This window comes from Glycine max, chromosome 6 (genome assembly GCF_000004515.6).
Source record: "Glycine max cultivar Williams 82 chromosome 6, Glycine_max_v4.0, whole genome shotgun sequence".
In the NCBI taxonomy this organism is placed as follows: domain Eukaryota; kingdom Viridiplantae; phylum Streptophyta; class Magnoliopsida; order Fabales; family Fabaceae; genus Glycine; species Glycine max.
Window position 1 is genome coordinate 16,699,249 of NC_038242.2, and position 144,179 is coordinate 16,843,427.

At 31.2% G+C, this 144,179-nt stretch overlaps 9 protein-coding genes and 1 non-coding gene across 23 annotated transcripts; 7 read left to right on the plus strand and 3 right to left on the minus strand.

Annotated features, from left to right (window-relative positions):
* The first annotated feature begins 13,632 nt into the window (after positions 1–13,632).
* On the plus strand, positions 13,633–18,805 carry LOC100804403 (WRKY transcription factor 72A). Its single transcript, XM_003528135.5, has 5 exons — positions 13,633–13,809; positions 15,206–15,283; positions 15,972–16,532; positions 16,635–16,748; positions 17,490–18,805. Exons 1-5 carry the CDS (start codon positions 13,702–13,704, stop codon positions 18,474–18,476), a joined length of 1,848 nt encoding a protein of 615 aa, XP_003528183.1. The 5' UTR covers positions 13,633–13,701; the 3' UTR covers positions 18,477–18,805.
* A 1,037-nt stretch (positions 18,806–19,842) lies between these two features.
* TRNAA-UGC (transfer RNA alanine (anticodon UGC)) lies at positions 19,843–19,915 on the plus strand. Its single transcript has one exon. It is a non-coding gene; the product is annotated as a tRNA-Ala (tRNA).
* A 2,410-nt stretch (positions 19,916–22,325) lies between these two features.
* On the plus strand, positions 22,326–26,455 carry LOC100784962 (ubiquitin-conjugating enzyme E2 2). Its single transcript, XM_014776561.2, has 6 exons — positions 22,326–22,585; positions 23,203–23,336; positions 23,462–23,487; positions 23,621–23,710; positions 23,804–23,892; positions 26,065–26,455. Exons 2-6 carry the CDS (start codon positions 23,212–23,214, stop codon positions 26,191–26,193), a joined length of 459 nt encoding a protein of 152 aa, XP_014632047.2. The 5' UTR covers positions 22,326–22,585; positions 23,203–23,211; the 3' UTR covers positions 26,194–26,455.
* A 2,022-nt stretch (positions 26,456–28,477) lies between these two features.
* LOC100785494 (uncharacterized) lies at positions 28,478–31,523 on the minus strand. Its single transcript, NM_001255295.2, is given in 6 exon segments — positions 28,478–28,744; positions 28,873–28,910; positions 29,013–29,487; positions 30,046–30,415; positions 31,071–31,182; positions 31,417–31,523. Coding segments are annotated over 6 exon segments (1,089 nt in total). The 5' UTR covers positions 31,466–31,523; the 3' UTR covers positions 28,478–28,699.
* Positions 31,524–50,718: 19,195 nt separating this feature from the next.
* Positions 50,719–57,451, plus strand: IQD20 (protein IQ-DOMAIN 20). 3 transcript variants are annotated; one of them, NM_001357558.1, is made up of 8 exons: positions 50,719–50,877; positions 51,033–51,073; positions 52,668–52,765; positions 53,350–53,604; positions 54,241–54,444; positions 55,190–55,264; positions 55,623–56,727; positions 56,941–57,342. In NM_001357558.1, the coding sequence occupies exons 3-8, from the start codon at positions 52,682–52,684 to the stop codon at positions 56,970–56,972; spliced, it is 1,755 nt and encodes a 584-aa protein (NP_001344487.1). In that variant the 5' UTR covers positions 50,719–50,877; positions 51,033–51,073; positions 52,668–52,681; the 3' UTR covers positions 56,973–57,342. The 3 variants fall into 3 exon arrangements, with proteins under 3 accessions (NP_001344487.1, NP_001344488.1, XP_006581957.1); NM_001357559.1 differs by lacking the exon at positions 51,033–51,073 and having other exon boundaries at positions 50,730–50,877; XM_006581894.4 differs by lacking the exons at positions 50,719–50,877; positions 51,033–51,073 and adding an exon at positions 51,782–51,926 and having other exon boundaries at positions 56,941–57,451.
* Positions 57,452–58,998: 1,547 nt separating this feature from the next.
* Positions 58,999–65,629, minus strand: LOC100786538 (ABC transporter A family member 2). The gene is made up of 16 exons (XM_003527016.5): positions 65,127–65,629; positions 64,735–64,966; positions 64,454–64,623; positions 63,851–64,036; positions 63,653–63,748; positions 63,356–63,556; positions 63,013–63,172; positions 62,685–62,914; positions 62,118–62,235; positions 61,934–62,010; positions 61,681–61,770; positions 61,391–61,534; positions 61,004–61,309; positions 60,835–60,915; positions 59,918–60,094; positions 58,999–59,727 (listed from the first exon to the last, which is right to left on the minus strand). Exons 1-16 carry the CDS (start codon positions 65,496–65,498, stop codon positions 59,464–59,466), a joined length of 2,904 nt encoding a protein of 967 aa, XP_003527064.1. The 5' UTR covers positions 65,499–65,629; the 3' UTR covers positions 58,999–59,463.
* Positions 65,630–74,954: 9,325 nt separating this feature from the next.
* On the plus strand, positions 74,955–84,739 carry LOC100805474 (ABC transporter A family member 7-like). The gene is given in 19 exon segments (XM_014776562.2): positions 74,955–75,179; positions 75,514–75,721; positions 75,724–75,894; positions 76,051–76,133; positions 76,448–76,592; positions 77,319–77,438; positions 77,512–77,636; positions 78,056–78,214; positions 78,542–78,704; positions 78,789–78,914; positions 79,013–79,096; positions 80,092–80,453; positions 80,860–81,060; positions 81,620–81,729; positions 81,835–81,919; positions 82,354–82,482; positions 82,599–82,704; positions 82,894–82,982; positions 84,181–84,739. Coding segments are annotated over 19 exon segments (2,850 nt in total). The 5' UTR covers positions 74,955–75,095; the 3' UTR covers positions 84,481–84,739.
* Positions 84,740–98,681: 13,942 nt separating this feature from the next.
* Positions 98,682–100,604, plus strand: LOC100807070 (galactose mutarotase). The gene is made up of 5 exons (XM_003528137.5): positions 98,682–98,850; positions 98,947–98,996; positions 99,410–99,533; positions 99,651–99,749; positions 99,862–100,604. Exons 1-5 carry the CDS (start codon positions 98,682–98,684, stop codon positions 100,479–100,481), a joined length of 1,062 nt encoding a protein of 353 aa, XP_003528185.2. The 3' UTR covers positions 100,482–100,604.
* A 4,938-nt stretch (positions 100,605–105,542) lies between these two features.
* On the plus strand, positions 105,543–112,275 carry LOC100807599 (signal peptide peptidase-like 2). 12 transcript variants are annotated; one of them, XM_041016598.1, is made up of 11 exons: positions 105,543–105,682; positions 106,266–106,388; positions 106,570–106,721; positions 106,833–107,015; positions 107,241–107,275; positions 108,444–108,597; positions 109,275–109,328; positions 110,859–111,275; positions 111,547–111,628; positions 111,771–111,911; positions 112,006–112,275. In XM_041016598.1, exons 2-8 carry the CDS (start codon positions 106,280–106,282, stop codon positions 110,931–110,933), a joined length of 762 nt encoding a protein of 253 aa, XP_040872532.1. In that variant the 5' UTR covers positions 105,543–105,682; positions 106,266–106,279; the 3' UTR covers positions 110,934–111,275; positions 111,547–111,628; positions 111,771–111,911; positions 112,006–112,275. The 12 variants fall into 12 exon arrangements, with proteins under 12 accessions (XP_040872532.1, XP_040872531.1, XP_040872533.1 ...); XM_041016597.1 differs by having other exon boundaries at positions 111,547–111,600; XM_041016599.1 differs by having other exon boundaries at positions 110,859–110,992.
* Positions 112,276–120,772: 8,497 nt separating this feature from the next.
* LOC100787967 (transcription factor PRE3) lies at positions 120,773–122,989 on the minus strand. Its single transcript, XM_003527018.4, has 2 exons — positions 122,382–122,989; positions 120,773–121,089 (listed from the first exon to the last, which is right to left on the minus strand). Exons 1-2 carry the CDS (start codon positions 122,508–122,510, stop codon positions 120,940–120,942), a joined length of 279 nt encoding a protein of 92 aa, XP_003527066.1. The 5' UTR covers positions 122,511–122,989; the 3' UTR covers positions 120,773–120,939.
* Between the last annotated feature and the right edge of the window lie 21,190 nt (positions 122,990–144,179).

Sequence of the window (144,179 nt, forward strand, 5' to 3'; positions counted from 1 at the left end):
AATTTTGGAGGGCGTTTATTTGTTGAAATAATTATTGGGCTTTTGGCATGACTTTGCTTCATTGGGTGATTTTAGGAAGCTCCACGTATTTGTCAAAGCATGGCCGAAATGCAGAAACAAGGAAAGTCGAAGAAAGGGGTGAGGTCTCCAAGAAATCAAAGTTGGGTTCTTTGATGTCTTATCTTACCTCTACTGGGATTCTTTGGGAAAACATGTTTGGTGGAGTATTATGTTTGTAGTATAATAATAATAATATTAATAATAATAATAATAATAATATAGTGTGTCATAGGGGATAACTTTGTTTTCTTGCTTGGCCAATATGTTGTAAACTTGATAGATGAAGAGAGAGAAGAGAATAGGGATACAAAATAACATAAGGAGAAAGCGAGAATGGTCAAATTTAGGGATGGAGTCAAGTTGAGTTGAACTGCTTGACTCAATAACAAGTTATTTAACTTAAAATTTGATTTGAGTTTGATATGAATTTATATTTATAGTTCGAATTCAACTTGATTTAAATTCACTAACAGCTCCATTAAGCTGTTCAATTCGACTTAATTTAAAATTATAAGTATTTTACATATTTTTATTAATTAATTTTATACAGAAATAAAATTAATATGAAATTAATGAAAAAATAATTATATCAATTTAATAATATGAAAGTATTACTGTAATGTATATGTTAAATTTATAATTATTGGACATGCTTTTGTTTATTCATTTCATACATAAAATATTAAATATTTTAGGTGAATTATACGATGTATAGGATAAATAAGTAAAATTTAAAACTATGGATACTTTACTATACTGAGAATAGTTCTGTTTTACTATTATTTCGCTTTATGATTATAATCCAATCTGATTGCTTTGGGGGTTTGAGGCTTTCAATGAAATTCATCCCCAAATATTATATAATCTACAAATCACTTATAGTTTAATTTTTTAGGGATTTATTATGTAAAAAAAATTATATATAATATATAATTTAATTAATAAAAATAGTTTAAAATTATTTTTTACAGTGACGTATTTAAGTTATTATAAGTGGAAATTGAATTTCATTCACATCTCGTCGTTGAAAGAACTAACGCTGTCCTTTGTTTTCTTCTGATAAAATGTTTAAGAAAGTTGGATTTAGGATGCTCACAAAGAATAAAGTAGGTCTCAAAATTTAAAGAGAATTTACAAAGATAGTTATAAATTATCCATCAACAATATTTTTTAATTACAATATATATATATATATATATATATATATATATATATATTCTTATATCAGTACGTAGCAAAATTTAAATTCACATTTTTAAAAAAATATATGAAAAATCCTTGCCAATTAGATTAATCTTTAATTTTGTTAGCAAACATATGCTATATGCTTGTATATATATGTTCACACACTCTGACCAATAAAATAAGATGTTTTTATCACTTACCCATATGGATCTCATCGAGTTTTGTCAACTTCCCCTTTTCAATTGCATTTAGAATTGAAACTAAAAAATAGTTTAACATAAACTGAAACGCCAAAAAAAGTCAATGCAAGGTTTTAATGGTCTCTATCAAGTTTCAACTTTCAATAATATAAATTTATTATTTGTTTATTGTTAAGGAAATGGAGGTAAAGTCATCTCATTTTTTCCCAAATCGTCCCGCTTTTTAGCCAAATTTTAAATTAATTAAAATCATTAAGTTGAAATTTATTTAATTTGTTCAATTCAAAAGTCTTTGGCTTATTGAATTCTAATTACATTCTTTTTATTTTATTTGGTAATCATAACATTGCCACATAGTTTGTATTTGGGGGGAATGGATATCTCAAATCAGCAATGCCACAGTTTTTGTCCAATTAGGTATATAATTCTATTAGCAATTGAATTTGTTTTTGCGCAATGGGACGTGAGCTTCAATGATGCTTTTTCTTGATGCATTGTAACGGGGAACTGTCAAAGTGCATTGCTGCATCCGGTGTTCTTGTAGGTTAAAATATATTTTTGATTTTTAAGAAATTAGAAATATTTAAATTTTGTTTTTTTTTTAATTTTTAGTATTTTTTTTGTTTTTGTAATATTAAAATATATTAAATTTTGATAAGAAATTTATCTAAATCTACATAAAGATTTTGGGGATCGATTGAAAATCGTCATAAATTACAAAATAAAAAATATAATAAAAAATATATATGATTTTTCACATCTTGTGTCAATCGTAATATATTAAATTAAAGATTTAATTATGTTTTATCATCAAGCAAGAGATTTTACTTTCTTTAATTTTAATTGCTTAAATCAAATGTTCATTATTTTAAGACTAATAAAATTTACTGTAACATTTAATTTACTAATGTAATGTTCGAAAATGGGATTTGAAAATTATAAAAAAAAAAAAGAGTGTTTGAGGTGAAGTTTAAACATGTTACCTTATGTTTTAACACCATTAATAAGAATCACCACAAGCTCATTTGATATATATGTGAAAAATATATTATATATAACTTAAACGTGAGTGTTGAAAGTCTTACATGATGAGTAAAATCATGAATAAAAAAAATATGTTAAAATTTTACATTCACTAAAGATCATGTCGAAATAAATTATATAAGTAACAAATAATCTTTACTTATTAGTCGATTTTGTAGGATTGAGTTAGATTTATAACTCATATTGGTATCAAAGTATATCTTATATGAATTCTTAAGTTTGTTATATAAATTGTGGTCACCCATATATAGGGAGGGTGTATGACAGGTAACCGTAGATAAAAGTGGATATGTTAAAATTTAACATTAATTAAAGATAATATTGAGATAGACTATATAAGGAAAGAGTAATCTTTACCTTACAAATCAATTTTTAATAATTAGATTAGACTCGTAATAAATAAATAATACAATATTTTAAAACCAACCCAACAATATATTTAATATTATATATCTTTTTATAACTTAATCACTCCATATTAAATAATTTTCATTTTATAAAATTGCAATGTTTTCTGTTTTTCTTAATTTGGATACTTTAACGACTGAAATAAAATATTATGAATGATTGAATAGTTCTTTTTTTATTTCACTAAAAAAATAAAAAAACTTTTCTTAATAATATCTTAAAATTTTATTTTGTACTTCAATATTGTAAATAAAATTAAAGTAACATTTTAATAATATCTTCAAAATTAATAATAACCTATTTATCTTATTATATTTCACAAAAAATTATTACATCAATAACATTAATCACTAGCTAAAATAAAATTTTTAATTTTAGTTTTCTAGTATTAAATTAAAAATATTATTGCAAAAAGTTTTATATAGAAGTATAATCATATTTAGAAAAATTATTTTTTTAGTTAAATATAAAAATAGTTTATTATGACATTAATGATGTCTTATTTCACTTACTAAAGTATCCAACAAAATATAAAAATAAAAACAAAAAAGTTTTATAAAGGAAAAAATTATTTAATACAAAACGATTAAGTTATAATTAAGATATATAGCATGAAAAGTATAAGTTATCCTTCTATAAAAAAAAGTATAAGTTTATCTTTTATTTGATTTAATTATAAGATTATATTGTTTATTTAGTAGTCTAACTGGCATGTGTATTTTTAGCTAGTTCCTCACCCATTGAAGTCTTATATATTATATTTTTTATACATATGCCAAATAAATAAAGTGTTTTAGTGTTTCTTATGTGTGATGTTAAAGGAAAAGGTAGTGTATTTAAATTCCACTTTGGACATTTTTTAAGGAAAAAATATATTTTGTGTTTATACTTTCATCAAATCTTATTTTTTAATTTTAGTAGTTTCATATCAAATAATTTAGTCCTTATATTTTATATAAAAAATTGTTTTTATTCCTCTATTGACATCATTTCTTACATGATAAATAGATCATACTCTTCATCTGCTGTACGGTTTCATGGAAGCAATGATTAAGAAATAAACAAATTCAAAAGAAAGAAAAGTAGAAGATGCAAGAATAAATCTACAACACTTTTTTAAGAATAACAATGAAAATAAAGATAAAAATAGAATCCTTGAAAGTTACCGTTCAATATAATGTATTTGTAAAGACATATTAATAACTTCTTTTTTTAAAAAAAATAAAATAATTTTCCACATCATTTTAATCAATTTAAGAAAAATACTATGTTTGTCACGTAGTTAATGTTGTTGGTCAGAATTTTTCTGTAAATTGAATGATATGAAACTTTGAAGATTAAAAACATTCAAAACAATTAAGTTAATTTTTTTAATTATATTACGCATCTTCAAATTATATGATATTTAAGAAAATTAAATATTATATATTTGAATGAAATTGATTGAGTTATTTAATTTCATAAACAATATAAGATTTAAGGCAATTAAAATAACTAAGTTAATTTTTATTTATTTATTTACACAAACATGTTTGATGTTTCAACTCCGTATAAGTCAACAATTTTTTAATTTATCTTTTTAACACATCTATTACTTTATTATTATTTATTATCTTAGGATATATACCCAAACGATGTCAAATGTTTGTTTTTACAATGTGGACAAAGGAAATTTTTTCGACGTCAACGGAGTTTATCTTACCTTATTATAATTTAATTTTTAAAAAAAAAATAAAGAAAATGGTCTATTTATATACAGTGTTCATATGAAGTCCAAATTAAAGCTTACAAGTGGATAAGTTGTATATGTTTATTGTTTAGGTATATATTATTGACACGGAATTTAACACTTTGAAACCTGTACAGTGCTATTCTAATTTTCTTTGCCTGTGATAATGCACACCAGTACATAGGACGCGCCCTATACCAAAGAGATACTATCATTGAATAAATATCTGACACATGTGCCACATATTATTTAATTTGATACGTAATATAGCCAATAGATTAATTAAGTATTTTTTAAGAGAGATTAATTATTAATTATATATTGTAGTGAGTAATTGATCGTTCATATGAAATGTTGGTGGCTAACACATTTTTATAAGCCAAATACGTACATTAAATAAAATATAAACGGTACTCTAACTCTTATATTGTTAAGTGCATTAACTACGAATTTTGTTTTATTTTCTCATTTGATGTGCAAAGTTAACTTTCATTGCCCACAATTTTCGTTAGTGCACCTGCTAGCTGATGCAGTAGGCACTTTAATTTGTTTTGTGTGGGGGAGTTAGATTTTACTTCTTTTTTCTTTTTGTTGTCTTGTCTTGTATTTCTGAAGCATAAAAAAAGTTCATTTTTATTGATATATAACCGCTTGAAATTTCGTAAATTATGAAACTCTTCTTAAATGATCTGGTAATAACTTGTGCATTTACGAGATTAAGATTATAATTTTTTAATATCATTATTATTATTATTAATGTATTTTTTAATAATTCTTTTACTTTCTATAAATATTTTAAATTATGAAACTGTCTAGTGTAGGAGATATGATCGATCATGGATAGAATATAGAAGCCAAGACTGGGTGAAACATTCATAATGTGTAATTTATGAAGGAATAAAGGGGGGTTTTGTGGTTCAGGTGTAAGTGTTAAGTGTCTTATGGTTGAGGCCATGAGTTAGTAGGTATATAAGTTGTTTTGGATTTGAGATGTATGATTAATATGTTATGAGGAGGAAGGTTCAATCGAGGAAATTGGTATGGGAATGATTGAATCATTAAATGAAAACATGTGGTTAGTGATAAGTGCCAATTTCACCTATCATTTGATCTTACAATTTGGCATTAATTTATCTTACTTTTTCCTTGCTTTTATACTTGTTTGACCTTAAATTTTCTTAATAATTGATCATTTAGGATTAGGAAGTTATCATTAAGTTAGCTTTTTGATAGATTGTCACTATGTTTTGGTCTTAATTTTCAGGAAAATAAGAAGAAAAAGAAGTGAACCTTGTAAATTAAGGATGATGATTTACGCTTAACAAAGGAGAAAGTCACGCTCAGTGACAAGTTTATAGAGTTTTTGAGAGTAGTTTTGGTCTCTGCCTATTCCACATGAATTTGCTTTCTCTCATGTTCCTTCACATACTGTCTCTGTCTCTGTGCTGTCTCATTCCACACTTAACACAATCGTGTTCGCGCTTAGCGTGGAACCCATTGAGTCTACATATTGATTTGAAGAGTCACAGTTAGCACATGGTTCTCCTATATGCTTATCGTGGAAATTAAATCACTGGAGCTCTTGAAATAGATGAAGACTTGTGCTTAGCGAGGGAAGGAGACACGTTCAGTGAGCTACTTATGACCTGACACCTATGAAGGGAGATAATGTGTACGTTTTCTGACACTTCAAGTATTTCAAGGACGATTCTCTGTGAAAAGCTACGAAAATTACCTTTGGAGTTCTCCCTTGGCCTCTCCACCCTTCTAAATCAATTCTTTATGGATTTTCTTCATTCCAGTGGCTAGGAGTAGCTAGATTCAAAATATTTGAGGTTGAATCTAGTGAAACTGACTCATATACTTCTTGTAAAACCTAAATGTTGTTCTCATTTAAATATACTGCTTCTCTGTTTCTATGTTTAATTATTTATGTCCTGAGCATCCATTTACGTGTCTTGCATGTTAGTCGATGCCTAATTGGAAAACATATTTTCATTTTAGATTTGAAAGAAAGAACTCAATAGATCTTAGATCTATGAATGAATATTGATTTGTTGAGTTTATCTTCTTATTAGTTCTTTTGCTTAATATAAAATTCCTAACTAAAGCTCCTAAGGAATCAGGGATTTAATAAGAAAAATTGATATTAATGCATGTACCTAAGAAATAAGAAATTGGGAATTATATGTATTTTAGGATATTGAAATAAGTATGTGGTTTTGGGTTGAGATTGCATGAGATCTATGTTTTCACAAAGTTCGACCCAGACGACATCCATTACATTGTTTTTCATTCATTCAATTGCATTCCACTTGTTTGATAAAAATTCTAAATACATTTACTTCAATATCTTTGTTCTTAAATTCAAATTTAATTGCTTCAATTTTAATTAGAAGTGTCAAAGTGAGCTCAAACTCGATAAGTCAACCCGATCCAGCACAAGTCTGGACTAGACTATGTCCAAAAAAACAAAAACTTCATAGTACGTGCAAAAGATGAATTTGGCTCACTTAACCCATGGGTTCGAACCGAGTTGGTCCACCAACCCACTTATATTTAAAATAAATAAATAATGTCTAATAATGTATGTTGTCTTGATAATTTGATATTTTTAATTTTAAGACTATAATGTTATTGAACTTTGACTAATATTTAGATTTAAGACTTTGGTGTTTTAAGACTTTTGAATGATATTTTATGTATTCGAGAATTGAGACATTTAAATGGTTACTTTCATGATTATATTAATTGCTTGAATGATTGAAAAATGCTAATTTCTTATAAAAAAATAGAGAAAAATGCTTTTAATTTTTTTAAATTTTATTATTTTGGTTTTTTTTTTATTATACAAAATTTGGTGAGTCAACCCACCAACCCATGGTGGGTCGGGACAAGTTGATATTTTTGTGGCTTGTTTAAGAGTGAGTCGAGCTGACTCGGCCCATTTAATTCCAAACTCATGTGGGTTAGACCGATTTGTTTTGATATCCCTAATTTTAATTAGTATGAGTTCTCAATTTAATCATCGTATCTTTCAAACCTTTGTTAACAAATAGTGTCAAATTCACCTAAATACATTGCACAAGTTTCCGTGAACACAACTTTTGAATACTCATTTTTACTTGCATGATTTGGTCTTTTTTCCTAATGTTGTGAATAGTTAGAGACAGGAAAGTGTTTAAAGAGAAATATGTTTTCATAAAATGTTTAATGAGTATTGATGAATGGTGACTTCATCTTTGAGAAATTTTGTTCTAAGTTGTTTGATGTTTATGCTAAATTGAGTTTTGATTAGCTTAAAGAAGCTAATGATAACACTAGTGGCCTTGAATTTAGACTTTTGCAAATATGACCAAGTATATCTCAAACAATCGTCAATTAAGGTCAACAAATATTGCAAATATGACCATAATGTCCACAAATACAAACATGCTATAGATCAATTGGGAAATTAGCAAAATGATTATTAGAAACAAAAGATAGTCTTCTAAATTTTGATAAGGGGTAAACATCGCATAAAGAAGAGGACACTACTATTGCAAACACATTTAACATTGATTTTGGAACACATACTACATTGATTCCAAAACTCATGTTGTTCAACATCATGTTAAATGTAGGTATATTGAACATTGACTCCAAATCGATGTAGAATCCAAAAATTCAACATTGGTTCCTTTAGAACCCAATGCAGGAAATGAGACACTCTACAAGAGTCAATCCACATCCATAATCGGTTATTGACATAATCGATGTTGAAAGTTATGCTTACTAAATCGATTTTGGTAATAATCAATGTAGAATGTGATGTTTTATATTGGTTGACTCTAGATTTGATGTAGAATTTAGTTTTTCATTAAAAACAATTGACATTTAGTTTTGTACTCATTGTCCCATATTTTAGACCTAAAATTATGTATCTTTTTTATACATTGAGACCTATATGTTGTCAATTTCAAAGTTATAATCAGTAAAATTATAAAATAAAAACTCACAAGATACAAAAACTTTTAATGTCGAAAACCTCTCAAAATAAGGATAAAAATCACTAGCCATCAAGATCAAACAAACAAACCACCATTATCAATAAATAATACATGAGAGTCTCCAAGTGCACAAATAATGCATGTAATGATAAAAAATTAAGCCAAGCAAAAAGCTTATAAAATGATAAACATACAATAACATTAAAAAAAACTATAACATAGTTTGTATTGCGAACAAGCATTATCCCTCTCCAAACCTCTGATCTGAACAACGATCCTAGCAATTGATTCCCCACATTATCTTATCATCTATCTTGTCTGACAGAGCAGAAATAACTTAGAAATTATCACAGTCAAAACTCTTGATAATAAGCCAAAAGAAACAAACGTACTTTCCCAATGCAAGATTGAAATCAAATGGTGGCATAGTGATGGCATCAAAGAGTTTCATCTATCCTCATAACTCTTCATAGGCTTTTGAAGGTGGATCAAGTTACTAAGAAAAAAAATGAAAAATTTATCATGTAGGAGGTGAAAATAAGCAGAACACTAAACGACATTAGGCATAATAAATTTATTGAGGAGAAATGAGACTAAGCATATCTTCTATAAATTTCTTATGTTGCATATAGTTTATGGCCTACTTGTTTCCACTTTGTCAATGATAAGCCCATTCAAGAAACTAGATCAAGCTTCAGAAGCTAGGGAAAAGCTATGAGGATCGATGAAAACAACTTTGTAACGCATGAAAGGCCCTAAATGACATTCAATACCTAAAAATTCAATTTTAGCTCTAAAAGTTTCTAAAATAATTTTTTGGCATTTCATGCTCAACATGATCACAATGTGTCATTTAGCAAACACAAGTTGGCATTGGTGTAATTGTTAAGGACAATGAGAATGGAATCAAAGATAAGAACTCATTAAGTTACATGAATTGGTGTTAGTGATAATTACAGACAGGGAAGATGCAAGTGCTTGGTCAAAGTGTAGACATCCATATCACTTTTCATGTCACCAACATCATTTTTGTCACTTAATGAACTATCAATCGTGAATCCATTCACATCCCCATCAACACTAACAACAAGACCAACTTGTGATGTCTAATTGCCTTACAAAAAAAAAACTTGTGATGTCTAATTAAATGGCATAATGAACACATAGAAAATGATAGACCAAAAAATTGCTTTTAATTAGACTCTTATAGAGCTACAATTGTTTTTTTAGGTGTTGTTTGCTATTTAGGGCCTTCCTCGCATTATAATGTTATTTTTAAGTATCCTCATAACTCTTCTTAGGCTTGATATAGTTTCTTGAATGAGCTTATCATTGTCTATTAAATCAAAATACATTTGTGTTTAAGACGAATCAAGTTAAAAATAGAACAAATTATGTCTTATCATTATTTTGATTAGATTCAAATAACTATAAAGGTTAAAAATTATGTCTTATGTGAGATCAAATTACAAATCTTGAATTTGCGTTTGGAGTTTCATACATAAGCATATATATGTTATGATCTGATGCAACATTTAAGAAAACATTTAAGACTTCTTTTAATACTCTATGTCTAAGATTCATTTTGCAGAACTACCTTATAAGACATTATCCTATGATCTGTTGAATCCTTAGAAGATTAAATGAAGTTCATCATGTTGAAGTTTGAAATAGTATCAAAAGGCGCACTCTGTTGTGACAGACTTGCTTTGACAAGAAGCAAGTGATTTTCCACTGAAGTGTTCTTCAAGGAAGCTAAAGAGAGTGGTTTTCTAGCATGAAGAAGACGTGTATTTAATTCAAGCATTAAAGTCCCCAATGGCCACGTCTTCATACACGAGCTCAAGTGAAGAATTTTATCCGTTTAAAGACAACAAATACTTGAAAAAGAAGACCTATAAATACCAGAAGCTTTGAAGAAATGAATACACAAACCTACATGCTATTATTTTGAATTCTTCTTGTAAAGTTTTTTGTATATTCTTTGTAAAGTTCAAACACTCTCAAAACACCTTGAACATCTTAAGAGAAAAAAACTAAGAGTTTAGATTGCATATTCGTCAGTGAGACAATTAAGAACTAGTTAGTGAACAACCAAACAACAAATCTTCTTATTTGTTTTAGAACTAGTAGTGACTTGGTAGGACAAAGAATATTGGGTTGCTTAAGCTTGGTGATAAACTTGGTTTGTAAGAGTCAAAAGTGGTAATGAAAAATACTTGTAACTTTTTTGAAGTTAGTAGAACTTTGTGATTTGACAAGAACTAGACGTAGTCTTAGTGAGAGAAATGAACCAATATAAAACTTCTTGTGTCTGATATTTATCTTTTTTCTATGTTTAACTGACCTTGGGTTTGAATTTGATTTTGTTTTTGAAAAACTTATTTTTACAAAATTTGTTTCGATCGTCTGATTGTGTCTGTTTGCAAAAATCAATTATCTGTCTTTCAAAGTTTTTTTTCAAACGATAACATTTGTCTTTGCAAAAAGGTTTAATTTTTTTTAAAATCACAATTCAACTCTATTTCTTATGGTATTTGTCTTTACATTGACAAGGTGAAAATAAGCAGGTCATAAATGATATGCAACAGAAGAAATTTATTGAAGAGAAGCTTAATTAGTTATTTCTCCTCCGTAAATTTCTTTTGTTGTATATCATTTAGCGCCCTGCTTATTTCCACTTCCTACATCTACATGATAAGTTTATTCTCTTTTTTAGTTACAATTCCTACAAGCAGACCAAGATATGTTTAAGGCCTTATGAACCAAATCAGAGATGAACCTAATAATTTGATCATCATCAACTTGGGGTCTGGAGCCACTTGAGATAACCTCTATCTTGACACAACTCATTTTTTGCTTGGTGCACCCCCAATATTTGTAAAGTCTCTGTTACCTTTTTCTTCTCAATTAATCTATTCTTATTTCCATTTTACTCTTTGACGTGGATGACCCTTTTGTGGATGGTGGCAATTCCAAAAAAGTCAGCACCAAACATGTTGTCCTTGATGTAGAACTCAACCTGGAATGTCAAGTGCTCCAGGGGAATCTTGAATTGGTGTTTATTATAGATTGATCAATCCGTAATATATTTTTAATATAGACTATTTAATATGTAATGCATTTTTTGTATTACAAATTTATCAATCCCTAATACATTTGTAATACGGATTGCTTAATCTGTAATATATTTTTTGTACTACGAATTACTCAATCCGTAATACAAAAAAAATACGTACTGATCAATCCATAATACAATTGTATTACATATTGATCAATCCATAATATATCGTAAAGGTGCTTAAAGTGAAGTCAAGTAGAGTTTAAGGTCACTCATTGAACATCTACAATATATTAAAAATTCCACAGCCAGATCTGAAACAAGATCTTCAATATCAGTATTTGTTTTAGGTTGTATGACATTACTCAGAAATTATTATGTTAAAAATGAAGGGAGAAACGGACAAAAGAGTATTTGAGAACTTGAGGTTGAGTAATTTCCATTTTAGATCTAACTTGGCAAATTCTGGCGGTGAAAATGGATTTTACTTACTAAAGATTATTGTGAAGTAATTTCTGAAAATTCAAAACTGCTAAAAAAAATGAATTGCCACAAAATACAATACAATATAAATAAAATTAATGTCTAATCATTAATTAATGATGATATTAATTTGACAATAAGAGCTAAAGGAATTAACGGAATAAATATTCAGGATTAAGACCATACAAACTTGTTTTCAAGAATTAAAAATCAAAATTTTAATAAAAAAAATCTAGACTGCAATAACTAACCCTTTAAAATATATATGGTACGCATAAACAAATACTTTGAAACCCTAGATACTTATCCTTAATAGATCATAGCATGCACCAATCAGGAAGCGCGCGTTATTGTCATATGCCCTACTTTGACACGTCTCAATTCTTTCTATATATTTAGGCGTGTATGTGTGTGGTTGCACTCTTCGCCGGAAAAGGGAAAAGACAAAGTAAAACAAAGGGGATAGATATATAGCCCCGAAAGAGAAAAGTAAAAGGGGATAACGTGGGTATATTATTCTTTAGGTAGTAAAAGCATTTAAGAGAGTTGGAATTAATTTAGTTAATCTTGAAGTCAGCACATATAACAAGTCTCATGGATGATTTGTTTTATCTATGGAGTCAGCCCTCTTCGGCAGATATTTAAAAATAACAAGCCAAGGCAAGACAAAAGTAGTTCTAACAAGTAACAAGGTTAACATAAAATTCATTCTAAAATAATTAAAAAATGTATTAAAATACTAGTTTTAATCTTTTAATTGTGAGTTTTCTTTTATTTTATGTCAGATATCACGGATATCTTTTAATTTATTGGATCTTAGATTAATTTCACTCGTTATATGTGACTCTTATTGTCTTAAAATTTTTTACATACGATAAAAATTAAATACATATTCTCTTATTAAATAAATCATTTTGATATATGTGAATGGTATAAATTCTTAAATGATTATGTTAAATCGTTAATCCCTTTGAGGTTTGTGAGTTTAAAATACTAGTTTTGAAGTTGAAGAATTATTCATGTAAAAGGAAAGGGTTAATCTGGTCATGAGCGGTGGCAAAAAGTTTGACCGTGAAACCCTAATTGGCTCCCATGTGACTCTTGCAATGTTCGAAAGTTCAACGATTCCACTTGGATAGTAGGCGGTGTCCGACCATTGCGGCTTCAACCCCTCTTTCACTTTCTCTGACATCTTTTCTCAAACGTTGAAGTTGAATTCTTCCACTTATTATACATATTTTCCAGTTTGAAACAATAGTTTACTCTTACAATGTCTTTCGTTGTTTTCTTTCTTTTAGTGCAACTGGATTGGTCCATGTTTGACATTTTAGTTGTACGTGTGTATCCGTGTTGGCTACCCTCGAGCTCTAATTAATAATTGTCTTCTTTTATTTTAATTTTTAATTGTTATTATTTTCAAGAGTCAAATACTTCATGCAGGTCCTCTCTATATTAACATAGGAAGAGGGGCCTTGTTTGCTGACCCAACAAGTAAGAAAGAAAGAAAGAAAGAAAGGAAAAGAAAAGCTCTCTTCTTTGAATATGGAGTTTGGTTCAGAAAGATCTGGTCATGAAGTCAAGGATGAGAAGAGAAGTGAATCTAGTGTTGGAGATGAAGAAGATCGTCGTGAACAAGAGATTGTTACGCAGGTGAAAATTATTTCTATGCTAATATCTAATATTAAGCACACCATGATGAGCTTTTAAACTTCACAAAATATCTATATCTTTCTTTCTATATGTTGAATTGACTCAGGGCTTTGTGAGTTTGGTGTTTGTGATTTGTTAATTAGTCAAAAGGTTTAAAAATAATTAATGAAACTGTTCTGATCTCGAAATTCTATTGTTTTTCAACATCTGCAATCCATCTTGTTAGCACTCGGATAATCAATTTCTAATTAATCTCAACATAAAATTATCATTTACACATGTTGAATCCATCCTTGTTGTTTAAACGTGCGGTTCAAACTGTTTATTTATTTATGCAATATAGTTAAACTTAATTCGATCATATATATATAAGCAAGGGTGCATGTGTGTTTTTAGGTTCTATTAAATCTACAGATAAAAACTAGCTAATTAATGAAATTATTTTGCGCATAGCCCTAATAGGTTGAAAATTTTTGGGATTTTGGTAGAAGATTATAAATTCATGTTGTGATAACTGCTTAATATGCTAAATTAACATGCATCATATATTCCTTTATGATATGATTAGAAAATTCATTGCAATTTGGATATATAATAATCTCTTTTTCAGTTTTGTATTTTCTATTGATGATTATGTATTATTTTCCGATAGCTTATAAGAAATTCCAAAAATTTGAGAATATTAAAAAGATAGTAGAGATCTAGTGATCTGTATTCTATTAAAAAGATAAATTGAATTTCTACTTTCTGCATATCTTTTTCTGTGTTTTTTACATGACTTGTTCTATCTATCTTATCATACTAGATCGATCTGCATGCACCAAAGTGCTTATCCTTAGCATATACACTAATATTTGATGATTGTTTGGTTTAATGAAAATTGAAGTCTGTTGAAAGTAATACACATGTCCACGCATATATACAATTCAACATATAGTCATTTTATTGGTTTATAGCTTCAAAAGAATTTCAATAATTAATCTGCGGCTTTGATAAGAGTTGACTCATGCATGTGCCGAGAAAGTTAGCATTGATGTTATTGATATCTAAAATATGACAATTCATTTGCACATGCAAAACTGAAAGATTCTCAGTTTCTTCCTATACCATAAAAGAAAGGGAAAAAAATTCTCAGGTTGTTAGTACTTGCATCATCATTGCATACACACTTTGCTCATTATTTCATTCCGCAATAATTGAATTCTAGTTTCCACCGGCATTAGAATGCAAGTACTCCCAAATTTCTTTCATTATGTGAAGAATAAGGAACTATAAGCCGTTGGTAAAACCCCAGTAATATACGTGCATAAAAGGGGAAAAGAAAAGAAAAAGTAACAAGAAAATTGCTTTTGTATATGCATATTAACTTTTTAATGTTTTTTGGGTATGCTTACAGGAGCCACCCCTGTCTACTACCGAAAGATCCACAGTGGAGGCTGGGCCAAATGCTTCTTCCCTAACCAAAAAGGAAGAGGTTAGTTTTTTCAATAATAATTATAATTATAATATTAGTTTGCCTTTTTCAATTCATTGGTCAAACTTTATATACAATTAAAAGCAACTAATTATAATTACAATGTACTCGTTTGAGTTTAACTAGAAGCAAGCTTCATTTTACAGTACATGATTGGGTTAATCTTATGAAAAGACAATCGTGCCCTTCTGTTAATTATGAATAATGTGTTTCAGCCTCTCTTTTATACACGTTATTCAACAACTCATGAGTTAATTGAAAAACATGACGAGTCATGTAGGAAAAAAATATAAAAAAAAACAATGACGAGTGAAAATGTGTTTTAAAAAACTGACTTTAAAAAAATCATGATTTAAATTTCAGTCCTGATATATTTTGGATGTAGGATGGGACTGTGTTTGCCCATAGTATAAAATACTATAAATTCTATATAAACAGTCGTATAGTACATATACACTTAAATGGTATTTTTAATTTTTTTCTTAATTAATCACTCTTTTTGCATTATATCATTTATTACATTTGTATTTCTCTGTTCTATGTCTTTTTTGTCTTCTCTTTTTTCTTCTTTACATCGCTCTATGTTTATTATTCATTTCAAGAATTGAAAAAGAAAAAAAAACGAAACAAAACACTTTTTTATAGTGTATGATTTGTCGTCTGACCTATGCATGGATGGTTGCTGCAGGCTGTTGATGAACTTGAAGTTGCCAAAGCCGAAATGGGTGAAGTGATGGAAGAAAACCAACGACTAAAGACGTGTTTGAACCGAATACTGAACGATTACCGCGCACTCCAAATGCAATTCCACAACATAGTTGAACAAGAGACAAAAGATTCTTCTGATCAGAAAGTGAACAACAACAATGACCAATATCAAATAGATGAATCAAACCTAGTTTCCCTCAGTCTTGGAAGACTTCCAACAAGAAACAATAATAAAGTCCCTAATAATAAACCATTGAAAGAGGAAGCAGAAAAAGAAGATAAAGAAGGCTTGTCCCTTGGATTAGACTGCAAATTTGAAACATCAAAATCTGGAATAAGCACAACTGAATATTTGCCAATTCATCAAAGCCCTAATAATAGTGTTGAAGAAGTGCCAAAGGAAGAAGCAGCTGGTGAGAGTTGGCAACCTGGCAAGGGAATAAAGACAGCTAGAGATGCTACAGGAGAGGATGAAGTTTCTCAACAAAATCCAGCAAAGAAAGCAAGGGTTTGTGTGAGGGCAAGATGTGACACTCCAACTGTAAATATCTCTTATCATTGTTCATTCCAATTGATATAAAATGCTATATATTCTTTGACATATATACTGATATATATATATATATATTCTTGAAATTAACAGATGAACGATGGATGTCAATGGAGGAAATATGGACAGAAGATTTCAAAGGGAAATCCTTGCCCTCGAGCTTACTATCGTTGCACGGTTGCACCATCATGCCCAGTAAGAAAGCAGGTATCTATGACAGCTGGCACTCTTTGGATTTCAATTTGTAACAATTTTTATTTGATTTTCATTGCATTTATCTTCTTTTTTCTTATATTTATTTTTTAATATTTTCTTTTTTATTCGTATTTCTCTTTTTTCCATCTGCCCGAATTCTCTGTCATAGTTTATGTAGTATTTTCCTTTATATATTATTCCAGACTTATTTTCATGACAAAAAAAACTAATTTCAATTAAATTTCCCTCAACCTCTTTTTTATCATGAAATTAAAAGATGTGTAGAAGTAGTATAAAGACGGCATATGCATAAAAGAAATATGCTCTATGAATAACAATATAATGAAAAGTAAATACTATTTCATTTTAAAGAAAGTTTGCTACAAGAAATTTTTTAGGTTTTCAAAAATATGAAGTTAGAAATATGTTTAATTTGTTTCTTATGTTTGATTTATTTTTAAAACACGATATTCAGAAAACAATGTTTTCAATAAATGTTTTTTAATACATTTTTTACAAAAATTATGAGAAAGGTGAGACTCTAACTTTCTCAAATTAATTTTTTTATCATAATAAAATATTATATTACACTTATTAGATAATTTAATATGATAAATAATTAAATTTTATAATAAAATATTACATTAATCTTTAATTCATAGGACACTTATATAAATTGATATTCCTACAAATATCATGTGTTGTGTATTAAGTATATTAACTTACACTGTTCCTATATATGAAACATTTCAGGTGCAAAGATGTGCACAAGACATGTCCATATTATTCACCACCTACGAAGGCAACCACAACCACCCTCTTCCACTCTCAGCCACAGCCATGGCCTCCACCACTTCAGCAGCTGCATCCATGCTATTATCCGGCTCATCAACCTCACACTCCGGAACAAGGCCTTCCACAGCCATGACCACCGCAGATCTTCATGGAATGAACTTCTTCCTATCAGACGGTTCCAAATTATCAAAGCAATACTACCTGTCCCATCCTGCAGCACTCTCATCTTCACCTTCACACCCCACCATCACTCTTGACCTAACTTCCAATAATAATCCATCCTCATCATCTTCTGCTGCTCTTGTTAAATTCACTTCAAACTCAAACTACAATAACACACAAAGGTACCCTCTTTCCACAAGCTTAAACTTCAGTTCCTCAGAATCCAACAATGCAACAACTTCTTGGAGCAATAATGGGTTCCTCAGCTACAACAACACTCTACCATATAATAGCAATAGGAATGTGACAAATGTCCTTAGCAACATAAACCTTGGAAGACAACAACAACAACCAATGGAAAACATCTACAACTCCTACATGCAAAGGAACAACAATGTTCCAATCTCTCCACCACAACATTCTCTGCCAGATACCATAGCTGCAGCGACAAAAGTAATCACTGCAGACCCCAATTTTCAATCAGCTTTGGCAGCAGCACTTACAACAATTATTGGTTCTGGAAGCACTACTCAAGGAAACCATGGTGGTGCAGGGGAAAATCTGAGTCAGAAAATGAAATGGGGTGAACTGTTTCCTTCATCTTCTTCTGCATTACCTTCATCTTCAACAAAAGTCAATGGTTGTGCATCAAGCTTCTTGAACAAATCAGCCGCTAATACACAACCAGGAACAGCTTTGATGTTTCTTCAGCCACCTTTGCCTCTTTCTAGCCCCAAAAGCGCTTCTGGGTCTCCAGGAGATCATATAGACAAGAGAAATTGATTATTGGCATATTTGAAGAATGGATACCCTCTCACATACATATGGGAGATCATGTTTTTTCTGTATGGGAGGTCATGTTTAAATCGTGTGTTAATTTATTTATTTATTGTAGAATGGAAGATAGACACATGATTTTAATATGACCTTATCATGTTAAAGTTTGACTAGCTAGGTAGCAAAGTTGGCTTGCAATTGTGTAATTATGATGGATAAATAATTTAGAGAATGTAAAATTAAACAAGATTGCTGGACATAAAATTTCTCCTCTTGATTTAGTGATCATGTATATCACATTTTAATTAGTTGGTATGTTGATGAAGATAAGAAAATTGGTTTTCCTGTCTTTTACATTGTAACTTAAACTTGTGTTAATTTAGATACTTGCCCCAAATATATATATATATATATATATATATATATATATATATATATATATATATATATATATATATATATATATATATATGAAGTTCACACTTTCAATTTCAAAAATTATTGTATGAAAAAATAGTCTAACAATCTTATAGTAACATGATTTGTTAAATAAAATCCCAGTTCCGTATATTTGAATAATCCGTATTGTGCTCATACCTCATAATTTGTTTACTTTAGACGGTGTTTAGAACAAATGAAAATTAGATTATATCAATAATTAATTATATATATAATTGTTTGTATTTAAAAGATTTAAATATATTTTTATTCTTAAAAAAAATGGATTTTATATTTGGCTCCTAACTAATAGACTTTTTTTTACTTTTGTTCTCTAAAAACTTTTTAAATTTTACATTTGGTTCTAAATAAATTTTTCTTCTTGAATTTTGTTACTTGAAAAAAAAAATTATATTTTATCTTAACATTATGTTGACTCTAAAGAACCAAACAACAACTTACAAATAATTAAGAACCAACCAAATCTAAATTATAATGTGATATGCATCATTACTAAATAATAATTTAGATTTTGTTATTCGGTTCTTAATTATTTATAAGTCATGGAGTTTAATACAATACATTTTATTTTAGAACGAAGAAATTAAAAACAATGTCTTTGAAAAATACACTTATTAATTTCCACAACATTTTTTTTTCTCAATATTTCCGCAACATTGTATTTGTTCATAACATAGTTGGACCCAACCTAGCCAAATTGATTATTGAAGCAACCCATCCTACCTGTCTTCTTTTGTCATTCCTACTTAAAATAAAAATAATAAGGTGATTTTCAATCTGGGTCAACAATCAACATATATATATATATATATATATGCTGCTTTCCTTAATGAGAGTCTATTCAGAAATGGGGAAATAGCTTTCTGTTGTATTTATTAATGAATTTAAATTTTACATTGAATATTTTAAGAAAGGGGATGTAGCTCAAATGGTAGAGCGCCCGCTTTGCATGCGGGAGGTACAGGGTTCGATCCCCTGCATCTCCATCACATTGTTTATCAATTTTATTATTTTATATTTTATTTTGTCGGCTACTGTAACTGAATTATGATGCCCTTATCTTTCTCTCTCTACTTTTATTTTAACTTTCTTACTTCTTTTTTTTATATATAATTTTGTGCATTTATACTTTTTAAAATATTATATTTTTCAAATAATTGTCTTCGTAACATTATGAGTGAATTTTTAAAATTATCAAGAGCAACTTTAACAAAAATATCTTACTGCGGTATTAATCTTTTATTTTTACATGACTTTTCTCAAGAAAATTATGCATTAGAGGGGAAGGGGAAGCTTAATCAAAATAAGACATTTTTATTTTGTTGAATAATCAAAATAAGACATATTCACTCGAGAAAAGACAAATACATTTCAAACGTAATCAATATTAACTTTTCGTTGACTGCTATCAAATCCTAAATTAAATCAAATAAAAAAAATCGTCTGATAACGTAATATTTACAATTATTGAAATTTATTTGTGTGATACTACTGAATGTCTGAATATCACATCAACGATATAACCCAAAAACTAAAAAATATCCAAAAACAAAACATCATCGTCAAGCTATAAAAATATTTTAATCACAAAGATGATTGATTTTAATAATCAGGTGCAAACTATTTATGTGCTTTATTGATAATTAATATTTATCAAAAAAATTTGATTGGTTATTTTTAATATAATCTCTTCTTTTAATTAAATATTTTTCATTAACAAAATTTGAAATTAAAATCTTATTTAAGGCTACAAGTCGAGTTCTAAATGACTTGTTGGTATAAAGACGATTAATTAGAATCTAAAAACTGAAAGACAAAAACAACAATAAAAACATTAATTTTTTTGGGAAAAGTAACATAAATTATAAAATAAGACAGATACTAATCACTATTTTAAGAACATTAATTATTAATTAAAGAATAAAAATAAAACACAACAAGACAAAATCAGGCATGAAAACATTAGAGGAAGCTTTTAAAAAATTACAATAAAAATGATAATTTAATTTTTATACATTATTATACTATCAATCAAAGAAATCAAAGAAGCGTGACTTTTAAAGCTGTCTTATATTTTCAGAAATATTATAACGAAGAATGTTATTTTTTAGTATATTTAAAAAGATTATTAGTTACATTATAATATTTCTTGAATTTTTCTAAAAAATTTAAATATAAAATAAGTAAAATTAAAAGTTACAATTGTGATAGAAAATATTTTTTCATATTTCTCGAAATATTATAATTAAGAATATTTTTTTCTGAGGAAAAGATTTTTCCGATACCTAAAAATCTCTATTTTAGGGATTGAAGTCTTTTTGTTCACTAAAAAAAAGTAGAAGTTATAAGTGTGATAGGAAATAACTTTTCATATTTTCAAGAGAATATGATTTTTTTCCCCTTTGCACAAGAATAAAATTTTCCTTTTTTTACTGAATAATAAAATTTGCTCAAGACTTGAGAATCTAATTCTTTTAATAATAAATCATATTTGAAATCTTTTTTCATAATCTATTTTTAAAAGACTTGATCTTTTAATAAATACTATAAGCACGTGAATCAATTGACGTAAATTTTTTTAATTTAATTAATAATCTAGATTTGAGTGTTATATATGTATTTGTCTTAAATACTTATGGAATAATTTTGTTGAAATTAAATATAGTTTTCTAAAAATTAAATTTTATTTTGTTTAAATTGTGGAAATTATAAGAACATATTTTTAACTAAATTATATAAAAAATATATTTTGTTTAGGTAGTTACTTTTCTTAAAATTATAAAAAAAAGTATGTAATATTTTTAAAATTATAATTATCATTCAAATACTTTTATTTAAAAATATTTGAATAATTATTATTTAATTTTTTATATTTTAATTAATAATATAAGTTAAATTTACATTTCAAAATTATTATTATTATTTGCAGATCCAAATAATTGTGAAACTCTTATAAAATAATATTAAGTAAATTTGAGCTACAAAGATTGATTGAAATGAGAAAACTCATATCATTGACTTAATTATACTTATAATATATACTCTAGAAATATGAGTCTATAGTATGTATATTTAATTATGTGCTTGTGATTAATTTTAATTTTTTACAATAAAAGTCAGTGAAGACTCAAGAGGATCCAATTAAAAAAATTGAAAATGTGAGAGACCTAATTAAAAAAAATCAGGAACTTAATTAAAAAAAATTGATAGTGAGAACCCACATAATAGTTAAACAAAAAAATAAAATACTTTTTCTTTTAAGATATATTTAATTTGAATGAGTGTAAAAGGAAAATGACATGAATTAGAGTAGGATGTAAAAAGTTGGAAAACCCACACCAATTTTTAAATTTTGATCTGATATACACCCGAAAGAAACCCAACACTAGCTAACAAAACGTGAAAAATTACCTGTCAATAGCGCACTCCTAATAAGCTGTAACGTAAAACGTGATAAGGAGGCAGCGGGTAGCGGCAAAGGCGTAAAAGTAAAAGCGATTAACCATCATTACGCGAAGCCGACAACGGAGCAGTAACATTTTTTGTTTTCTTTAAACAAATCAACGCCCCCTAATCATAACCCTCTTTCTTTCTCTTCCTTTTCATCATTCTCATATCCTCAATCACCCCCTCGCACTCGCTCTTCCCTTCCTCTGGTTAGCCAATTCTCTTCTTCCTTTTTTTCATTCATTTTATTTTCTGTTAATCTTTTCGTTTCCTGTTTACGATTTCATGCTTTGTCTTCTGTACCGCGTTGATCAGAGACACGGAGGGAGGATCCGCTTCCAAGCCCTATTTTTCTTTGATTTTTTTTTAATGTTGTTGTAATTTTGGGGTTTCTTTAAGTTCTGATGTGGAATTAGTGGGTAACTTAATGATTCTATTTCGGACTTGAAGTTCTTGCTTAAGGACTAACGGGGAATTTTTTTCCCTGTTGAATTCTAGGGTTTGCAATTTTTTAAAACAAAATTTGTTTTTGGTTTCCTTCATTTCCCCTATTTTGTCTAGTTCTCTTAATGCTAATACTATTTGATTGTGTAAATCTGATGGTTATTTATTTATTTATTTTAATTATATGTACGTATTGAATGAATTATGGACGATTCTTTTCCGGTGGAATTTAAGTTGTTTTTTTTTTTTTTTTGTTAAAAGACCTAATGTTTAAGTAATATTGGGCTTGTTTCTTATGTGGTGTTGCTATGTTGGAGGCTTTCTTTTCCCCATACAAAGCACTCGATTGATTCAAGTCTATTGTGGGTGTTGTATTTTGTAGGTGGCGACAATGTCGACTCCTGCTAGGAAGAGGCTGATGAGAGACTTCAAGAGGCTGCAACAAGACCCGCCTGCAGGGATCAGTGGTGCCCCCCAGGATAACAACATAATGCTGTGGAATGCTGTCATATTTGGGTGAGTTGAATTGAAATTGAATATAGATCCCATGTTGTTTTAACTTATAGTCAATTAGTCTATTCATTTTTTTTTATTTCTTATGTTGTTTAATTATTGATGGATAAGTGATTTTTGGATTGCAGTCCTGATGATACTCCATGGGATGGAGGTGAGTGAATTTGTGTACCAAAGATCTTACTAGAAAACAATTTTGAAATGATGAAATGTTTGTCGAGTGTCAGTTAGGTTTTTTTTCCATCTTGTGTGTTACATAACTTTGTGGCATATTTTGAGTTATTCAGGCACGTTCAAGTTGACACTCCAATTTACTGAGGACTATCCAAATAAACCACCGACTGTACGATTTGTGTCTCGCATGTTTCATCCAAATAGTAAGTATTGGGTGGAAATTGGAAAATCTTTACCTTGGAGTATCAATAAATTAGCTGTGTAGCTCTAATTCATTTTTTCAACTTTGTGTGTAGTTTATGCTGATGGAAGTATTTGTTTGGATATATTACAAAATCAGTGGAGTCCTATTTATGATGTGGCTGCTATACTCACATCTATCCAGGTATCATCTAGTATTTCATTTGTATATTTTACAAATGAACCAAGCAAGCAGATATTTTTACATCATTAAATCTATCCCTAGAATTTCCATTTGCTTTCAATCCGAAAAAGTTATACTCCTCTCTGCATCTTAATAGAGTCATGTACCTCTGGATCTGTACAGTGTCAGACTGTTCTGCTGTGCTCAAGTTGAAATGAAATCTTGTAACTCTGCTTCTTAGTTATGCCTTATGGTCTTAGAGTTGACATGTAGCAGTTAGCATTGCCCTTTATTTCAAAATGTGCTTTTGTGTATGTTGACAATGCCTTGGTTCATTGGTAATTTGAATAGAGGTCAAAGAATGGTAATTTTGAAATACTAGGACAATTATTTGTAGAATTCCTTCACTGTGACATGTCTTCCATGTGCTCTATTATGCTTATGGAACCATCAAGAATTTTTTGTCTTTTCTCATCTTGTTAATTTTATGGAAAGAATGGGACAATTATTTTGAGAATTCTTCTAAGTGTTAATCTAGGAATGTCATTGACACATAGATGGAAATAGTTTCCCTATGCCCTAGGTCAAAAGATCCCGGGGAAATCTCTTTGGGTATCTGCCTTAACAGTGAGTTTTGCCATCCCCATCTGCAGTTATCTTTGATGTACTGCTTCATTTTGAAATCCTCTTGACAAAAAGACTTCCAAAAGGCTTGGCAATTGGAAGGGAGCGACCTTTTTTCTTGTGTGGGCTTATAACATTCAGAATGGCATGTTTATTAAGTATCCTACATATTATATACCCCTCTAAAAAAATCCTATTCAGTGTAGCTCAGAGGATTTGGAAAATTTTGATGAAGGACCTTCTGTCAGAATAGCATATTCTAGGGGAAAACTGGGGGTGGCAACAGCATCATTTATTCGCTAACCATCCAATCAGTCCATGAATAAATTCAACCAATCCCCTCAATCATTTCACAACTCCCAATGGTGCTGATTTGTTGGGGCTTGGGAATGTCAAATGCAAATTTTCAAACGTTAATTCAAGTGTGTGACGATAATTTCTAAGGGAGATGAATAGTGACTAATTAATTGGGGTATCCATGAAGTCTTCAGAGAGGTTATTCACCACCACTATAAATAGATGTAATTGAGATGAGGAGATTCATCCCAACCTGAAGAGGGGTCATTTACCCAAGCAGAAGAGATGTGAGAGGGACTATTGTTGTGAGGGAGTGTTTATCATTCATTGTAATTTTTTAGAGACATGGGCTTGTAGGCTGAAACAGTATTTTGGGAGGGTTTTCTAGTTTGTTCAGAAATCTTGTGTATTATTTGTGATGTTGAATATTTTGTTGGAGTGTTTGTGAGCATTGCCAAGAGGTCCCAAACCATATCGTGTGTGTTTTTCCCCCCAACATGGCATGGGTCTGCAGTAATTTGTTGTGTTGAGTGGCTGGGCTTGGCTCTAACAAGCGATGGACATGGATCATTCATGGTTCTGTGCAGTTCAGAAATGGGGGTTGGTTACTGGTCATTAAGTTTTAATTTTTAAGTAGCTTTAAAAATAAAAAAAGCCTTGTCCAAGGCTACCCAAGTAATTTTCTGGAATGCCCAACTTATGTCTGAGATTGAGACTTTTTGTCTGGACATTTTGTACTTGATAGGAATAGGATTAAATACGAATAATTTCTATTATGTTCTTTGAAAGTTATGAAACAAGTAGCTACTGCCGTTTGCATTTGACAACTTTGGTAGCTTGGGATTTTGGAGATTGGTTGCTGTATCTGCCCAATTCAAATATCTCTATCTTATTCTGCATGTTGCTGAGGCTCTGGGTATCTGAAGGATATACAAGTTGCTTTGGATTTTTGTTTTTTCTTTGGCTCAAGTGGGCGGGGCAATTGACTGGAATGTGATTCCAGTAATTTATGCTATGATTTCTTCCTACACACACTTTATGGTACCCTTTGTTTTCTTAGCTTCCTCCTATTGATCTTAGAAGCAAACTCACCATCCCACCAACATTGTGCATACACCATCTTAAGTCTATACTATTTGGCATCAACACATTGCATTTGGAAGTCTGGCACTTTTATTTCCTGAAATAAATAAAATATATAGCAAGTATCCTGCTATGCAGTAGTCATCATTTTATAATTATTTTCTAAAAGGTAATTTTCCTCCTTTGCAGTCATTGCTTTGTGATCCCAACCCAAATTCTCCTGCAAACTCTGAAGCAGCTCGAATGTTTAGTGAGAACAAGCGTGAGTACAATCGAAGAGTGAGGGAAATTGTGGAGCAGAGTTGGACAGCAGATTAAGTTCATCCTTATATGCATGGGAAGCTTTGAAGGCATGAATTTGGTTGCAGTGATGGCAACTATAAGAATGATTGTGCAAACTCATCACATTTATATTCTCTGCTGATATGAATGATAGCATCATCTTATCTTTAATTTATTATAGCTTCTGCATTGCATATGTCAGCTAATGTAAAATAGAATTATGCGTGTCAATTTACTTTCGATTGTTGTCAGACATTCAACATGAAAATTATAGTTTGCTGAACTGGTTATGATTTCATCAAGGTTTTTGAAAAAATTAGCTTCAATTTGGTTTACAATGGATCATGAGTGCTTTACCCATTATACCCCCTCTGCGACATTGTTTTCAGCCATCCTTGGTATTTGTGTACTTGTGTGCGCCATATAGTAATTATTAATTTATTATGCCAGTAAAAGTGAAATTTTATTTGGTGACGACAATTTGCTCTCGCTATCATTGATATTTTCATGTTAAACTTGCGTCCGGAGGCACGACGACAGTGCCTATGTTAGTATTTCTATTGCGCTATTTTAATTTTATATTTATCATCTTTTAATGATGTGTATATTAAATTTAGTTTAATATATTTTTTAAATACATATTGATTTATATGAATTTATTTACTACTTATATTATCTTGTGTATTGGGCATAGTTTATCGGATTTTAGTAGTATTAAAAATATCTAAGTTTGATAATTAGTGAAATGGAAAGTTACCTTAAAAAAATGCAAAATCATGCATGTGTTTACATTTTTATTTCGTATTTTTTCACTAAAATTAAAATATTTTATCTAATTATTGGGTTGTAGAATAAAAAATGTTTATTATATACATAGATATAAAACAGTTATAAATGTTAGGTAAATTATTTTTCTTGTTACTTAATTTATTTATTATGTTCAGTTTAGTCTTTTATTTTTTTATAGTTTTAATTAGGTCTCTTATTTTTTAATATAAATTGAATTTGGTTTTTTTATTTTTAAAAGGTTTAATTTAATCTCTATGTGAAATTAATTCAATTTAATCTCATTTTATTCTATTAGCTTCAAACATTTTTAAAAACATGCAATCAAATTTGATTTAAAATATGACTAAATTAAATCAATCTTTTAAAAAATAAGGAAAGTAATTGAAACTTTTTTAAAATAAAAGGACTAAATTAAATATATTTTATAGAATTAGGACCTACTTAAAACGTTTAAAAATAAAGTGATCAAATTAAATCTAATAAATGAATTTCTTGATTTTTTTCTTGAAAATTTATTATTCACAACCATATTTTTTAATATCTATTTTATGTTAAACTGCTTGATATTTTTTTTTATCGCTGGAAGGAGATGAAAAAAGTAATTTTGTTTTTCAAATTTCTAAGGATAATGGAGATAGTCAATTATTATTTAAAAATTACCATATTTTTTGTTTTAAAATTCCAAATTAATTCATTACTCTATTCTTATTTTTTAAATAAATCATTATTATATGAAAATTAATTGTTTAATTTTATTTTTAAAATTCAAGAGTGTTATTATCTAAAAACGGTCCATTCGTCTCCGCTGCACTCTTTTCGGCTTTGTTTTCCTATACCGTTGTTTGTCATTAAAATTGTCCATGATACGTTAGAGAATCAGGAATGAAATGGAAAACAAATTGAGTGTGAATGGTGGTCCACTATTCCTGGTCAATTCAGATAAAAAAAATTATAATGGAGAAAGGGAGACAATTTTAATGATAAAAAAGATTTTAAAAAAAACGAAGTACAAACGGATGATTAGTGAGACAAAAAAAATGTATTTAATTTTTAAATTTCAAAATTTTAGTCTTTTTTATAAAAAATTAAAAAACCAAAGTACAAACCAATATCGATAGCAAGACAAAAATATGCACTTAATTTTGAGTTCAATGATAATGTATTACTAGTGTATAAGAAAATTTACACCATCAATCGAACCACAATTGGTATAACTTTTATGATAATTATTATTAAAATTGTTGTAAAAATCTATAAAATTTCCATTCTTTATTGTAATTTGACGACAGGATAACTGTGAATGCATAACTTCTTAAATTTAAATATTCTTTTTCTAGAATGATTCTTTTTACATGTAACAAATTTAAATATGTGCGTGTTCAGTGATTTTTCTCGTGTTGACAGTGTTGTAGCATATATAAATGTCACCTAACCTATACATGGGCATAATAATCATTTAACATTTATAATTTAAATTTAGCATATATACTTTAAATTCGCATGAAGGATCAGAAAATAGATTCTCGTAAACTAATACAGAAGAAAATAAAGTTTTATATCGAATTAAATCTTTTGCCTTCACAAATACTATGGAATCCTCTATAGACACAAACACAAATTATGCCAAGTGACCAAGCGAAGAGAAATGCAGCCTATACAATAATACAAAAGCACGCTCCACACAGAGAACACCCTAGGCAAACTTCAAAGTTGGGAATCACAAAATTTCAGAATTGCAAGCTCATGAGATTGTTTACACCACTTCTGTCACACTGTTCTCTTCAGTGGTCGGAGTTTCCTACAAGAGTAGCACAAAAACATAAGCCATATATTTCACTGCATCAACTCCTTAAAAACTATCTTTTGCATTGCAAAAAAAAAAACTCCTTAAAAACTATACTTCTTTAATATTAATAAGCCACCTACCATATTTTCTTTGTCTCCCTTTGGAGTGCTAGCAGTAACTGTGAGCAGAAAAAAAATCATGTAATTGTTAGACTAACAGAACTAGAAATGTATCACATATATCACAAAACAAATATTGCGGTGCACAATTATTCACTTGCCTTTAACATCAGATTTCTTTCCCTGCCTCTTTACCATGCCCTTTTCCTTATTTGGTTCTTGCTTGCTTGGCTTCTCAGATTTTTTAACCAACCTATTATTCCTGTTGTCTAGAGCAGGCCCTGGAGTTGTAGTGTTTGTGCTGAGATTCCCTCTCAACCTGGATCCAGGATTACTCTTTTGACTTGTCTCCTTCTTTGTTGACTCTGTTGAAGGTGTGAGTTGAGCAGAATCAGTGTTTAAGCACTTTGGTTTCAATTTTCTAGTCCCCACGGTAGAAGAAGAGCTATGCACATCATCATCAGAAGAGCGAGTACCCTCTTCTGGCACATGTGAAATTGTCTCAGACACCTGCAACTGCTCCATGCTTTCTGAGATGTTATAGCTCTCAAACAATGCTATCACAGTTTCTTCAAGGCCATCAAGCTGATATCTCCCCACATATGATTTTAGCCCTTCTTGCATTGGCCCGAGAGGCTGTGGTTGATATTCAAAAGAAAAATAAATCATTAGAAAAATTTGGCTCAGTTAATGAGCAAACAAATAAGGGTGCTGCATTTGCAGAAAAGTGACTTTGCCAATATGCCATACCAGATCCATAAACAATATGACAAAATTGTATTCATACTCCTTAAACTAACTGTTATTTGCATCCAATATCCCTTCCTTTTATTAACCTTACATGGAGGCCCCTCAATTAATAAATCAGGGAGTTGTGTAACAAGGGGAATTTTTTACATGATCCAGACCATATAATCTCAACCAATCTCCACATGGCACACGCCTCTTTTTCATAAATTAAAAAATGTGGTTATGTGGAGATTAGTCAGGACCACATGATCCCAAACTATATAATTTCTTTACAAGATGGAAGTCTATTAATAGAAAGGGGGACATTAATTGCAAAAGATCTGTATGTCAGACAAATATGCTTAGATTTTGGTGATATAAATGCAATTTGTCCTAAGAAAATATGGCATGACATATAGATGTGCATTGTATTTGTGTGTTTTGATTATTTGATTTATGTTGTACCTCACATCCTGCCTCCAAAGCTAGTTTGAAGAAACCAAGCGAAATTGAGTGCTTGGCGGCGGATTCAGAGAGTTTGATCTGGTTTAACCAATACGAAGCCGAAGTTAGGAGATTTAACTTGGTTCGGGTAGATGTCTTGGAAATGTCAGAAATTGGTGTTTTGCTTCTGCCTTGACCAAAAGCATTCCTCCCAGTTGTAGTCTCAGTGATTGGGATAATGTTGCCACCCAGCTTGGGTCTTGAAGTGGCTGGTGTTTTGGCAGGAATTGAGAGCCTTCTTGGTGGCTTGGCACTACCAGACTTGTCCTTGCCAGAAAAATCAAGAACACTCACACTTTTACTTACACTTGAAGCACCTACACTTCTCCCCCTGAAAAATAAAAATGAAACTTCTTAAAAGATAGGCATATATCAAATTGAGCCGTCCAATCACCAATTCTAAATTTTTATAAGAGTAGTGATATCTGGACACCCAAAACTTACAAAATCCTCATCAACACCTCTCATTTCTCTTTATCTTTCTCTTCATGTCACATCATATCATCAATCTTATCAATCACTTATTTCTCCTATCTTTCTATCTCTCTCAAGGCATATACACTCTTTGGTGTTCAAGAATCATTTCCTTTTTCACATAATAACTAAACATGCATATTTACAAGATTCTCAATTGACCAAAAACATAAGTTGTTTATCCCGTACAAATTTTTGAACAGATTGTAACAATGTGACAGTTCTACAATTAAAATAAAAACAGGAAATTATACATAAAACACATTCCCAAGTAAACAGATCCTACATTTTTTAATTTAACTACTATGCATTTCAGTATAAAATCGTTGAACACTCAACCAATCAGAAACTATAGTAGTAACCAGTAAGTACAATTTTTAAGGTAATTGTAGTTAAAAGTTACCAAAATCATGATAATTTGTGATTAGATAACCATCAGTAGTTCCTTACACGGCTACTATTAGTAACAGTGTATAATATTAAAGTAAAAAACTTTCGGATTGCTTGATTACCTCTTGGTTTCAGAAGTAGGATTGGAGCAATTGGGAGTTTCTGACTTGTCTTCCTTCGATTTATTGACAGATCGGAGCGCATACTTCTGAAGCCTGAGTCTGGTGGTGTTCCCTGAATATAACCATAACAGAACACAACCCATTTAAACCGTTATTGTTTTGCACATACTACAGTATATGATATAACAAACAAAAATAGAAAGTTGGGTGGTTGGTTAAGAAAGAAGGGAAGGGAGGAAAGGTAGCGGCTAACAAAAACTAACAAATTAACATTTGCCTATAAAAAAAAGAATGATATAACAAACAAAGAATAGAAAGTTGGGTGTGAGAGTGAGAAATGGCATACCAGAGGAAGCAGCAGCGGAGGGTTGTTGTTCCATGACGGGTTCTTCCATATCTGATTCCGAAATGCGAGAATTGAAAAGAAGTTGAGATGAGGGGTGAAATATGTGTGATTATGATGTTGTGTCGTTTGGATTTATATTACAAGGTTGGCTTGTCTCGTGTTGCTTTATGTAATAAACGGATAGGATATGAGGGTGGTGAATGAGACAGCGATGAAAAATCGAGATTTGGGGGTTTTGTTGGGTCGAGGTGGGGTTGGATGCAGCAGCGTTCTTCAACGTGAGAGAGGTTTTTCGAAATTCAAATTTCAAAACTAAGCCGTTTAGTTATTCTTTCTTTCGTGAAAAACCTGCTTTTAGAGAAACCCAAACCCTCACTGTTTGTGTGTTAGAAGAAACCCAAATGAAAAATTTAGATTGGAGACGTGTCATTGTGGGTCCCGCTTATGAAATGGGTTCCAACTGCAATACCAGATTCTTTACTCGTCAAGTGGGACCAATTGAGTTATTGTATGAATAAACTTGTATTTTATTTAGATATACAAGTCATTCTATTTTCTTCCCGTGGCGGACAACGTTGATTTTTATTATTGTTGAGATGGATGTAATTTAAATTAAAATTGCTATAAATAAGCATTTTAATAATGAATTCAATCATTATACAATATTTTTTTAACGGTAAAAGAGATGGTTGTAATTCAAATTAATATTGTCATAAAAAAATAGTTTAATAGTGAATTCGATCCTTATATATAACAGTAAATTTTTTTAAACGTTATGCAAGATAAGTTTATGGAGTATAAATAATGCATTTTGGAAACATTTTTTTACGATGATTCTCTCAATTTTTATAATCTCATTTCATTTATTTATTCTCTTAAATTTTTTTTTTCTCTTTACACACAAATGGATCAGAATACTCATAACAATCCAAATTTTGCTTCCATTGGATGTCAAATTGTCAATCCCCAAATGCTCAAAATGTTCAAATCCTCCCCAATCTTCAAATTTTCCAAATAACCCAAACATGAGAAACTTTTTCCCAATTTTCATTCCCTAATTACTTTCCACCAAACATGTCATATGAGTCATCCATATGTAATGTCAGGCCAAAGAGGAATGAATTTTTCGAACCCAACAACTAGCCTTGTCATGTTTGGTGGTGCTTCAACGATGAGTAGGGGCGGAGATTGCTCTGATCAACAAGTGTAGACACTAATGGAATTTGTATCGAAGTCTCAAGTTCCTTTGTTTTCCTCCCAAATTAACTTGGAAATTTTTGCAATCAATGAAGATATATAAGCTTGAGTGGTCATGTGAATTCTAAACAAAGGTTTCGAATGGATGAGGATAAACTATTCGTTAGCACATGGTTGAATGTTTCAAAGCACACAATTGTTGGAGTTAATCAAAAGGGAGATGGATTTTGGTTAAGGATAAAAATATATATTATAATGAAAATTGTGTTAACAAGAATGAGAGAGGAGAATAGGTGCACTAAATTCTCATTGGACAAAGATGAATGATGTTCAAAAGTTTTGTAGTTGTTACGCACAAGCTGTTTAGATGAAGAAAAGTACGAGCTTTGAGGATGATGTCATCAATGATGCTTTAGCCTTTTTTATTCAAGATCAAGGAGAAGCATTCAAATATGAGTGTGCATGGCATGAAGTGAGGAACCAGGCTAAATGGCTTGCAATGTACGGTGAAGGTTATTCAAAAAGAACAAAGACATCGGCTTCATGGGCGTACACATCATCATCTCAATCAAACACAACAACAAATTGTGAATTTTACCCAACATCATCTTTACAATGTCCGATGGGAACAAAAATGGCAAAAAGGAAAGCTAAAGAGAAGTCTAAAGAAACAAATTTTGACCTCATGGAGATTAAGGCAATGCAAGAGTTGTTGAGTCAGGTATTGACAAAATCAGAAGATCATATACATATTAAGGAGACTGAAGTCCAAAATCGAGAGGGAAAGTTACTTTTGATGGAGTTTGCCACCCTCATGAAAGATACAACTGGGATGACAAAGACACAACTTCAATATCACAATCATTTGTGTGAAATAATTAAAAAAAACATGGGTTGACCTAGTTGTTGGGCGTCAAACTAGCTATTGGAGTCAAAGTAGTTGTTGCATAACATTAGTTTCTAAACCTTATATTTATAACTATTATAAGTCTATATCTATTATCTATAATCTATAACTATTATAAAAGGAATAATCTCATTTGGTGTCATCTTTTTTTTGAACGTTTTTACCCTCAACTATTACAATACTCAATCACTACAACATTTTATTTTAACTTTGAAAAACAGTTACATTTTTAAAGCATGTTAAACCCAACTACATATATAGATAACTTCCTAATCCACGAATGGAAATATATTGTTCTTGGTATATATTGTTTTAATGATGTCATTTTGTATCACACCACTTTGTTTCCCTAATTTCTCTTTTCTTTAATTGTATATGTGTACTATTTCTTGCCTTTTTTGTCAAATGGATCCTTACATTTCGCATTTTGACAGTGAACTTGATTGAAAATTTACTGAATGAGTTAAGTGTTATTCGATACCAACATAAGTGCATTAAAAAATTAATTGATAAACGTGTGAGAAAAGGTAGCAACTCCAAGCAACACGCTCGTAAAAGAATTCATATACCGAGAAATTGTGAAGAAGGTTGTCTTCATTTATTTAATGATTACTTCTCTACAAGTCCAGTATACATCGATAATCAATTGTGACAAAGGTTTTGAATACAAAGGCATGTATTCCTGCATATTGTCAAAGAAGGTAGTAACAATGACAAGTATTTCCACTTGCAGAATGATGTAACTTGGAGAACGAGTCTTTCATCGTTGTAGAAATGTATTGTTGCAATTTGTATGTTGAATTATGGATCACTGACAGATAGCATGGATAAGTATGTTCAGATTGGTGAAACCACTACTGTGGAATGCTTACAGAAGTTTGTCCTAGGAGTGAATTAGGTATTTGGGACCAAGTACCTCAGAAAGCCCAACTATAATGACATTGAATGTGCTTTAAAAATTGGATATGCATGTGACTTTCTCGGTATGTTAGGTAGCATTGGTTGTATGCACTAGGAATGGAAAAAGTGTCCTACATCATGGAAAGGTCAATAACAAAAAGAAGATCACGAAAAAGAAACTATTATGGATTTGGCGTACATACTTTGGTGTTGTTGGTTAAAATAACAACATAATGTCATTAACCAATCTGGTGTCTTTGTTGAAGTTTTGCAATGACAAGCTCTTGAGGTACAACTTACAATAAATGGAACCACATACAACACGAGGTATTATTTAGCAGATGGTATCTATCTAAAATGGGCTACATTCATAAAAACCATCCCAAGGCCACTAGGAGAAAAAAGAAAATTGTTTTCACAACATCAAGAAGCAGCAAGGAAAGATGTTGAAAGAGCTTTTGAAGTGCTTCAATCACGATTTGTAATTATATATGGACTGACATGATTTTGAAACACAAATACATTGAAGCAGATAATGGATGCATGCATAATATTGCATAATAAGATTGTCGAAAATGAACGAGAAGAATATGAGTCAATTTTGATTGTTCATACGATGGTCCAAGTAATGATGTCTCAACACTTGAAGTTTTTAATAGACATCATGGAGCTTTTAGAAGATATTTAGAAAGAATAACACATATACGTCAAAAGGAAATATATTGTCATCTTCAAGCAAACTTGGTGGAATATATATGAGAATGTTTTGGATGCGAGAATAACAAAAATTGAACTATATTTTAGTGATAGTTATTTATGTTTCTTTATGTAGTTTAAAAGTTATTGTTATTAATTTTAATTTGCATTATGTTTTATGTATTTTAATTTTGAAAGCTAAATTTTATTTAATTAAAATGTATCATATATTTATTTATTATTTAACAATTATCATTTAAAATATATTAACTTAAAAACATATGAATAATAAAATATAAAAAATAGATTTATTATGAGGTCCATTAGAGAAAATTTTGTGAGTTGTTTGGTTGTAGTAAAACTTTGATTAGGTTGTTTAAAGTAAGAGAAGTGATGTGGCATTATAAGGAAGTATAAAATATTATCAAAAAAATAGAAGAGAAACTTTGGTGGGATTGTGGATTGGAGATGCTCTTATGGTCATTGTCATAAGATAATTATCATATGAACCAAGGCGGCTAGTTTTCTACCCTCATTGTTAGAAAATAAATATGGGGAACTTGGTAATGTTATTATTGGTTTTCTATGTAGAATGTCAAATGTAAGACCACAAAATAGGGTACTAATGATAATATTACAATGTTGCATTATTAGCACATAATATGATGTGATTTATAATTGCTCTACATCATGTGAGTTATACTCTAAATTATGAGTTAAAGAGTGGACCAAAAATTGCCTAAAAGAAAAAGCTCATAAGGCTCAATATTATAGGGACTTAGATCCACTTAAAACTTATAAACCTTCTCTCAACCCCCTCATTCTACATACACTCCACACTCCACACTTTGCTCTTGGAGAAGGGAGCGAGAAAAGAAGAGTTATTAAAATCAAATATGTCATTGACTCAATCAAGGTATTGAGCTAATGGGTCAATGGTCGAACCAATTAGTTAATAGTTGAACCACATGAATCGATTTGCATTATGAAGTTTTATACTACATATATAATATATAAATTTTATTTGCAATGTTTATATTAAGTTGATACATTGGAAAACTGGAAGCGTTGTTTTAGTTAACCACAGGACCAAGGTTAATCCCAAAACATGAAATTTTTTACAAAATTTTATTAAAAATGGGTGACACCTTAAGTAAGGTACAAATATTAAATTTGAAAAATTACAATGTCAATATAAGGAAGTGCAACATATGGGGAAAGGCAAAAGCAAATGGTATAGGGTAGGTTATGTATAACATGCAACATCAATCAATACATGGGAAGGTGAGTCAGGTGCAGAAAAAGTAAATGGGAGAAGTGTGACTAACATTAAAATTGGACAAACCAAAAATTGTAAGGATTGAACTAGACAAGACATTGATTTTGACCAATTTTAGATCAAGTGAGTGATATCAATGTCGGGTAAATTGCATATCCGGTCCAATAAGATTTTTACCAATCAGACTAGCACATCCAGACCGAATTTAATAACATTGGAGAAGATAGCTAGAAGAGAAGAATAAGAGAAGCAAGGAGGATTAGAGCCACACCTATACACTCACACTTTTAGCATCATCTCCTTCCCTTTTTCTTCTCTTGATCATGTATTATGTTCTTTAATTTGGGAAAGTCAGATTTGAATTCTAACTTGATAGATTTGGGAAATATCTCTTGAAATGCATGATTCATGAGTTGGTAGGTGTTAATTTAATGTTAAAATGCTTCATAGATCAATTATAGTTATAATACTCACTTATAATCTAATTATTTATTAGATATGATTATAATTAGATAAACACTCAAATAATGAGCACTCCTAATATAGAGGAAGGACCTCACACTAAGCATGAGATTTTCTCACACTCAATATGAGAAAGATAACAAGGAGAATATAACTCGAATGAGCTCATGAATAAGGTTGAGCAATTTTGTGAATGATTTATATATAAAATAACTTATTTTAAGTGTGAGATTAATTAAAGTATGACAAAATAATTTATTTACCCTTATTTAGTTAATTTTCATTATAATACATATTTTTTTTAACTTAAATCAACTTATAAAATTATTTTTTAAAGGTAACTTACTAAATTACTAAACCTTCAAATTTGACCCTAAATTTTTTCATTACAACTGAAATTCATTATTTTAATTATAGTATTAATTTTATTTGGTCAAAATTACCATTTTCCCCTTCATTAATTAACCTAATTACTAATTAAATTACTAAAACTAATTTAGATTGAGCTAACTTTTGGTCAATCTTTTTCCTAAGTCTACCAACTCTTAAATGAATTATTTATAAATCTTAAATTTAAGTTAATACTATTGTATTGAGGTATAGAAATTCACTCAATATAGTGTTCTATACAAAGACAAACCTTTTTCATAAGTTTTAGAGGTTAAACTTTCACTAAATCTTCTTCATCTTTGATTAAGATTCTCAAGTTAATCTTTTTACCATTTGTCCAACAACCTTGAGCCTTTGTTCTCCTTGGTCTAAAGGAATTCATAATGTGGTCTTGGTCCAAATTTCATTGTATACATTTTGTGTGTGATGAAACGTCAAGAACTTGGTCATTATGTGTTTAAAACATCTTAAAACAACACCAAAAACATATAATCATAAATATTTGGTAAATATTGGTAGGAGAGTATGAATCCATCCATAGCACTTACAAAACTATGACAAGGAGAGGAATAAATTAAAATTGTGTGTATCTCTATTCTCAAAAGAAAAGAAAGAAGAAGCTCGCCTAACTTGTGGAGGATGGAGAGAATTAATGAAGGCTTTGAGCCAATACCAACCAGGAAAACTAGGAAAGGTGGAGATCTTTAAAGGTTAAGTTTCCATGGAAGAAAAAGCTGAAGAAGTTAGGTTGTTTTGGCCAATAGCTAAAAGGGAGAGAATACGTGAGTGTTGGGTAGGAAAATAACTTTATGTTTACGATTTTTGGACCTTAAAGCTTGGTGGAACCCAAATGCATTTAACTTGAATGTGTTATGGTAAATTTAAAGTTCTCCCTCCCTCGAGGGAAGGATCATTTGGATAGTAGTGCAGACTCACATGGGTTGTTGGTTCAAAATTTTAGCTAATTTTGAGTAAGAAAAGCATTGCCATAAGTGGAAGACTTGATTTAGCTAGTAGTGTATCTCATGATATAATTACAACACTAATGACATAAAAGGTATCTTAATTAATAAACATGTGTAGGGATTAATTATGGTTATTTTAGTACTTTTAGAAAATATCCTCATAAAGCATACATTCGAGGTCAGATTAAATAATATTTTCTTAATCTAGAACATTATAATTAACCCAAAAATTCATAGAAACTTAATTATGACTTATATTGTATAATCATATTATTTTTTTTATCAAATATTATTTTAATGTTTACTTAAAAAAATAAAAAAAGTTTTTAATTACTTTCTATTTCACAACACAGTCTAAGTTTTAATCTACTTGACTTTCTAGTTTACTTGTTCTCGAACTTCAATAGTCTGACATTCATTTCTTCATGTGTTGTTCTAGTTGCTAGATTCTTTAGCTTTGGGCATAGGGATAAGGGAGTTTGATATGGTAACTATCTAAGATAATTGTTTAACTCTTAAATTGCTAATGGGAATTGTTGAAAAATACACTACTGATTTCATTACTATAGGTGGTACTTATAGTGTTTACAAATGAGGAGAAATTGTCAATCATTGGCCAACAAAAAGTATAACAAAATGATAACAGAATGGGTATGGAATATAATTCTGTTACGACTGATTTGTAGTGGAGTAATTATCTACTGGCTTTGTCTTCTTCTGCTCTAGTAGCTACACGAAATCACTGAGGTATTGGGACCTCATGCATGTTTTCTTGGGCCTGGTATTGTCTGTGTTGCTAGCTAGATTGTTGTCATTACCCCCCCCCCCTTTGGGAGAACAACATTGTCCTCAAGGTGTAGGAGTCCCGGAGCTCGTTCCAATGTTCCCACGTGGTGTCCTCAGGTGGGAGTCCAAACCATTGAACCAGTGCCAACTTGGTAGGGGGAGTGGTTGTTTTGTCCTATTTCTAGTCCAGAATAGTCATGGGTTCAACTATCAGATGGTTATCACAAGCTGCAGGGGATAAAGGTTGTTGATCAACTAGCGAGGGACCGCGATACAACTTCAGCAACGAGACATGGAAGACCAGGTGGATCTTGAAAGAAGTAGGCAACTGGAGGCTGTAAGCCACTGGACCAATGTGTGCCTCTATTTGAAAAGGGCCATAAAAGTGTTTCCCTAGTTTTGTGTATGTAGGCGTAAGTGATGTTTGGCAATACGGACGAAGGAGAATGAGCACCCAATCATCAATAGAGAATTGGACATCGCATCGATGAATGTCTGCAAATTGTTTCATGGAAGCTTGGCTTTGGCGAGATGTCAGATCAGAGTGGTGTGAATGTTTGCTCTTGTGGTCAGCAAAGAGTCAATGGCCTCCACTGGTGATGATCCTATCAGGTAATTGGGAATGGAAGGAGGACGTTTGTTGTATGTGACCTCAAAGGGGGAAAAACCAGTGCCGGAGTGGACGGAGGTGTTGTAAGACCATTCCGCTAGTGCAAGGAATCTGAGCCACTATGCGGGACTGTTATAGACAATAGCTCTGAGGTATTGTTCGAGAATGCGATTGAGGACCTCCGCCTGGTCGTCTGTTTGCGAGTGGTAGGCAGTGCTCATCCATAACTTTGTGCCACTTAGGTGGAACAATTCGAGCCAAAAAGAGCTGATAAACAGGGGATCGCAGTCAGAAACTAGACTACGAGGGAAGTCGTGAAGTTTGCATACAATGTCCATGAAGAGGGTGGCTACCTTGTGCGCAGTGTAATGTGGGGGAATGACACCAAAATGAACCCTTTCGAAAATCTATCCACCACCACCAGGATAGTGGTCAAACCGTTCGACAACGGTAGGCCTGAAATAAAATGTAGGGATAAACCTCCCAGATCGAAGATGGTGTGGGCAATGGTTGGAGGAGGCCCACTGTTTATTGGTTTTATACTTGGTTTGTTGACAGACAAGACAATGAGAAACGTGGCGGCAAACGTCTGAATGCATACCATTCTAGAAGAAGCTGTCATGAAGGCGATGAAGAGTTTTAGAAACTCCCATGTGACCACCAATGGGTGTTTGATGAAATTTTTCCAACAAAAGTTAGGTGAAGGGACAGTTTGCCAGGAGCAAAATCTTGTCATTGAGGAAGATGAGATTATGGTGTATTGTGAAATTCAGATGGACTTCTGGGTGTTGTTGAATTTGTGAGATTAAGTCCTAGTATGACGAGTGTTCCAACAGAAAAGCTTGGAGTTGTTCCATGAATTCAAAATTGGGAAGCGACAGAGAATACAACTGACTGGAGGGAACCCGGGAGAGAGCATCAACAATGATATTGGTGGAGCCAGACTTGTATTGGATTGTGTAATCATAGCCCATGAGTTTGGCAAGGTAAGTATTTGTTCGGGAGTCTGTATCACCTGAGACATGAGGTCTTTGAGACTCTGGTGATCCGTAAGAATCACAAAAGGATGACCCATAAGGTAGTGTCTCCTCTTGCGCACTGTCGTTGTTATGGTGTGAAGTTTGCAAACATACGTCGATGAACATTGAAGACGAGGACAAAAAGGTTTGCTAAAAAAAGCAATTGGGTGGGAGTTTTGCAGGAGGATTGCTCCCATGGCAACGCTTAAAGCATCGAATTCCAAGGTAAAAGGAAGTGAAAAGTCTGGCGTAGCCAAAATAGGGGTGCCAATCATACATTGTTTCAGAGCTTCAAAGGTCCGTTGGGCTTCCGAATGCCATATAAATTGGTCCTTCCTTAGCAACAAGGTAAGTGGCAAGACCACTGTGTCATATCCCTTGAAGAATTTCTGGTAAAACCCCGTTAAACTGAGGAATCCTTACAATTCAGATTGTGATGAAGGGGTTAGCCATGCCATTATTGCCTGAATCTTGTCTGCGTCTGGGGCCATGCCGTCAGTCGACACGATATGCCCCAGGTAGTGTAAGTTTTTTTGAGCAAACAAACATTTAGAACAATGAAAAAAGAATTGGCCCCGAGATAAGGTGGTGAGGACAATTTCCAAGTGTTCGAGGTGGTCGAAAATCGATGGATTTAAGACAAGGATGTTGTCAAAGAAGATTGTAACAAATTTGCGAAGGAATGATTTGAGAAGATTGTTCATGGTCACCTGAAAAGTCGAAGGGGCATTACATAGTCTGAGCGTCATGACTTTATACTCAAAATATCCATGGTGAGTACGAAAAGCCATTTTTGGGATGTCTTCGTCAATCATATGTATTTGGTGGAATCCTTGCTGGAGGTCTAACTTGGAAAACCAAGAAGCCTTTCCTAACTCATCGAGGAGCTCGTCTATTGTGGACATGGAAAATCTGTCTATGACTGTGATGGTGTTCAGAGCCCGATAGTCAACACAACAACGCCATGATCCTTCTTTCTTCTTTACTAGTAGCATCGGCGAGGAGAAGAGGCTATGACTAGGTTGTATTAGACCAGCCGTGAGCATAGAAGCTACTTGCCTTTCAAGTTCTGACTTCTAGCAATATGGGTATCAATAAGGTTTGACGTTGACTGGGGCTGAATTGGGTACAAGGTGGATGTGGTGGGAAATTGAACTGTGAAAGGGTAGTTGTGAAGGTTCCTGTAATAGGGGCTCAAAGTGCGAAAGCAGGGTGGTGACGACAAGGGGTATGGATGACGAAGCTGGGGTGCAGAAGAGCCAGTTGTGTGTGGAGGGTCTGGGTCTGGTATTTGGACCAATTGAAACAGGTCTGATAAGCTTTGGGTGTGCATATAGCATTTCAGTTGGTGGGTTGAGGCAGAGTTAAGACGAAGAGGGACGTCCACATGTAAGGTGATGGGCCGACCCATGTGGGTGAAAGACATAGTTAGAGAGGTGTAATTAGTGGTTATAAGGCCCAGTTCTTGGAGCAACTAGACCCCGAGGACAATATCAGCACCGTAAAGGGGAAGCTGGAAGAGGTCAAGGGTGAATTGGTGGCCCTGAACAACAATGTCAACTTGGGGCATATAGTGTCGCAGGTCAATCGGTTTCCATTCCTCACCATAACATGCAAAGTTGGTGTTGGAGTTGCGGGTAGGGTCAGAAATTTAGCAACGCGACTTTGGATGAAGTTATGGGTACTTTCGCCATCCATGAGAATGGTGACGCGATGATGACGAATATGGTCATATAAACGGAATGTTTCGGCCACCGAAATCCTCGAGAGAGTGTTGAAGCTGACTTGGGGAAGAGGTGGTGTATCGTCAGCACAAGCTGGTGGCTCCGTGTTGGGGTGGTCCCAGTCCGAGGGTTTATCGTCATCAGCGATGAAAAGATGGAGGCAAGGCTTGCAGCGGTGCCTTATGATCCACTTCTCGTCACATTGGTAGTAGAGACCTTTGTTATGTTTGACTGTCATCTCTTTCGTGGTCAAGCTTTTGACTAAGAATTTAGGGTTGGGTGAAGTGACAACACCTAGTGTAGAAGGCGAATGGTGAACAGGGGTGCAAAAGTGACGACAATGATCCTTAATTTGTCCTTCTGAAGCTCGACGAGAGTGACTACCTAAGCAAGGAATGAGGTTGGAGCACTTGAACTTCCCGATGTAGTTCCAGGTACAGGCCGAAAATGAAGCAACTAAGGAGGAAAGAAGGGGCAAGGCCCACGATCCTGTTCGCGAGGTGCTCAAACTCAGTGAGATATTCATTGGCAAAACCTCACTGAGTTAACTTGAATAGAGCACCCTGAGGGTCATCATAATATGAAAGGGCGAAGTGTGATTCATGCTCTTGAAGCATGGCAGGCCACGATGTGAGGAACCCATTCCTCGACATCCACTAGTACCATGAGAGGGCAGGGCCCTCCATGTAGAAGGATGTGACAGTTAGTCTCTCATGGTTAGGGCCCCCCTGATAGTCGAAGAACTGACAAATTTTGAAGATCCAGCCCATGGGATCCTGGCCATTGAAGCGCGGCACCTCGAGCTTTATGTGAGGTCATGAAGAAGAAGGTGGGGTAGGTGCATGGGGGGGTTTTGGGGGAGGAGGGTGACTGTAAGGGCGGCCAGGCAGTCCGTGATGGAGTTGAGCCTAACTTCCATGGTGGCATGGTTTTGGCGTGTTACAGCCTCCTCGAGGCAGTCAATAGTTGCCTGACGAGTATTGTGTTCAAGCATGGTGTGAAGGGTGCCTCTGGCAGGTTGGACCAGTTGATATGATAACTATCTAAGATAATTGTCTAACTTCTAAATTGCTAATGGGAATTATGGAAAAATACTTTGCTAATTTCATTAATATGGGTGATATTTATAGTGTTTACAAATGAGGAGAAATTGTCAATCATTGGCCAGCATAGAGTATAACAGAACGATAAGAGAATGGGTATGGAATATAATTCTATTACAATTGATTTGCAGATGAGTAATTATCTTTTGGCTTTGTCTTCTTCTGCTCCAGCAGCTACACGAAATCACTGAGGTATTGGGGCCTCATGCATGTTCTCTTGGGCCTGGTATTGTCTGTGTTGCTAGTTGGATTACTATCATTTGCATCATTGGACTAAACAAATGGATGAAAACGTGCCTCGTTCATCAGGGGAGGCTTCTCAGATTTGAAGCAACGATAATGTGATCAAGATTGCAAACAAGAATAAGGGAGTTTTCTCCTACAATATTGGTCATAAGTAGATGAATTTGCTATACTTATGGTATTGACTACCATAGAACATGAATGATCCTAAAAGCGAATAATTAATCCCTTAGATGATGCTATTAATGTTGGACACCACCAAAGATGAAGAATATTCAAAGTGGATTCAAGAATCTTTCATGATCTTTTGCAAACCAATTTCTAAGGATACTTGTCAGGATTTTGACACTCTAGTTAGTGTATATAATAGAAGATGAAGTGTGTAGAAATAAAATGTGTAGAACCAAGATGGTGTCTCTTATGTGATGATGCGTAGGAGGTGTAACTAAGGATGGTAGAACATTTTCTTGATGATGTGAGGGGACTTAGGATATGCAAGGAGGAGGTGGATACTTGGGTTTGGAAAGGAGACAACTCTGGCTTGTATAATGTAAAGTCGACATTACCTGAATTTTGGCTTCCCACCATTCATCACTAGCAGCAATGGTTTTCTTCTCCCCATCCCAGTCAAGACCTGCGTCCTTCCCAATAAGCTTAGCCCATAATTGCCATTCATTTTTCAAAGAATCTCACCTATTTCTGAATTGTTTATATTCATATCTCAAATTTGTTGCCTTATTGAATTTTTCTGCAATATTTGCCCAACCAAACTTAGTGAAGTGATTGTGAGGTTTATTTCCAGCATTCACCTCTTCTATGCACACTTTCAACATAATCTCAATATTTTTATCACACCATTTTGCTTTCTTTCTTTTCACAGGAACTTGATTGAGAGACATTTCACAAGCTTAATGAAACAAATAAAAGCATAACCCTAATCCATAACAATTCAAAATTTAATGAGAAGAAAAAGAAATTAATGAAGAATTGGTTAACTTGTGATGCTAACAAAGGAAGAAGAAGGTATGACGAAGGATGATCGGAAGAGAAATCAAAAAAATGGAAGAGAGGTTGACGAACGAAGGAAGGCACAACACGTAGATTGTGAGGAACAAGAGAGAGAAATTTTGAGGGTTTAGAAAATGAGGAGGACATGTTTTGTCATTTTGAAATTTTTTTAGGACATAATTGTCCAAACATTGTTTAGGGAACAGATTCCCGAAAAGTTAAAATTTCACAAGTTGAAAATCTGAGTTTCAAAAAAAGATTTGCTGAGAGCTTTTACTTTTATAAAAGCTAAAAAAAATTAATAACCAAACACTCTTAAAAAATAAAATAAAAAGATCTTTTTCGGGTAGATTAGATGGTAAAAGATCTTTTGGACTGCATCCAAATGGATATGCTCATTTACATGAGTCCAACGGATATTTTTGTTCATGTATGGAGGGTGAATGTACCTTAAGGGTTACTACTTTTGTTGGAAAATCATGAATAATATTATGCCTACTGGGGATAACTTTCGGCATAGAGATGTGATTGTGCCAAATTGGGATCTTAAGTGTCCGTTTTGTGGTTTGGTTGAGGAATCTGTGTCTCATGTTCTCTTTTGGTGTGATAAAGTTCGGGATATTTGGAATCAATGTTACTCGTGGCTGAATGTTTCTACAGCCTTTCCTGTTTCTGCAATTGATCATTTCTGGCAACATTGCTCACCCAAAGTCTCAGAGGGAGTAAATAAAAAGTGGAGAATCTTGTGGAATGCTATCTTGTGGGTATTATGGAATTGGAGGAATAATGTTGTTTTTAGGAATGCAATTTATAACAGGGATAAAGTTATTAATGACATTCTTTTTCATAGCCGGTCTTGGATTAAAACTTGAGTCAGGTTTTAGCTACTCCTTTGTGCAATGGGAAATAAGTCCTGGAGTGTGTATATTTAATTGATTCCTGTTTATCTGTTGGTTGATGCGACTGACATTATATGGTGGTTCTCTCTTTGGTCTTGGTATGCGTGGCAAGTGAGGCTTTATTTGTTACTGGATGGCTTGATAATTGGTTGTAGCTTGATACTTGATCTTGGTCGTGGCTAGAAACTGAGTTTGAAATTAGTCTATTCTATACTACAAGTTTCAAGTCTGGGGGCGTATATCCTTTGTTTTGTATTGGTTCTTTTTTTGTTATCGGGTTTATGTTTTGTATCTACCATAAAGGTTTCCTTTGCTGGTATTTGTTATTATGGCACTACTTGTGCTTATAAAAAAATTAACTAAGACAAATTCCTTGATTTACATTGTCTATTATTAACAAACTGTATTCATGATCTAATATTTTGCGCTTACGAAAGCTTTAATGCATATTGGAGAAGGTTCTTGTATATAAGAGCTCGATGACATTGAAATAATATATTTACTTTATTTTATTTACATAGATCTAAGTAAATTAGACATGATCATGAATAGGATTTAATTTAATTAATTGAATAGATAGTGTAATTTATTGTAATTTCTTTCATATTTGTTTTTGATTTCCAGGGATATAAAGAAAATAGACGTGACCCAATTTATAACATGTGCATCTGTATTTATTATGACCTATGCATGATACATTATTATAATATCAAAACGGGTATTTATTTTGGTAGTTGGATGAAAACGGGTATTCAACCCAAAAGAAGCTGCCCAACTTATATTTGGAATATCGAAGTTTTCTCTTAAATGACACACGCAAAAATCCTTTGTCTATTCGTCTTTGCTTTCCTTTTTTTTTTTTTTCACGTTCACACATTGTATCACCAATACCATGAAAAAGTGCGAAAGGAAATAGTGTCATAAATCATAATGTTCATTAAATATGATGAAAGAAGAAAAAAAAAATCTATATACACCACACCGACAAGTTTTTTTTGCCCCCAAAAACATGTCATCTCTACCACTACATAACTTCCCTTCAAAATTCAAACCCTCCTTGATGGTTGCTCCCATATCTCCATAGCTAACGCTGCCTGTCACATCTTTTGCTAGCTAAAAGAATCACTAGTGAATATTTTTCTGTTCATTATTGCATTTTTAAATTGACTTTTTTTGCCCATACTTCTTTGTTTAAGAACCAAACACACACTGATGGAATCTGTACAACACCACATTAGATAATTGTCATTGCTTCTTGGTCGTAAGTCTAGTCACATAATTAATAATAATTAGAATTTTTCTATATTGATAGCAATCAAACTTGAACTATTTATAAACATGATACGGATGACCTATATTCCATAAATAAGCCTTAGTACATCATAACATTAATTAACACCTAGTTTAGGTTACCCGGAGGATACTAGTGTAGTCGTGAGCCTATAAAGATTAAAGAAGCCCAATTATTGCATCTTATGACGCTGTGTTGACTCTTACGTGTTACAAGCTTCAAGACATAATCGGGTAACTAAGTCCTTGGTAGGTTTGTCAAAAAAAAATAAAAGAATAGAAAAGTCCTTTGTAGCTTGTTGTAGGTATACCTTCTTTGGATAAAAGTAATTTCTAGCTTAGAGCAAGTAACCCGTTTGTTATTAGGAAAGGAAATATTAATAGAGAGAATTTAATTAAAATATATTCTCAAAGTGAAAGGTTTTTTTTATATTTTTATTCAATTACAAATTGTCATATAATTAAAAATAATTGTTTTTAATAATTATTTAAAATTCATAAATAAAATAGTTTCTAATTGTTGACATAACAAAAAAAGTTATATTAACAATATTAAAATCTAAATCTAAAATTATGGAACATAATAATAATAATTGTATATGCCTTTAAAAATAATTTACATTTTGCCAAATATTGACTCAGTTCAACTTTATCTGTTTTTTTAATAAACATACAATAATTAAAATTTTATTTTAAAACTTGAATTATAAATAAAAATAATTGTATTTAACTAATTTATTTGATTAAAACACTTACAACATTATTATATTTTTAATTTTACCACTTGTTAATAATAAGGATAAATTTTAAAAAATGATTATTTACTCTTTAATTTTTTTTAGAGGACGAAATTTGTCTGTTGTTGTTTAGTTGTTTTTATATTATCTTTCAATTAAAATTAAAAGTTTCATTTTAGTAAATCGTGTAATAGCTGATGAAAAATGTGTAATAAAAACCAATATTTATTTTTTTAGATAAAAATCAATGTTTAATGTTAATGTTAACTATCAAGATTAAAGTATAATTTGATTGTAAAATAATAATAATAAAATTAATTAAACAATTACATTTAAAATTACTTTTTTAAAAAATATATATAAAAATTAAATTAATCAATAAAAAAGCAAAGGAATAATAAGGGTATTTAAGAGATAATAATGTGTCTCTTTGGTGAATGTTTACAAAATAGATTTTGAATGAAATTTATTTTGCATAATTATTTTTTGCCAAAATTGTTTTTAAAGTTAAACTATTTATGTTTTAATGTCAACGAAAAACACCTTAAATTTCTTCGATTCGAAACCATTTTAAATTTAAAATTAATTAATTTCTTATTCTAAAACTAAATTTACCAACATTCACCTAAAATTATAATAAGTATTTTAACATAATTTTAAATGCTTGAACGTGAATACAAAGTACAAACAAGTCCGAAGTTTTTTTCTCACCAAAAACTAAAAAAGGTCCAAAGTATCCGTTGGTTAAAATCATTTTCATCACAGCAAAATATCTTGGCCGTTCGTTAAACTTACAAGATCTTGATCATCAGATTTATTTAAAGAAGTGTGTCATATCAACAATACCAAATGATCTTGACCATCCACGAAACCAAACTACAAACAGTAATACGAGTGGGTTTGTTTTTGGCTTAATATCAATTTCATCTCATTATTTGAAATGATTCAATTTATTCTTTGAATTTTTAAAAAGATTCGATTTCATCATTAAGTTTTTAAAAATAAATCAATTTATTCTCTAATTTTTTAAAAGATTTAATTTGATCCTTAAATTCTTAAAAATAAATCAATTTAATCTTTAAATTTTTAGAACTTAAATATTAAATTAAGTCATTTAAAATAATTTAGGAATCAATTGATTTATTTTAAAAAAGTTGATGATCAAATTAAACTTTTTAAAAATTTTAGAATTAAACTGATTTATTTTTAAGAACTTAAAAACTAAATTCAACCTTTTAAAAATTTGATACCAAAGAATAACTTAAAATGATTTAGGACCAAATTGATAATTAAGATTTTTTTTTACAAGACTGTAATAGGAGTGGTTTGATTTATCCTAATTTTAAAACAAAATTAATTAGACAGTTTTGAGTTGAATGGGTTAATTTCTCTTTCACTTCAATTTCAAATTAAATAAATTATAACAATTGAATATATTTATTTTTCAATTTGAACTAATTTGATGACCCGATCAATTTTCTTTTATCTTTTAGATTTATACATTTTAGATTTTGGTACTTAAATTTTACTTCTATTTTGTCTTTTTGTTTTTTCATACATTTTGCTCTTTCTTATGATATTATTTAGTGTGCTACCAAGTGTATTAATTTGGATAGATTTATCATGTAATTTCTTTTATCATATTTTGAATAAAAAGTTACCGAGATATATAAAGTGATAGCTGTAAAAAATTAAATATTAAATAAAGTAAGTATTTAGTCATTAAAAATAAAAATATTTTTATCTTACATTTATCTAATATTAACCATTTATATAAAACAGATAATAATTAGAGATAAAAACTAAAATTACAAAACATTTAATCATAAATTATCGTGTATAATAAGTTTTTAACTTTCATAATTACTTTAAATATTAAATATTATAATTAAGATAATTTCTAATTAGTTAACATTATAACTTCTTTTTCATAAATAGTACATTGAAATTAAGCTTAAAATTTATTTGAGATTTGTGTATTTATCTTTGTTTTCATTGTCAATTTCTAGTTATTAATTTTTATAATCACCACTTTAAATGTTAAATAAAGGATGATTTCTAATTAGTTGAAATTATTTTTATTGATAATAATCAATTTTGAAAATTATTTAAGGTTAATGTATTAATTTCTGTTTTTACGTTCACCCTTTCTTTTATTATTTAATTTTTAAAATATCCATAAAAATATCAAAATATAGAGATAAAAGAATGGTAGTTTTAGACTATTAAAAGAAATATATTTTATTTTTTAACTAATTGTAAAGTAAATGTGTGAAAATACACTCTCCAAATTAAAGGTTGACATAGAAATAAATTTATTTTTCATGCATTGTTAATCAAAAAAGATTTTTATAATAACAACTAATTATTCTTTGGTAGAAATTTTGTGCCAATTGACTCATATGTTATCAACTAATTATATTTAATCTAAATTATTTTATTTAAAATAATTAATATAAAAATCAACTTGGCAGTTGAATTTTAAAGAATATATCTTGTGAGTGAAAGCCTTTTGAACAAGAAGAAAGTTAAGATGAGGGAGTAGAGTAAATTATACAACAGCATAAATAACCATAGAATAATTTCATCTTTTTCTAAAATAAATCTACCCTAAAACAAAAATAGAAAAAGTGTTGTTTGCTTTGTCCCACTTTAATTATCCGACGCAACAGGTCCCCACCCTCTTTCCACCATAGCTCCCATATACCAACTAACTCCATTTCCATCTCCCACCTACTTCTCCACGCGCTTCTACGCGCGTCACCTCCACTTCCACCCTCTTCGCACGCTCCCGTTCCCCAACACGCCCCTCCGCGCGTGAGATTTGCATTTCCATTCTAGGGCACTAAAGTCATTTCGCAATAAAGGAGCTGGAACACTTGATTCCAAAGTAACTGCACCCGCACTCTCACCACAACCACTGCCACCTAAACGCACCGTTTCATCAGTTACACCCTCCACCGTACGATCAAGGCGAGTCATCGCATCAACGGTCACGACAAGATTTGCCGCCAAATATTCGGTTAGTGTTGACCACACGGCGTCGTTTCCCAAACGGAACCAAACAATCCAAGCTTTTTTCAGTTTCAGTTTCAGTTTCAGACGTACATTAGTTGTTTTTATTTTTCAACATTTTAACTTTCACTCTCTTCAGAGACATGATGACAGCATGCAAATGCATCAAACAACTAATAAATTGATGAAGCTTTAGGTCACATTTTCAGTTTCACTCTCTCTTCTTCCATGGTACACTACTTTTCTCTCTTGTTCTTTCTCTCTTACCAGTTCTTAATTATCGTAGTATCTTGTTCATTGAATAGTATGTTAATACTTATTGTGGAAAAAAAAACTAGGAATTTTGATTTTGTAGTCTCATACTTCAATGTGGTTGCCTTTCATAGGAATTGTAAGATTTTAGGACAAGAGCTTCCACGTTTATCAGGTAATTGTCAGATCTAGCTTCTTAGAAGTTAGTTCAGCATCAATTTCAGATGTTCAGTTCTTGCTTTTCTTGTTGCAGATCTTGTTCTTGATTCTAATTCTGTGTTTTCCTTTTGCTGTGTTTGATTTGTTGTTTCAGTTTGAGGACTTGCTTGGTATTTGTGTGTCTTTTTTTTTTTTTTTTTAATTACTACCTTCGTTTTTATCTGTTGGAATGAGATTGTTTCGCAGAAACTATGAAATGCAATAAATTTTCTTAAATTTAATAAAATAGTTGTGAAATTTCTTATTTTATCTTTTCACTCTTCACTCCACACTAAATGTGTTTAAATTAATTAAAGATAAAAAATAAATAAGAATATAATTAGTAAGAGTGTAATTAATATGATCTTGAACTTTGCAAACAATAAATAAATTCTCCAAAAATTCAACAATTAAAATGTAACGGAGGGAGTATTACTAAAACTATAATTTTTTAGGTTTTCGTGAGAATTCCAGTTGGTAATTGTCAGTGGAGTTGTGCTTCTGTTTTTTTTTTGTTTTTTTTATTTTAACGTTCGAGCAGAATTATTGTCGGTGACAACAACATATTAAGGTAATGAGTGCGGTGGACCATGATTAGGTGCAGTATTATTATTGCGTAAGAGAATAGATGTGATCAATTTTTGATCATTATTCTTTACACTTTATAAGTTGTTGGTCATTATGTCCCTTAACGTATAGTTTCAAAGCCTTTGGCCTACCTTTCTCTTTATGCTATAAAATTTAGCTGATTGCTGAGCGTGTCACCCCACTTTGTTAATCATTAGTGGGAAAATCATTCTCTTGTTAATTACCTATTCATTAAGGAAAAGGTAAGTTATTTATTATCTGCAGTAAGAATATCCTTGTAGCAAAAGCTGTTGTTTTATTTCAACCAGGAAATTTTAATAAATGCATAGTTAAATCAAATGAGATAAGATTTCTACCGCCCGCCCCCAAGAAAATGGAGACCACTAAATTATATTTTCCTATAATATAGTTTGTTTGTGTTTGAAATTCTGTAGCATCTTAATATCTTCAAATGTGATGAGTTTTTTGAAATCTGTTTTTCTACTTTCCAACAAAACTCTTAAAATATGTCCGCATATCTTAAGATTTCTGCTTTATATTTACCTGAACACTTCAGCTAGTTAAGCATTTGAGGAATTTGTTCTTTTCTTCTTTTGGTATTGACGTATTGCGGTCAAGTGGGGTCTAGGCCAGCATAGAATGCTAATTATAAGAATTTATCCCGTAAGTTCCCAAAATTTGCTTTGCTACCTGATGACCTTTGACTTATATATCTCAGCCATACAACACACTGAACACAGTGGGGTCATAGTATAACCTATGGCAAGAGTTCACTGCTTAATCTCTAGTATAACTAACAAAATTATCTAAATTTGACAATCTTGTTTAGTATTCGTCTTGCATTATTTCAGGATTAAGTATTTTTTGTTTAGTATCTTGCATAATCTTGTTTGGTATTTTTATTTTTTATTTAGACTCATTATTTATTTTTGTATTCTACCATATGAAATGTAGAGATTAAGTTCACTGTTTTTCTGCTGCAGATTGTGATCTCAAAATGGGGAAATCACCAGGAAAATGGATCAAAACCGTACTATTTGGGAAAAAGTCATCCAAATCAAATATTTCAAAAGGAAGAGAGGTAATGCAATTAGTTAAAGCAACCTAACAACTCTATTCAATGTTAAAATATTTTTCATTTTAGTCGCATGTGTGCATCCATAATTTTCATTTAAATGACATAACGAAAATAATCAGATTCAGATGGCCCTTACAATACAATCTAATTTGTTTCATTAGGATTAGTAATAAATGTTAGAAAGTCTCACATCGCCTGCCTCAGTTCTTGGGGTGCAGCTTATATATCTGTTGGACAACTTCACTTAGTGCCAATTGGTTTTAAGTTGAAATATAACAATAAACTATTGTTATGATATAGAGAACAGGGCAAGAAAAATAGAATATGGATTTTGTTCTCCAATAAGGGCCAATAGCCAGTTTTTTGTCTGACATTTATTGCTGTAAAATCACATTCTTCTTTGGTGTCACTGCCATAAGACTAGTTTTCCGTTGCCAAACACCTAAGATTATGAACCAGAAATGCAGCTAGGGTATATAACTGCTGTTGTACTGTTGAAAATATAACTTACTTGAAGAAATAAATGTATTTTGATATGAACTTTCCTTTGTTTAATTTCTGACTTCTTTTGCTGTAATTTCAAGTAGAAGATTGTCAATAAAAAAGCAGTTGTTGCTTCCAACGAGTTGGAAAATGGTTTGTCCTTAGATCCAACCCCCAATGAGATTGCTACAAAGGAGGAGGACCTTGAACTGGAGAATGAAGAATCAGAAAATATTTTACCTGAGAATCAAGAAAGAGACATTAATGGATCTGTTGATCCGGATGCACCACCTGATCCAGAGAAAATCAGGCAGGAGGAAGCAGCAACAAAGGCACAAGCTGCTTTCAGGGGTTACTTGGTAGGTGACTTACAGTTTTAGAGGACCTTAAGTGATTAAATTCATATTATTGTTTGTATAAAACTTTAGAATTTTGAAGTGTACTCTGGGATAAGATATCTAGAAGTAGACTGCAAAAGGATATATAGACTGTGAATCTTATTTTCTATTATGATTGTAAATTTAATTGTCATAATATCTCACTTGAAGGCTGATGTGCCTTTCACACATGTATAATAGAAGAAAAGGGAAATTATATTAATGAGAGGAGATATTGGAATGCTGCTAGGAGTAAGGATAACCAAAAAGATAGTCAAGTCAGTATGTCAAATAACTTCAAATTTTTTTTAAAATAAAAATAATCTAAGAATTATCTTAATGTTGAAATTAATTCTCTGATATTTTCCTGTCAGATATCAACTCATCCCCACTTCCACTGTCATCAGACTGTTTTGACAGAAATTATATTTCATTGAGAAATAAATTGCAATCTTAATTTCTTTACTACTGTCCTGACACTTTGTGAATATTTTCTTGTAAGAATTGGCACATGAACATTTTTTAGCAAATTAGAATTATCTTTTTGGAGTTTTGATTGTATTAGTTAATGAAAATTGTAATATTTGTTATTAACTAATGGAAGCATCTCTTGTGAAGGCACGCAGGGCATTTAGGGCCCTAAAAGGCATCATAAGGTTGCAAGCACTTATTCGTGGGCACTTGGTTAGGAGACAAGCTGTTGTTACATTATGCTGCATGTATGGAATTGTAAAGTTACAAGCACTTGTTCGTGGAGGAAGGATTAGACAGTCTAATGTTGGATTTGAAATCCATGAGAAGTGCAATCTATTTAAGCCTCTGGTACTGTTTTCTAAGAATATGCAAATTATCAATGATTTGTCATCTTACTTGATTGTTCAAGGAATTTTTTTTTTTTTATGTGGGTTTATGACATACCTGAACCTGACTATCTGGGTCAAATTAGAACAAAATGGTCCTATTAGATGTGAACATTTTGGCGGAACAGGTAGGGCATTCAAAATGAGGACTAAGTAGGCAATAAATGGGGTATATTTTGAATTAACTATTACTAAATTTAGGGTGGCCACTTATCATCCATCACTTTTTATTGCAATGAGAACTTGTTAAGGATTGTGTTCTACAAATTTTTTACCACTTATTGTATTGGATGAAATGTTGGAACATGTGAATGATCTGTAGTTTATCAAATCAGATTTGAAAATATGGTTAATGATGCTCAAAAATTTGAATCAGGTATTGTTAGATAGAACCAAGTTTATGACTGAATCGTGTAGGGAGAGAAGAGGGATTATTCTGGATGTATAATATCTTTTCTGGAAAACTACAAAAAAGGAATTCTTGGTAAAATTGGGAATCTTTAACCATTCAACTGATTAATGATGCTCAAAACTTTGAATAGAGGTTAATGAATAGCCACTTATTGACTTAATCACTTCATCGATTAATTTTTCCTAAATTAATAATGGTTTACCAAGAATTCCTTTTTCTGTTATTTTCCCTATTTTTCTATTATTGCTGGTTCTAAGATTTTTCCTTCTGAATGTATTGTTCATTTGTGCTTCAGGATGGAAAACTTGGTGAGCCAGTTGGTATCTCCACAAAAATTTCAAAGCTGTCTGCAAATACTTTCATCCGTAAGGTAACTTAATCAATATAATGATGAATTTTGATGTTAAGAAAGGTTAAAGAATGTTGTGTTTTTTTAGTAGAACTGACTATTGGGGGCGTTGAGCATGAAGCTGAGCCATAAAGTAATAATACATTACGTCAAAACCTGTGGTTTTGTAAACCTTCCAAGTTTATATATGAACATGCTTGAATTGGCTCCTGGTCTATTTATGTAATTATGTGTAATACTGGTCTTGTCTGACCATAATTTACATCACTTAAATCTGAACCTGGAAACAAAGGGAGCTTTGTCCTACATTGCTGCATAAATTATCTGGAGCACACACTTCTATCAGTGTTTTGATCTGTTTTACTCAAATTTGTTTCAGCTTGTTGCTTCATCAATTACAATAATGGCCCTGCGCCTGCAATATGTTAGTGGAGATCCAAATTCAGTCTTAAGCTGGTTGGAACGCTGGTCCGCATCTTACTTCTGGAAACCAGTTCCCCAACCCAAGAAAATTCGAGACTCTAAATCTCATAGAAAGCATGGTAATATTTCAAATGGAGAAGCTCAAATTACCAAGTCAAAACGCACTACCAGGAAGCTTCCTATTGCAAATTTTGAACCAGCCCTGGTGCAAACAAATCCTGAATTCGAGAAACCAAAACGTAATTTCAGAAAAATACCACACCAAGTGTTGGATCCAGAGCTAGAAAATCCTCAAAGTGAGCTTGAAAAGGTTAAACGTAGCTTGAGAAAGATTCATAACCCTGTTGTTGAGAATGCTGTTCAGCCAGAAGTTGAAATTGAGACCCCAAAGGAGCATTTGGAAATAGCAACAGTTATTCCAAGTCACGCTGTTTCAGAACAAGCAATCATTACTCCCGATGACAAGATCGAGCAAGAAGAAACTTTAACCATCTTCAATGTGCCAGATGTCGAAATTTCTCCAAGACCATCAGTTAACATGGAAGTGTATGACATTCCTAGCAATTATCAAGTGTCTGTAGAATCAAAGCCCTTGTCAGAGACTCCAATTAAAGATAGAAACACATCTCACGGAAAAGTTAAAAATGAGCTAGGCAATCTACCAGAGACTATTTTCAAAGATGAAAACTCCCTATTAACAAATGGAGATTTGAGCTATAATGATCTGACAGGTAATGAAAACCAGAAACCTACACGTAAAGCCTCAAATTTGACGAAGCAGGAGAATGGAGATGATGGCTTAAAGAATAGTCCAAAATTACCAAGTTATATGGCAGCAACTGAATCTGCCAAGGCAAAGTTGAGGGCACAAGGGTCCCCAAGGTTTGGACAAGATGAAACTGAGAAAAACAACACTGCTGGTTCTGGGAGACATTCTCTGCCCTCTTCAACTAACAAGAAGATTAGTTCATATTCACCTAAGACACAGAGATCAGTTCCAGCAGGTGGCAAGGGGGGAAACAAAAGTGACAGAACAGTACCATCTTCTAAGGCAGGGAATGGTATGAATTATGATATAATGCTTCCTAAATATAGTGGTTTGAAAATACGTCACAATGATTTCACCTAGAAAATTACTATTTTCCAAAACAATACAGTTTTTTTATTCAAGGTAATCAACTAGGTAGAAGTTCCAAAATGAATAAACTATGTGATCGTGTATGCCTTTGTTTTCTCATGATTGATAATCATAAACTAGTCTGTTCATCTTGCAGGGAAGGTAATTCAAGCAGAGTGGAGGAGGTGAGTGAGGGAAACGCTGGTTTTCAGGTATTGAACACGAGGAGGCTGAAAATCGTGTGGGGTCATCTGTGATGGAAGTTGTTGAAATGATAGGACCATTGTATGAGCTGGTTTGATCCGCTTATTTTCCCTGCATCCTGGGTTGTGAGTTTACAATATAGGTTTTAAGCTTTGCATGCTGCAACTTTTCATGTCTTATGTTCTGTTTGTCTCTGGCATGATTCCTTGGCTGTCCATATTGTATTTTTTTCTCCCTTCAGTGTGTGTGATCATTAACATGTACCTTATTTGTGTACCCCAAACTTCTGTGTTTGGACAAGTATGATCTGGTAACACGAATACTCTCATAGGAGATTTCTTCGGCCTTCAGAAAACTTCTTTTGGCATTTCAAACTCTTCAGATAGTAGAGGATAGATCATATTGTAGTGTCTAGCTAGTGTAAGGACTAAAAATATCACTAAACACAGTGGCTTGCTGAATTATACGATCTGTCTTTACTTAGTAATATAGAGACTGATATCAGTGTAACAGCAGAAGTAACAAAGAATGAAGGAAATCTAAAGGGATTGTTAACTCTGATATTGCATATTGTTTGCCGTGTGGGATGATTTCTTCCATAAACCATATTAATTGGAGTGAAGCACAAACTGGTATGAAAAGTAGTGTTGTATTGTACTAATATTATGTGCTTATTTAGCACTTAGACCAACTTCTAGGATTTTGGAATGTAAAACATCTTAAATACAATTTAAGGCATTATTACATTGGTTCTTAAGGAAGATTAAAGCTATGATAAAAAAAGTGTATAAAGATTTTAGAAACAAAATCTTTAGAAGATCGAAGTGGTGATATAAAAATTAAAGAATTTTTTTTTGAGAGGAGAATACCTTAAAGATTAACAAAGTAAATAAACAAGAATAACACTAAATTAAATGAACAACGATAAATGGAATGTAAAAATTAAAGAACAAAAGGTAACATAGTAGGAAAGCAAAGAAGAAATTTTATTAAAATAATGGCGGGATTGTATAGTGAACAAACTATATTTATGATAGTCAATGTATGCGAGTATCATTAAAATTTGGAACTATTCAAGACCTTATGATTGGGTTGTGCATCTTAAATTTGAAATTTTACCACTTAAATTTTTAATTTTTGTGCATTTTATCACCACTAGTGAAATTTTTATCAAACTAAGTGGTTTAAAAAACAATTTATATAAAATAAATGATTTTAACTTTTGACATCAATTACAATCATAACCGATATAAAAAAATTAACTTTTTACATCGGTTATAACTACATCCGTACAAAAATCTAGAAAAATAAATTTTTATATCATTTTGTTGTCAATGTAATGATAAAATGCAAAAAATTAAAAATTTGAATGATAAAATTTGCAAAATATTGAAAGTTGAATGATAAAATTCGTGAAAAAAAAATCTTGAGTGAGAAAATCTACGAAATTATGAAAGTTAAATGATAAAATTCATAAAAATAAAACTTGATAATAAAATTCACAAGATAATAAAAATTTGATGCCCAAAAAGAAATACCAGCACAATCGGCTGAAATATACAAGTATAAAAAATAAAAAACATTTGAACTATAGGGGTCAATATTCATGTATTTAATTTTCTTGTTTTTTCTTTCTTTCTTTTCTTATCTACCACAATAAAAAAAAACATTTGAACTACTTTTTTTCATCATTATTATCATATTGTTATTCTGTTCGGTTCTTAAAAAGTTATTGTAACGTTTAGGTTTGAAAACAAATTAATAACTTCAAAATTTTAAATTACTTATTTTAAAATAAAATCCTTCACATACTCTTTATTCTATTATAAAATTTACTAATTTAATTTAATACAATAAATTAAAAAATTTCATCGAATACATAAAAATTAAACTGTTACAGTACATTGTGCACTTGTTTGTTCACAACTGGAGTATCGAATATCGATGGCATGATTCAATTTGAATTCAAAACTAAGAGAGAGAGAGATGGTTTAAACTTAAGTAATTATACATCATTAAAAAAACACTCTTTAAGATTGGGGAAATAGTTTAACTCTATATGCTAGTCGAAGATGGAGTCCAACTGCCAAAAACATGTACAAGTCAAACCTCAATGTACTCTGGTACTCTGCCCTTTTATGGTAATATCATTTCAACAATACATTTTTTCAACAACGAGAAATAAAAAAGATACAAATAAAATGAATGATATGACAATTTTTTAAAAATATTAAAAAAAGTATTAGTGAAAAAATTGTATACATTAGGCACAGGTTATGATGCATCATGCCTTATTTTATTTTTATGTTTCCTACAGGTATCTTTTTGGAAGCAATTATGTTGAAACATTGTCGGTTATTAAATATGCTTTGAGAGAGGTGTCTACAATTATCGAGTATAAGTAACTCATGTATAATTACCTGTTGAAAAAAATAAATAAGCATGATGCATCTCCCTGTACATTTTGCATGACACATCACTGAAAAGCTACTGAACTAACTTGACTTGGATCAATCACAACCCCATGAACTGTTCCTGACCGGCCTAAATATCTACGGTGTCTTACAGATGGAGAAGAAGATAGTTGAACGCCATTAGGAATAGGAACCTTCTGTGAGTGGCCAGCAATGCATAAGGCACCAGTATCATCTTGTTCCCAGTATACTTCTACCATAAACCCAGTAGGGTTTTCAGCAGACTCTGTTCCTGGAATTCCCACAAACCTAGCTCCTATAGGAATCTGCATGTTTATTGTATTAATCAGCAAAAATGTACTAGTTGTCTTAGTTGCAACTTATATTGAACTGAAAAGCAGAAGGGTTATATCTGCAACTTTGACTATTGTGATCGGGTATAAATAAGGTATTTTAGAGGTATATACCTAATACGTCACCGTAGAAAAATCTAAAGCAAAATACTGTTACACTGACCTGCACAGATTCCCCAGATGTTAAGGTCAGGGTCACTAGTCTCCCTTCAGCTGCAGCACTTTCTAGCTCTGCTTGTCTAGCAATATTCAAGAAAACTTCTTCGAGCGTTGTTAGACCAAGCTGGATATCAGATATGCCAAATTCTTCTTCTCTATCTTGGAGCTCTGAAAAGAAATTCTGTTTGGGAAGCAACAGGAATATAAGACAATGTATCCCATATAGTTAAGCACGATCTGTGTTTATGGCTACTTTGGTGTGTGCTATGCATAATTTTCACTAATATATAGGCCACACGGAGCAGTGGAGCCTGCCTGTCTCTATGTTACCTAAATAATTTTTAGCTATATGTCAAATACATGTAGTATGCACCCATGATTGCAACTGCAACTTATATGTCCACGGGGAATGTAAATATAGGAGTTATCCTTAATTATAATCATAAACTGTGACATTACAGAAATAGACAGGCTTCATTTAAATATTTTCATGAAGAAGGGAATTACTGAACTAACCAAGAACATATTCCCAAATTATTAAAATACAGTGAACAGACGAATCATTTTCTCCCCTTTTAGGCAACAAAGAATTTGTCAGATCTTTTGCCACTTAAAATTAAGTATTGCTGTTCTCTGGTAATACACTAGATAAGTAAGTTAAAGTCTATTATAATTAATTAATTATCAATAAGTTCAAGTTTGAAGCTGACAAAAGATACAGAAGTTTACATGATCATCATAACCAGAGTAACTATTGTGACTCAAAGATAAAATTTCAGCCAATGGGGATCAACTTAAACTAGAAAATTTCAATAAAGATCTGCTTCCATGTCAATCAGTATTTTAACAACAGTTAATATTGAAACCCTGTGTTAGAGTTAATTTAAAGGAAATGGACAATGCCGAGGAAAGAAAGCTTACCGTCATGAGCGCCTCTCTGTCATGAGGAATCACAAAAGTTAGGAAGTTATGGTTCTCCTCTTTTGGCACTACATCTAAATGCTGTCAAAATATTTCAGGGGTTAAAAACATACTGTTTTAGTCATGGAAATATTTTTAATCATCACGGCATCATAATAATTCATCTCACATTCTTAAAGAATTTCTTCACTGCCTCACGACGTTCTGTAGATATTGCATCTCCATTGGCAGGACTATGTTCGATATTGTTTCCATTGAAGCTGATATTAGCAATAAAACCAGTACCAAAGCGGGACTTCAATCTGATTGAGGTGCCAATGCAGCGAAGACTTCCTTTTGCCATGATTCCTATACGGTCACTTAGAATGTCAGCTTCTTCCATAGAGTGCGTTGTAAGAACAATGGCACGCCCTCTCTTTGCATTTTCAATTATGTCCCACACATGCCTTCTTGTTATTGGATCCATACCAGTAGTCTAGGAAATTAAAATGAAAGATTAATCTTGTAATCATGTCAACAGAATATATTCATGAAAGGAATATACTGCTTTGCATACCGGTTCATCCAGAATGACTAACTTAGGGTCACCAATAAGGGCAATTGCAACACTGAGACGGCGTTTCATTCCTCCGCTGTAACTTCCAGCTCTCACTTTGGCTGCATCCGTGAGTCTTACCTCTGCTAATGAAGTCTGGGTAATCTACATTTTTACCAAAGAACTTGAATTAAAAGGAATGGGAGGCCGTATTCTTAATAGCTAATAATTTCAAATATTGCACACACATATGTGCACACACCCATAATCATTGATTTTACAAAACGATTTAAGGCCTGGATTATACATACTGATTTTATGGAAGCTGGGGACAGGCCTTTAATAGTAGCAAAGAGTTGGAGGTGTTCCTGACCAGACAGTGCATCCCATAGGATATCAAACTGCAGATTAGAAAATTCAATAGCAGGTCAGTCATCTGATAATGAAAAGAGAATAAAATTCATTGCATTTGAAAATCATATTTACGCATTCTTAATGTGCTAAGATATGCATCCATACATCAAAAGCATATCTATGGTGTGTGTGTGTGAGAGAGAGAAACACCTGTGGACAGACTCCTATAAGCTTTCGAATGTTTGACATGCCAGTAGAACTTCTGATTGAATGCCCATAAATCAACGCTGTTAAAGAAATTGAAAATGTTAACATACTCTTGTTGACTATTGTAATTTTGATTAATGAATGTTCAATGTAGTAGTTAACAACAGACACAGAAAGAGAGTATCACCATCTCCATCAGTTACTGGAGTTACCCCTGTCAAGCAATTAATAGCTGTAGTTTTTCCAGCTCCATTGGGTCCTAGAAGACAAAATAACTGATCCTTTGCAAAGTTCACCCACAAACCCTGAAAATAATTTCAGAATAGCACATTGATCATCATCCTAATATAGGTCAATCTCCACAAACATGAAATATGTGGGACATTCAGATAAAATAATAAAGTATGGGAGAAAAGTTTGGGGAAACAGCAAATTGATAATCATGGATTCATTATCCAAAAATCAAGCTGAGAAAATTTCTGCATGTTTGTAGTTTGTATGACTCGATAGAACTAATTCCAACTAATTACAAGCACTCAAGATAAAAGAGCCCTTTGTGCTTGAAGCATGCATAAGGAAATGTACAGGCCCAACAATCTTTTCCTTCTTGGCCTGATTCCTGAGATTTCACTTTTAGTGATAAGAATGGGGAACAACAATCAAAATCATGGCTGCTCATTCATAGCTTTAATATCATATCTGAATTAATGATCCAGAAAATTGTTGCATGAAAAATTAATAAGAAATGCTTTACCTTAACTGCATTGTAAGGTGAAGTTCTTTTACATTTAAAGCAGCAACCAATGCTACGTGTGCCAGGATATGTCTTTGCAAGGCCACGTATCTGAACAGCAACATTTGCATCAAGAAGACCTTCTGTTAGTTGCTGTTTCACTTTGTTTTCTTCTTCAAGGACATCCTCATCATCTGGTGTACTTTGTTCTTGACGTGGGGCTGAACCTATACAGCTACAAACCCCACCCTCTACGAAAGGAAGACAAGGAGATGGGGAAGAAGAGTTAAGCCACAAAGAGCAGGAAAGAAGAAATACAAAACACAACTTAAACCACAAAATTAATTACCTTTCACTTTTTGACCTCCTTTTCCCATCCAATAACTGGGATTTAGAAAGTACAATATTGATTTCCTCACACCTGATGCATTTGGGATTATATTGTCAAAGTAAATGGCCAGAACAAACCAGAGAAAGAAAGTAGCCGCAAGCCATTTATAAATGTCATCCTGTCAATGAAAAGAAACAAAATACTGAGTACTGTTGCAGTAACACAACTAAGGCTGAAGGGAAGGGAGGAATCAAAGCAAATATAACTAAGGAACAGAAAGTAAAAGGTAAAAGCAACCAAAAGGCTTCTTAAAATGAAGTGGTGTATGAAGTAGGGATTTAGAGGTCAAATGATTGCATACAATAGTTATCACACAGTCTGAATCATTAAGAGCACATTCTCCCCGTTTACTCCAGCTAATGCCTTTGTCTTCAGAAGTTGCAACTGCATCTGAAAGCACTTTTATACCTTGAGCAAAAAGATTGGGAGGGAATAACGACCACACGTTTCGTATAGTTTTGGAGAAGCTATCTGTGTAAGGAAATCCTTGTTGTACCACAAGCTGCAAACAGAAAAACAACAGACAAAAAGAACATGAGCACTCCTTCTTTCTGCTTCTAAATAAACCATGTCTACAAAGCAAAAAAAGGATTCATACCTGAGTCACAAAGCCGACAATAAATATAGAGAACCCCACTGTTGTTGCCGAAGATGATTTCCGAATGAAAGCAGATATCATGAAGGCCAAGCCAGTCTTGAAATAAAAAGGGAAGCCATATTACACATCATACAAATTGTAATGAAACAACAGAATCTATTAACAGTAAGCCTATAAGAAATCCATGAATATTCTCACCATATTAAGTTCAAACAGGAAGAACAGAACGAACAGAACCACAAAACTGTTATCCAAGAAAAAGCGAAACTGGAACATCATTCCAAAGAGAACTATGAGGAGGGACGATAGGATTGTGACAACTGCCTCCCAGATGAGCCAGGAAAACCAGTAAGCAAAGTCGTAAAGCCCCATCATATTCATTGCCTGCGTGAACAAAAAACCACACAGTAACAGCAAATTCAATCATAAAACTATGGCACAGTTTCCTAGGGTCATGGACTTAAGTGTGTACTTGGGTGAGAGCATCCGAAAATTTGATTATGAATTAAATTAATTTTGGTTACTGTTGTTGATTTTAAAGTGAAGTGATTTATATTTGAATATTTTTATTCTCAATACAAGTTATTAATAAATTTCAGTACAATTATTTTTATCCAAGGTAAAAACTGTTAAACTAAGAATCAATTCCTCAACCTGATATCAAATCAAATATTAAACATTTACTTAAAATCATGTTTTCTACTGTTTGCACAAGATATCAGACGATCCAACATGAACAAAATTATGAAACATGCACTCAGGGTGAACACACACACAAAAAATGTTATACTGCATCGGTACCTGGCGAAGTTTAAGCTCTTTCTCCGTCACCAAAGAGCTAATCTGAAGAACAAAATTAAACATGGCGATCGCGAGGAAAAATGCAGGACCAATTGAAGCCACAGCAGAGAAAGGATTCATGGAAGGGTGCGCGAATTCCCTCAGAAACACATTCCAACTGAAATCCGCATCTGAAATTCCACCAATCCATCAATAATTAGATCACACCAATTCCAAACTCCGAAAAACAAACACAATTCAATTATCCCAAATATAACGAGTAATTTTCAAAATTTTCACACCTCCAATAAGGTATCTGGCAATTTCCCTCTCGGCAGCAAGCTGAAGAGGGAGCTGAAACGAAGCCGTGGGATCCTCGTACTTCCCTCGCCGCTGAAGACTGGTGGAATTGGTCTGAAGACCGTAGCTTATAACGGTGTCGTTCCTCTCCGAAAAATGAAGCGCTCCAGGGCACCGCATAGGGTTGCTGAGAAGCCACGCATCCACTTCACTCTTTTCCTTAAAAGACTTCACCTGCACAAACACACACACACACACAACAATCAATTACGGATAATTAACTATTCATGTACTTATTAATTATGAGTCTCATCTTAAAACGGACATTGTTAGTGTTTTCGAATCGCAATCACTAGTATTCTCTAACAAACTAACAATTAACATTTGCCGATACCTTGGAGGGAGGGATGGGGCGGCCGGGGTTGTTGTTCATGATGCGGGCGACGATGGTCTGGAACGTGGGGCTGGCGTGGCCGCTCCAGACGAAGTCGTAGCAGGGGAGTTTGATGAAGAACTTGTCCTCGCAGGGAGTGATGGGGGGAGAAGGTTCCATGGGAGGGTCAGTGACGCTCTTGTAGGAGGAGGAGGTCGAGGTCTGTGCCTTGATGGCCTTGTCGATTGCGAAGATGAGGAAAATGAATATGAGAGGGGAGAGTAACTGTAAGAGGCTGGCTCTCTTGTTCCGCCATGACAGCAAGAGATTTTTCTTCAGCAAGGCCTTGAATTGCAGCGCCACCAGCGAGATGCCGGTGAGAGTGGTTGCCATCGTCTGAATCAGAATTGTGTTTTGAATGTGAATATATAGAGGGAGAGCAACATCGTCAATAACAATTCATTCCAATAAGGGAAAGCGCGGGTTTCCCTTTTCCTTTCTCATTCTCAGAGCTGACGCAATCCTACTTAACGTTTCACACTCCAATGCCTATAATAATAACGACTATTGCCATTCTTTTTTTTCTTTTTTTGTTGCAAGAAATATTTTCATGATTAAAAAGTTAAGGAAAACATATATAAATTTGGATACTAAAATTAATACTGGCAAAACAAAAAAGAGTGACCTAAATTTTCATCGACCAAAAACATAGGCTAAAAAATGCTCTTAGGTTCCTTTGATTAAAATGCTTATAAGTTCATCGAACCAGCGCATAAATTCAAATAAGTTAATTTTTAAGTTATTAATTTTTTTCTTCTTTTCAATTTAATTTTCACTGATTTATTTGAAATTATTTTTTATTCTTTATTTAACTTAAAAACAATTTTAATTATTTTAATATTCTTCCAAATACTATATGACATATTTCTTTTCTTAGTTACTATAAAACTTGAAATTCCACTTTTTTATTATTTTATTTAATATCAAACTATTTATTTAAATGAATTAATACATTTTTTATTTAAAATGTTTAGTCACTAAACAAAAGTTGATAAAAATCAAAATATAAAAGAAAAATAATTTTTGTTTTTGTTTTAAAATAATGTTATTAATAAAAATTAAATTGATTTTAAATAATATAAGTTTATTTTATTTAATTATACTTTTTATTTTTTATTTGAAGAAACGTTATTTTATTAAATTTATATTTTAAACAATGAATAAAATCACAGAATATTTATTATTCTTCTATAAAAAAAAATTATTTCCTTACTTTTAAGTTGATAATTTATTAAATAGTTTATCCTTTTTTCTGAAAGAATTATCAAATAGTTTATTTATTAATCTTATCAAATATTTTTAATTAAATCAAATAGCTTATAATCTTTTAGTTTTTTTAGCTTCTAGCTTATCAAAACAATTTGTTTCAAAATTAATGTTGCATTAAATATTTTTTCCAAGACTACCTTTAATTAATACTTAATGAAAGTAGTGTATTTGAAAAGTAATTAAGTCATTAATTAGAGATATAAATGGCATATCAAGAAATTAACTCATATTTTATCTGAAATTCAACAAATTAATTATATTCTTTAATACATGTTCCAAAACCTTAAAAGTTATAATTCAAAAGAAAAAAAAAACCTTAAAAGTCATACTCCATGTCACTATAAACAAAGAAATTAAAGTTCATTTTTTTCTTCTTAAATATAGGTAAAACTTGGCTACTTTTATTTTATTTAATGAGAATATATTTAAAAATCAAAATATCTTTCATTTAATAGAAATTTGTGTTTAATATTAAATTTCAATGAAGGTTAACTTAGAAAAAAAGTTTATCTTTAAATAAATGTGAAATTATTTTTTTTTTATAAAAAAGAACCAAGAAAATATAATCTGAAAGGGAGAGTAATAATTTTATGATAATTAAATTATGAGTTTTGCTAACTAGTATCCATAGGTATTTATTTAGAAATTAAGAGGGAAAATCATTTAGTATGGAAACTATAGAAGAATACAAAAATGATCACGAGCTGCATAATTTTTTACCTCCCAATAGAAACATGTCTACATCAAGTCTCTTAATCAATATTTCCTTTCTTATTAATGATAAGATAATTTCAACTTATTTATGTTTTTTAAGGAAAAATAGTTAGTTTATTTAATCTAATTAATTATACTATCATTTTAAATTTATTTTTTTATTTAATTTTTTCTCATTAATATTTAAAAAAAATAATTAAATAATGATATGCAAGAAAATAAAAAATAATAATTATATAGAAATTAGAAAAAAAAATTATTTAGATAGGATTGATGGGTGATCCGATACGCAATATCCGTGTCACTACTACCAAACTCCGAAGAGGATTCAGAGACATCCGCAAATAATTTGAATCTGTGTTGTCTACGGACTACAGAGGGATATTTGGGTCATTTGGACGGAACACGGTGAAGGACAAAATTGTCATTAGACGGTTAATGGAAAATTAGGAATAAAAAATTGGATGTGTTGACCATGCACTTCGATGTAATCAAGAACTAAAAAAAAAAATTATAAACTATAGTCAAATATTATTTTTGGAGAAAACTATAGCTAAATAGTTTACGTGCCGCGTTTGTCACCCGATTTCTCACAAACAGAGGGCCACTTTATGAACTTGCTCCTTAAGCAAGCAATTTGAGTCACAACGTTGATTTTACACAAAAAATGATTTTTCCTGTTGATTATTGAATTTTTTTTATCAAGAACTGAAGACAAATTTGCTATAAAAAATAAAAATCGAAGACAGGTTCTATACTAGAGTCTAGAGTGTTTATAATAATTTAAGTTCACTTTTGAAAAAATAATATTTTAAAATTTTAAGATAATACCATCTTCGGTCATGTATGTAAAAAATAAAAATTTAATTCATCAAGACCAATAAAATTGTTATAAAATAGTTAATTTAATTAATAATGATATAAATTTTAATTTTACTCTAAAAATATTCATAAAATTAAATGGTTAAAGTGATAATTACATTTATTAACATATTGGCAATTCAATAGATAATATTTTTAACTAATGAATATTTCTAATCTTAATAGCCTAAGAAGAGTGATAGAAACATGCTTTTTAAACACTTTTCCTTTTTGTTTTATAGTCGATAAAAAAAAATACTTTTTCTATTTATTTAAAATTTATTGTCATAAAATTAAGAGAATTCATATATGTCATGAGACCCACAAAATATTTTGATTTCAATGAATTTTAACTAATAAAAATGATATGTTCAAAATACTGAAAAAGAATGTGCCTGATGTGTGTTCCTTGAATTTTTTATAGCGAAATAAATATATTAAAAAATAAGCGAATATCTCATTAATATATATTGTAATAAATTAATGACACAAAAAGGATTATACTACATAAAAAATTACAATTAACATATATAAAAGTGATTTTATGTTTTTTATAATTATGGTAAGATGTAAAATGTCTAATAATGGGGAAAAGGTATATAGGATAGAGATAAGAAAAAAATGGTGTAAAGGATAGGGATAAGAATACACCAGCATTTGATACAAGAGAAAATGTTATTTCCCGAGAATCTTAAATTTAAAATGTTTTAAGTGTTTATTTATTTATTTTTTTGAAAATAATTTTCATTTTTAAATTTTCCAGATTTAGAAAAAATGAATTAAGAGTAAGGTACTCTAGTGCCACCGAGTTTTTACTTTTTCGGAAAAGATTGAAAACATTTATATGTTATTTTCAGTTTTGAGTCTATATTTAAAAAATGTATTCTAAATTTTAACCAAGCTTATATTTTACTTTTATTTTTTTATTTTCTTTGAAAATAAAAACAGAAAAACACTCAAATCAATCATCATCTTTTTAGTTTCTCATGATTTGATTTTTTTCAAATAATATTTTCAAGAATTTCTTTGGCCAAATTTTCCACAAAAATATTCTGATGAAGAGAGGTGAGAATTTATTAAGTTTCTCAAGCTAAAAAAATAAGTTTAGTGACTGTAAAAATATCACGTTAGTCTAATTAAAAATTATAATAAATATTCTATTTTACTTTTATATATTCAGAAAATTTATATGACAATATATTTATGATAAGCTAAACAAATTTAGTCATTATAGGAATCATGATTCCCGGAAGTACAAAATTTTTCCCTTGTACCAAATGTTTGGTAAAAGATTCGATTAATTTGTATAAAATTTTAGGTTTTAAACTAGCTGCTATTATTGTACACAATAAAAAAAGTATAGAAAAAAAAAATAGAAGCTGTATAACTGAAAAAGGTTGATAAACATAGATGGATGCGTATATTTAGTGAGAGACAGAAAGAAAAGAAAAATAAAAAATATAATGAGAGATTTGATATAGAACTATAAAAGGAATATATATAAAGAAAAAATGAGATAAAAAATAAAAATATATTGTACATGTTTACGGAAATAAGAAACATTTATAATTCAACCGTTTAATGATAGCTACGAAAGTCAAGGTCGAATTAATACCTCACATATAAAAAATACACTATAATATCAATTTAATCATAAATTACTATTTAAATTATTTTAAAATTTAATAAATTTTTCATATATAATAAATTATGATTAAATTATATTTTTTAGGTATTCTCCCAAGTATTCCGCATTTGAAAATTCATATGGACACGTCAAATTCATGGCATCGCTTTATTTGCATTTTCCACGAAACACACTAGTTTTCGAACCTTAAGAGATCGTGTATTTTGTTGAACTTTAATTTCTTTTTTTAAAATAAAAAATTATAGTCAAAGCTAAAAAAATAGTCAAAGCTCAAGGATGACGATATTGTTTCTGTTAATATTGTCTGAAACCTTATTTTTTATTTTTTTAAATTGAGAGGTATTCATTTGTTTTTTTTTAAAAAAAAAAAAGTTGACAGTTTTTCCTTAGACTAGGTGCCTAATGTTTGAATCCGTTTTTTGCCGACCCAAACCCAATCAATTTAACTCCTGATTTGATAAAAATAACTTATCAACATTAAGATTTTACAATTTAAATTTACATTAGTTAGGACTTTACTTTAGAAAGTTTATAAAATTAGAATTCAATCTCTGATTTATTCAAATTTATTTGTCGGTCAAAATCGCTGAATTTGTTCATTTGATGATCTTCACAATCGTCTATAGTTTTGTAACATGACTTCGGATGGATTTGGTTGTGAAGAAATTGATGAGAAGAGAATTTTTTTTTCTTCAAAAAATAGCATTATCTCACATCTCTTTTTTTATACTTTATTTTAAATACGTCTTCCTATTTCTTTTCCATTCGTGTTCTTGGCTTCATTTTTCTTACTTTTCTATTTTTTCTCTCTCTTTTTTTTTTTTCATTCTTCATTCTGCTATGTGCCTTATAATTGATAATTATGATATTAAGACACCTAATATTTTTAAACACTTATCTAACATCCAAGTAAAGGGGAAAAAATAAGAAAGAGAACAGAGCGAATGAATCACTCTCATGATTTCTTATCCTTTTTCAAGCCTTTGTAAAATTATATTATGTAGGAATTTCAACATGTCTTTTTTTTTTTCTTCTTCTCTCTTCTAGGTCTAGATTAGTGGACTTCTAAATTAGTCTGATTTCTTTAATTATTCATTTTTTTCTCAATTAACCTAATTTTTTATAATTATTTTGCTTTCCTTAATTAGTCATTTTCCTCAATTAGTTTTCTTTTCTTAATTAATCATTTTTTCCTCAATTAGACTTCTTTCTTTAATTAGGCTTATTCTCTCAATTAACCCTTATTTCCTCAATTATCTTGTTTTCCTTCATTATTCATGTATTTTTTGAGCTTTATTTTACTCATTAAGCATTATAAATCTATCACTTTTAATATCTCTGCACAAAAACTTAAATGATGTTAATTTAACATTTATTTACCAAAAAAGAAAAATTACAAATTCCTATATAATTTAATCCAAAAATATACTCATAATTAACCATTATTATATATATATATATATATATATATATATATATATATATGCTTGCTTTATTTTTATAGTCACACTTAGTTATTAGTTATTTACGTTGACTTAAAATTAAAAACGGTAATAAAATTTTAAGTGATGATATTTTTTATAATTACTAAGTGATGATATTAACTTATTTTAATTGTATAAACTAAGTTAATTGTAAATTTATATTTTTGAATGAAAATATTTATATATTATCAAAATTAACTGCAACTTAATTTATGAATCTATAGTTTAATTTTATATCATAAAATGCCAATATGTTTTTAATAAAAATAAAGTAAATTAAGAGCTTATTATGAAATTGGTATTGAGTCTTCTTATCTTAGAACTTCTTTTAAATTTGAGCATAAACAATTTTTAATTCCTCTTTCTTTAGTGATAAAAATAAATAAGAGTAAGGGCAATCTCTTGAATATTTTAGGTTTAGGAATTTTGTTAATTTCTCAATGAAATCATAATTAAAGTTACTTGATTGTGACAAGCTAAAGTAGAATTATGTTGTCATTTCATATTATTTTTGTATAAAAATATATTTTTATTTTATTTTTTCAAGTTTATTTTCAAAATAATAAAAAATATTACTCCCATGCGAATAATTTACGATGCACAAGAACATGCACTACTAGTTTAATAAAAAAAACTCACAAATATTTTTTTTAATTTGATTCTAAACATCTCAAGTAAAACCTATTTGTTAGAGTTCAGACTTAAAAGTGAAAAGTTATCTTATTCGCGATTGACCTATAGTTGAAAACATTCTGCATCTCAAATAAATTCTCTTCATCAACAAATATTGAATTCCCTTATTTAGGTTATTGAATGAAATTTAGACAAAACAAAAGCCGTTGAATTAATGAAGTGGTATGGAGTGAAAAATGTCAAAAAATATCTACATGCAGACATCCTAACCTAAATTTAACTTGTTTTTTCAAGACAAATGATTGGTTTCCACTTCTCTTATCATCATATCCTTAAAAAACGGGGGCAAAATTAATCCAGATGAGTGACTCGCCTACAAAATTTTGGTGGAACAGAATGGTCAGTTAGAATTTGTGTTCATTTACTTGAGTTAAAGGTAGATTGTCAATGATACTAAATATAAAAATATTTTTAATTATTAAATTAGTCCTATGCACAGCAATTGACATTCTATAGTTCTTCTAAAATCTTAACAGGAATTGTCCATCTAATATTTAAACATGTATCACTACCATCTTTTTTTAAAATTGCTATACAAATTACTTGGATAGAATATATATATATATATATATATATATATATAAGTTCAACTCCGTATGCCATATAAGTAAATTTACTAGTGGAGTTAATATACTGGATGAATAGTACAATGCTTAAATTTTAGATGCATTAAATGAGACAATTTTTTTTTTAAATCTATTGCATAAATTTCACATATTTTGATAAGATAAAAACATAGTTTATTCATCTGTAAAGAAAACACACTTTATCCTAATTTTCTTTAAACTAAATTAATTTCATGACTTTTTTTCTTCCAAGAACGTTGTCAGTTCCGATGAAGGAGCTAGACAATTTCTGTTGAGAAAAAAGCCAAGTTTTTTAAGAGGCCGTGTGGTAGAGGCAAAGGTTATGTGCCAAGCTATTTTAAATTTTTTTTATTAGTCAAAAAATTTATTTGATTATTCCATAAATAAATATTTTTATTAGTACTTTTTAAAATGTTATTTAAAATAAAATTTTTAAAATATTAAATTTTATTTTTTTTATCCTTAAAATATTTATTTAATTTTTTTATTGTCCATTTTAAATATGTCATTTTTTATTTTTAAGCTATTTCAACCGTTAATTTTATTGAATATTATAATTTAATAAACTAGTTTAAAAATTTTCAACTACTAATTAGCTTTTTAATTTTCAACTAACTTATTTTGCCAAACATAACCAAAGAAGATGGAAAAAAAAATAGTGAAATCAAAGTAAAATTCTATAAGATCCACACTTTTACTTTCTATTTTAATTTAAAATTTTCATCTCTTTTTATTTTACCAAACATACACCAATTTTTTCTACGAGTTAATTTTATTCATGTCTGATGGGACAACGAGAATATGAACTTGGTACTTCTGAGAATTTTCTGACCACATGGGAACATAAGAAAACTGAAAATGTTTTGTCGTGACAAACACTGGTCCTTTGATACCCAATAGTGTGACTCAGATGACAAATTGCCTGGGTTGGACAATTGGCCTCGTAGGAAATGTCTGAATAGTTTGCGTGAGTATGTTCAAATTATTGTCATTGAAAAATAAAATATGATCGTTAATCCCATTTTGCATTGGAATGGGACATAGGAAAGAGAGATAGAGGAAGAAAAAGAAAAAGTAAAAAGAGAAAATGATAGGTGTAATAAATAATGCAATGAAAAAAAAGAGAATAAAAATGAGATATAAAAGAAAATAAATAAATACACATAAATAAAGTTATGTCTGAATAAACACTTTGTATCTCCAACATTAGATTTGCAAGAGAAACCTAAGCTTTAATTATGATTAAAAGTATATGACAATTTGAATGTATCCTAAACATGGACTAAATATAATTACTATCACTCATTATTATAATTTTATTGATCATTTGGTCTATTGCACATTGATGACTCTTACCATATTACCTTATATGCAGATATGTACACGTGATAAAGTTATAAGATTGATTTAATAAGAATGAAAGGTTTTAAAATTCAAGAAAGAAGAAAAAGAGGAAAAAGATATAAATTCAAATCTCTCCTTAACATTTTAATAAAAATTAACAATTAACATTCTAATAAGGAGAAATAAAAAAAAACATGCACACATTTTCTATATGTACGCACGAGATGACGAGAGTATGGGGCAAATTTTATAGTTTTTTGTCAGTGGATTTTGGGGTGATGATGAAGTTTACGTGCCCAATGGGAAAACGCGGCAAGTAAAACCCTGTGAGTGGGCTTTAGACAATTCCCATAACGGAAAAGTCATGGAGTTTGCATCGTGGTGCTCATGTTCGCATAATCAGGTCAGATCATAAAAGCTCTAAGTTTAAATTGTGTTGAATTTTTGAGATTTGAGTTTATTTTATAGTCTATGAAAGATTTTTATTTTGATTCGATCTAATCTTTTTAAAAGCCTAATTTAGTCTGATAGTTTTTTTAAAAACTTTATTCACATTAAATCTTTAATATTACTTTGATATGGAGTGGCAACGTAATAAGAAAGTTAGAGAAAGAAGGAAACGTTAATCGAAATACAAAATGACATATGACTCATACCTAATTATAGGAATAAAAGTTATGAAGTAGTAATGTGTAATCAAAATTTGTTAGTTTCAAAAAAATAATTAATTATACCCAAAAAATAATATAAATACATATTGGTACTCAAAAAATAATATAAATATATATTGGTACTCAAAAAGTAATATAAGTATATATATATATATATATATATATATATATATATATAAGCCGGCGTATGAGGCTTATAAGACTTTCTAATAAGCCTAAGCCTGGTCTATTTAACTTAACAGACTTATAAAAAAGCCTGAGCCTAACCTTTTAATTAAATAGGTCAGGACATGTTAGACTTTATGTAGGACCCTGTAGGTCGGCCTAGCCTATTCCCACTCCTAACGCCTCGTACTGTTACACTTCGGAATGTCAACATCAACCCAGGAGAGGGCAGTGTAGTCATTTAACCAAGGGTACATTCGAAAGAAGAAATTTCAGCAATCTTGTTAACTAACCCAATACAAGTTCGCATTCACACTAGACAATCAATCACAAAAATACCATTTTCTGAAAACAATGTGAAGTTTGAGGGATAAAATTATCACACATCAAACAAAATATTATATAAAGTACCATCAGTTTGAAGTTTCAAAACTAGTGTTGTCTTGTTTCCAGCTTAGGAAATCCAAAGCGTTGGAGAACAGCACACAAAAGGCATGGAAAATGGAAACACAGCCAACGAACCCGCCAGCTTCTGGACTCAAGCAAACGCTCTTCTTAGGAAGAATTTAACCTTTCAGGTAAGTCTATCAGTATCACCTCTCTTATCTATATTAACACATGTTTCTATTTCTCATGCTTTTATGTGTGATTTAAGAACCATTAAGATCAACTTAACTAATGCATGTTTACATTAAAGTTAGAAATAATAAATCCAACCCATAAAAGCAAATTGGTAAAATTACTTTTATCTCAAAAGTATTTTTTCACCTGAAAACCAAACATAGACTTAGTAGCCAAAGATTTGAATGGTTTTCGAGGTCTTAAGTTTTAATTTTGTTGTCGTCAATGTATATATAAAAAAAAAACAGTTGTATGATTTACGTAAGCTATTGTCTCCATTTTTTTTTTCAGAAACGAAATGTTAAAACAAACGTTCGACTCATCATGTCCCCGTTCATTTTGTGTCTGTTGCTGGTTCTGCTCCAAAGCCTAGTGGAGAACCAACTGGACAAGGCTGAGAACAAGTGTGGCTGCGTTTGTGTTAGGAGACAAGGGGACACGTGTCTCGAGGAGGAGTGCGGGGTTGAGCATTCGGATTTGGACCAGGTTGCCACGTGTCCCATCCCAGCCCTCCAGAATGGTCTCCTCTGTTGCAAGTGCCGGCACCACAGTACCGTGCCGTGAGAACAGATTATTTCCCATTTTCTGATTTTCCAAACTCGTCCTGCCGGAGGAATGGCTCTTGCCCTGTCACTATGTTCTTCACTGGCACTAACCAATCTTTTGGAGAAAGTAAGAAAACTATATAAATATATGTTTCTCCTTATATTGATTTGTTTCTTTCCAAATATGAAGTATCCACCAGTTTTGCTAACCATTAATTTTCATCGGAAGTCGCATCTTTCCTCCCAACTACTTTCTTAACTCATTGTGTTTCCTCTTTTGCAGTTATATCTAGGAATATGATCCCAAGTAACTTGAGTTCTATAAACAGTTCTGATATTACGGCTAGTTTGGCATCAAATGTAGTGGTGAGTTAGAATTTAACATTTTACCATTTTCTCTAGTAAGTTGAAAGCGTCTTTTTTTTTAGTTATTTATCGAGTTTAATAGCATGTACTGTCAAGTTATAACATTTTTTACACCATCGGTCAATCAAAAATTATCTTTTGTACGGTTTCTAATATAGCTAGTTAGTTGGTTACTAAAAAATCAATAAATTTATCATACATAACAATTTATAATTTACTGACAGTATAAAATTCCTTGATATTGCCTATGTGTATTATTTATTCTTATTTGTTTTTGGTTTAAATTTAATTTCATTTTGTCTATCAAAATGTAGGGATCAGATTCAGAGCCAGAGAACACCAATTTTCTGGAACCTGCTTTCTTTTCAGACCTTCCTATTTATTATCTACAGAATCAGTGCACACAGAACTCTACATTCTCCGTTTCTCTTCAGATAGCAGGCATTAGCAAGCAGCAAGGTATGGGACATTCTTGTATTGGCAACAATGTAATAATTCCTGATGTAATATGAGGAAAGTGAATCAGTAGGCAATAGGCATAGCTGTGTTGCATACAGCTATCAATGAAATTTGACATTCCATTGTGCAATTTCTGTCTATGAATCAAGAAGGTGATGCATGATTAAAATAATTAGATAAACTTGCATGATTAAAATAATTAGATAAACTTGCATGCTTTGGACATGTTCTTTTCAGCTTCCATGTGATTTAAGTTCATGTCTTTTGGGTCAAACAAGTAATTTGTTAAAACTCATAATTAGTCTTTAATTTAGTCAAACATCAAGGTAAAGTTGTTGTAATTGTGTGTACATTCATGCAGAACTGGGAGTGGGGAGGGGGGGGGGGGGTATAGGATCATTATAATTTCTCAAATAAAATGTTTGCCATGTTATGCCTTCAATGATAGGAGTCTCATTGCTAAATTGCCAAACTAGGAACCATCTAAAGAAAGTAGACATTTCTTTTTGTATAGTTTGTCAAAATTGTGACCTGTGATGCTTTTGAAACACTTTCACAATGATAGTAATCTTCTGCCCTATAAGTGCTCCCACAAATTATTTTGAATATGTTTGCATGTATTATACTTGTCATTTTTTGCTTCTTTTTTTTATACTATGCTCAAGGCTTGCATCTGCTGCCTAAAATTTCTTACTAATTCAAGTTTTTGTTTTCCTCTGGATGCAGAGGTAATATGTGCTCAGGGTTTACGTTTATGGCGTAATAGTTCTTCTGAGGTGAACAATGAGCTATATAAAGGTTATCGGAGAAGTAACACAGAGAGACAGATCAATGAGATAGCTGCAGGTAGGTATATAATTATAATTAGTATATGACATTAAGTTTGGGGCAATACTTATTTTCATATTACTTTTGACAGGTTATGATTTTTTAAATTCAAATCGGAGTATATTTAATGTCAGCATATGGTACAACTCAACCTACAAAAATGACACTGGCTTTAATCAAATTGCATTGGCGCGTATTCCTCGTTCTGTAAATTTGGTATACATCTAAAATTGTTTTTTTTAACTGTGCACCCTTTATGTTATTGTCTATAGTTGATATGACATTGTGTAACAGAAAACTCAGTCTCAGTATATGAAATAACTACATGCTACTTGCTATATTCACTTTAAAATCTAAACTCATACTTAAGTCATTTAGATGGAAGAGATTTGAAGTAGGCATATAATTTTTTAAAAGAAACTTAATCATTAGTGTTCAAATTCATGACTTAAATGAAAGTAGTAAAAGGAATTATCATGATACCCAAGTAACATTTGATTGCGGTATTTTAGATTTCAAAACTATATGATTGTAATTTCCTTTGGATACATCGATTGTAATAATAGCATTTGTGGGTCTCTTTTTGTATGGTATATTATGCTACGGACTGACTTCTATTGTCGATGCACTTGCAGGTATCAAATGCCTACCTTCAGTTTCTATTGGGACCTGGTACCAAAATGTTTTTTGAGTTTGTAAAGGAAATGCCAAAACCTGAGACCCCGATTAAATTTGATTTGGCTTCTCTTTTGGGTGGTCTCTTCTTTACATGGGTCATCCTACAACTTTTCCCTGTAAGTACATAAATATACAAAGTATATGTACAATGAACTACATTGTTTGTAACAATAGAATTTAGCATAAATGAGAGGAAAAAACTGACATGGATTGAAGAATGGGTTTCTATTGGCTAAATTTTTTGAATTAGGCCTCTCATTCTTACTTCTACCCATATTATCTTGATATATGTGTAACAATGTAAAGCCTCTTTCTGGATAAGGTTTGTTGCACTCAGAACAATACATGATTCAAAGGAAACAATTTTATCCAATATATATTGTCAATATAGAATAACTTATTTTCTAATATGTTTTTATAAACATGTGCATTCATTGATGTAGATTGCCTTGACATCGTTAGTATATGAGAAGCAACAAAACTTAAGAATCATGATGAAAATGCATGGCCTTGGAGACGGGCCATATTGGATGATTTCGTATGGTTATTTTCTTGCCATATCCATTGTCTACATGCTGTGTTTTGTGATTTTTGGCTCAGTCATAGGTAAGAATGCAACCAGTGTACTGTGTAACTGTTTTCTTTCTTTGATATTTTCCATTTCTCAATACAATTGCTTTTTTTTTTCAGGGTTGAATTTCTTCACAATGAATGACTACAGCATCCAATTTGTGTTTTATTTCATCTATATAAATTTACAAATTTCACTGGCTTTTTTATTGGCTTCCCTGTTTTCAAATGTTAAAACTGCTACAGGTTTGATGATTGTTATTAAGTTGTTGTATTAGTATTTTCTTCTATCTGATCTGATTACTGTTTTTTTTCCTCTCATTTTCTTTTTTATGTAATTGCAGTACTTGCATACATAGGTGTGTTTGGAACTGGGCTATTAGCTGGCTTTCTTTTCCAATTTTTTGTTCAAGACACGTCGTTTCCAAGTAAGTCAAAAAATGACTGAGAAATGATACCCATCTTGGGTCATTGATGTGATTTTTCCTAAATATTTTGATGTTGCTAGTTTAAAGACCTATCTATGGCTTGGTGTTTGGATTGACAGTTGTTGTACCATATCACAATTCTCAAACAAATAGTTTTCTGCATGGATTGTTGATGATGCAAATAACAATAGCCACAGTCATTTTTATAATTGCTTTTGTGCTCAATAAACCTTGGGAAATATTTTAATCATTGTTAACATGTTCTTGTCTGTAACTAAACTGCAAATAATTTTAGCTACAAATTTCATGTAGTTTTTGCTTTATTAATCTCTTTAAGAAACAGACAAAGGAAAAAAAATTCAATACGATGCAACATAAACTGAAATTTAGTGTCTTTTTCCCCTTTTCCCTACATGTTATTGTCCCCCTAATCATGTTAGGTATTATTGTTCTAGTGGTTAGAAACCTGCTTCAGTTTAATTTCATGCCAAAGGACAGTTGTAGCCTCTATTCATTAATAATACCTGTATGAAACGGCTTCTTGCTGCCTAGTCCATCCACTCCTGCTGCAGTACCTATTTAGCGATCAAATTAAGTTCTTGGTAGATTTATTTGTTGTTCTCATAGCTCCAGTCATTCATACTGGTAGCAGTAATAACAGAAGCAGAAAGAAATGGGAGTAAAAAGATTATTTTGGACATGATTAGGAGTGTTATGTTTCTCTAAATTGATACGTAAGGATGACTGATATGAGTTGGCACTTGGCATTTAAGGTTTAATGATTAAAGGGAAATCTGATGCGTTAGTATGAAATTCAGCAATTACTTCATTCTTTATTAACTGAAAAGAATAGACTAAACATGATCATTGTGAATAGAGTTTATATCTAAGTATATTACGTGCCAGTCATCTTTATGTATCATGCACTAACATGTTGACACTTTCTAACCTTTATTCTGGTCTGTTTTAATTAATTGTCTGTACAATTTCTTCAGGAGGGTGGATCGTTGTTATGGAGTTGTATCCTGGTTTTGCTTTATATCGTGGGCTATATGAGTTTTCGCAATATGCCTTTAGTGGGGATGCTTTGGGGAGCGATGGTATGCGCTGGAGCGATCTGAGTGATAGCACAAATGGCATGAAGGAGGTCTTAATTATCATGTTCGTGGAGTGGCTATTGGTGCTTTTGTTTGCTTATTATATCGATCAAGTTTTGTCTTCAGGAAGCAGGAAAAGTCCTCTTTTTTTCTTGAAAAGATTTCAGAAAAAGCCTCATTCATCTTTTCGGACGCCTAGTATCCAAAGGCAAAAATCTAAGGTTTTTGTTCAGATAGAGAAACCTGATGTCACTCAAGAGGTAGATTTTGTTTGCTTTGAATACATATATTCATTATTATGTATTCGCCTCCTGGTTTTAGAAATTAAGAAACCTAATTTCTATCCATAACCATAAGTGGATTTCACAGACTGGTTTCAGAAATTGATGTAACGATGCAATCTCAGAAGTAGTAGTAGTGTAATAGATAATGCTTGAATAACTTGACACAACTAGGTGAAATATTAATTAAAGTATGGATTCCATTTGAGAAACAAATAACTTTCTTCAGTCACAATCTTTTAATTTTAAACACTATATATGTATTGTTTCTAGGGAAAAATTGTATGATAAAAGTGAATTAAAAGTTATTTTATTATTTCGTATCAGCAACATAAGCCTGTTACTTACATGCATGATGTGTTACTTTTTCCCATTTTGTCTTCAGAGGGAGAAGGTGGAGCAACTGCTACTTGAACCGACTATTAATCAAGCAATTGTATGCGACAACATGAGAAAAGTCTATCCGGGGAGGGATGGCAACCCGGAGAAACTTGCAGTGAGAGGGTTGTCCCTTGCTTTGCCTCAAGGGGAATGCTTTGGTATGCTTGGTCCCAATGGTGCTGGGAAGACTTCTTTTATCAATATGGTCAGTTAATGTAGATTTTCATCAGCAATAAAGTTTTTGGAGAATTCCTTGCTTTTCTTTCCCCATCCCTTCCTTCTCCCTTACATAAGTACAAGCAGGATTTGCCAATCATTCTTGTAAAGGATTTTCTCTTTATTTGACTTTCGTTCACATTACTTATTATTTTCTTATTGTGACGGGAATTAATTCTAATTCCCACCTGATGAAAAAAAGTAAAATGTATTGAGAAGAAAATGTTCCTATTTGACCACTATACATTATTAATATCGGGAAATAGAATAATTTAAATTCTCGAGTAACCAGAAAAATCTATTTAATTTCTCAGAGGAAAGAATAATTCTAAAACTACTTTATAAAGAGTATCTTTTTCAACGAAAATTGCCAATTTGTTGATGCTTAGGGATGTATGAATTCACAAAAGAACTTAAAGAAGTATGGACCTCTGATTGGTTTACTTCACTATTAGATGAAATTCTTATACTATGCCAGGAATCTTTTTTTCTTTTTTTTCTCTCTAGCTGATTTTCTCCTTAATTAACCAGCTTGTATATGCTTACAGATGATTGGTCTCACCAAGCCAACCTCTGGTACCGCATTTGTTCAAGGTCTTGACATAAGAACTCATATGGATGGAATATATACTAGCATGGGTGTATGCCCACAGCATGAGTAAGCTGGAATTTCCTCCAATTTATATGGTTTTTTAATGTAATATCAAGTTAAATTCATAACAGTTGAGAAATTTTATATATATTTTTTCTTTTATTATTTTAGCTTGCTGTGGGAATCCCTAACAGGAAGAGAGCACCTACTCTTTTACGGCAGACTTAAAAATCTTAAAGGTTCAGCCTTAACACAAGTAAGTCTATTTGAGATTATGACTAGGAAAATCTTGCATCATAGTGGGAGCAAAGAGAAAAATAGATCAGTGGCCACTCTTGTACCTATTTCTGAAATTTTTACTCTTCAGTGACAAAAGCATTAGACAGTTAAAACTTAGAAGTTGGACCATTCTTTAGTAATATATAAGAGGACACAAGTGTGTGAAATACCATGAGGAGGAGTATGAGTTTGTCAATATCAAAGGAAATTAAACATCCTATCCAAGTTATCAAACTAAATTATCCTCTTTCCCCTCTTAATTATTTATGGCATATTTTTCTTTTAAGAGGGTATATATCTTTAATTGACATGGCTGCTGCGTAGATACAAATTGAGCCAATTTCTCTCAGCATTTATTTAGCTGACAAGACAAGACTTAAGCAATTTTAACTTCCAACTCTAATGCTGCAGGCAGTGGAAGAATCGTTGAAAAGTGTAAACCTTTTTAATGGAGGAGTTGCTGATAAACAAGCTGGAAAATACAGTGGAGGAATGAAGAGGAGGCTTAGTGTCGCAATTTCATTGATTGGAGATCCTAAAGTAGTTTTCTTTTCCATTCAATCTGTTTCACTTTAACTAAACTACTTTTTTCTTTTCCTAAAAGATTCTTGTTATGTTTTCTTCATTCTAAATGTTTTTATTTTTATTTTTGTAAGGTTGTTTATATGGATGAACCAAGTACTGGATTAGACCCTGCATCAAGAAACAACTTATGGAATGTTGTTAAGCGTGCAAAACAGGATCGTGCAATCATTCTTACCAGTACTTTCTCACTCTCTTTATGCTTTTAGAAGCACAGAATCAGATACAAGCTGTTGCATTAATTGTTATAATCTAATATCTGGTTGATGAATATGATCTAGATATAAGCACATATACAAGCTTGTTTACTTTTTTTTGGTTTTATAACGTATATAGATTAATAAACCTTTGCTTGCATACACTTTTCAGCACATTCCATGGAAGAAGCAGAAGTCCTATGTGATCGATTAGGAATATTTGTAGACGGGGGCTTGCAGTGCATAGGCAATCCAAAGGAGGTAACATTGCTTAATTAATATATATGCTTTATCAACTTCATTTGCAATTAATGGGCTTGACCCTATAGATACCGGGCTCAACCTATAACTTTGGGGTTATTCTTTCTACACCCAACAAATTTCTTCTATACCCAACATATTCTAAAAAATTTTAACTTTATCCTTTTTTACTTCTTCTTCTTCTTCGTTCCTTCCTTTTTTTCTTTTCTTCGTATAGCTTATAGAAATTTTAGTGTTATATATAGTGACATTAATTATTTTTTAACATGATTGGTCTATTAGCTTAATTGGTTAGAGCGTCGTACTAATAACGTGAAAGTCACAGGTTTGATATCTGCATGAGTCATTAATTTTTTTAAAATATGTTAAGTGTAGAATAAATTTGTTAGGTGTAGGAAGGATAACCTAAATTTGGTCCATGGGATTAATGGACTTAGCTTAAGTCCATAGATAGTTAAAGACCTAGGCTTTTACTTTCATTCTTCCTTAAATGTGATGGAGGGAGTTGTTATTCTCACCTCCTATTTGCTCTTTGTGCCTCCTGCTAGTATTTTTGTAATTTTTTTGACAAAAAAATACCCTTTTTCGAAACTAGTTTTCAAAATGTATATTTAGAAATGTGTGATCCAGCACCGCTAAATACATTATGGAAACTAGTTTCGGTAATGTATAAAAAAATTTACTTTGCCGAAACTAGTTTTTGTAATACAAATTTTACATTATAACTAGCTTTCATAATAATATGTGAAAAGAGGGGAAGAAAAAAGATAAAAGATCGAGAAGACTTTGAAGAGAAGAGGAAGGGTGCAAGGAGGGTGAGGGTGAAGGTAAAAGATAATAGGGGGGTTGAAGAGGTGCAAATACTGATATTCAAATAATGGGTTTAAGGCCATAGATAGTAAAAGACCTTTTAGGCTTTTACTTTCATTGTTCCTAGTATGAGATTGATATTCATAGAATGAAATGATAAAATACTTACCGGTTATTCAGTATGCATTTTCAATATTTTTTTTTTCTTAACTGCTAATGTTACTAATGTTGTTGTTAGATTTTTGTTAGTGGGAGATTCAAATCCATGACTTTTTCTCCCTGTTCCTTTTTTCCTTTATCACCAAGCCAACCTTATAACCCCTTCAATATTCTCTTGTTTTTTTTCTGCCAAGTGACATTATTTTTTATACTTGTTGGCTTATCACAGTTGAAAGCCAGGTATGGAGGAACATATGTCTTCACAATGACAACATCTATGGATCATGAAAAGGATGTAGAGAATTTGGTGAGGCAACTCTCACCAAATGCTAACAAGATCTACCATATCTCTGGCACCCAAAAGTTCGAGCTACCAAAGGATGAGGTTAAAATAGCAAATGTATTCCAAGCTGTTGAAACTGCAAAGAGAAGCTTCACCGTTTCAGCGTGGGGTTTAGCTGATACCACACTGGAAGATGTCTTCATTAAAGTTGCACGTGGGGCTCAGGCATTTGACACCTTGTCATAATTTCATACTCATACAAAATTATTTATACTTGTACTCTGTATATATAGGATAAATTTTATTACATGTTGTATCACTAGTGTGTATATAACCGCGATTTTTGTTAGTTTTTGTCGTATTCTTTTTACAAATCTTCTCCCAAATAAAATAAGAGCTTAGTTTCTTCAATCTTCACTGTAAAATTAGTATACACATTAGTAACTCTGTATATGGAGCAACACGAATTGCGTCACAAGACCTTGAAATGTTAGTTAACTTGTTACCTGTTGGCTCAACATTGTCGCCTTTGCATGCTAGAAGTTGCAAATAATTAACAGATCGCACAAGCCAAATTTAATAATAAAAGAAAGGAGTAAAATTTCAAACTTCAACAGCCACATAGTCAATTTCACATATCAATTAAATGGCATTCTGGTTAGTATTTTCGCATTTCAACAACTAGAGTCAATTTCACATATCAACTAGATTTGAAATTCGTTTGACGCACGGTTTGATTAAATTATATATTTTTATATTCATATTTAGTATTTATATAAAAAATATTTACATTGGTAAAATTTATTTTTTAAAATATTTAATAGCATATTAAATATAATATATTAAATTATATTTTTTATTGAGGAGTTGTTGCCTAAAAAGTATTAAGCTGAATGAAATTCATTTTTTTTCAATTAATAATAGTGATGTAATACCTATATGAAATATATAAATTAAAAAATATAATAAATATAAATTTATAGATATTTAAATTTAAGTATTTATTTTTGTTTTTATGGATACTGTTTATATTACTTGAATTTTGTGTGTTGATAATTAATATTTTAAATGTTTTTCTTGAAAAATTAAAAATTTATTTTTAAATGATATTTTAATCATTTTGAAAATATTAGTTTTAATTATGTGATATTGTTGAAGTTTTGAATTAGTTAACCTTGTTACAGCTTAAATTGAAAATTATCTATCAATGTAATGAGATTTGTTTTTTTATTTATTATTATTTTATTACTTTCTATATTTTAAATTTATTAATCTATAATTATTTTAATTGATATTTTATTAATTTCTATATTTTATTTAATTTAATTGATATAAATATTATTTATCTATAAAGTATTATTGATATGCGTTACTCTGTTTTAATATTATTACATATTATTTTTAATATTTTACTATTTTTATTAAATTAAAGAAGACAATATTATTAACAATAATAATTGTATACTTTAAAGATATTATATATTTATTATACACAATGAATATTGTTAAGTATTGACAAGTGCACCAAATTGTCACGGGTAGTAAAGTAAAATGGAAGATTGAATGTCGAATTTACATGGACTTTGCCTGTACCTGAGTTGATGTATACACAATTTGTAAGTAAGAGATAAACAATTGTAATGAAAAGAATAAAGAAAGAATTAGAAGATAAAAGACAAGAAAAATAAGATTAAATGCAAATGATGACTTCAGAATTTAAATATATTGGAGCCTAACATGTCTAACTATCCTTCAATAGAGATATGTGAGTCTCATTATGTCTTTTTCTTTTGTTTTCTATTTCTTTTATAAATTCACGTAATATCGTGTTAAGCGGACCTTCTGGGGTTAGCAAGTAAGTATGACCATGATCAGGCGCTTAGAGCGGAATTCCTGCTAAGCGGAAATTCTTTGTGGACCTTCTTCGTGCTAAGGTCCAATCTTCAACTTTTCCTTCAAGGTTTTTCTTCAAGTTTTTGCACAAATTTTTCTTCAAAAATACTTGTAATTTCCTTCTTTTGAATTTTGCTTGGTCAAAAATTAAAGTGATATTAAAATTCTCATTATTTTATTAAAAATAACAGTAAAGTAGAGAAATTCTAATCATTCTTAATCAAAATTGACTATCAATTAAACTCAAATTTCGCATTTATCAAATATTTATTACACTATGGTCCGAGTTTGTAAAAATTATTATTATTATTAATAATAAGTTTTGAATTATCAAAAAATTATAAATATTATTTATATGTGCTATTCTTTTTTTAACAATATTGCAATATATTTTTCACATGTTACTATTTCTATTGTTTTTCTTAAATTTAAAAAGACAACGTTATTAATAGTAATAATTATTAAAATTGGTGAAAAATTATTAATAGTAAATATTTTATCAAATATTTATTACACTATGGTCTGAGTTTGTAAAAATTATTATTATTATTATTATTATTATTATTATTATTATTATTATTATTATTATTATTATTATTATTATTAATTTTTGAACTATCAAAATAAAAAATTATAAATATTATTTATATGTGTATTCTTTTTTTAACAATATTATATACTAAGTGAACTTTATATATTTTATTTAAAATATTACTTTAAACTTAACTAAATTTATAAATTAATTCAAATGGTTCATAAAATATATTTTAATAATTAAAATAAAATACTATTGATTATTTTAAATTTAAATATATTTATAAAACTAGTAATTTTAATTATTGTTTTTATATAATATATTTTATAGTAACAAATTTCAAAAAAAATAATAAATTTAAGAATAAGTTTTAATATAATATTCGATGTTATTATAATGTATATTTATGTATCTATAAAATATTTAGGATTTAAATAAAATAAAATAAGAACATAAAATATATTTTCATTTAAAACTTATTATTGGTAAGAAAAAATATATTTTTAGTACCTAATTTTAATAATTTTATAAAGTTGAGAATAAGTATTAATATAATATTTAATATTATTATAACATATTTATATATCTATAAAATATTAAGTATTTCAATTAAATAAAATAAAAATTAAAAAATATATTTTTATTTCAAAACTAATTATTGGTAAGAGAAAACTAATCGTATATTATTATTGTTATAACATCTATAACAATATTTAAAATATGAATAAGATAAAATGAAAAAAAAATGAGTATAATAATAACTTATTATTTCATTTTATCTTTGTTATTAATTTAAAATAAAATTATATCGTAAAGAAAATATTACTAGTGAATATTAATATTATCAAAATTAACATTTAATTATTAAAATTATATATAAATAAGATTAATGTAATCAATTTAATTCTTCACTAAATACATAGAAACATTAGATCTGCGTGTATTATAAAATTGATTGTTTGATCTAATGGCTAAAAAAAACTTAAAAGTAAATTTTACTTTATAAATATATTCCTTTGATTATCCTTCCACTAACCACCCATAATTTTGTCTCTTGCACATGTTACAAAGACAAATTATTGATTTGTCATATACTAAAAACTACTAAATAAAAAGGATATGTTCTTCCCCCTTAAGGTTAGTATATAAGTTGTTTTGATCTCATAACCATTCAAAACAATAGAAGAAAAGTTATATATCAAATAGATCTATACCTACATAGTGGTACTTTTTATCTTTCATTATAAGTGGCTTTCTTTGTAGTTAATATAGGAGTTTAACATAAGTAATTTAAGAGATTGTGAATAGTAATTAATCGTACAATAAGTCTGATCCTGTGTTGTTAAAGTTAAAGTTAAATGTTATGATATACTGTATTTTATTTGGTTTCATTTTATTTGTAAATAAAATTTAATTTTAATATTATAAATATTATATTATTTTTGTTTAATACTATTGCATAATAAAAAAAATTAAAATAATGTTAGTAAATTATTATTAATTCAACAATAATTCAACTATGGTTATACCATCAAATATTGAACAATTGTTTTCACTAAATGATTAAAATCTTGGTTACATGAATTACCTTATGGTCGTGTTGATCTTTTACGATATGTTTGGATTGATGGAAGAGAGTGAAGTGGGTGGAGGGTAAAAATGTTCCCTTGTTTGGTTTACTAAAATGAAGATGGAGTGGATGAGACAAGATGGATCCCATTCCATTGTGAAAGGAGTAGAGGAAAATAAACAAAAGAACAATGAAAAATATAAGTAAAATTGATTTATGTCTGTGCTCTTTCATTCATTGCTTTGGTGTTTATAGAATTCTTACAATATTATTGGTGATTAATATAATATCAATTCTGTTATAACAGAATTGAATGAGCACTATGGTTATCCCCTAACGGAAAGTAAGCACAAATGTAACCCCCTATCAAACATAATTATTCAGGTATGCTGGTTTGGTGCAGTTTCTGGTTGGTTTGGTAGTGGTTTGGTTTCCACTAGTGTTGTTATCGCTATCAATACCTTCCCCTGGAAACTCAACCTTGCCCTCAAGGTTGTAAGCAATAGACAACTCATGTGAGTTCTCTCAAGTGGTGTCGTTTGGTGATAGGCCATGCCACTAAACTAGCACCATTTTGGAAGGAGGGGAATTTGAGTGGTCCCATTTCCAATCCAATATCGAAAGAGGTTCGACTACAGGGTGGTTGTCGACCTATAATGGTGAAAGGAGCCTGGAACCACTAGTGGTGGACCCTGGTGTATCTTCAACAATGATACATGGAACACAGGGTGTATTTTAGAATTCGAGGGTAGTGTGAGCTAATACGCGACAGGGCCAATGGAAGCTTTTATCTGGAACGAACCATAGAATCATTTGGATAACTTAGAATAAGTAGGCCGGAGTGAGAGTTGACGATATGGCTGGAGTCGCATATAAACCCAATCCCCTACTTGGAATGATAAGTTGCAACAATGGTTATTGGTGTACTGTTTCATGGAGGCATGTGCTTTTTATAGGCGTCTCTGTAATTTGGCCTGGATGGTGTGTCTGGAGTTCAAGAGGGAGTTAATAGCTTCAACTGGAGACGAGCCCAACACGTATTGAGGGATTGATGGTTGTGGCTTGCCATAAGTTACCTCGAACGGGGAAAAACTAGTAGCCAAATGAACGAACATGTTATAACACCATTCCGCCAAGGTGAGATGAGGGTACCATTGAGTTGGGCGATTATGAACGAAGGACCTAAAGTGTTGTTCAAGAGTTCGATTGAGAAATTTTGTCTGATCGTCGGTCTCTGGATGATAGGAGGTACTCATCTTTAACTTAGTACCACTTAGGCGAAAAAGTTCACGCCATAACATGCTAATGAACACTGGGTCTCTGTCGAAAACCAGGCTTTGAGGGAACCCGTGTAATTTGCACACCAAATCCAGAAAAAGCATAGCCACTTTACATGCTGTGTATACAGGTGGGAATAGGCTAGGCTGGCCTACAGGGGCCTACAACCTGACCTACATAAAGTCTGGCTTGAACTGACCTATTTAATTAAAAGGTTAGGCTCAGGCTTTTTTAAAAGCCTATTAAATTAAATAGACCAGACTTAGGCTTATTAAAAAGCCTTATAGGCCGGCCTATATATATATATATATATATATATATATATATATATATATATATATATATATATATATTATTTTTTGGGTACCAATATATAATATTATTTTTTGGATACAATTAATTTTTTTTTGAAACTATCAGACTTTGATTACACATTACTGCTCCATGACTTCTATTCTTATAATCAAGTAAGACTTTAATTACAATTTAAGTGTGAGTCATGTGCCCTTTTATATTCCTCATTATTTTTATTGACTTTCCTTTTCCTTTAACTTTACTATTACGTTCCTATTCCATAAAATATTAAATATTTATTATGAAGAAGACTTTTAAAAAGGCTATCAGGCCAGGCCAGGCTTTTAAAAAGGTCAGGCTGAGCCAAAATAAAAGCCTTTGATAGGCTATAGGTCAGGCTCAGGCCTCAAAGATTCATCATAGGCTAGGCTCAGGCCTTTCAAAGCCTGGTCTGGCCTGGCCTATTCCCACCCCTAGCTGTGTATCATGGTAGTAAAGCACCAAAGTGTATGCCTTTGGAATAGCGGTCAGGATTGTAGAGAACCCATGGAACTGAGGGAGACTGGAAATGAAATCCAAGGATAGGTCCTCCCAGATACCGACTAGAATGGGTAACGGATGTAAGAGGCCAACGGGTTTGCGTGTCTTGTACTTTGTTTGTTGACACGCAGGGCACTTGGTGATGTAAGCTTTAACATCCTGACACATCCCTGTCCAATAGAAATTGTCTTGAAGACAATGAAGTGTTTTGGTGACCCCCATGTGGCCGCCCAAAGGAGAAGTGTGAAACTCTTCCAGAAGCAGGGCAACATATAGACTATTAGCTAGTAACCATATCTTTCCCTTATAGAACAGTAGGTTGCGGTGGACCAAGAAATCCTAGTGATCCTCTGGATGTTCTTGAATCTATTGCCTCAAAGCGGTGAAAGTAGCAAAAGTGTGAAGTGAAGTGCATAACTGGTCTAAGAAGGTAAAATTGGGAACAGAGTATCAGATAGAGGCCCTGAGCAGAGGATCATGACAATGCATTTGCCGCGACATTGCCAGCGCCAAGACGATATTGAATTTTGTAATCGTATCTTAGTAATTTAACTAGGTGCAATTGTTGTTCTGGAGTTTGTAAGACTTGCAACAAAAGCTTCTTTAAACTCTTATGGTCTATGATGATGGTAAACGGGTTGCCCAACAAATAGTGCCACCATTTTCGCACAACAGATGTAATTTCGTGGAGTTCTTGGACATACATCGAAGATTGTTGCAGTCGTGGACAGAACATCTTATTGTAGAAGGAGATTGGGTGATTGTTCTGGTCCAAAACAACTCCCATGGCCACGCCGGAGGCATCCGTTCCAGTGTGAATGGAATTGAAAATTTTGGTGGAAGTAGGATAGGTGCTTGAGTCATTACTTATTTCAGGCTCTCGAAGGCGAATTGGGACTTAGAAGCCCAATTAAATTGGTCCTTACACAGTAAATTCAATAATGGAGTAGCCAATTAGGCGTAACCACGAATGAAACGACGATTAAAATTGGTAAGACCAAGGAAGCCCCATAATGCAATAGTGGAAGAAGGTGTGGGCCAATCCACCATAGCAGGAATCTTGGCGGGTTCCGGGGCAACACCAGAAGTCGACACTATGTGTCCCAGGTTTTGGAGATTTTTTCTGGCAAAAAGGCACTTAGATTGGCGTAAGTGAAATTGGGCTTCTGCTAGAACTACAAACACTGCCTCCAAGTGCTGCACATGATATGGCAACGAGGAACTATAGATCAATATGTCGTTGAAAAAAATTGCATTGAACTTGCATAAGAAAGGTTTGAGTACTTTGTTCATGGTGGCCCGGAAGGTTGCCAGTGCGTTACAGAGGCCGAAAGGCATAACTCTGTACTTATAATGTCCCTGGTGAGTGAGGAAAGCTGTTTTGGGGATATCTATCTCGACCATGCGAATCTGATGGAATCCCTGTCGCAAGTCCAGCTTGGAAAACCATGAAGCTTCACCCAATTCATCGAGGAGTTCGTCGATTGTCGGCATTGGAAACCTGTCCTTCACTGTTATCACGTTCAAAGCATGATAGCCAATGTAACATCGCCAGCTGTCGTCTTTCTTTTTTACCAGCAACATTGGAGAAGAGAAAGGACTCTTACTAAGTTGAATTAAACCTGCATCCAACACAGATGATACTTGTCTTTCGAGCTTAGCTTTCTGGCTATTTGGGTAATGGTAAGGTTTGACGTTAACTGGGTTTGAGTGTGGAAGAAGGAGAATGTGGTGTGTTATAGGACGATGTGGGGAAAGACCCGAAGGTTCAATAAATAGGAATTTGAATTTGGAAATAAAAAAGGTAATGGGAAAAGGGGTAGTGATGTTAGAAATGGTTGAGGAAGAAGAGGAAGGTTGGGTTTGGTTAGGTACACTGGTGATGTGGAACAAGGTCGAGAGTGAATGAGTGTGCAACATTCACTTAAGCTGATGGCTTGAGCTAGTTTGATTGGTACGTCTACAAAAAGTTTGATGGGCTGGCCCAAGTGGGTGAAAGACATGGAAAGGGCGGTGTAATCAGTAGTTACAGGCCCTAACCCCTTAACCTATTCAACTCTTAGTACAATGTTGGCACCAGATAACGTGAGGGCAAAAAGGTCTGTGGTTAAGGTATGGCCTTGCACTGTTATTGGAACCTGGGTGAAAAGGGATTGGCATTTCATGAAATTGTCATTACCCACCATCACCTGAAGAGGGTAACCCTAGAAATTTCTCGACACTTGTCTGAACAAAGTTGTGGGTACTACCTCCGTCCACGAGAATGGTCATGCGTTGGTGGTTGATGACACCATAAACATGAAAAGTCTCCAACGCCGGCATACTTGTCATGGCATTTAGGCTGAGTAAGGGTGTTTTAGAAGAGGAAATGAGTGGTGGTGATGGGGGAGCTGAGTCAATGGTAAGGCTTGATGGTGAAGGAAAAGGGTAAATGTCATCATCTGCGATAAAAAGATGGATACGGGGTTTACAACGATGGCCCGTAGTCCATTTTTCCTCGCAATAGTAGCATAAACCCTTATCCTGACAAACTATGATCTCCTCCAAGGTCAATCGTTTGAAGGGAAGCTTGGAAGAGGTGGAGGGTAAAATGGTGGCCATAGGGCTATTGTGATTGGAAGAGAAAAGGCTACAACGTCTGTCGTTGATCTTGTCTTCCTGCAATTTCGTAAAAGCAACTGCTTGCGGAAGCGACAGTGGTTGGAAAGCTTGTACCTCCCGGCAAAGCTTAGGGTTCAACCCAGAGATGAAACAACTGAGCAGGAAAAGAGGGGCTAATACAACAATGCGATTCGTGAACATCTCGAATTCATTGAGGTGATCGTTAATTGTTCCTCGTTGCTGGAGTTTGAAAATCGCTCCCTGATGGTCGTTGTAATACGACGGAGCGAAGCAAGATTCAGGAGCTTGAAGCATGATGGACCATGATGTTAGGAAGCCATTCCTCGACATCCATTAATACCAGGATAAAGCAGGTCCATCCATATAGAACGAAGTGACTGTAAGTCGTTCTGCATCTGGAACACATTGATAATCAAAGAACTGTGTAATTTTGAAAATCCACCCAAGTGGATCCTGACCATCAAAGCGTGGAACGTTTAGCTTCATATGAGGTCAAAAAGAAGGTGGGGGTGGTGGTGGATATGTAGGTGGTGATTCAGGGGAGGCAGTGAGTCGCTCTAAGATGGAGTCGATTTTGTTGTTCGTGATAAATTGAGCTTGGGCGAAGGCTGCGTGGTTCTAGGTCAAGGTGTTTTGCCCCTAGGTGAGGCGGGTCACTCCTTCCTCAAGCCTTTCTATGGAGGATTGTTAGGTATTGTGTTCCGGCATGATGCAAGGGAAAGAGGCAGGTTAGACCAAATTGATAGCAATGACTATCCAAGATAAAGGAGCAGAGGAAAATAAACGAAAAAACTATGAAAAAGATAAGTAAAATTGATTCATGTCTGTGCTCTTTCATTCATTGCTTTGGTATTTATAGAATTCTTACAATATTATTGGTGATTAATATAATATCAATTATGTTATAACAGAATTGGATGAGCACTCTGGTTGTCCCCTAACGAAAAGTGAGCACAAATGTTGTCCCCAATCAAGCTTGGTTTTCACTAGTGCTATTATTGCTATCACACTGTTTTATCCCAATTTCGTCTCCTCCCAAATCGGGGTGCAAGGATTGGAATGCTTGTTGTTAACTTTGTAAACTGTCTAATCTAATCGTTAGTGTAACTGTTGATGCCACATTCTACTTGGATTTTTGTTGTTGTTGTGCTTTATTCGTTTGTTTATTGCTTGTTTCATGTTGATACCTAGTTAAACCTATCTTTCTTTCTGCTCCTTTTCATTTCTTGCTTGCTTCATGGCATCTTGATTCAGGTTAGTTTTTTTTTTATCCGTAAAGGCATATTAAAATCATGGTTATAAATAGAGAATTTCATGATAAATTTAATACTTTTATAATGTTAACTTCACTTAAAAAAATAGAAAAAAATGTTGATACGTAAGGAACATGATAAAAAGAAAGAATAAAGTTAATATAAAATAATAGTAACATAGGAAGTGAAAAGTTATACTTTATTTCATGCTGGTTACTTTTCAAACGATGGAGTGGAATATTTGTTCTATTCTTTAATGAATTATTCAAATAATAGAATGGTAATTTTAGTCCAATTTATTTTTTTTTCATTATATTTTGATCCATTCTGTTTAATTATCTACCATCAATCCAAACATAGTCAAAGTGATAACTAAGTAACAACAACCACATTTATATACTATTTATTATCTCTTTTCAAACGATGGAGTGAAATATTTGTTCTATTCTTTAATGAATTATCCAAATAATAGAATACTAATTTTAGTCTAATTCATTTCGTTCCATTATATTCTGGTATGTTATGTTCTATCACCTACCATCAATTCAAACATATAGCCTAAGTGATAAGTATGTAGGTAAAAACACCCACGTTTATATACTATTACTTTACAGCAAATCTTTTATACATTTTCCAAACTAATTTGATATGAGTCAATGTTATTTAGTGAAACTTCATTCCCGTGATCAAAGCACACCTAGTTTAATCTTTCTCTTGGGGCTTTTGCTTCTCGCTCAAGCACATGGAAGTGATAAGAAAATTGGGTTTTATCAACAAGAGAGGAAATTTGACAAATTATGGTGCATCACTTGTATAAGTTATTGTCCCTATAAACATGGTGTGTTTTAGATTCTTAGTTACGCACGCATGTAAGTTGTTTGATTTAATTTATGCTATTGAAAAGCAATCACCTAAATTATACAGTCCAATTTATTATTTAATCAAAATATTAATGCTTTTATATATCTTTGCTAAATTAAAAATTCATTTAAAAAATATTTTAATCATGGAAAAATCTTTAACATCAATTATAAAAATTTAGTTTTAATTAATTTTGTTAAGAAAATCCAGGTATTTGACCAGAAAACCAATTGAAAAAAAATTAATTGTGTAATATATTACAATATCTTTAAATAATTTTAAATATAAAGCTAATTACAATGTATTACTTACCATTGTGATTGTTCTAATCTATATCTATAGTATATAGATACAAGAATATTTTCTAAAAGGAAGGTTGACATGTGTCATTCTCTAGAATTGTAAAACAATTAATTATTTTTTAATTTTACATTGAAATTAAAAAATATATATAATAATTAGTATAAATATTACCTTATATTAATGAGTATTAAATAAGAAAAATTGATTTGTGAATTTGATTTCAAGGCAATGATTTATTCTCTAATTAACCTGATAAACACGATTCAATTTATGATTGATATCAATAAGTATTTGATTTCAAGTCAACGATTTTTTCTCTAATTAAACCAATAAACATGATTCAATATATATATATATATATATATATATATATATATATATATATATATATATATATATATATATATATTATGTGGCATATATTTTTAATGTATTTTTTATTCCGTTAAAATTTTAAAACAATACTATGATCTTTAAACGTAAGCTATCATTTAATTTATAAAAATATTATGTTTAATAACATATGCTACAATTAATTATATGCTGAATAAAAATTTAATGATTATATGCTGAATAATATATATATATATATATATATATATATTTAATTATATGTTAATAATTTGAAAAATAGGAGAATAAAAATTACATTTTTAGTAAAAAAAATATATGCTCAATAATTTTTTTAATAATTATATGCTGAATTATATATTAATAATATAAGCTGAATCATATAATAAAATTATAATTATAATTATAATATTATATAATGATTCACCATATATTATTAACGAAAGCGCGTAATAGAAGCTAACTAATATCAACTAATATGCCAATAATATAATGATTCAGCATATATAATTATATTAAAGGTTGATCAATCAATTAGTATATTACAATTATTTTACAATAAATTATTACAATATCCACTATTATAATTAATGATATAATAATTAGTTACATTTCCAAGTTACTTTAATAACTTTACCAACACTTGTAAATTATAATGGGGAGTTGTGGAGTTGATATGCGTGTGTCATAACTACAATTTCTTCACCAAATTAGTCAATGCAATGGATAAATCTCATGTGAGGCTCTCATAGAAATGTTGGATACAAGTGCAAAGCCAAAGTACAAAGTAAAATAGGTGAATAGTTTTAATGTTTATTATAGTTTTCCATGGGTTAACATGTGATTTTAATATTATAAATATAGAATCTCATTGCTCTTACACCTTACACCTAAACTTTTTATTTCATTTAATGGAATCTTTGGTCTTATTATTTTTAATTTGTTTTTTTACGAATATCTTATTTGTGCTTTTTGTTCCCATATTCTCATTTTAATATTTTTAATTTTTTGCGTACATTGATGCAAGTCATCAACAAAGGAAGGGAGAGACGAAAAATATTGTGGTTGCCTTAGAAAATACTTTTTTTTAATCTAAAATATGTCTAAATGAATAATTAATAGACAAAATAATAGTATATTAATTAATTTTATTAAAATAATTTTATGACCATAAAATATATAATTTAAATCCCTACATAAAATTAACGGTATTTAATTATTTTTAACTGCAAAATTAGTTAACAGTATTTAATGATAGTAATAATTAGGAAAGAAAAAGGAGGTTTTATAACAAATAATTTAACGAACGTTAGTTTAAAAGTATAATTTTACAATAATTGTTTAATTTGATATATGTAATATGTCACAGTAGAATAAAATGATTTTTTAGCAGCAATTTTTTTTTATATAAAATAAGTAGTTTTCTAGTTTTTTGGTTTGTTTGTTTAAATTTCTTTTGCTTTAAAAAATAGTTTTGTGTTTTTTTTAAGAAGAAAATTCTATGTAGTTATATTTTTTAATCAAATATTATATATAGTTTATGAGAGTAAATTATCGAATATTTTCTTATAAATTATATATTTTATATTTATTAACATTTAGAAGAAAGAGAAAAATATTAAAAAATTTATCGAGCTCTAAAATCATTGAAGATATTAGTTTGATTTTATAGCACATAATGTAATAATGACACTGTATAATTTATCGCTCTTATAATCAATATGATCAGGTAATAAGGAAAAAAACATTTCTTTTTCATTTTCAAATCTACTTTTCTTACATGAAAATTTTAAATTAGAAAGTGAAAATATAATACTATATTAATTACTAAAATTTGATTGTCTATTTAATTTATTTATTGTTGAAATAATGTTAACATGCAATATTTTTAATTTCATTTAGTATAAAAAATTATTTTATAGTGAGTAATTAAATTTCTATTAATTGTATGAACAACCATTGTAAAATTATACTTTTAATCTAACGATTGCAAAATGTTAAAGTTTTGTTTACATAAATTCTTTATTAACTTTAATATATTATATATGTGTATAAATTGTTAAATATACATATATTAAATTTAAAATACTAAATAATTATGAAATGATTAATTTTAAAATTATACTTTTAATCTAACGATTGCAAAATGTTAAAGTTTTTTTTTCTATTTCTATTTAATAAATATATAATAAGGAATGAAAGATACCCAAAAAAGAAATTATTTTTTAACTTCACTATAACTTTCATTATTACTTTTATTTTTTATTATTGTTTTAAAACTAAAAATATTCCTGAAAATGTTAAAAGTTAACCAAATACACTTTTATATATCTCAAGAATAACATTCCAAGCTACAATATTCTTAACATGCGATTCTCGAAAATACAATATGATTCCGTTAAAAAGAAATACACTTGCATATTATAAATAAAAAATTAATATTTAACATTAGAAGGTTATGAATGTTATGTTTTTTTTATGCTACCTAATAAAAAAATAAAATTAAAATAATATTATTAAGTTATTATTAATTTAACTATGGTTATACCATCAAATATTTTGTTTTAGGGATATACCATCAAATCTTGTGCTTCAATAAATGATTCGATTTTAAAACCTTGCTTACATCATATTGAATTACCTCATGACCAAGTTGATCTCTAAGTGATAACTCTTCTTTTATTTTTTGTATGAAAGTGATAACTCATGTAGGCAATAAAATAGATAACGATGTGTTTTACTATTTCACAACCAATTTGATATGAGTCAATATTATCCTAATAGTCACAGCAAAAAATAAAGGACTAGAATATTCTAGCGGTTAACCATTCATATCTTCAAGTGAAGATTTTTCGAACTGAATTCTGTTTTAATCTCATTATTTTCTCTTTATATATTCCATGTTTTCTCCTAAGAACGAATATAAAACTTCATGGTTTTTTATGTGATGTTCAAAGTGTACCGGGTTTCATCTTTTCTCTTGTGGCTTCTGCTTCTTGCTCAAGCACATGGAAATGATAAGATAGGATTTTATCAACTCAAGAGAGGAAATTTACATCTGAATTTGACAAATTATGGTGCATCAGTTATCTCCGTTTTTGTCCCTGATAAACATGGTGTGTTTTATATTACTAGTTATGTATTACAGTTGTTTAATTTGAAATCACATGAGTGACATAACCCTTTTTCTTTTGTCTTGTTTGTCTCTTCAGGGAATTTAGGTGACATTACGCTTGGCTACGATGACATTGAGCAATACAAGGTATGATCAAAGTTCAATTGTTTTGTGATTCAATCAACTAATTAGTTCCAACAAAAAAACAAAAAAGACAAATAAAGGGTTTCTTTGATTTATTCTTCCCGCAACTCTTTCTCTTATAATTAACTTTAGTTTTATCTTTTAGATTCGGTATGTTATGTTTGTTTATTCTGAATTGGTGGCTAGCGTTAGAGCAACCCAAATATTATTTGACGAAGAAACCAAAGTATTGACCAAATTTATTAATTAATCCAAAATTGTCTTCTTTTTTTTCATCATACGTCTACAAATGATTTATTGAATAAAATGATACCGAGCTGACAATTTTTTTCCTTTATATGGTGGCGTGTATAAGGAATATATAATAACAATCTAGCTAATAAACCAATAATTTCTCATCTTGAAACTTTTTGCAGAATGATTCATGGTACTTCGGAGCCACTATTGGACGTGTGGCAAATAGAATTGGACACGCTCAATTCACATTGGATGGTCATACCTATAAATTGCCTGCTAATGATCACGGCAACACCCTCCACGGTAATTAAATTAATTACTAATCAATTCACGACATATAGAAGTTCATGCCATTCCACGTATATTTGCCGTGGCATTATGCATAATTTCCTTCACTAATTTCTGCCTATGAAATATCAGGTGGTTTCACAGGGTTCAGTGATGTTGTATGGACAGTAAAAAGTCACAAGGAAGATGACCACGTAACATTTACCTATGACAGTTATGACCATGAACAAGGTACGTACATTCTTTAACTTCAGTTTTAATAATAAGAGAAATGATAAGAACGCTTCTTTTTTTATTGTTATGTGGGAGCACAAATTTGACGTTTTAATAACAAATTTTCTAGGCTTCCCTGGAAGACTTGAAGTAAGTGTGACCTACATGGTCATTGGCACAAACAAATATAGTGTGAAAATGATTGCCAAGCCAATAGACAAAGCCACACCAGTGAACCTAGCGCATCATACATACTGGAATCTAAAGGGCCACAACGGTGGTGACATTCTATCCCACGAAGTTCAAATCTTTGGCTCAAAGATCACACCAGTGGATAAGAAACTCATCCCCACCGGAAAATTCGAATCCGTGAAGGGCACCCCATATGATTTCCTAGAACCAAGGGAAGTCGGTAGCCGAATCAATGACCTTCCTGGATTATATGACATGAACTACGTGCTTGATGCAAGTAGCCCTAATCACTTCAGAAAAGTGCTTATAGTGAGAGAAAAAGTCTCTGGGAGGAAGCTAGAGTTGTGGTCAAACCAAATTGGTCTTCAGTTCTACACCGGTGGCATGTTAAATGCTACAAAGGGTAAGGATGGAGCCATTTATCATAAGCATGGTGGTATGGCCTTGGAGACACAAGGGTTCCCTGATGCTGTGAATCATTCAAATTTCCCATCACAGATTGTGCGTCCTGGGGAGACATATAAGCACTACATGGTCTACAGATTCACGGCTAGCTGATTTGGTTTCTGAATTTTAGGACATCTAATCATGATTAGCGGAAATGATTCAATAAATCTTGCTCCTAGTCCTATATGTATCATTTTCAGTACGTATTTATCACGTGAATAAAAGTTTGTGGTATAATTAATCTCTTTGAAAGTACTTTTCTTTGGATTTGTCCGCTTGATTGGACCTAAAACAGAGTGCGCTTAAAATGTAAAAATTCACTGAAAAAATAGCTCAAAAATAATTTGATAAAATTATCTATATATGTACATGTGTGACTGATGTAGCCTATTTGGGATAAAGTTGGGTACGATTGATTGTTGAAGGATATAAAACTCTTTTAGTACAAATTCTATCTTGGAGAAAATTACTAAGAGTTTGAATGCTTGCTTGTGTGGATTCTCTATCTTGTGTATTTCTTTAAAACTTCCATGTTTTTATATAGGCTTCAATAAAAAAATTAAGTAACTATTGTCTCTAAACATACTTCTTCTATTTCTCTTTTGTCTATTGGCGAGGTACCTATTGAAACATCAAATACACCATGCATTAAAATTCATATCATCACCAATTTGTCATTACAATTTAAGACACAGACTCAACATCTATTGAGTTATATGCAATCTTCAAAACTTTATATTTGTTTGAATAAGTCAAAACATTTGTTGGGTCTAAGGATATCCTTGTCTACTTTAATTCTTGTTGTTGACTCTCTAAAGATTCTCTTTTCCCTTTAATTCATCTTATGACTTAACTAAGTTTTGACGTGAAATTGAAGGGAGAAGGGAATCTTTAGAGAGTCAACAACAACTCTGAATTGTTGAAAGTTAGTATAAGTGAGACCTCAACAATCTATTCTTTGATTTAAGATCAAGTTGGAAATGTGACCAAGCTTAACTATCCTTGAGGAGATAATCACCCATGAAAACTTTGGGGGAATAGATAATTGTAATGTCGTAGTTAAGTTTTGATTTTTGATGATTATAATATTTTGATGAGGGAAGATGATGCAACATCCCATATTATGCACATTTGAAATTTGTTTATAATTAATGGTTAATGATGTATATTAGGCTTTATTAATTATAGTTGCCTTTATTATATGACTTCACATGAATGAGCTATATATGGGGACCCCAAATAAGGTGCTAAGGCCCAGGGTTGGTCAAGGCCCACCAAATCCCTGGCACACACATGTGACTATATAAGGGAAGGGAAGGAAGAGAAAGGAAGGATGAAGAAGGGGTGGAGGAGAAGAGAAGGGGGATAACTAGTAGAGGATGAAGAACTCTAGAGGTACCTAGAGTTTGTCCCCACGTGTTTCACAAAGTGAGTACTTTTCCTTTTTATTGAGTGGTTTCCCTTTCCCTTTTCCATTTATTTCCTTCCCTTTGAACCTAGTTTTTTTTGGATATTTATGGGTTTTAATGATCTTGCATGATTGATGGATTTATTGGGTAAATTAATTGATTAGAAATGTAATATAAATTTTAGTATATGATTTGTGATGCTTGGGAATGTTTGAGCTCCCTGAATGGCCATAAGAAAGAAAATGTGCATCCCTCGTGATTTATGGAATCATTGTATTTGCTCAACATGGTTTCATTAAGTGAATCATAAAAGGAATTTTCACTGAGTGAAAATAGAACTTGCTCAATAAAAATTGAGATTCTTTAAATTTGTTCCAAGGTGGATTTCTCTAAGCAAAGAAAATCCACCATTGACGAAATTGAGGCAGAATGGGTAGTGAGTAGTTTTGTTGAGCAAGAGGGTTTCGCCAGGTGAAAAATAATTAGAAGATATAAATAAATAAACAAGAGACTTCCGCTACAAAAGTAAATGTCTCTAAGTGAAAGGAGATTTTTCGAGTGAGACAAACTCTCGCTAAGCAAAAATACCTCTAGATAAAGAGGGTTAACGGAACACAATATTGGCTTGTTAAGCGAGTCTCTCTAGAATATAGTGTTGTTTCAACCTTAAGAATATGAAATATTTTATACAACTTCAAATAAGTTGTAAGGAAAAAAGGCTAGAAAACCCCCCTTGACTAAATGAGGAAGGGCCATAACCTTTCACCAAGAGGTAAAGGTAACATTTTTTAGTAAGGAAAGTGATAAATCGGATTTTGATCATCTTTTTATTTGTAGTTCTAGGCCTATTACATGCATTTATGATATAAATTGTTGGCAGAACTCATGTTTTGCTGCTAGTTATGTTAAATAGGTGATTAGGAAGTATTTGGAGAAAAAGGACTCAAAAATAGGCCAAAAATTGATGAAGTTGGACTCTAACTATTCATCATGGCTATGATGAGTCATCATAGCCGCAATCAAACATAGGCATCATCAAAGTCGTGATCCTTTAATCATAGCCCAATGACAGAAAAGTTATGAAGTTCATCAAAGCCATGATCTTTTGATCACGACTCAACAAAGATTTGGATTTGAAGGATCATCATGAATTTGATGAATCCATCCTAGCCGTGATGAGGACACGTTGGCAGTCACGTAACATATTTATATAAATAGCCTTTTTTAGACCCTAGGTTTCTAGTCTTTTATTCTTTTGCAGTTTTGAGAAGTTCTGGGAGGCAAGAGTGCTATGTGAGAGTCTTTAGCCCAAGTAGAGTGCAAAGATCACAATTAGAAAGGTTCCTCACTCGGATTCTAACCCTATTGGTATGTTTGTGTTTCTTCTTGGGATTTCTAGTTCATTCATGGTCATGGGCGGCTAGTCTCCCTAGTCTGGGGATTATGATGTAGCTGTACCTTGAACCTTTTCTTGATGTTAATAAGATTCTTGATGTTACTCAGTCAATTGATTTTTTCCTTGCGTTTTAACTTTTATTTGGAAAAGGTCATTCTAATATTTAATCGAGTGCATATTAGTGACAATCTACATGTAATCGATAGATCTAGAAAGATAATGTTTTACACCAAACTAGTTGGATAATCTCTTATGATCAATTGAGAAATTGATTAATCACACTCATCTTTGAACTTAATCTGTTGGCTTAAATTAAATACGTCAACGATTAGTTAGTATTATTTAAGGCAAAGAACATTATCAGACCACAATCAATGGCTAGTAATTGATTTTGGGATGTTGATAATTGACAATTGAAAGAATCATGTTAGAATTAGGATTGAGGGATATTGGTAAAAGTGAATTCATAATCCCTAGATATTTATCTCATCTTATCCTTCACACTTATCTTGCTTATTTGATTTCTATCTCACATAGGATAATTGATCAAAACTAATCTTTCTTAATCTTAAATCTTTCCTTAATTATGTAGTTGATAAAATTGATTATTCGAGAGTATGACTGGTCCTTTGGGTTTGATATCTAGACTTAGATCCTCTGTTACTACCGCATAGGATACACTTATCTTTGTGCATATTTATTTTACGCACAAGGAAGAATGTATAGAAATCACTTAGACCATAGTGACATATAAATACAAGGCCAATGAATTCTTTCAATAATGAAAGAAGGTTCACCCCTCGAACCAAGAGAGGATATAAATATGAGGTCAAGCAAGAAAGGTGTTTCTTGATAGATAGAGCTTAACCAAGTAAAGGATGAAAGTCAAGTGAAAGATAATTAATAAAGTAAAAAATAATCAAACAAAAAACAAAAACAAAAACAAAATTATGTGATGATTAATATAAATGTATGTTCTACCAATGTATGGAATCTATGTTTTTTCCTATATTAGGGTAGATGATTAATAGTATGCCTAGTTATTAGGCAAGAGATGTAAGGTTGACCTATGCATTAGATGAGAACATGTGTATGTTGTATGCTACACAAAAGGGTATGTGATGGGGCTATATCCCATGGAAATGTTATCTAATCCAGACTTATTGTCATCAATCTAGAATTTTAGAGCACACATGAAGACATTATTATATCTTATTCCTTTAAGTTTCATGTTTTCCAAGTTGAGTAGGTGAACATCCTCCAAAGAGGAGTTTGGAGCCTCGAACTGTTACAAGAGAAGATAAAGATAATGTTGTTGTACCTCCAAATGTGTGAGAGTTAATTTATGTTTTTATATGTTTTTACAACACATAAGTGCCAAGTTGTAATGTAATATATATTAGTTTACTATTTATGTAATTTATGTTTATGCTTTAGTTTCCACTTGCCATTTTTTATATCTATTCAAAGTTTTCATGTCCCAGGAATCTAGGTGCATGTTAAGGTAACATTCCCTAGGGTGTTACAACCTTGATCATTACAAACACTACAAGAAATTTTCCATGTAGCTACAGACATTTTTAACTACGGACATAATTTAGTGTAGGTAGAACTCAAATAAACTTATACCTACATGTGTTTACCATAGGTAAAAGTAAAATAACTGATACTTATTCAAGTTTGGTGTAGGTAAAAATAAAAAAACTTATACTTACCTATGTTTAGTATAGGTAAAATCTCTAAGAACTTATACTTACACTTTTACTTATGAATATAATAATTATATTTTTTATTGATGTAAATATGTTTTGATTTTAATTTTAATATGTATAAATAATTATTAAGATTATTTATTTAATTTTTTATTTTATAGAAAAATATAAAATTTGTAACTTAGTTATAATATTTTATTTATTTAAATAAAAAAAATTTAGGTGCAGAAACTGCAGCTGATATCAGGTGTGAGAGCATTTTCGAGTGAGCAATAAGGGCTTATTATTAAGTGGAAAAAAAGAGGTGATGATAATAAAAAGAAAAGCAGGCAACAGGGGCTTCCCCACACCATCCTCTCCCAACAAGAGCCCCCTGCTTAAATTGTGCACTCCTTCTTTATCCCATTCTTTCCTCAGATTCGCGCCACCATTGGAAAAAAAAGGTTTCCGGTGTTGGGGAGCCTAGGGTTAGGGTTTCTGAGAGATATGGGATGTTCCATGCATTCGTGAGCCTTATCGCACGCGGTTGGAAGCTGTTTGGGCACGGTGATGACGTCGGTAATGTCGCCGCCGCCACCGGAAGAGAATGCAAGGAGGACCTCCTCTGGTTTCGCGACATCGGAAAGTTCGCTGCCGGCGATTTCTCCATGGCCGTCGTCCAGGCCAACTAGGTCCTCGAGGTCTAGAGCTAGATCGAGTCCGGCGGCTTCAGCACCTTCATCGGCGTCTACGACGGCCACGGCGGCCCCGATTGCTCCCGCTATGTCTGTGATAACTTGTTCCACAATCTCCAAGGTTAGTTACTTCGCGATTCAATCTCTTTTCTTACTAGATTACTTTCCTTGATGACATAAATTATAAAAATAAAAAGGCCTATCTTTAACAGCTTATGTGTATGTGGCAATCTTAATCAAATTAATTGTTGGCACTTGCTTGTTGGCTAAACTCTCTTTCAATCCAAGTTTTCATTTTTGATATGGTTTGAGAGTCCATTGTCATTGTCACCCTAACAATTTTATCACTTTTAGTTTTCTCTGTCTCTCATTCCAACCAGCTAGTTGGTTATTCTTTCCACCGGTAGTTGCCAAATCTTGGATTTTTAAACTCCTCTTTCCACCGGCCAGCTGCTTCAAACTTCATACGAGCTGAAATGCTTCCCAGTGGCTATCTAATTAGATCCTTATTATGCAATTTGATGTGAATGATTTTTATTTACCTTATTATGCAATTTGATGTGGCAACTGTGCCGTGGAATTGATGAAAATGCAATTAGAGCGTGTGCACAGTTTGTGTTTGCAGTAAGAAAGCTTTTTTATTTCTCTAGTATGTACACTTTTTTATTTCTCTTTTCATGTCAATTTTTTTTTGTTGTTTGCAGAACTGCTGTACAAGATGGTTTGTGAACCTGATGAAACTGATTTGAACATGCACATACCTGCTGTCATGCTTCCACTAGATGCAGGTACAAGGCTGGAAAAAATGCTGACAACTACTTCATCTGGTGAGCTTCCTTGTGCATGTTTTGTGGACTTGTAGTAGTTTCTATTTGATGCAACTAACTTAGTGATGGTCGCAATATCTTTAATGCTTATGACTTATCAACAGATTCTAATTGCAATGTAACTACTATTTGTTTTTCCTAAAGGGGAGGGAAGCTTTCTAAAAAAAAATCCGTTTTGCAGTGTCTGTGCAACTACACTCGCCACTTCGACCAGCTGTTGACGTAGCAGAAGTATTTCTTTGGATGATGGCAGTTCTTACCATATTGTGTGCATCATATTGGTCAGCTTGGACGACCCGAGAAGCAGCTATTGAACAGGATAAGTTGCTAAAGGTCTGTTTAATTTTCCTATTCATTTAGTATTTACTCAAGTTGGATTTTCATTTCTTTTCTTAATATGTTGTCGATTCTACTACTTACTCTCATTTTTTTCTTTTCTTATAGGATGCTTCAGATGAACTCCCAAACACTAAATATGCTAGTGTTAGTGGAGTTGTAAATATGAATGTGAAAGCTGCAGTCCTTTTTGTTGTATTTGCTTCGTGTTTCCTGTTTATGCTTTACAAACTGATGTCGTCGTGGTTCATTGATGTTTTGGTTGTTCTCTTCTGTATTGGTGGTATTGAGGTATTAACTTCCACTAAGTCAGTTTAAAATTTGATATTTTTGCATCTGCGAGGGGAAAAAAATCTATTTGCATATTACTCAAGTCTGTGACATTGCATGAGTACATGTTATAAAAACTCTTTGTTTCCAATACTGAATTCAAATTTTGTCTTTCCTGCTATTGCCAATTTGCCATGTTATTCTCTGCCAGGTCATTGCTAACCATATTTTTTCTTGTATGTCTAGGGCTTGCAAACATGCTTGGTTGCTCTTTTGTCCAGGTATGGTGTATCTTCTTTAATGAATGTTATTAAGAATTTTTGGTCTTAGTATCCACTATTAAGAAGCTCAAATTGGATCCGAAAAGAGTTGACATGTTTTATGATAAAATAATAAACCTTGTTGGAATTTGGATGGCTTGCCTTTTTTATTACATGATTAGCTTGATACCTTAAGCATTAAAGCAATTGTCTTGCCTTTTCATTAATTATTTTCAAATCTTAGATTAGAAATTGATAAATGTTGTTGTATGAGCTTGATATTTTGTGCACAACCAGAAGTTGTTATCAATATAGATAAATTAGCAATTGTGACCTTATAATGTGTTTTTTTCCCACATAATCTGCTACAAAGTGTAGATAAGTGAAACTGGTGGCTGGTTTGATAGAAAAAATGAGTTGTATAGTCAGTGTTAGTCAGTAAAACAGCCAAGGCTTAGCTCCCCTGCTCCCCCTACGTAATACTTTTAGATGGAGCAATGCTGTTGATGGTGCATTTTGTTTCCATATCCCTGGGATTTTGTACTTTTCTTTTATATTTCTAAGACGATTTTACCATACAAAGCCAAAGGTAATGTACACATTTTGGAAAAGTCTGACACACTGACATTTTATTCTCTAGAAGATATCATTATAAAAAAAATAATATTTTTCAGGAGACACCACTAATGGACTCGCACAGTCACATGCATGTGCACACACTCCCACAAAGCTGACTAAATGACTGGGGAAAGGATTTCCTAGGTGTTACCTACATTCTTAGTATTTAAGACTTCATTGAACTTAATTTTATCTTTCATTAATTTTTTGAGAATGTGTTATTATGTGATTAACTTAATTTTTGTATGTGTGAACTACATGAGATGTTGATAATCTTTTTGCATTTTGACATTTACAAACAATATATTATATATTATATAAATGTTTCAAATGATATAGGATCAGGATGCTTTAATACCTAGTACTCTTGAAAATCATGTCACAAGGTAAAATAGTCTCCTTTCCTCACATTTGAGAGTAATTTTCAAATTTCAGAGATTGAGGATATTGTGTTCTAGAATGTTTAAGTTTCCAACCTTGCATGCTTTTATTGCCCTTTTTAATTGAAGTTGTCATTATGTTCCTCACAATGTTAACTTGTAGAAGAAACTTATTTTGTTTTCCTGTGCAGGTGGTTCAAGCATGCTGGAGAGTCATACATCAAAGTACCTTTCTTAGGAGCTATCTCATTGGAGTATATGCCATTCTTGCTTTCTTTTTTCTTCTTTTTAAACGGTGGCGTTTGGTTGTTGTATGTTGTTCTTGTTCGTGATGTTATCCTCGGGGTAAGTTTGCATTCTTCTCTAATCCTAATAGTATTAGTTCATTAATATCTATTTTTAATATATTAATATATATATATATATATATATATATATATATATATATATATATTAAATCTATATACATGAATTAAAGTTGAAATAGAATTTTAAATCACTATTTTATTACTGAAACAAAAGGTGCCAAACGGTACTGGATTTTTACTGGGAGCGATGCAATTAGTGCTATACGCGATCTAGTTTGTCTTCAATGTTTTAAAGCTCCATATATGCATGCTAGCTCGACCATTATTGTTTGATATTTTCAATGTAAGAAAAGATAAATTAGATGCTCAATTGATTACTTTATTCAATTATAGTATATTTTGAGCACATGGATGTGAGATTATTTAAACTTAATAAAAAATCTTAAGTTTAAATTTTGACATACAATTATATTAAATATTTATAAGAAAAGTTTTATTGTTTATAATAATTTTAATTATGTGATTTAAGTATGATTATTTCTTGTAAAATATACTTGTGATATATATAAATATTAGAGTTTGCTTCAAATATTCGTGATAAATTGATGATGGATGTTATTGCTTTTCGAATCTATCAAAAATATGGACATCTACTCTACATTATATGCTCTTGTTCCTCATAGGCGCCTATAGTAATTTACTGAATGTTAACAGGGAATAGCACTGATAATCACAGTTCTACAGATTGTACATGTACCAAATCTCAAGGTAATTATTTAAGTGTATATTATGTTTGTGTTGTGCTTTATGTTAACCATGATACAATTATTCTTGAAATCCGTTTCTTTTCAGTAGAAGCCATTTAATGGGCACTCTGATATATACTTTGACAATTTTTTGATACATCTCTCATTGCAAAGAAATGAACTAACAACATATTTAATTTGATAAGTGCATATGGTGCTGCATTGCTTCTAGTTTCCACTCCTGCTTGTTTCAGCAAACACTCAGATATGTAATTTGTCAAGTTAGAATCTGTCTTGATACATTTATGTTGCATGAAATGTTTCTTTAGGAAAATCAAGGGCTTGTTCTGGGTGATTGTAAGTTTTCAAATTTTTTATTTTCAAATGCAAATTTAAGAACATAATGTGTTCAGCTAAAACGGGGTTGAATTGATTGTGAATCAAGTTTCAAAACACTTTTAACTTAATCTTTAAAACTAAAAAATAATCTTTTTTGGTTTTTTTAGTTGTAAAAATAATCCATTCAAATCTTCAATCTCTCCTAAAAGACCCACATGTTACTGCCGCTATCACAGTCACCAACAATACCACCAGTCAATTGCTGCTGCCATCCCCACCGACCACCACCATTGGTTGTCACCACTATCATCATTACTGCCACTATGCCCACTACCACTGGTCATCACTGCAATTGTCATCTCCACTTCCATTGCCCCCCTCCACACTCACCCACCACCACCATTGTTGTCAATTTGCCACTACCACCACAGCTAGTCAACCAATATTCTCATGTACCCTTACTAGTAAAGGAGAATTGATGCAAAATCATCTCAGTCGTTGACAACAAACCTGTCAGTGTGAAAGAAAAAAAAAGTAATCATCTCAATTTTTCTTCCTCTTTGTTCTGGAACTAGGACAACCAACATTGTATAGGTGCATGACATTTAAAGATGGGAAGTTAACGAGCCCTAAGGAAAATGCTCGAAACTCAGATCTATGTTAGTAGTCTTTTTGTGAGATAGATACCAACATGTTTTTACATAGGATTAGAAAACTAGGATCCTTGAAAAAAAAAACTTTTAATATTCAGTTTTTTTTAAACTTAGTTTCTTTTTTCTAATAATAATGTGAATATTTGTTTTTCCTATATCACTCGTTTCTTTCTATTTTAGAATAAAATTGAAGACGTCTGGTTGCCTAATTAATGTATATAATTTGTTTATAGTTTTTTTATCCAAATAAAAATGATAATGAAAAAGTTCAAAAAAATATTTGTTTCAAGAGTTTAACTCATTCATACATGATTTCAAATAAAAATAAATTTTTTAACTCATGGTTTGTGACATGAATTTGTGACATAAATTGAGCAGCAATTCTACTTTAAATTATTTGTTATCTAAACCTTTTGTTCATGAAGTTTATTTTTTGATAAAAATAAATTAAGTATTGATGATGGAGAAGTCTTTCATTGGAGTAAGTTATATATAGTTTTACTTTATGTTAGTAGTATATTAGTATATATCAATCTAAAGTGGTTCAGCTGCCTCTAAAGTTGTTTCAGCTTCTTCTAAAGTGGCAATCAGCGTGCCTATGCCTGACATTACTAAAAAGGAGACAAGTTTCTTAGAGGCTAAAGCATTCAAGCATGTTAAGGTTGAAGATTGAACCACACAGGGATGAATACAAGTTATATATTCTACACTTTTTAAAATTTAGCTCATAATTAGTTAACAATATATATATATATATATATATATATATATATATATATATATATATATATATATATATATATATATATATATATATATATATATATATATAGTGCTATATATTTCTTCTCTCAATAAACAATGTAGTACTATAATGGAATATGAAACTTGAAATGTAGAACAATATATAGTTCCATCATTAAGAACGATCTCGATTTGCACTCTTTAGAAGGAAAGTCTTTGACTTTGAGCATAATGTAAGTGCTTATCTATACGTTTATGCTTATCTATACGTTTTTTCTATGATTGAAGATTAAATTATTTTCATGTTGTAAGTTACTTTTAAAAGCTATTGAAATAAAAAGAAATTCAACAGTTTATTGAAATAAAGCTAAAAACACATTATGGACATATCATAAGTCATGAGCTTTCTCAAATACTTACATAAGTATGTATGTCATAAGATAAGTTGTAAATAAAATCTTCCAAATGCACTAATTTCAATGGTTTGCTGTTGTGTTTTCTCAGTACATTGAAGGTCCAACTTTCTGACACCACCCTGGGAACTAGAAGTCCCATCAGGTACCATAAGCGAAATGTAAACTCCAATGTGAGTTTTTCAGCTATTCCTTGACCCTTGTGTGGGATTGGGATTGAATTTCCACTCTCCTTGGACATGTTGCATGGTTTATGATTCTCTGTGTGGTTATGCTCATCACCTGACTCTGCTTCTATTTCACCACTCTTTGCAGCTTTATCACCCTTCAGCTCTGAACACCTTTGAACAGATAGTATATAGTGCCAAAGGAAAGCAAATTGTAGTTTTTCTTGACTACGATGGAACTCTCTCTCTAATTGTTACAGATCCAGATAAGGCTTTCATGACTAGAAAGGTTTTCCTTTTATTCCTATTTTTCTCTTATACTCATATCCATTGAATAAAGCTTGTGTTTGTGATTAATCTGAGACTTTGTTTTCTCAAATTAGATGAAAGCCACACTAAAGGGTATATCAAGACATTTTCCCACAACAATCGTGACCGGAAGGGAGCATAGTTAGAAGATTTATTATTATTATTATTATATGATTTTTACCTACAGTTGAAGATGATATGTACATATTAAAGACTTTTACCTACCGTTAGGAGATGTAAGTAGAAGTTAATGACTTTTACCTACACACTATACATAGTAGGTAAAACCTATAGTGACAGACAATTAGCCATCATTATACACCCCTCAAAGTTGACAGAAGAAACGTCTATGGGACAAAGTCTATCATACATTTAACTACGGATTTTTTATTTATAGTGACAGTTTTTGTCTGTAGATATAGGTCATTTTTCTTGTAGTGAAAATATTTCTTAATCCCCTTTTTGGGAGACCTTGCATCCTAACATGGAAGATTCACTAGTAATAAATTGACATTTTTTCCTAATTAAGAACCAAATTAGTTTTTTTTTTGTTTGCATTCAAAATAAGTAAGCAATTACCAAAAGTATAACCATAAAATGATAATTTATTCAAAAATACTTCTAGGCATTCCCTTAATAAACTAGAATTATAGCTATCATGCATATATAAAAAGTGGAGGGTGAATTACATAATCCGAAGGACATCCTTCAAACTAAATGCAAAAGTATGATATGCACTAATAGTTTTCTTTTGATCTTGAAATGCCATTATTTGCATATATAGACTAAATACCCATATAAAAAAACAACAATGTTAATGACCAAATAATTTTTGTAACATTTGATCAATCAAAGGAAGTCATAAAGGATTTTTACTAGTGATCAACCTCATCTAATTTTCTATAATCAATACACAAATGTCAACTTGTTAGAAATGAGTCCATCTTGGTCATTCTATACATTCTACAATATCTTGTAAATAATGGTAACATTTGTTTCTTCTTAAAAAAAGCAAATTCTAAAAAAAGATTTAATTATAAGATATTCTTCTATTAACAGAAGTTTGTTTATGTTTTGTCACAATCATAAAAAACACTATTTTTAAAATAAACGTAACCTTAAACGTTTTTGAATATGACAATCTAAAAGTTTTTTTTCACAAAATTATAATGAAGTTCCTTAAAAACATTTCTAAAGTAACATTAATTTTGTTTATACAAATACTTTTTTTATATATTAATAAAATAAAAATATAATAATAAAAAAACATAATTTATTTAAAAATTTATTGGAATGATAATAATAAATAATTAAATATAATTAGTTCATATATTTTAAAATATGATTAAGAAAAATAATAATTAAACATGTTCTATAAAATTATTCATAAATAATTAAACAATTTTATTAAAAAAGATTATTATAATATTTATAAACAAATAAAATTATTAATGAAGATGGAAATAGATAACGCTCGAGGAGTGTTCATTCATTCATCCCAAGAAAATGAATACATAAGTTTTGCATTATTTTCTGTAATGTAGACCTAATACAAAGTAAGGGATATGTGATCTAACTACTATGCTTACATGATAAGCATGATATTGTCCTACAAAATCAAATACCACAATAAAATGTACAAAGTCACTCCCTCCATTTGGATTTGGTTGTTGAGGTTCAACTTAATTATGTCTGGTTCTAATATATTAAATAATACATATAAAAATAATATTATATATATGTATATTAAATAATTACGTGATTTTATTTTATTTTATTAATGATTAAAAAATGTAATAACTTGTCAACCCTATAACATGTAAACTATTTTTTATATTAAAAAATAACACAAATTCATGATAAAGGTTATCATGCAATAAGTTTTAGTGTTTTGTTAAACTTAAACAAGATGACATATTTAATTTGATTTCATCTTTAATTTTGAATATAATATGTTATGATGAGTCATGATTAATGATATTTTTAAGTGAAATTTAATTTTTAACATTATAAAATTATAAATATTATGTTATTTTTATTTAATATTACTTAATATATTATATTTAAAATTTAATTTTTTATTTAGTTATTATTGATTTAATTACAATTAGATTAATGAATCTTAAGCTATTACTTTCACTAATTTAATAAATAATTCAACATAGGAGAAGTGTCTTTCTCATGTAGTAATCATTTCATTTCCTTATTGTTGTTGTGTTAAAAGTTAGTATATCATGTATCCTTAGCGCCGACTCGCTTGACAAGAAATAGAACAAAGTAGACATGGAGCAAGATAACAGAGATTTTTAGAACAACTCATCAGGTAATAATTTCCCATCAGCCCTTAAAGCAAATCTATCAAATCCTCCTTTGTAACTCCATCATACACAAACAACTCATAATAAAAAAAAAAAAGTAAGAAAGAGTTGTTGTAAGAAAATAAAAAACACATAGGTGGAATTTAAGTAAGAAAAACATACAAACAAATATAGTTTTAGTAATGGCTGTGTCCACATTCATATTGTTGTGCATGAATCTATTAGCATGAGACATTTTATTTTATTTTCCAAGTGAACAAGTAGGTATGTGATAAGAAAACATGGTTGTTAGTATGCAATGCGCTCTTGTTAAACTCTTGTTAAATGGGCAACAACATTAGTTTGTTTCTTTGTGGAACTTACTTACCATCTAGTTCTTAGATCAATTTATTCACATCATTCTCATCTAAAAAGTAAGTTCTACTATAATGTGATAGGTTAAATACAAACTTGATTAGATGGTTGATTTCGAAGTCTGTTTTTGGTTTACTTCTTCAAAGGATGTCATACTATTTATTTGTTTGTTTGTTTATCTATAGGAGGGGATACAATCTAGCAACAAACCTAAGAAACAATGGTAACAAAACGACTTTCATATCACTTCAATATATCACACTACCATATATATATATATATATATATATATATATAAAAGATGCGAGAACCATGACAATGCGTGTTACCACTACTCGAAAATATAGATTTAAAATCGTCAATTTAACATCAGTTTCTAATTAAACATATTTTAACATAAATGTGGTGACATGATTGTAAATAATATGCATTAGTTAACATCAACATAAGCTCGTTAACATCAGTTTCCTTCAAAACCGATGTTAATGTAACTTCGTTAGACAATTTATTTATTTGATAGCACTGGAGTAGCAAATCTTGTTTCTCTGGTCAACGTGGTAAGGATTTCATCTGATGTCATTAAGGTATTATAATTATTAATAATAATTGTCTTGGTTGTTCGCTTTGTTCTTTCAAAACTAAAATTTAGTACTAATGATGTCCTGCCCCATAAATGAAAATGTGGGAGCTTGTTTTTTTCTTACTTAATCTGTGTTTAGGAATGAAAGTGGATGATGGGGACTTGCCTAAACATGCTGATGCAAGACAAGATGGGAAGACAAAGTTGTTACAGAAAATCACATATCATATGCATTTTTCACCGGTCACAATTTTTCCTAAGTCAATGCTTTACGATAACATATCCTGAACGTGTGTTTTGTGTCGAGTGAGGGGTGTATGATAACTAGCTGTATTGAGGGATATATCATAATTTTCACTTTTACCTTGTGGTTTGGTTCTTTTGTTTCTCACATATGTTTCTTGGGTGAGAGTCATTTTTATTGAGTATCGTGGATAAATGCTTTCCTCTTCAAGGCAATCCAGACTAAGGAGAAAGAACTCATCCTCCTTGTGATGAAGAGATAGACTTGACATATAAGCAATTGAAGACTTGCAAATGGGGCTACGAGGTTTGATTCTAAGTTTATGTTTTTTTCTTCACAATTATGAGGTTTGGTTCTACTTTTCTTTGGTCTCTATAAAATTTTCCCTTTTTATCCTTTGAAGGTTTATACGGGTAACTCTGCCATTTGTCTTTTGGACTAAGCGTACTTATTTTCCTTCGAGCAAATTTTTATTTTTAATCACCATCTACATAGCTCCTTTAGCAAAAAGAATAGAAAGGTCTTAAAAGTGTCAAAGAAAAGCAGTGTACAAGTATAAGTATATTCTCTCCAAGCTATAAGTATATTCTCTTCAAGCTTGCAGTGTACATGATACTACTGGCAGTGTACAAGTATAAGTATATTCTCTTCAAGCTTGTGGTTTCCTTGATGGTATTATGGATTTCTGTTAATGGTCTGACCACTGTAAGAAGAACTTACACTATTTAATCTTGTTGTCGTTGATTTGAATTGGATAGCTTTGGATTTTGGGACATTTATCTTCACACTAGAACGAAGGAAGCAAATAACTAGCAAAAAATAATTTAACACAATCCTTTCCTTTGGTAAAAAAGAAGGAAAACATGAAAAAGCTATTTATGTATATATTTAAAAAAAAAGATTCTGAGAATGGTTGTATCTTCCCCCTTTCCCAGGTATATATAACTTGTTCAAAGGAAGAGGAAGTGATTTGTTGTATTCAAAATGTGCATGGATTTGTTTTGGAGGATAGACTTTAAGGTACAAATATTTATTGAAACTTGTCATGCATCTCTAGATTTAGCACTGACTTTAGCATTAGGTATAATCCTATTTGTTGGACCTTTTGCTTCCATTTTGCATATGCATGATTGGGAAAAAGTAGATTAATCATGGCAGAGAAAATTATTTTAATGCGGGAAAAAGAGAATAAATACAAGGATAAAATCTATGACTTCTCAATCTTTGTTCGCGTATCACATGAATCATGAACACAAATAGTATTTATACTATCATAGCTCAAAAAATCTACAAAACTTCTTTTTGGTAAATTCCATATAAAATTCACATGTGCTATACTTTCATTTCAAGTTTTCTCTAAAACTTTTCAATTAGTCCTTATGATACTTTGAGCTAATAAGTCACAATATTTTTGCTCACTTGTGTTGATGATTAGCTTGGTTTTTGAATTACATTATTTTCCTTGTTATGGATACATAGTTATTGAAATACCATGCTACTTTCCAGTCATAAATTACAGAAGAAAGGTGAAGAAATAATTTTATTTCTCAGCCATTCTATAGTTTCACTAAAATTCATTTCACAAATTTTAAGTCTACATTTCATCTAGCATAGGTATAAATTTTTTACACTAATAAAATTATTTAGTATGATATAATAAATAAGCTCTATCAATTTATCAATTGTATCAATCATTTAGTATAATATAATAAAGGCGAGCTCGAGGCAGAAAATAAAGCATATAAGGTTAGTTATGAATTTTATCAATTTATTGTTTGTTATAGGATTTTATTTCGTAGATAATTAGTCATAAGAAGTTGATCGAGTTTAGATTCATTGTTTACATTTATTTAGTTGGGTATATGATTTATATTAGAATAAAATTAATATATTTGTTTTGTAAATTAGGTCTGGTTGGTTCAGTGTAAAAACAAATAAATATTTAAAAAATTTACAAAAAACAACATCTATTGACCTTTACAACATGGGTTTTGACCAAAACTTTTACATTGGTTTTTGCCATAACCAATGTCATAAACACATTCAACATTGGTTTTTTTTATTTCATAACCGATGTAGAAAGTGTTTCAAAATACACAATTCAATATCGATTTTTAGAAGAAAAAAATTGATATTGTTTTTTGCACTACAACATCGGTTTTTTTTTCCTTCTAAAAATCGATGTTGTGAGTGCACTACAACATGAATTTTTAACTAAATCGATGTTGGTTTCTGCATATTTTACATTTTTTGTTTATTTCTTATGATACAACATCAGGTTTCTTAAAAGCCGATGTTGTATAGTGTATTTTAACATCGATTTTCATAATTGATATTAACATTAATACTTTTAATGTCCATAGTTTCAATACCAATTTAAAATCGATGTTAAATATCCAAAATAATCGATGTTAAGTGCATTTTTTTAGTAGTGTATAAATAGAATACAACTTATTCATAACATTCTTAAATAAAAAGTTATAGTATAATATGATAGGTTAAATATAAAATGAATTAAATGGTTGACTTTGAAATCTTTTTTGTGTTTACTACTCCAAAGAATGTCATACTATTTACAACCTAGCAACAAAACTAGAAAGAGATAGTGAGAAGGGAAGGAATTGTAGTCCATGGGTAGCCAATAAGAGCTACGTTATAGATGATCACCAAGAAAATTTGTCTATCTACAAGCATGAGTTGTCATAGTATTACAAGAGAAGCTGATCTCCACTCTTGGAGTATCCTATATTAATTACCCAATATCCTCAAGTGAGATGATTTCTTGAACTAGAAACTGTTTTGATCTTTTTATCTCGCTGTTTTCTCTCTAGGTAAATTACTCAAAACCAAGAACTAGATAGAAAAAGAAAAACATATTTACCCGTGAAATAAGTCTGACTAGGAATCCATATGATTCATTATTTCACTTTAAAAATTTGATTTATCTTATACACATCAATCCAAAATTAATTAAAAAATTCTGTTAATTAAAAACATTAATTTTTTATTCTTTTAATTTAATTGAAAACAACTTTAAGGTAAATAAAAACAATTGTTTAAAGATTAGATATAGATATAAATTATTTTCCAATTATTACTGACTTAGTCCCTCTATTCTTGAAATGTTCAGTTAAGTTTCTTAATTTTAAAAAAAAATATTTTAATTTTTTTTTCTCACTTATTTAACGTGTTGTTGGTGCCAATTTGAACACACTACACCAAAATTATTCAACCTTATGGAACAAATCAGTCAAAATTTGAAAGGATTGGATATGATGAATTTTATAAAAAAAAATTTGTAAAATCCAAACCATCCCATTTACATGCAAATGTGTATGCTTGAGATGGATCAATGATTTAGACCATTTAAATTTATTTATTGTTTTTAAAATCTAATATACTTTTTATAAGCTAAAATTTTATTAAAATACACATAAATTCAACACAAAACTAATATCATACACCAGATGGGGATATATATATATATATATATATATATATATATATATATATATATCCTTTAATTCAAATTTATAAGCTAATATAAGAAAATAAAACAAGAAAATACATAAAGTGTCACGTCCTGATCCCCTATTACAACATTGCTCAAAATGTGCCTGCTCACCCTCAATTGCATTCATCTTAATTGCAAGTTGCAATATTCATTTTAAAACATTTAATCTTTTTATCAAATCATCAAATCCCATTGATTAATTTTTCATTTAATATATAATAATAATAATAATAATAATAATAATAATAATAATAATAATAATAATAAACATTGGATTCACTGGTCGGATGAATGAGTTAACAAAATTAATCATCAAAACCCGTGAGTCAACCCTAAAGTCAATGAATTTAAATGAGTTAGTTTAGATTTTATCTAAACACACCAAATATCCAATTTAAACTCTTTGAATTATTTTGATCAATCTAAATTTGTGGATAATGCAGACATGTGAACACCGACCCCTATTAAAAACCAACACTAAATTTAAAATTCTTGCGGTGGACCATTTTGCTAAATGGTAGTTTAAACTGCCTCAAATATTTTTTAGGGGTATTTTTAATATTTATAAGATTAAATAATTGACATACATAATAAATAATGGCGGCTGTAACTATCCTAAAATTTTGTTAGAATTTTTACATTTTCCTTTATTTTTAAAAACTAATAAAAAATAAATAGATTAAATATTAATGGCAGTCTGAATCGAACCTAACTCTTGGAGAATGTTTTTACAATTTTCACATTTTTTAGAGGTAGGTTAATTCAATACGGTTGGAAATATGCTAGCAGTTTAAAAAAACTGCCTTATCTTTTATTGGGTTTTGGATAAATATTTTTCTTTTTTAAATTTAAATAAAAATAATATATTAGACTTTAAGTTTCCAGTCAAAATAATTTAATTTTTTAAAGACATATATCATATATTTATATTTTACGGTCAGTTTCAACTGTCCTTATGTATATTTTTAATATTTTAAAAACATATTAAACTTTGGAATCACTGCATGATACATTATATGTTATGAAATATATTTTATGTAATCGTTACTACATCAATTGTATCATAAGCAATGTAGTAAATGATGTAGTGAGATTTTTGCAATTAAATTAATGCAACTTTACGATGTTGATTGTTTATAAACTGATCTAGAGATTTCTTAATTACAACATTTAAATTGATGTTGATCTAATATTTAACATCGGTTCAAATTTAAACTGATATAGAATTTTTTTCTAACATTATTTGAACTCTCATTGTCACCTTATATCTCTCTTACATCTCTATGTGTTCTTCACAAACACTACTCTCTACCTCACCTCCACCACAATTGAAATCGTTGCCAACATGAATGCCCCCCAAACCACCTCAAGTCCATAACTATGAACCCATAACACCACTGCAACCCTTGTTGTCACCACGAATCCATCTGAGTGCGTCGTCCAATTTATTCTCTATTTTATTGTGTTTCATGATAAATTTATGTTAAAAAAATTTGACTAATCAACTTTGATGAGATTCTTTTTTTTAATCACAATTTTTTATTCATAAGATTCAAATTGATGGACTTCTTGATTATCACTTCATTATTTAGGTAGTAACTTTACAGCTAGTTATCCATTTCCGCACACGAAACTGTATATATTGCGGTCCAAATTATAGAGAACCTTTTCCCCTGGTAAATAATTAAAAACGATAGGGTCAAATTTCAGACAAATATTTTTTAAAAAAATGTCCATCTAATATTAAGTGTGCTTAGAAAGAGAAAATGTATATTTAATTTAGCAAAGCACGAACTCTGAAACTTTTATTTAATATATAAGGAAATTGGGCTTTGCAAAAGCAGTAATCATTCATATTAGTGGACAAGAACCAGCACAAAAAAAAAAAAAAAAGTGAAACGAAAAGAGAATAAGAAATACACGACCAGTGACTGGATCGGTTCACAAGTACTGAAGTGTTAACTATGAATTATACGATAAATTAACAACTGCACCGATCTATTGCATCAGTAAATTTCTAATTATTGCAGCTTGAGCCGTGTCAGTTGTATCCAGGAGCTCAGATAAACGCTCGCTTAGGTCACCCACTTCCCTGTGTAAGCTTCTAATATAGTTGCATGTCTCTTGCAACACCTTGGAAGCTGAAACCTGGATGCATTCAAATTTCACTTGATTAAAACAGCTAGCTCTACTATATATATATATATATATATATCAAAATTCACAACATACATAGAGTTTGTAATATAGTAACATTTTTATGCTCGATTTGTTTTTCTTTTTGTTTTTCATGAATTTAACTAAGATATGCAAGATCCTACAAATGCTGGACATGTTTGCAAATAAGAAAAAGTCAGAAGGGTTTCAAATATTAACAAAATGTCAATTTAACTTGAAGAAAAAAGTATTTCAAAAGTTCCAAGAAAACATTCATTATGGTAACTATCGATATCTCACTATTTTTTATCCTAATTAAGAATATCTAGGTAAGATTATGTTGGGGAAGTGCTAAAACTTAACTACCACTTGATTTATCAAAATGGCAAAATCAGCTCTTGCAAGTAATTAACTTGCAACATAATGAAACATGGTTTCAAAATTGCGGAGGATGCAATATTGAGGGTCTGCAACGGCATCCACACCACAATTGCATTGTTTTGTTAAAGAAACAAAGAGTGATTATATTTTGATAATAAAAAATTTCAAACACTTAAATAATAATTTTTTTTATGTTCTATCACATTATATTATCAATCAAATTAATCATTTATCTCTCACTTTTTTTCTCAAGTTGTAGATAACAAAAAATTGTCCAAGAAATATTTTTCAAAAATAAAATCACAGGAAAATCCGTAACCTAACGTAACACTGCAACACGATGGGTGAAATAACCGCATCAGACCGCAACGCACTTCATAGTTCTCATACAATTAGTTTTTCATTTTTTTTCCCTTTCTTCATTTTGTAGATTTTTAGGGAATTTTGAAGGGTTAGCTAGCTACATAGAAAAATGATAATGAGCTAGTAACGAGGGAGAGGTAAAAAATTTTAGAAGAAGAACAAGAGTTACAGAATGTTTAAAATGAGTCATGGTGAATTATATTAGTGCAAACATAAACTAAATTCACACTACAATAACCGCACTAAGCACCGCAACTGCCCTAATGCCCACAACTACAACCGCAATTTGAAACCATAATGAAAACAAAAATTAGTAATATGCTAACACTGATGCACTGATTCTTTAAACTTGATAAACTATCAGTTTTGTACCCATATCTGTGCATCATATAGTATACTAATTTATAGAGCTTAATAATAAAAAAAATAAGTTAGAAGTTAGGTAAGTGTGAATGTGTACATATAAACACAGAAAGAGAGGAAGAATCTTGTAGAGAACTTAAAAAAAAGTTAAATGAATATATGTATGTAGGAGGAACCTTGTCAGAGCGCCTATCGCGAATCTCTGGAAGAAGCTGTTGCAACTTAGAGACAAGATCATTGATCTGATCATCGGTGATATTCCTTGAACTACTTGTTTGCCTTGACCGTGACCTCCTGCTAGACATCTTATATATGTAATAAATCAACTAATCTTAAGTCTAATGGTGAATCCTAGCCAATAATATGTAGTGATGAGTTGGTAATGATCAGTTATGAAATATAGCTAGTGACAGGTGAGAATTTGAAATTGGTAAAACTAATTAAGTGATGTAGCTAGGTGGGGTTGTAGAGTGTGTACAAGGAGCTAGCTAGTGATGTTGGGGATCGAGAAAGAAATCAAGACAAGTAGTAATGCATGGGAGAAAGAAGAGGGCTATGGTTGTATTTAAATAGTGTCTTGGAGAGAGAGAGAGAGAGAGTGAGAAGAATCACCTTTCTAGAGATATGCTATAATATCGTCCCAGAGTGTTCCCAAATATGGGGTTAGAACTTTCAGAGCACCGTGTGCATGTTTCAAGTGAGAGAAAATGAACAAGAAAGAGAGAGAGAGAGAGAAAAAGAGAGAAAGAAAGGCTTGTTCTTTTGTTTTCGACCTTCTCAGTCTGTGTCAGTCTCTACACGCAATACCATGTTATCTAAAGATTTCCAACAATGCCATGGTGCAAAAAATTACTATTATATTCTCGGGATATTTTAATTAATTTTTGAGAGTGTAGCCCTTTTGATATAAGAGCTTATTGCAACCTATTTAACAAAATCTTATTTTAACGACTCTTTCCAATAACATCCAGAAATTTGTGTGAGCGGCGAGTGAGGTCACTGCTTATTAAAATAAGCAAATGATTAACCAGCATTAGCAGCAATGAAAAGTTTCATCCTAGATCTTTATAGATATTAATTATATGGGACAATATAAAATAATGGGTAGACAAAGTGGGGGAACAGCAAATTAGGGTAACGTGATCACCCAGAACTTAAGTTGACTAGTCAATGCAAAAAACACTCTCTCCATTTATGTTTTTAATTTCTTAAACAAGGACATGGTCTCCAAGGCGTTTCCAGAACATGTCTATTCCAATTTCCAATCGAACCAAGATCATCCAAAAGAAAGAAGAGAATCTGAAAATGAAACGCTTATGTTTGACGATATTACCATGGCATTTCTAAATTTTGGTGAAAAAACGAAGTTGTAGATTGATAGCAAATTACAGATAGTTTAATTTGCAAGCATATACATATGAGCTTTAAGATTAAGGTTGATTAGGACTTCAATATCATAGGTAAAAGGGAAATCATGTGCTTTATTTTTCATATATACCTTTTATAACAGTTAGCTAGCAAGGGGAGCTGGAATTTGGTCATATATATGTACTGTGATGCTTGATGTTAGAATACCCCATTATACTCTGTATAATGATATTTTTGTCTTATCAGAAAAACAATGATGAGGGTTACATTTTAGTTTTTCAATTCATATTACAATATTGGTGTTTGGGGGCGAGGAGGAGGACTCAAGGGTTGGTTTTCAAATGTCTAATTTAAAGAGTGTCATGCAGTCCCTTATTCAATTCTTTTCTTCTGCATCATTTTAGACTTCTCACTTCTGACAGCAGTTTGAATGGATGTATAACAAAGGCAAAGAAATGAAAAATGTAAAGTGTGTGTTTGGTTTAACTTTTTTTAAAAAATATATATAACACTAATTTTTACCAGTTTTTAATGCAGTTTTTAAAAAGTACGCAATTATTTATTCAAAATTAATCCCAAGCAAATTTACATATGAAAAATGACATTCATTTTCTAAAAAGCTTATTAATAAAAAGAAATGAAGAGAAAATGAGATGGTTTGTGTCACCATAATACAATCACAATGGTGTTATTATTTCTATTATTGTCACTATTAATTGTCATCATTATATTTATTATTATTATCATCAGTGTATTATTATTATTATTATTATTTTCATTATCATCATTATGTTTATTATTATCATTATCATTATTATTATAATCATCATTGATTGTTACCATAACTAATTAATATCCTTATTATATTATTATTATTATCATTACCATTAGTTAAGTGATTTTTTTATCTAACTCTTTTATTTTAATTCTTTACTATTATTCTCACATAAAAAGGTTATTCTCATAGAATAAGTTATCCAAATTAATTAATGAATCATTATTAATTATAGTCTTTCCTTACATTTTATAAAATCAGCCAAATTTTTAGCCGAGAAAGTAAAAGTAAATTCGTTCTTAATTCAAAATTAATTAGTTTTACAAGCCACTTAAATTAAATTCATACAAAGGATGGATTAATATAATTAAGGTTGTGACAGTACAACTACATTTTACTCATTTTTGGCGTTAATTGATATTTCTTCTTTTGTTGATAAAAATAACACTACAAGGATGGATTAAAAAAAACACTAATAACATAAGAACTTTAACTTGCAGTACAACTACAAGGATATTGGATTTTACGAAAGCATTTTCTTGTAGCCAAATAAGAATGCCTACGGAAGATCTTGTCAAAATTTCTTTTTAAAATATCAGTAAAATAAAACAAATCTAAACTCATTTTAGTTTTCATTTTAAAACTAGTAGAGTTTTAGTTTCACGCTCTCACTAGCAAGGAATCAAATCAATCTAAACGAAACAATCTGATTGGCACAAAAGCATGCCCACATGATCATAAATTCTTTCTAACATGGATACTCGTTTATGTAATGATTGTCTTTGTCTAATAATATATGGACAAAAAATAATAATTTTATTAATGTATAATAGAAATATATAAAAACTATATAATAGCCGCCTCCATTTTTTAATTTCTCCTTTTTTTAATAAATTATTTTTTATTTATTTTCTTCTTCTGCCTTGCCTTCCTGTTTATTTGATGATCTAATTATGTAAATCTATACACTCAAAAGATCTCTACCAAAAAAATACACTCAACAGACGATTAATTAAAATTTCAAAGTTTGAACTTTTTTAATTAAGCAAGTAAAATTTGAACTATAATTACAAATTTATGATATTTAATAATCGAATTAAAATTAGTTTTAAATATTTTATAAGTTTTGAACCGTTACGCTTATACATTAGTTTAAATATAAGTTGATTGGTTTTTGTGTGTTTATAAAACAATTTATTAAATACCGGCAAAAAAATCATAACAAATACTACATTTTAAGAAAATATTACATAGACAATTACATTATGTAAATTATTATATATTTAAAATTTATAACAAAATGTTGTTGGTGCTTTTGAAATTAAATGAAAAACTTTATTATCACTGATCAATTGCAAGTTTCAACTCTCAATTACTAACTACTTTTCATTGTAATTTTCAAACTATTTCAATTAAATTTTGTACATAATTCAATATTTAGTTTATTATATTTTCTATTGATATTTAAATCAAATAGAATCAAGAGGAAAAACTAAATTTAATAAAGCATGATAATTATGTAATCATGAGTTCTTGAATAATGTAACGGTTGAAGAAATAGATGAATCACAATTATGGAGTGTTGTGTGTTGGCTTGTTCAATGGAAGGAAGATTTTTCAATGGATTTTTGAATCATTAATTTCATTTCTTTAAAACCTGAAGCTCAAGATAAATGGAGATGGGAGTGGGAGAAATGAGAAGAGTACACCACAAGTCAATTTTTGTATTCTAATTAATCAGGTCTCTGCTGCTTCTCTTGAAAAATTCTGGTTGCTTTTTGCACAACTTCATGGCTTTCTCTTGGCAAGTTATGCTTGATAGTCTCTGCAGAATCATCAACCAAAAAAAGAGGAAATTTGTTTGGGAACAGCAATAGTTACATTGCATCTTCTGTCAAACAACTCACAAATTTGCAGAACATCTTTATTCTTTGAAATTTGATGCAGGTTTGCTTTTAAAATCTAGTCTAGAATTTAAGTCTGGCTTGGTTATTCTATATGAAATTACCTTTGAACTATAATTCTTTCTTATTTCACCATATATGATAATTTCTTTTTTATCTTTAAAAAAGAAGTACAACACAATGGAGTCTAAGAAAGTCATCCATCTTAATACTATTCTCAGAAAATACGCTTATGAAATTCTTTTTGGTTGGATGCATTAGAATATATGGTGCCTTGATTTGTAAGTGTGGTCAATTTGGTTACTTTGTAATGAATTAGGCAGGGAACTGTTGACATCAACACTCAAACGGATTCTGATCTTGTTAAATTGCACCCATGGTCTTGTATGGCATCCAAAGGTAGGGGATTCTCTTTTTATGTCAGATTAATATATATATATATATATATATATATATATATATATATATATATATATATATATATTCCCCCATTAAGTGTGGAATACCTCTATAAGAATTAGATAATGAAGAACTGTTTAGGAACTAGCTAGGGTATGAGAGTTGGAATATCCCTCTTCTACTCCAATAATAATTTTTTTTTCGGATATAAAAATAAATAATGAAGAGATAAATGCCATTTTGCTAATCAAAGCTTTCGATATAACAAATGCACTTGCTGCTGTGTTTTGACCTTCATATGTATGGTAATAAAAACGCATGCAAATTGATTAGTTTTAATATTTTTTTCTCGTTTATTTAAACATATGAATGATTTAAATTAACCCTACTAGTATAGCAATGAATAATCATTAGCTGCACATAAGCAGTAGTGGTCCAGTTAAAGTCAAGGATTTACAAATAGAAAGAACCTTTGGACTAATTGTAAGGATAGTCATCTCTGAAAGATGATCATATATTAGGCCATTAAAATTAAGTTAATGCATGATGGCTTAGTAGAAAAAGACAATTTAATGATGAAAACCTTAAAATAATTTACTACAGATCGTAAACTACCTCAGCAGGTATTTTTTTTTTTTTTTTATAGTGGAAAAGAAACTACGCCTAGGTATATTATTAACTATTCAATCAAAATTAGCAATTCATCATACAAATACTTTACATAAACAAGCAAACAATCTACAGCTGCCTCTTATAGTACATATCACATGACATTGGAAAAAATAATATTCAAGGCTGAAAAAGTATAGCAAAAGGATCAATATGAATACTGAAATATTAATATTGATGATGGCACTGGAAATTAAAAGGTGCATGCAGAGATGAGATTGCTCAGCGTGCATCTCGGGGCACATGACCTTGGATCCAATTAACAGCGAGGACTGTGCTATTGATCACGAGCATCTCTCATTTCTTTATTTCATCTTTCATTAAAAATGAATCAGGTCCAACAAAGATATATATCATGGTATGCGCATATGCTCTCTGTACCATTTACATATAATATTAAACCTTTTAAGTAATTAATTAGCCCGTTTTATATATATATATATATATCATTCAGCACTTGTTAATTAGCAATCTTCTCGAACTTGCTGATATATATTGATCTCGATTCTCTCTAGAGTCGGTGTTCTGAAGGACTTAAATGGGTATGCTTTTCATTAATTAATTAACTATTGATACGAATAATTGGCCCCTCTCAAGTTGAATCTCCTCAAATATTGACTGAAGATGAAATTCCCAACAGATATAGCTAGTTTTATTTTGGTTATTTTACTGTACGTGTGATTTAGAAATACGCATCCCAGCTACAATGAACTTTTTAGTGTTGGGTAGATACAATGTGATAGAGTTCGGTCAAACGACAAGAACCGCCTCTATTGTATCGTAATTCATGATGTCAACATTACATTATTACTAACAACTTGATAGTTTGAATGGAACGGTTTACTAAGATTTTGAATTTAAATTTTATAGAAGTAAAAAATATAATTGGAATGAAAAATCTAACCTTATTAAATCTTTTAATGTAAGTTGAGTTTAATTTAATTTTATAAAATTGATTTATAAGATTGTATATTTCCATTTATATATTATTTTGGTTTACTCAACCTTACAAAATGGATAGGAAGATAAAACTTATTTTTGATTTAATTTGATTGTATCACTAATATGTGTGGGATCTCTAAATTATCAATTAGGGTTTTCCAACACATAAATTAACTATTAATAAAAGACATCAATGAATATTTTATACTTATAACGTGATTACTTAAAACATATATATAATTCAATGCAAATATCCATACAAATATCTAACCCCCTAGAGAGAGAAAAGAGGAACAAATGGGGTTCAATAATCCATTGTATTTTATAGAACGTTTGATTCATCCGAAAGACCGGGTACCGTGCGATTAGAATGTATTATTAGTTCTTTTAGCATATAAAAATGGTCTACATTGTAAAATTATCATCCATCTTCCATCCAATCGAGTTTAATTAGTGTACAGACATCAATTTTATTAATTTGGGCAATGTACCATGCTAAGGAAACGCATGTATAGGGTGATCGTTGGAGTAGTTAAAAGCGAGTGCACGTGTTGGGACTTAGAAGGAGCATCTTTATCTTCCCTCCATGCATTGAGGGAATAAAATAAAGGCGATAGGAAACAAAGAGTTGAAACTGAAACCCTTTGTTTAAGCTTTCGACAAAAGGTAATTATAATGATATTATTCTCCATCGGTGATTCCTGCGAACAAACCGCAGAGGCAGAAACCAACAAAGGTTTAATTCCACACTTTTGCATTTGACAAGTTTCTAGGCTTAACTGAAGCCACTGTTTTCGGCCGGTGCTTCAATAATTTGCATGCAAATCCCACTTAGCTTCTCGTAAAACTCATGATCCCACACACAATGGGCGGTTAGCACTTTATATATACACCATCGTTGTGTACAAGTTTTGATATAGAATTTTGATTTTAATTTTACCAATGCAAATGCTCTAAATTATCTAATATTATTGTTGTTCTCATAAAGAATAATGTTGGTAGGTCACCTGAGTATAGAAGGCATAGGTATTAAGATTTGATGCCCCTCTTTTGAGCCTTGAACTTTCAAGACATGTAAAGACTTGTCATTGTATGCTTATAAAACTTTTATATTGATTTGTGTTAATGCTTTGTCAGATGAATATTAATTGCCTATGACTGATATTCAGCCTCTCAAACGCCAGGCCTAAGAGATGAAAGCGATAAGTTATAGGATGATTATGATAATCCCTATAATAGTAAATTGTAAATAACATTCATGTTGTTACTACCACCACTAATCACTATCCCGCCTATTACTATTCTCTCACCACAACCCCAGCAACAGCAGCCCAAATTCCTTGTCTCCCTGTCATTGTTATTACTACCAGTCTACCACACTCGTACCCCACCCTAATATTACCATTGCCACCAATGATGTCACTGCTACTGGTGGATCAATTCTTTTACTAAAAATCGATGTAATTCTCATTTTCATGCGTGAAATGGAACCTTGAAGGAAAAATAAAAGTTATTTACCTTTAATATTTGGGATATGTCATAAAGTTATTTATTTTTAGGCTTTTTGGGTTCTTAACATGCAAGATTTTTATAACTAAGTATTGCGAGCTTTGTTGTTATCAGTAGTAATGTTTAATGCGGGGAAATAGAGGGGGAAGGAGGGATCTTTTTGTAAGTCTCACGTTTTTTATACTTTATTTAAATTTAAAATTTTGTCATATATATATATATACAGCATAAGTGATTGAGGAGGTTGTTTGCAAAATTGCGATTAATTGGTTGATGGAAAAATTCCATCCACACGTTAATTTCATTAAATAGTTGGCCTTTGTATAACCGTGTGAATCGTACTATATTATTACTTTTGTTTTTCCCAGGAAACACAGAGAAAAGTGATGCAACTTGCAATTCATATAATGCAAGTTGACAATATACATAAACGAAATGTGACGCTAACTGATTGATGCAATTGGCTGTACTAAATCTGGGATTCGGTCGATGATGTACCAAACCTTCCGGAGAGTGTTTACATCATCGAAATGAATGAATTACATATGGAGACAGGAAACAATGAATTTCTCCCTCAGATATATATAGAGCATCTTTTGTACCATAAATTCCATAAAAATAGTTAGTCATTGCATAATTATAAAAACTGAACCGACCTGATAGATTTGCTCAGGACTTGATACTTTGGGCGGTCCAATTAAGATGCACAACCAGAAATGTAAACGATCCAGTTTGATTAAATCGGGTTGTTGAAATCCAGAGGTTCAGACCGAGTTATTCAATTTGATCCGATTAAAAAGATGGATTTTTTTTGAGTTTTTATAACATGTTAAATTGTTAATGATTAATTATTGAATAATACATAACATTTTCTTATTATATTATTTTTTTTATCTTCATAACAATATGTAATAATTAATTATTATCATATTCATCATAATATTATTTAACATTTATGTATTGTACATATTTTTATAAGAGTTATTTATAATCATCTGATAATTTTGTATTTAGTTCTAAAAAATAAGAATTTTTTTAAATTATTTAATAATAATACCCATAAAATAATTTATAATAATAAATTATTATATAATATTTATAATTTCATCATGACAATAAATTAAATTTTAAAATATAAAAACATAAATTAATCATATTTTTAAACTTTTTAATATATATATGAAATCAACTTGGTCAATAACTTACCTATCAATTAGATATCTAAATTAATTTCACTTATTCATAATATGTGATTGTTGTTGCAAAAGAAAAATTGTTCACAGACAAAATTAAATAAATTTTTTTCACATATAAATATAAAAAAGTCTTACATTATTATGTGAATCTTTGAATTTAGTTAAATTTATATCTTTTTACATATATAAAATACGGAGTAGTTGCTAGTGAGAGTATTTTTTACGAGACTTACTATATATTCCTATACCAAATGTTATTTTTGATGGTGATTACTGCCAGCCAGGGGACGGATCCAAAAATGTATTAAAGAAGGGCTGAATTTCTTTTTTTCGTAATTTTTTAAATATTTTATTTTTAATAAATAATAGGTTTAAAAAATATTTATTATTAATTTAATGAATAAAATTAGAGATATAAACTATTACTAGAAATATTTTAAACAAATGATAACCGTTAAATATGAGTTATTTTTTATAATAAAAATATATTCAAAATATCTTTAAAAATATTTATTTAGCAGTTATTTTTAGTTTAAATGTTAGGAATTTATATTTTTATTATTTATGGCTTGCAGATATGAAAATGAGGGATTAAAAGAAAAAAAGACCCAGAAAATATCAAAAATATGAATAAGGAAGATTTTTAGCATCAGGTCTAAGTCCACTCCAAACAATTATAAAGAGGGGGTCAAACCACGGAAAAAAGATATCATCCTAAAGACTTAGAGCTCTCTAATGAATATATCTTAAGCCTAAGCTAAGTATCTCAAATAGGAGAAATCCTTCTTTTTATGTCTAGTAGGGGAAATCTTTCTTTTTCCATCCCTTGTCTTCCATTAGTTTCTAAGCCCCTTATGACTATGAGAGACTAAACCCTTAGTTAAGGCCTGATAGGCTTAAAAATCCAAAAGATGTATTCTACACTTCATATTTATCAATGCAAACAAGTGTTTTCTTTCCCACTATCCTTTCTTACTTTTAATTTCATGCATCATTCATCCTTGCATCATCTTTTGGGGTTAGGTACTCGGCAAAGGGTAATCCTTAATGGAAAAACAAGGAAGATTTTGCATGCATCTGTTTTAGAAATTAATCGTTCGACAGAGGGTAATTTCTAATAGAACTAAAAGGAATGAGTATCTTAATAAAATCATTGGTAGACATAGAGTGATTGCATTATGCCCACGCATCAAAGCAATCATCTAGAATTAGAACTTAATGTATTTTATCTATTGACTCTTTGCAAAGACATTTAGGAGATAGATAGGTAAAATAGACTTGTCATCGTGAGACATTAGGGGTAAGTATTCTAATAGATGTGGATAGGATAAATTCACCTGATTGATAGAGAAAAATCACAAATAATACATCTTAGGCAAATAAGATAGGCTAGGTCCCAAAATTATCACATTCTGAACTTATCTTTCTTTATCTTCATCTTCATCTTTTATTTTTCTTATCTTTTACTTTCCTTATCTTTTTTATCTTTATCATCTTTTAATTTAAATATTTTATCTTCTTAATCTTTTATCTCTTATCTTTTCTTTAAAATCTTTATCTTATCTTTTATCTTTCTGCATCTTTTATTTTAAATTTCTTATCTATTGCTTGTAATTTGGGTTTGCATCAATCTAAGTACAAACAAAGTCCCTGTGAATTTGACATTCAGACTTCCAAGTACTTTACTACTTCTAACAAATTTGGTGCACTTGTCAATGAGTTAACAACAAATATCAAGTCGTATAAATTGTTCTTGCCTGTATGGATTTGGACTTGCATTGAGGAAGAAACGACCCATTTCCACTATGAAAACCTCCAATGAGGGAAAACTTGAGAAGTGAGATCATGAAGCGCTATATTCCAGAGGAATTTCGGGACTTTATTTCTAAGGGTCAAAGTGCAAAGAAATTTATTGAGGAAATTAAGCAATACTTAGCCAAAAATGATAAGGCGAAGACAAGTAACCTTTTGGGTAAATTCATCCCTATGAAGTGTAAATGCAAAGGAAACATCAAGGGGTACATTATGGAAATGTCCAATCTTGCATCAAAACTCCAGTCACTTAAGTTAGAGCTTGGTGAAGACCTGCTCATGCACTTGGTTTTGATCTTGCTTCCTGTATACTTTGGTCAATTCAAAGTGAGTTATAATACTCAAAAGGGCAAATGGTCCCTCGATGAGCTTATCTCGCTGTGCAAAAGGAAGAAAGGCTATAGAGAGATAGGACTACGAGTGCTCACTTGACTTCGACTTATGATAATAAGAAAATGAAGAAGACTAAGGATGATGTGGAAGGGTCTTCTCAGTAAAGAAAACAAAAAAGTTGAAGAATTTACTTCTGCAAGAAGTCGGGGCACATGAAAAAAAGAGTGTCCCAAGTATGCCACTTGGCATGTAAAAAAAGGTAAATTTCTTACTTTAGTTTCTTCTAAAGTTAATTTGGCTTTTGTACCTATGGATACTTGGTGGGTGGATTTTGGTGCTATTACTCACATAAATATGTCTTTACAAGGTTGCTTGTGGAATGGAATTGACCCGCCAAGTGATGATGAAAGATTCATCTTTGTGGGCAATGGTGCTATTGGAACTTTTAGATTGCAATTGAAGACTGGATTTTATTTGGATTTATTTGAGACTTTTGTTGTACCATCTTTTAGATGGAACTTGATTTCTATTTCTAGTTTGGACAAATTTGGATTTTCTTATTCTTTTAGAAATAATAAAGTTAGTCTCTACCAAAATTCAAATATTGACAGTTCTGGTTCTTTAATTGATAATATTTACATGTTTGATGTTGTTAGATCCTATAATGAAATACAAGAAACAAGTTCACATGGTACAAAAAGAAAATTGAATGAGAATTCAGCCACCTTATGGCACAAGCACTTAGGCCATATCTCTAAACAGAGAATTTAAAGACTTGTGTCGAATATGATTCTGCATCCCTTGGATTTCTCAGACTTTGACGTTTGTGTTGAATGCATAAAAGGAAAATGAACAAACGTAAGAAAATTAGGTGTTGAAAGAGCTAAGGACGTCTTAAAACTAATACATACGGATATTTGTGGTCATTTCCCTACGGCTTCTTGGAATGGACAACAATATTTAATTACGTTCATAGATGACTACTCTAGATATGGCTACCTATATTTGATACATGAGAAGTATCAATCCCTATATGCTTTTAAGACCTTCAAGGTTAAAGTTGAATTTCAACTTGGAAAGAAAATTAATATTGTCAAATCTAATTGTGGTAATGAGTACTATGACAGATATGACGGATCAGGAGAACAACGTCCAGGGCCATTTGTGCTTTTCCTAAAAGAGTGTGGAATTGTTATGCAATACACTATGTCGAGCAAACCTAGCATGAATGGTGTAACAGAACGAAGAAATCGAACTCTTAAGGATATGTTTAGGAATATGATTAATCATTCTTCTTTGCCATAATCACTTTGAGGAGAAGCCTTAAAGACCACAGTTTACATGCTTAATAGGGTGCAAAGTAAAGCAATTAACAAAATCTCTTACGAACCTGGGATTGGAAAAAAGCCAAACATTAAACACTTGCACATTTAGGGATGTCCAGTTGAGGCACAACCTTATAGGCCACATGAAAGAAAACTGGATTCAAGAACAATTAGTTGTTATTTTGTTGTCTATATTGAACGTTCTTGGGGCTATAAGTTTTACCATCTTACTTCAAAATCCTTTTTTGAGACGGGAAATGCAAGATTTCTTGAGGAAGTTGAGTTTGGAAGGGAAGAGAACATAAGGAATGTTTTATTTTAGGAAGAACTTATTATTTACAATGATCAAGTCCTTATACCTATTACTGCTCAAGACACAACTCTAGTAATAGAAAACAATGTTCAAACTATTATTAATGACATTATTCAAGAACAAGACAACAATGAGTTTTCCCTCAAATACCTATAGAGCAACCTAAAAAACCTCACGAAGTGTCATTAGGAAGATCCATTAGAGAGAGGAGAAGTGTAATCCCAAATGATTATATTATCTTTCTCCAAGAACATGAGGATGGTGTTGGTTTAACAGAGGAAGATCCAATCAACTTCTGTCAAGCTATGTGTAGTTCTAGCTTTCAAAATTGGATTGATGTCATGAAGGATGAGATGAAGTCTATGCAATACAACGACGTTTGGGATCTTGTCAAATTTCTTGAAGGTGTGAAACCCATTGGTCGTAAATGGATATTTAAAACCAAGAAGGATTCAAAGGGTAAAACTAAGAGATATAAAGCTCGTCTAGTTGCTAAAGGCTTTACTCAAAAAGAAGTCATTGACTATAAAGAAACATTCTCTCTGGTATCTTCAAAGGATTCTTTTAGAACAATAATGACACTAGTAGCTCATTTTGATCTAGAGATGCATCAGATGAATGTCATGACTGTGTTTCTGAATGGCGACATTGAAGAAACAATTTATATGGTGCAACCAAAAAACTTTCTGCCAAGTGACTCAAAGTTTGTGGTGTGCAAGCTAAACAAATCCATCTATGATCTTAAATAGGATTCCCGTCAATTGTATTATAAGTTCCATCAAGTCATTACCTCATACGGTTTTGAGGCAAATGTAGTTGATGATTGTGTGTATCATAAGTTCAGTAGGAGTAAATACATATTCTTGGTATTATATGTCGATGATATATTGTTTGCTAGCAATGATATAGGCTTCTTGCAAGAGACAAGAGATTTCGAACGATTTTTTTTAAATGAAAGATATTAGGGAAACCTCTTGTGTGTTAGGTATCAAGATACTAAGAGATTGTTCTCAAGGTATCCTAAGGTTGTCATAAGAAAACTATATCGATAAGGTCCTAGATAGATTTGACATGAAAGATAGTAAACCAAGAGATATCCTAATAGCTAAAAGAGATAAATTCAGTCTCAAACAATGCCCCAATAATGACCTTGAAAAAACTGAGATGCAAAAGATTCCATATTCGTTAACAGTAGGAAGTTTGATGTACGCTTAAGTTTGTACTCGTCCTGACATAGCTTTCTAATAGAACTAGAAGTTTGATGTGTTACTTGAAGAGAACAAAAGGGTACATGCCCACTTATCAGAAGTCTAAGAATTTAGAGATCATTGGGTACTCAGACTTTGATTTTCTGGATGTCAAGACAACAAACGCTCCACATCTGGATACATATATATGTTGGTTGAAGGATGTATCTCTTGGAAGTCTACTAAATAGACTCTCATAACTTCTCCGACCATGGATACAGAGTTTGTTACTTGTTTTGAGGCATCCACCATGGGATATGGCTACAAAACTTTGTCACTAGTTTGCGTGTGGTCAATGGCATTGAAAGACCATTGATTATTTATTATGATAATAAGTCAGCAATTCAATACTCCAACAATAATAGGAGTACAACCAAGTCAAAATTCATTGATATCAAGTTTCTGGTTATTAAGGAAAGAGTTCAGAATAAGCAGATTTTCATAAAACACAAAGGAACTAATTTCATGCTAGCTAACTCACTTACTAAAGATTTGGTACCTAAAGTTTTTCATAAGCACTCTGCTCGTATAGGTGTAGTTCCTAATAGTACCTTAGTTTAGTGGGAGTCTATTTGTGTTCTATATCCTATGTTTTTCATATATTTGTATTGTTTGGATATTCTGTAGAAATAAATTTGATGTTTATCATTATATTCTGAGCTTGTTTTGCATGCAATAGTTATATGTTTCATTAGGATTGATCTCTATAAAAAATAAAGTTTGGACTAGTTGGAAATAAACATGATTGAGATCACATTGCATGTAATTTTCATTCTGCTTATTCATATTTGATCTATGTCATCAAGTATGAGTGACAATGGTGATCATTAATTGTGGCTTAGTCACGTTAGGTTGTGATGAAAACCACAGTGATTCCTTGTTGTTATATGAGATAGAGCAAATTGTTTAAAGATGAGTCTTAAAGTAAATAACATACGGTTGCACACCTAAAGAATTTTGTGGTATAAATGTCTAAAGTTAATATGAAACCCAAGTGAGAGATTGTTAAGAATTTTATAATTTCTAATTAATTATTATGGGCTACATATTATATTATAATTTATATTTGTTATTTACATTTAGATGAAATTAATATAAGTGATCTAATTTAGTTAACCCATTAGACTGCCAACAAAAAATTGATATGGGCTTAGTGAGAGGAAACCAATTTGGTCCATTAAGAGATAATGAGAATCCTAATAGGTTTAAAACCTGAGACACAATTATGGTCCCCAACACACCAAATCAAGAAATAGTTTCTCCTTGTGGAAGCAAAGCTTTCCAAGTTTATTTTGATGATGCCAAAGACTCAAGTCAAGAATCAAGAGTCAAACAAGTTTCAAGAATCAAAGAGTCGTTCAATCAAGAATCAAGATTCAAGTGAAAATTCAAGAGAAGACTCAAGATATGCAAGAACTTCAAGAAAAGCATCAAGATAAGTATAAAAAGATTTTTTTTTCAAAAGAAAAGATTGAATAGCACAATTTGTCAAAAAGAATTTTTCAAAGAAAAATCTTTTACCAGAGTTTTTACTCTCTGGTAATCAATTACCAGAAGGCAGTAATTGATTACCAGAAGCCCAAACAGTTTTATAACTGTTTTACAAAGTAGTAATCGATTACCATGGGCATGTAATCGATTACCAATGTTTTTAAACGTTGGATTTCAAATTTCAAGAGTCACAACTTGTGGTAAAACAGTTTCAAACTTGTGTAATCGATTACACAATACTTGTAATCGATTACTAGTGTTTCTAAACGTTGGTTTTCAAATTTAAACATGAAGAGTCACATCTGTTGATGTGTAATCAATTACACTATGATGGTAATTGATTACCAGTGACTTATTTTGAAAATTAAATTACCAAAAGTCACAATTCTTAAAGTGACTAGTTTCTGAAGATTTTTTCAAGAGTCACAACTTTTAAAGTGACTAGATTTCAAAAGTGTCACAACTTTTAAGTGACTAGTTTTAAAGAAATTGTCAAGAGTCACAAACTTTAACTTGAGTCATCAAATGACTATAAATATGTGACCATGGCACAAATTTTAAAGAGTGAGAACTTCCAGATTCCTTTCATTCAAAGAGAGATTTCTTTCATTCATTCAAAGCATTCTTCTAAGAGTTTTTATTCAATACTTTCTTTATTCAAGAAAAGTTCATTGGTAAAAAACTTGTGTTATTCTTTTGATTCATTCCTTCTCCTTCCTGCCAAAAGAATTCAAAGAACTAACCGTCTGAGAATTCTTTTGATTCATTCCTTCTCCCTTTTTCCAAAAGAATTCAAAGAACTAACCGTTTGAGAATTCTTTTGATTCTTTCTTTCTCCCTCTTGCCAAAAGAATTCAAAGAACTAACCGTCTGAGAATTCTTTTGATTCTTTCCTCTTCCCTCTATACAAAAGATTTCAAAGGACTAACTGCCTGAGATATCTTTGTCTTAACACATTGGAGGGTACATCCTTTGTGGTATAAGTAGAGCGTACATCTACTTGGGTTGTAATACTGAGAACAAGAGAGAGTACATCTCTTGTGGATCAGTTCAAGTGGAGCATACATCCACTTGGTGTTACACTGAGCACAAAGGAAGGGACATCCTTTGGGGCTCATTGCTTGTAAAGGATTTTACAAGGTTAAATGAAATCTCAAGAATCGGTGGTTGCTTGGGGACTGGATGTAGGCACGGGTTGTTGCCGAACCAGTATAAATCTTGTGTTTGTTTTCTTCTTCCGTACACTCTTTACTTTTCCGCTGTGCACTTTTTATTTTCGCTTTACTTTTGTCTAAGTTATTGTTTCTGTTCTTTACTTTCTCATAACTTAGTAGTAAAGCCTAATTGAATCTAGTAATATTAAGAAAGATAAATTTTTAATTAGTCAATACACATTAATAATTAATTCAACCCCCTCTTCTTAATTATTCCGAGGCCACTTGATCCAACACTCCTCTCCTTGTCTAAAGAGAAAATGACAGTCCCATAAGGAATAAGACGATTTGGTTGAGAAAGATCATTAAACCAACTGTTTGTGACTATTGTCAACATTTCGCTGCGTTTGTTTGATCAAACATTATGGATTTAAGTATTCCTAAAATCATTCTCGATAATTTAATATAATGTGTTTGGTGCTCATATGATATTTTATATAGTTTATTATAATTCCAACATTAATATCATATAGTTTATTATAATTCCAACACTACTGTCAATTGTTCTCTCAAAGTAGTCTTAAGTGGAAACTTTTTAATTGCATGTCCTTGTCAAGGCCACTCTACATTTGGTAACTTTATTATATTGCATAATAGGCTCAGTATGACTTTCAAAGCAATTAAGTTTCTTTCTCAAGACATAAAAACACATCATGATTGATCCACTCTATTAATATGAATATTTGAATTATATAAGTTTTTGTTCTGAATCTTCTCAAGCAAATGTAATGAATACAACCAGCATGAATTGTGGCAAATTAGAAAGCAAGACATATTTTAGATATAATACAGGCAAAGAAGTAGAAACTTTTAAATTTAAACGGTAAACAAACCTAAAATAAATTTTACCTCACAACAACCGAATGTAATCATCATTCTCAAGTCCACGCAATAGTCTTTATGGAATAGTTTGTTTAGTCTCTTTTTTGGTCATATAAGCAACCCAAACAATTCTATGATGTGAATGAGCCCTTCCTCATTAAATGCTAGTTAACATTTTCTTGATGATCAAATGATATATGCCCCCATATTAATTATTTCTCTGACTTTCTCAAGTCCTTAGTATAGACAACCTGGAATAAATAATCAAAGTTAACGAAATGCTCAACATAATAGTCATAGAACCTAGTTCATTATTCATCATAGATTTGGATCATAAAGTGTGATACCTAAAGTACATACTAATCCAACTAGTTTCTTAAACATTGCAAGTAAGTTTGAATTCAGTCCTTAACGAATGCCACAAAAGTACATGCTAATCCAAAGCTTAAAGCTCATCCAAACTATGAATACTATAGAAAGTTTCTCAAGTCTTTTTTCCAACAGCATTTGCCATGCTCTTGGGACTTTCAACCTAGAAGCCACAAAAATCTAAAATATGAAATTAAAGACATGTTGGATCCAATAATGCTCTGATACATACTTCTCCAGACCATATGAAACATTTCTAAACATTTACCCATAGAAACACCAACACTCTTTAAAAAAGAAAAGAAAATAGGCTTGAATCATATGCAAACAAAAGTTCAATAGAATATGTACCATGAAAACATCAAATAGATACTCAACACCTTCTCAATGCCCATACTCGTGTTGCTCTTCATCTTCAATTAAAATGCTCGCCCAACACACAATTGATTGAATACCAATTTATACATTTAAAACCTATGTAGCATACTAAGGAGACAAAAGAAGAATCAGGTTTGGAAGTGTGCAAAAGTAAGGAGTTGAATATAAAAGGATGTAGAAGAACTAAAATGACAAAAAAAAAGTTAGGTAGAAGTGTAAAAAGTTAATTTTTTTGAGTAGGGAAAAGAATGCAGAGGAGCTGAAAACAAATAAAGCAGTAAACTTATGGATCACATTTAGAAATCATGGCAGACTTATGAAATAAGGTAATGTACTCCCCAATCAAACAATACTCATTAAATACAGAAATAGAAAACATGAAAATTGTTATTACATGATGTCACCTCCTAGGTACCATTATCAAATATCCACAAAATCTTAACTTTCCAACATCAAAGTTATTCCCTTGTTGAACCCCCTTAAAACCAATCACAACATGCCTATTTTTTTATACCTTATGAACTCCTTGCAAGCATATTAGTGGGAGGGCACTCCACTCATACAAAGAGTAATGAAATGATTTCTTTATATATGTTAGTCAATCCACGATGATAGGCAGAAGGAGGTGATACCCCAGCAACAACAAGGTGATAGACCCAAAAGGAAGACCAAACCACCTTAGCACTTAAAGGATTATGTTTAGGGGGATTTTGGCACATTTTCGGTTATTTAGTAGTGTTCCATTATGTTAGTAGTAGTAGTGCTCAATTTTGTTATGAGCAGCAATGCTTTATAATAATTTTGTTATTCCTATAGTGCTCCCTATGCGTGCCTAGAGGGTTCTGTTAGTGGCTTTTGTATATATGTGTGTGTGTGTGTGTGTGTAGTGTATTGACAGGAGATATGAAAAATATAAGCAATTTCCTTCTTCTCTATTTTAAGCTTCTTGTTCTCTGCCCCCTTCTCTCTACTTCTGCATTTCTGCTTCCTTCGTGAATCATAACACTTGGTGCTTTCATTGAGCTCCAACGGCAGATTTGACGCGCTCTAAAACTAATTTGGATCGCCTTGAAGATGCCACTACAAAACTCACCTCCACTCAACTCAATTTCTTAGCCACTCAAAACACCATAGTCGCCAAGCTTGATGACTTCATACAGAAAGTATCCTTCCTCGAAACAAACCAACACTCTTCTTCCTCTTCTACCGCAAACCCTACCTTCTCTTCACCTTCCCCCACACCATACCGCATGAAACTTGAAGTACCAAGGTTCGACGGTTCAGACCTATTGGGGTGGATTTTCAAGATCAATCAATTTTTTTATTACCACGCCACACTTGATATCGAATACCTGACAATTGCCTCGTTCTACATGGATGGACCAGCACTTGCCTGGTTTCATCCGGGTCCGTCAATGATTATTTGACGTAGTTTGAAGCACTAGCCAACAAAATCATTGGCCTTCCTCCTCCCTTCTTACTAAGCTGCTCCATCTCAAGCTTATCGTCAAACATCCACCGAAAGGTTCAAGCTTTACAGGCCCTCATGTTGCTTCAGGAAATCGCCTTGGCTCTCCTTCAAGAGGAGAAACTCCTCAATTCACAATGAACATTTTGTGGTCGTGCTCTTTCACCAGGTTCATTTGCGCCACGAATACCCCTACAGACATTGCCACCTTCCATGTTATCACCTCAACCTTTACTTCCCACACCTCTTAAACCCGCCATTCCTTACAAATGGTTGTCGTTGAAAGAATTAGCAGTATGCCATGAGAAAGAGCTTTGTTTCAACTATGATGAATGATTTAGTCAAGGCCACCATTGCTCATCCAAATTCTTCTTCTTAATCATGGATGAGGATGAGCTACCGCCAGGGGATTGCCCACCAATAGATGACCCCTAATTCAACCCAGCTTCAGGTGACCCGTCACAGGCCTTGATCAACTTTCATGCGATCTCAGGTCAAGTAACTCCATAGACATTAAGGTCAGTGGGTCGTGTTTCTAATCAAAGGGTGCTAATATTAATAGATGGGGGTAGCACCCAAAACTTCATTCAAGAGCGCTTGATTCCTACTTTGGGTCTGACTGCTCAGCCCACACAACCATTACAGGTTATAGTGGGAAATGGTAATGAACTCGACTGTCTTCGTCTATGCGGCAACATCGCCGTGCATGTTCAGGGGAATGTCTTTACCATGATTTCCATGTTCTTCCCTTGAGTTGTGCAGACCTTGTCTTGGGAGTCCAATGGTTGAAGTCCCTCGGTCTAGTTCTCACAGACTACAATGATTTAATGATACGATTCTTCCACGCCGACAAGGTCATTGAACTCAAAGGCGATCGCGACGAAGATATTGGTGCTATCAACACCCATCAGCCTTGATGCCTAATCAGGACTGACGGTGCGAACGCGTTCTTCCATATTCGGGTTACAGAGTTCCCTTCAAACCAAACCATTCCATGGAACCACCCCAACGTCATTTCCCTGATTCAACGATTTGACAGGCCCTTCTGGACACCCACCAACCCGCAACACCAATCATACCATCAACCTTCTTCCCCACATTGCACCTTGTCATACCCTAATTTCGTCCGGGGACCATCTGGTTGGTGGGATGCGACCTTCGCATGACCGCTTCGAGGAACTTGACACCCATTGTTAGTCAATCCGTGAAGTTTTGTGACATGTCGGGAGTCGAAAGGAAATATTATTGCACAATCCGTAAAGTTTCGTAACATTCTGGAAGTCAAAGAGGGGATGCTTGCGTAATCCGTAAATTTTCGTGACATTATGGAAAGAAAACAAGTATCGTTGCGTAATCCGTAAGGTTCCGTAACGTTACGAAAAAAGAATCAGCAAAGAAGGGGGTGAACTTATCAATATATGGGTGCGAATAGCAATTCGTGTATAGGCCCTTCTGAAACATTTTGGAAGTTGGATTGCTTAAGGAGGAATCAAATGGGCGGCAAGCTCCTCCACGTTTTGAAAAATGGTTTCTGTGGCTTCCGTAATGCTTCCGTAAAATTTCCGAAAACCTTCGGTAAGCATATTTCACTTAAAATTGGTGAAAGAGAAGAGAAAAAATAAGAAATTTAAGTCATATATGCTTCCGTAACTTTTCCATAAATTATGAAAGAAGGTGGGGTGAACTTATCAAGATAGGGGTGTCAATAGCAATTCGAGTCTAGGCCCTTCTAGAACATTTTAGAAGTTGGGTTGCTTAAGGAGGAAGCAACTGGGCAAAAAACTCCTCCAAGTTTTTGAAAAATGGTTTCCGGGGCTTCCGTGGCTTCCGTGGCTTCCGTAAAATTTCCGAAAACTTTGGGTAAGCATATTTCACTTGACATTGGTGAAAGGGAAGAGAAAAAAGATGAAAATCAAATCCGAAACACTTCCTTATGGCTTCCGTAACTTTTCGATAAAGTACGAAAAGGGGGGTGAACTTAGTAATTCGGGTGCGCTTAGAATTCTTCTTCATTAAGTCTCTGGGCGGCAAGCACCTCTCTTTTTCCCTATAAATAGGGGAGGGGGGCTGTTTCAAAAAATACTCATCGCCCCTTAGCTATGCATTTCGGCTATTTTGGGCAAAAAACACGTTTTCGTGAAGAAAAATCGAGTCGAAGTGCTTCCGTAACGCTTCCGTAAGCGATTCTGTGGAAATTCTTCATCGTTCTTCACCGTTCTTCATTCGTTCTTTGGTCTTCAACCGGTAAGTTCCCGAAATTGAATCTTTCAATTCATTCTATGCACCCTTAATGGTCCCTACTTGTTTTGTGTACTTTCACTTTAATTTTGCTTACTTTCAGTTTTCTTTTCTTCCATTTTTAACGTGCTTTAACCATTTATTTAAGTCATTTTCTCACCTAATAAATGATAAAATGAATTTCAACCGATCATTCACGCTG

Excerpts from the sequence above, each read along its gene's own strand:
- LOC100804403 (XM_003528135.5), top strand. The coding sequence starts at position 13,702 with ATGGAGTTTGGTTCAGAAAGATCTGGTCATGAAGTCAAGGATGAGAAG. Across the intron at positions 15,284-15,971 it reads CCCTAACCAAAAAGGAAGAG|GCTGTTGATGAACTTGAAGT; the intron begins GTTAGTTTTTTC and ends TGGTTGCTGCAG. Across the intron at positions 16,749-17,489 it reads CATGCCCAGTAAGAAAGCAG|GTGCAAAGATGTGCACAAGA; the intron begins GTATCTATGACA and ends GAAACATTTCAG.
- IQD20 (NM_001357558.1), top strand. The coding sequence starts at position 52,682 with ATGGGGAAATCACCAGGAAAATGGATCAAAACCGTACTATTTGGGAAA. Across the intron at positions 53,605-54,240 it reads CTGCTTTCAGGGGTTACTTG|GCACGCAGGGCATTTAGGGC; the intron begins GTAGGTGACTTA and ends TCTCTTGTGAAG. Across the intron at positions 54,445-55,189 it reads GCAATCTATTTAAGCCTCTG|GATGGAAAACTTGGTGAGCC; the intron begins GTACTGTTTTCT and ends TTTGTGCTTCAG.
- LOC100786538 (XM_003527016.5), bottom strand. The coding sequence starts at position 65,498 with ATGGCAACCACTCTCACCGGCATCTCGCTGGTGGCGCTGCAATTCAAG. Across the intron at positions 62,236-62,684 it reads CACCTTACAATGCAGTTAAG|GGTTTGTGGGTGAACTTTGC; the intron begins GTAAAGCATTTC and ends AATTATTTTCAG. Across the intron at positions 59,728-59,917 it reads CATCTGGGGAATCTGTGCAG|ATTCCTATAGGAGCTAGGTT; the intron begins GTCAGTGTAACA and ends ATAAACATGCAG.
- LOC100787967 (XM_003527018.4), bottom strand. The coding sequence starts at position 122,510 with ATGTCTAGCAGGAGGTCACGGTCAAGGCAAACAAGTAGTTCAAGGAAT. Across the intron at positions 121,090-122,381 it reads GCGATAGGCGCTCTGACAAG|GTTTCAGCTTCCAAGGTGTT; the intron begins GTTCCTCCTACA and ends GAATGCATCCAG.
- LOC100807599 (XM_041016596.1), top strand. The coding sequence starts at position 106,280 with ATGGTTTGTGAACCTGATGAAACTGATTTGAACATGCACATACCTGCT. Across the intron at positions 107,016-107,240 it reads TCTGTATTGGTGGTATTGAG|GGCTTGCAAACATGCTTGGT; the intron begins GTATTAACTTCC and ends TTGTATGTCTAG. Across the intron at positions 109,329-110,858 it reads TACATGTACCAAATCTCAAG|TTGTTTCAGCTTCTTCTAAA; the intron begins GTAATTATTTAA and ends CTGCCTCTAAAG.
- LOC100784962 (XM_014776561.2), top strand. The coding sequence starts at position 23,212 with ATGTCGACTCCTGCTAGGAAGAGGCTGATGAGAGACTTCAAGAGGCTG. Across the intron at positions 23,337-23,461 it reads TGGAATGCTGTCATATTTGG|TCCTGATGATACTCCATGGG; the intron begins GTGAGTTGAATT and ends TTTGGATTGCAG. Across the intron at positions 23,711-23,803 it reads TCGCATGTTTCATCCAAATA|TTTATGCTGATGGAAGTATT; the intron begins GTAAGTATTGGG and ends CTTTGTGTGTAG.
- LOC100807070 (XM_003528137.5), top strand. The coding sequence starts at position 98,682 with ATGTTCAAAGTGTACCGGGTTTCATCTTTTCTCTTGTGGCTTCTGCTT. Across the intron at positions 98,997-99,409 it reads ATGACATTGAGCAATACAAG|AATGATTCATGGTACTTCGG; the intron begins GTATGATCAAAG and ends AACTTTTTGCAG. Across the intron at positions 99,750-99,861 it reads CAGTTATGACCATGAACAAG|GCTTCCCTGGAAGACTTGAA; the intron begins GTACGTACATTC and ends CAAATTTTCTAG.